The sequence below is a fragment of the Ranitomeya variabilis genome, chromosome 5 (genome assembly GCF_051348905.1).
Source record: "Ranitomeya variabilis isolate aRanVar5 chromosome 5, aRanVar5.hap1, whole genome shotgun sequence".
NCBI classification, from domain to species: Eukaryota; Metazoa; Chordata; class Amphibia; order Anura; family Dendrobatidae; genus Ranitomeya; species Ranitomeya variabilis.
The window spans coordinates 651,837,973-651,963,162 of NC_135236.1; the positions used below are offsets into that span (position 1 = coordinate 651,837,973).

Sequence of the window (125,190 nt, forward strand, 5' to 3'; positions counted from 1 at the left end):
AGGGTAAAACTGGTGGGCTGGATAGAAAGTTAGAGAGAAGCTGACTGGGCTTTGCCCAGGCAACACCTGTCAGGCAGACAGGGGGAAAGGAGGAACATCGGAGCTGCAGATAGAGGGTCCCTGACAGGGGTGGGATCCTGTCAGAGGCCTAGGAAGACAGAAAGAGATGGAGCTGTGCCTGCCCCACGTGCGGCAGCATCCTAAGAAAGGACACGAAGAGAATTGTGTTGTAGAGGGTGAGAAACGAAGTCATAGCACAAGCAGATAACACCAGAAGGAGTTCTGTCCTGCAATAGGCTGCCTCCTTCTGAGGCGCGAAGCCGGTGGCCGGAACACCGAGGGAGCAACTGTCTCTAAGCCTTGCTCCAGAGACCGGCAGGACAGTCAATTCCAAGTTGGCTGCCCGACCTTAATACCTAGGAGACACAGTGGCAACTTGTGGGGGTCGGGGTGTCTCTAGGGTCCCTATAAACAAGCCTCAGGCCATCAGTCATACGGGTTTGTCCTATCCACACCATCTGGGGGACAGAGAGGAAGAAATAACATCTAGAACATCTACAACAGTTGTGAGGACCTTACCGAGAAGCTCAGCAGGGAGGTACTACAACACACAGGCGCTAGAGGAAGGCTACTCTGATTTCCACCTGGATAAGGGGACTCTGGATTTGCCTTCAGACCGGCCGGACTCTGCCTACCCTGTGGTCTGTACCCTGGACTGTGGATGCTGAAGCCTCCAGTAAAGGTAAAGAGACTGCAACCTTGTGTCCTCGTTATTCTCTGAGCCTTACATCATCCACCATCACAACCTACACCTCTGGGAAGCCCTGGGGATACACTTCACCAGTGGGAAAGTATACCATCTTGCTGCCATAACATCAACCCAGCGTACCCCTAGGCAGCGTCGGTCACCCTGACCGAATACCACAGGTGGCGTCACGAACATTTCCCCTTTAAAGACCTTTCCCCATAAGAACTATTCCTTTTGTTGGGCGCCCCTCAAAGGGCTACAGACCGGGTCTGGCCACCGTGACTTCCCCCGAACCAAAGGACCCGGTGCTGATTACCCCATTGCCCTTACGTGGGGGCAATCCATATACACACACTTAATGTTACACACCTGTTCTGGATATCCTGAGTTCTGCTTCCTTCACCTAGGTCCACTGCCCTCTGTTGTTCTCCACGTCACATTTTGCATGTTGCCTGGCGTGGCTCAGTGACATCATCTCACTAATCCTATTTAAGGCCCACTAAGACACACAACTGAGTTTGAGGATTAAGACTTTTGTATCCTGTGCTTGGTGAGCTCCAACATTTGTGCTCTAACGCTCTGATTCTGCATTTATCCTTGCTTTATTCCATTGCACCTGTACTACTGGTCCTGAGTTTCTTGCATGTGCCAAGACCTGGCTTCTCACTTGTCTTCCAGCCTTCTGTATCCGAACCTGGGCCTTAGTACATCCTCCTCATAAGTAAGGATACGTGTATTCACACTTATGCATATACAATGCAAGCAAATATAGACAAGCACAGACATACTTATAAACAACCTACTTCCTTCTGCTAAGTGGCCTGTATAGATCTACGAGCAAAAAGCAATTTTCTCCAACTAGCTCGCTCCTCAGATTGCTGGACAAAGAATCGATCTTCACTGCATTATGCAACTGTGTCAATATATCACGATTTTATCACAAGTCTCCAAATCTTTCAGAAAAAAATAGCTGAAAAATACTATAATTTTGTCACAATTTTTCAAAAATTGCTGCTGCCATATGGTTGCATAAAACTCCTTTAACTGAGCAATAATGCAGAAGCACCAACAGGAGTAGTCACGACTGCCACAAAGATGACTTATAACAGTCTCGTTTGTTCCAATTAGAGGTAGAAACTTGAACGCTAAATAATGTGCCTTTTTACGTTACAGTTGCTCACTGGACACTCTCATCTCTTCCAGCATGGTATCTCTTAGGTTCACTCAGGTCTTCTAGTCACACCTCTCAACCATCTGCTTTTCACCATCTCTCTTACTCATCCCTTTGGACTTGTTTCTGCTGGGTGTCAAAGGTCCATTCATGTCCGGTCACCTCAACCCTTGCAGCCATCAGGAGCCTCACGTGCTTACTTCAGCTTCATTGACGTGGCATTTGAGCTTTCAATGACTCACCTTTTTTGCATGGCTGTCTCTGTAAAAAAACACACGTTCAGCCCATGCACTGTTAATACCCTCCTTAGCTCTTTCGCAGGTTCCCAACTCTTCTGTAGGTCTAGTTTCTCAACTTCAGCCTGCTCAGGACAACTGATACACTTTACTCATTGACGCCCCATCTCCCAAGCCATCTCCTCTCTGGCAATGTAACACTTACGTAACATCAGTGCCAAAATAATAAGTGTTCCGTAAGGGCAAAAAACCCAACATAGATAACACCAACATGGTTCAAGAAGAACATTCGTGGGGGCAGAAGGGTCCAACAGTAACGGCATTAATCATTTTTAGAGGGTCCACCAAGAGGTAAGCCTCCTACTGATATGCTAACGCCTCCACAAAGCCTCCCCTTTTTCTGGAAGCTTCCTGTATGTTCTGTGAAAGTAGCCAGGCATGAATTGCCGCCTTAGTAAGTGTCATAGTGGTCATAATTCCCAGGTACCAGGCAATTTACGGCAACCCTTTTAGCAGGGACAGCTGATACATCTGCAGTGGTCACACATCTATGGCTCTTGAGGAGTTGGGAGAAGAGGACAAGTTTCTGCAAGGCAGTACCAATAGATGAAGCTCTCAGCATTAGTAGCTGGAGCAGAAGTCATGAAAACATGTATCTGATTTTGGCTTTTTGCATTTAATTTTTCTAGAATTGTGCTTACAGAGCAATACCGGCAGACATGAGCTCTTCAAAGGTTTCACTTTGCCCTTTTAACATGTGACATAACTGTTGTAATGAATCACTACATCTCCTGTGAGTTGGGTGACTTCATTCCTTACGTATTGCCGGCTTTGAAGGTTCTGTATTGACATCTAGTGGACGGGGAATGATATTTGGATTCATGATGTATAACCGAGGGAACATGATAATGTTGGGTAGCTGCTGGATAATGCTACCGTAGGGCCAAGATCTACATCTTTTACGACATCCAAAATCCATTTTCTCTCGTCTGGTCAAGTTTATTTTTTTTTTGGGGGGGGACTTGTTAACTGATGATAACATTTGTCCAATGTGTATTTCTATGAAAGAAATCAAATGCTACCCCCATGGATTTCTTAGGCAGCAGCTTAGAACAAGGATTGTTGTTCCACATTGTCATTATCTGCATTTCCAATCGAAAAAATCGTATGGAACTTATTTCTACGGGTGATTCTGTTCCGTAGTGTTACTGAAAATCTGCGTGAGTGATCCATGTGAACAGAACTGTGGAAACCCAGTTCAAAGAATTGGAGGCAGATTTAGGTGCAACAAAATCCATGTGAAAGTCAACACCTAAAAAAATGTCCTTTTGGTTCACACTTCATTTATGCTTTGTGCTTTGTATAAGATGCTGTAATACTTCCATAATTAACCTATACACAACAAGATGTTCCGATGGACCGTATGTCGGCAAACCTTTCTTTAAACCATCACCTAGAATAGAAAACTACACTATTCTGCAATATTTAGGGGACAGTTATTATAGTTTTACAACACTTTATGATGTAAAAAAGTTGAAAATTAAGGTGCACCCCAAATATTCATCATTTTTTTTTAATATTTTTAAACTTTCCTTCCTGCTTACGACACTTTTTATAAAAAGTGAATGGGATTTTGCGGAAAGGGACAAATTTACTACAATTGATGCTAGAAAGTGGCGTAAAGGATAGTGCAAATCTTGGCTAGACTATGGCTGGGTAATTTGTATTGGATTTAATAAGAGGCATGCACTTCTAAAAAAGAGTCTGTCAGCACAGGATGACTGTTTAAAGCAAGTACAGGCGCTCGGTGCTACATGGCAGGGCCAATCATTTATATAAACCTTCTCATCTGCTTCTTTTACATCTATTTCTGACCTTCTCTGGCTCTTTGAAGATAGAGCTGTCAATTAAATAAGGGAATGGTGGAGATAGAGGGACAACAAACAGGTGGGAAGTTGTAGAGTGGCTTGCGAAATTATTCAACCCCTTGACATTTTTCGTATTTTTCTGCCTCACAACCTGGAATTTTTCTGTTTTATTTTGACAGTTTGCATCAGTTCATGTAAAGAACATGCCTAAAACTGTGAACATTTTCTTTTCTTTTTTTCTGAAGCAAACAACAAATAAGAGAAAATAAATAAAAACTTCAGTGTGCATAACTATTCACTCTGTAAAGTCTGCACTTTGTAGATCCTCCATTTGTGGAAATTACAGCTGCAAGTCACTGTATAAGTCTATGAGCTTTCCACATCATGCCACTGGGATTTTTGCCCATTCCTCAAGGCAAAACGGATTCAGCTCCTTCAAGTTAGATGGTTTCCTCTGGTGAACAGAAATCTTCAAGTCTGACCACAGATTCTCAATTGGATTAAGGTCTGACTTTTGACTAGGCCACTCCAGCACATTTACACGTTTCCCCTTAAACCACTCGAGTGTTGCTCTAGCAGTATGCTTTGGGTCATTGTCTTGTTGGAAGCTGAACCTCCATCCCAGTCTCAAATCACTGACTGACTGAAACAGGTTTTGCTCAATATCCCTGTATCTAGGCACCATCCATCTTCCCCTCAACTAAAACCATACTCCCTGTCACTGCTGCCGAAAAACATCCCCATGATGCTGCCACCATCATGTTTCACTATTGGAATTGTGTTCTTGGGGTGATGAGCTGTGTTGGTTTGGCGCCAGGCATAGCATTTACAATGGTGGCCAAAAAGTTCAATTTTGGTCTCATCTGACCACAGCACCTTCTTCCATGCATTTGGAGAGTCTCCCACACGTCTTTTGGCAAACTCAAAACAAGCCTTACAATTTTTATAAGTAAAGGCTTTTTCCTGGCCACTCTCCCATAAAGGCCACCTCTATGGAGTGTACGACTTGACGATTGTTGTCGTAGGGACAGATACTCCAGTCTCTGCTTGGGAACTTGTCTGCTCCTTCAGGGTAACCCTTGGTCTCTGTGCTGCCTCTCTGATTAATGCCCTCCTTGCCTGGCCTGACAGTTTTGGTGGGCGACCCTCTCTTGGCAGGTTTGTTGTGGTACCGTGTTCTTTCCATTTGATGGTAATGGATTTGAAGGTGCTTCGGGGAAATCATTAGAGATTGGGATATATATATATTTTTTTTTATAACCCAACCCTGACTTGTACTTCTCAACAATTTTGTCCCTGACTTGTTTGGAGATCTTCGTGGTCTTCATGGTGTTTGAAGATCTTCGTGGTCTTCATGGTGTTGTTTGGTTAGTGGTGCCTCTTGCTTAATTGTGTTGCAGTAGGTGGGAAGGTGCACTGAAACATTTGACCATGGCAAAGGTGCTCCTAGTGCCTGTACTTGGTTGGAACAGTCATGCTTAAATAAATCTGCTTCATTTTATGACAGCGAGCTTTTTTTTTTATGAAGAACGGAGAAAAATGTAAAAAAAAAAAGCAAAAAAACCTAATCCGGTTAAAAACTATCTTAAAGCTATTTTGATAGAAATTTAAAGTTATGGTTCTAGAAAGATAGGGATGCAAAAACAAAATACGGTATATATCGGTTATTACAAAATGTATAAAAAAAATCTAAAAATCCTGTACAATCTGAAGTCTTTGGCACAAACTCTGTGTTTCGTGATTTATTAGAAGATCCTTTGAGCATGTTGGATGTCACAGCTGGTTCTGTACAGCAGCAAAGACACGACCGCACTCTCTCCAGGTATCGATGATTTATTTAAATAGTAGCCAAACAAAAAATATCATAGTGCGACATTACAGATGGAACTAAACAGTTTCTACTGACTTTCATTTCCTTTGAGGGATGTCAAAACCTATTGAAAAGTCACAACAACATCGGGGCCAACTGTTCGGCTCTAGTGCCATAAAATAACGAAGAAATCTTCATGTTGGAGCTTAAAAAAATGCTGCTTCTTCAGCAAAAAAGAAAATCTGAATCTGTGCACCCAAAACTGTAGAGGGAGGTAAACCAGCATAAGTGACGCCTGAGTCATTATTATTTAGAGGGTCGACTACTGGACATTGTTATATGAACTTCTAGTAAGTGAAAGAGAAATCCAGGAACCAGTGCACCAGATGTCCTCCTCTTGATAACTTTATTAAGACAGAAAAATCACAAAGTTTCAGCCACGCAGGGCCTTTATCAAGCCATAGAAAAAATATGGGAAAGCCAGAAGTGGGGTTAAGGACAGCACTTAAAGGGAATCTGTCATCAGGTTTTTGCTATGTAACCCGAGAGCAGTATGACTTAGGGGATGAGACCCCGACTCGTGATATATCACTTACTGGGTTACTTGGTGCGGTTTTGATAGAATCCCTGTTTTCTCTGCTATAGATGTAGCAGAATGCTGAGCTATGTATAACCCCGCCCACAACCCTGATTGGTAGCTTCCTGTACACACTGTCAGAAAGCTGCCAATCAGAGGTGGTTACACAGATGAGCCTGACTGGCCTGCATGTGATACCTAGTCCTGTAGTGATAATCTCCTTCTGATAAAACACTGATTGTATTTAAACTATAGCACACAGCCCAGTAACTGACACTTCCCTGGAATCAGGGTGTTTGCCCCTACATTATTCTGCTCTCAGAATAAATTAAAAAAAACCTGATGACAGATTCCCTTTAAACACCTCCGAAATGTTTAGGATGCAGTCCATATGCTTACACAGGGTTGCATTATGAGTGTAACACAATTTTGTTAAGAGTATGTAAAAGCATATCACTAATATGTGCCCTTACAATCTGATTTGTCAGACTTCTGGGACCACCAGGATCCATACAACAGATGTCCCTTTGGCATTTCTTTTGCTTCCATTCAACTAAATAGATCTTTGCTGTAATTCTCTGCAAACAATGTTGCACAGCCGAAGATGCAGCACGTGACTCAAGCTACAGCATAATTAACCAGAGGTTTTCTAGTGTAACGTATAGATAATATCACTTTGTATAGAGGTAAAACCCCTTTAATGGAATTGACTAGCTGTTAAAATAACAACCAATATTAACCTATAAATCACTCGCAGCTAATACTCCCATGGCCATTCGCCAGTTCTAAATGGCAGCCATAACACTGGTGTGAACAGACACTACACTTTTTATGGTACCCGAGCCAATGCTGATGAAGCTCTGTAGATGTGTCTCTAGTAATTACTAAATAATGAAGAAGGCGTAATAGCGTTAGACATTTTTTATTATTCCAAAGGGTATGACCAAAATTATTGAATGAACTGCACTCTGGCTGCAACGGGGGGAAAAATATTTCTACTTCTTTACCCAAAGGGGAACTCAATCAACAGTGAGAAAACCCCCTCTAATATATTCCTCTCACCAGGAGATATATGCTATATACTTGGTCATCTCCGTGATGAAAAATAATCACCGTTCCTCAGGCAAGGTCTTCTTCCTCTCCTCCAAGGTCTATTGGTAATGCCCACTAACTCATTGTAGGTGCTTCTTGATGTGGACAGGGTTGAGCATGGGTGCACTGACCAGTCTCCAATCTTTTACACAACTCACTGTGATGCTCCACATGTTCTGGCACCTATCAAGGCCAACATTGACTTGTTCAGCAATTTTGGCTACATTAGATTTTCTATAGGATCATACCAACCTGCCCAGCCTTCACCCTCACGAGCATCTATGAGCCTTGAATGTCCATGACGGTATCACTGGATCACCAGTTGTCTTTCCGAAAGACTTTCTTTTGGTAGGTACTAACCACTACACACTAGGAGCACCCCTCAAGATTGCCATTTTGGAAATGATCTGACACAGTTGTCTAACCATCAACATATACATCTTACCCTAGTCAGATCATTAAGGCTCCCATACACATTGGCATTACGTCAGCCAAGCCTGCTGATATTAGTAGGATCGAATGTGTATTAGGGTCTCCCAGCTCTCTCCAGACAGATAATTTCTTGTGAGAGAAGGAATGGGCATATCCGATTTTAAACTGCCAATCCTTATGTTCTCCATGAGTTAAGCCGGAGGCAGTCAAGTCTGGAAGCTGCTCTCATAGGAAACACAGAAGTTGACCCAAAAAATATCGTGTGTGGGTGAGCTGAGAGAGATAACCATTGACAAAACCATTGTTCGGCTAACAGCTACCTATTGTGCTCGGGGGCTTTACATTTGCCCATTTTAATGCATCCAAATCATCAACTTTAAAAATTGACTTTTGACTTGCTAATATATCACGTCTGACCCTGTTGAGTTTTATAGGTGATCTGACACTAGATTTCACATTACAACCTGCATACATTATTAAATATATCTCTTAGACCAAAGGAGGGTCTGTGTATTTACTGTGGAATTCCTTGTCAGAATATTCCTTTCTGAAAGTTTAAACTTTATCCTCAACCTAGCCTGATTGACAGTTTCTCAGTGTCCCTCCTTCCTGCTGAGATCTCACAACGATAATAACAAACTGCAACCATCAAGCTGATTGGGTTGTCGGGAGACTAAATAGCTGTCAGAAAGGCTTAATGGGCGGAGATTGAATACATTTGGACTCACGAGTTCTCTTACCCATTTGCTGGACTCATAAAATGCTCAAATCAATAACAGGATTGTACCGACATTTGAACATAGATTTTCATCAGGTCAAAGATGTATTTAATAATGTATTCAATTTATATTGTGTAATGTGTTAAAAGATCCAATTTAAGTGAAGGAAAGTAATTTACTGGTGAATCGATATTTCCTTCCATATCTGTCCTATGTGGGCAAAAAAGATCTCTCGAAACCACTGGACAGCACTAACTAGAAGAACTAATTGATGGGACTGATAACAGCACCAGATAGAATCCACACTGTCTGCACTTTTTACACCTCTTATGTCCATATTATAGATGCTATAATTTACAGTTCTTCTGCATAATATCATTGACACTAAAGGTAATGCACAAAATGGACAACTTCAATCTACATGCCCTTCTGCATAACGAGGAGACGCCACCCACCCCACCCCTTTAGAGGTATTCCACTAGTATATGCCATAAAGGTCTGATCGCTGCAGCTTCCACTTGTGGGATCCATACCTACAGTATATTCAGAACAGAGGTCCCCTGCTGACCTCCGTTGTGCTAGAGGAGTCAATTGTCGGGTGGGTTGCATTCTCTATTGACTTGTAGAAGGAGTTAATTAGCAAGCAAATGTGAACTTGGGCAAGAGGGTCTCTGTTGTGGGGTGGGTGAGACTCATGGATATGCTGTAAATGTTTACGATAAGGATACTGGTTTGAGAATCTCCTGCTTGGAATAGCATGGCAGCTCACCCACGTGAATATATCTGTTGAATACTACATATTTGTATAGTTACCCCTAGCTGTAAATCCGATCAGCTTTAACAGGAAATACCATTTATTAGTACATGTGGATGGATAGGTAGATCAGAAATTACCTTGGATGTTCTAGAACAGTGTTCCCCAACTCCGGCCCTCAAGAGCCACCAACAGATCATATTTTCAGGATTTCCTTAGTATTAAGTGTCAGCAACTGTAAAGCATGTGCGATCATGCATGACTACTCCGCTATTGTTGTACAATTTCTAATCCTGTTTAGTCCCGCAATTTACCAGATCTCGAGAGAATTTGTTAAAAAAAGGGCTAAATGTTACATGTGGGAATGAATATCCCATTACAAAGTATTGTACACATTCTAAGAACTTAGTTAAAAACAGTACTGTAAATCAAGAGTCCTCTGTGTATGTTGGATACGTGTTACACAGTTTACAATTTACAAAATTTTAGTAATTTTATTATAACATTTGAAACGTAGTTTCAGTCGAAAGTGTTCATGTCTTAGTTCACAAACAGGAATAAAGAGAAGCCTTACCTTGTGTTTATACAATCATTAAATGAAAATACTACCATCTTTGCTACATATCTATATATATATATATATATATATATCTATCTATATATATATATAGATATATATATTTATATTACAGTTTTGCTTTTATTTAGCTAGATTTAACTGTATGAGGAAATGAAAGATGATATTTTGTTGGTACTTGGATACACGCAACAGGAAAGCTATTTTTTGTTGTATATGTCTCTATTTAATACTCTAACTGTACAAGGGTGTAATATAGGAAGGCTGTTTAAATCACTGTATATGTCTCTATTTTGTACTCTAACTGCACAAGGGTGTAATATAAGGCTATTTTAAATCACTGTATATGTCTCTATTTAGTACTCTAACTGCACAAGGGTGTAATATATGAATGCTATTTTAAATCACAGTATATCTCTCTTTTTAGTACTCTAACTGCACAAAGTTGTAATATAGCAGTGCTATTTTAAATTATTGTATAGGTCTCTATTTAGTATTTTGTATACACATGAGTAGTGTTGAGCGATACCTTCCGATATTCAAAAGTATCGGTATCGGATTGGATCGGCCGATATCCAAAAAACATCGGATATCGCCGATACCGATACCAATGCAAGTCAATGGGACACAAATATCGGAACGTAAATAAGCCCTTTCTGTCCTTCTATATGCTGTTCCGTAGGGGGGAAGAGTGTGGGCGGTGCGTGGGCGGACTGTTGTGAATTCCGTTCTTGGGCTCCCTCTGGTGGTTTCTAGTGGAACTTAGCAGCTGCATTCACTAATCGGTTCCCTGGTCTTGTTATTTAACTGGGCTCTTGTCTGTAGTCAATGCCAGCTGTCAATGTTCCTCCTGTGGACTCAGTCCTTTCCTGGAAGTGCTCTGTTGGCCAGTTCATTTCAGCTTAAGATAAGTCTGCTAGTTTTGGGGGTATTTCCCTGCTTATGACCTTCAGTTCAAGTTAATGTTATGTCTTTTTGTCCAGCTTGCCAGTATGAATTATTGCGGCTAGTTGGAAGCTCTGGGGTAGCAGATCCACGCAGAGTTTACAAAAAATAACCTCCACACCGACTCACGGTGTGGAGGTTATTTTTTGTAAACTCTGCGTGGATATTTAGTTTTTTAATACTGACCGCACAGTAGCCTTTTCTAGCTCTGTCTATTTAGATAGTTTTGGCCTCCTTTGCTAAAATCTAGTTTCATTTCTGAGTTTGTCATTTCCCTCTCCACTCACCATCAATATTTGTGGGGGGCTATCTTTCCTTTGGGGGTTTCTCTGAGGCGAGATAGTTTTCCGTTTCCATGTTCAGGGGTAGTTAGCTCTTAGGCTGTGAAGAGGCGTCTAGGCAGAGATAGGAACGCTCCACGGCTATTTCTAGTGTTGGTGTTAGGTGCAGGGCTTGCGGTCAGTAAAGTTACCACCTCCTCAGAGCTTGTACATGATTGGTTTTACCCACCAGGTCATCTCAGCACTGCTTCGTACCCATCAGGTCATAACAGCGGACACTGTGTCTGTGTGTGCGGGCGGGGTCTGTGCGAGCCTGGCAGGGATGTGTGCGGGCTGCCCGGGCTCTATGCGGCGTGCCGGGGATCTATGTGGGCTGCCCAGGCTCTATGCGGCATGGGGGGTCTCTGTACGGTGTGGGGGGTCTCTGTGCGGCATGGGGGGTCTCTGTGCAGCGTTCCGGGAGTCTGTGTGGCGTGGGGGGTCTGTGCGTGTGTGCAGGCATCGTCCGATGGGACTACAAGTCCCATCGAACGATGCCTGCTACACTGACAGTGATTGACACATTAGCCAATGATGGGACAGTAGTAGTCCCATCATCCGGCTAATGTGTTGAATGAAAAAAAAATAAAAATCCATACATACTCCATACATACTCCATACATATACAACATACATACATACATACATACTGCATACATACTACATACATACATACTACATACATACATACTACATACATACTACATACAGTACATTCATACATTACATACATATAGACATACAGTACATTAAACATAGATTACATACTCACCATTACTTGTCATTTTGATCCCCGAAGCCAGTGTCAACCTGTTGACATTGACTCCTATGATAAAATACCAAGAGTCTTCAGAGCCCTCAACGTCTGAAGAAGGCTTCTTTTAACCGCTTGGTGTCTTTGCAAACCACAAACGGTTAAAAGACACCCAAAAGACTGAACACATGAACAGCGGATCGTTTTTACATAGAAATGCGTATGTTCGTTCTTTCGAGCGTTTAGTTAGCGCTTTTCCAGGTGGTTTTTGGGGCAGAATCTGCCTGAAAAACATCTCAAGCGTACAGCACAAAGAAATACAAACTATAAAAAGGTATATGCATGCTGACAGTTTCCACCTATCAACAAGGTCATTTATTTATTATGAACAATGGAGATAGAAAAAGAAAAAGTAAAGCGGCATGAGGAAAAAGCGTAATGAAATCATTTACTTCAGAAGTGACAGAAAAGGATTATATCAGAATCCTCATTTACTGCTATAATGTGCTAAAATGTCTACTAAAATCCCATTTTATCAATTATTACAACCTGAGTGACGTCATGTGGGCCTTAGATCATATTACTCGGCAACATAAAATTAAAACTGGTTTAAAAAACATTAGGAAAATAATTTAAAAAAAAGCAGGAGGTAGTCAAATAAATTAGAAACAGGTAATATAAATCGGCCATTGAAATCCCTATATGATCTACAAAAATACACTTCAGATTGGCTGTGGATATCCTACATGACTTGGCTACTGGGATCTGTCAGGCTTGTTGGGAATTACTAAGGCGTCATACGAATCCCCCCAAAATGCAGACCTGAGTAATGCAAGACAGACTGGTTACTAGGGACGCTAGGCCGGACTGCCCATAGCAACCAGTGCTGCCAATAGTGTTTAGCTGATGTAGGCCTCAACCTGAGCGACTCAATACATCCAATCCCTAGCTCAACCTTCACTATTACATTTTTTTTTTTAAACCCTTAGGACCGGAATAGAAACTTATTTTCAGATACTTGGAAAATGTTAAAATTGTATTCCTTTTGGGTCGATTTACCAGATTTTTTTGGACAGGATCTATGTAACCATCAATCCCTAAATCTCATCATTCACTAGTATTCAACAATACTTACCCCCCACCAAAAAAAAAGAAACCTTTTTTAAAAGTGGTTGTAACTACAAGGGCAACCCCTATGTTTCCCCCTTGTAAAATAACACCTACACTCGCCTCCGGTGTCGGCACTGTCTCTCCTGGGGATCGCGTAACATCACTCGATCACTGCGGCCAATAGGCGCTGGCTTCACTTTCCCTGCCTTTGGACACATGATTCCCGGCAAATCCAGTGCTGACACCGCTGTAACTGTACCGACACCGGAGGGGAGTATAGATGCTATTATTGAGAAGATATTTTTCCAACTATTGCACAACCCCTTTAAGTTCCCACGATCAGTTTTTGAAGTTGCACATTTTATGCGCCTATTATGCAAATTAGGTTACTCGCGTTTTTTTTTTTTTAATTGAGTTTTTGAGTGTGTATTTTAACTGTATTTTTATTGCTTTTTTTGATGCTGTGATTTTTGCCTCTTTTTGGTCTGTCGTGTTTTAAATGTTTCCCATAGTGGAAACACGCTAAACCCAAATGCATATTTTTTACCTGTGGATTTTTCGCATGTAATGAATTTCTAAGGGGAAATTCTGCACATAAAACTAAGTGTACCCGCAAGACAAATTCATGTTGCGGATTTCAGAAGCTTTCCGCAGATCAATTTACATTGAGTAAAAAAAAAAATACAAATCCCAAAGGGGCACAGTTAGCGTGAGGTTTCTACAAATCCCAAAGGGGCACAGTGAGCATGAGATTTCTACAAATCCCAAAGGGGCACAGTGAGTGCGAGATTTCTACAAATCCCAAAGGGGCACAGTGAGTGCGAGATTTCTACAAATCCCAAAGGGGCACAGTGAGCGTGAGGTTTCTACAAATCCCAAAGGGGCACAGTGAACGTGAGGTTTCTACAAATCCCAAAGGGGCACAGTGAGTGCGAGATTTCTACAAATCCCAAAGGGGCACAGTTAGCATGAGGTTTCTACAAATCCCAAAGGGGCACAGTGAGCATGGGATTTCTACAAATCCCAAAGGGGCACAGTGAACGTGAGGTTTCTACAAATCCCAAAGGGGCACAGTGAGTGCGAGATTTCTACAAATCCCAAAGGGGCACAGTGAGTGCGAGATTTCTACAAATCCCAAAGGGGCACAGTGAGCATGGGATTTCTACAAATCCCAAAGGGGCACAGTGAGTGCGAGATTTCTACAAATCCCAAAGGGGCAGAGTGAGTGCGAGATTTCTACAAATCCCAAAGGGGCACAGTGAGCGTGAGATTTCTACAAATCCCAAAGGAGCACAGTGAGCGTGAGATTTCTACAAATCCCAAAGGGGCACAGTGAGCGTGAGATTTCTACAAATCCCAAAGGGGCACAGTGAGCGTGAGATTTCTACAAATCCCAAAGCGGCACAGTGAGCGTGAGATTTCTACAAATCCCAAAGGGGCACAGTGAGCGTGAGATTTCTGTAAATCCCATTCAATTTTCTTTAACTGTAAGATGCTGTGTTTTGGGTTTGTTTTTTTTAGCAAAAATACGCAACATAAAAAAACTTATAGCGGGAAATTAACCTTACTCTCAAAGGCTAAAGGGGAGGGGATCATTTATCAAAATACACTTTGATTTTATACACCAGCCTTGATCGAGAATCTGCTGGAGCAAGATTTACCAAATTCATAAAAAAGCTTATGAAAGTGTCAGCAAATGTGCTTGTGTCCATGTGCCAGCATCAGAAAATTTACTCCAGGCATGGACTAAAGTACATTTCTGCTATATTTTATGCCACCCTTTTGGCATAAATTCTAGTGAATCTCTCTGGCCATTCCCCCTAAACTCACTTTTCAAAAAATTGTTGGAGCTGGAGGTAAAACGTTGCTAAGAAAAGTGGTGAATTGGCCCATTTAAGTTTAAAGAGCAACACAAAAGGCATATAATAATAAGTTACATGCCATCTTGTAATCATTGTTATGAAAGTACAATAACTAGTACTGATTGTTAGAGCTAAATCTGTCGAGTACCCGAGCTCTTATCATGTATCCTAGACTGTGTAGGGACAGACATTATTCTTTTGTTTTCCAAGTCTCTATGATATTGATGACCTATTTTCTGGGGTCCGACACCCAGAACCTCCACTGATCGCCTTCTAAACAGCACAGCTCTGATCAATGTGTAGTAGTAACTGCCAAGTACTGCAGATCAGCAGTACAGTAGGAGCTGATCTGCAGCACCTGGCAGAGAATGCTACACATACAGTGATGGGCTGCTTTTTAGCTCTGTTTAGGCAACTTGATCGGTGATACCGGCAGGTGTCAGAGCCCTACTGATCTGAATATTGATTACCTATTCCAGGGATAGGTCATCAATATCATATTCCCGGACAATCTGATAAATGAGCACGTACAACAAAATTCAAGTTTTGCAAATATGGTAAATTCTGAACAATGCTACATAATGTACTTACAAAATTAAAAGGAAAAAAAAAAGGCTTTTCAAAAGTTTTTTCATGAACAGAAATATGATGGCAGTCGGCTAAATCATTTGATAAAGTGCAAGAGTGCCTGCGGGATACTACTGCAGGGAAATGGTAACCAGATCACACTTTCATAGTCGTGCCAAGTTTATGTTCGGCTTAGCTTGCCTACAAATAAGCCTTATAGATAAATTCAGAATAAATAGAGAAACAACTAAGTATTAAAGTACTTAAATCAAGCAAAAGGCAGTAAATGTATAGTAAAATCACACGGCAACAGTTTGGCCACTGGTTTGTTGACATTAAGAGTGAACTGCAAAATAGAAAAAAATGGCCAATACCAGCTTGTAGACATACTAAAGACATTTTTTTTTTTTTAGAAAAAATTTCACTGATCATGTCAATGGAGAAAGTGAAATGACATAATTGGATTTCCATACGTCTTAAAGGGAATTTGTTACCAGGTTTTTGCTACCTCATCTGATAACAGCATAATGTAGGGAAAGAGATCCTGATTCCAACGATGTGTCACTTAGTTTACTGGGTGCAGCAGTTGTGACACAATCACAGGCTGAGCATGTAGCAGAGCTCAGAAAGCTGATCCCGTCCATACACCACAGCTTTGTGTGTACAATGTATTCAGACAGTAAGCTGCTAATCACTGGGGGCGTGATTGGGCTAGCAGGGATGTGAGCTGTAGGCCTGGTAGTGATAATCTCCTGCTGATAAAATACTAATTGTATTGAAACAACAGCACAAGGCCTAATACATGACACATCACTGTGTCCCACCTCATGCTCCCATCAGATTACATAGCAAAAATCTGCTGACACATTCTCTTTAAAAGGAATGTGCTGTCAGAAAATTAACTGTTGTTTAAAATCAGGTTTCTTTGCCTATCTTTTTTTAATCTTGGCAATTAATTTTTTCCTTTATATCATGGTCTTATTAAAAAATGATCTTGCAATTTTGGAATTAATTTAGATTCATACTCCTCGTCCTTTCAGTATGAGTTGTCAGCAGGCTCACTATCATCAGAGGCAGTTCTACAATAACACCTCTATATACTGGAGATTACACAGGATCACAATAGGCCATAGCACAGCTTCCCCTGTCACAATGACCTATGCACACGCTCATTAGATGCTTCAATACAAAAGATAGGATCAAAGTTTGTTCATTACTGTTAATATATGTGGATTTCCTCAAACAATAAAGTTTGAGGAAATGCAGTACGGGATACAGGAAAAAAAAATAATTGCCAAAAAAACACTTTACTTATGGCACATTCCCGTTACATGGTGCTTCATTTATTTCACACTTGAATCCAATGTCAAGGTTTCCGTTAGTGGCAAGTGATGGCAGCCCAGTAAGCACCATAGTCCCATATTTTTTTATAATGGACGGACGGGACACATCTTAAGAAGGATGGGCGATTCCTAAGATCTGTTCTGTAGGAACACGGACAGAATGTGCTTCAAGTGGAACAGCCTTTCTTTTAGCGAGGTCATGGAGAGAATCAGCATCTGGTATGTCGGATCCAATGGTAACACAGACAAGAGCCACCAACACCAGTTCGGACCGTCTGGAGATCCCTGCAAAAGAGACAAAGAAAACGAGATGGAAAAAGACCTAAAAAATGAGCATGTTCAGTCACAATGGAAGTTCATAAAACAATAAACCTATAAATCTGGCAAGAACATGGTGAATAATGTCCCGCTGACCAGTTTCATCTCAAGCTGGTGGCCAGATAAGGCCCTACTGTCTTACCGGGAAGTGTGAAGGCTTAGCAATCTTTAAGAAGAGCGGGACAATCTGATGGGTAACTATCCCCTTAAAGAGGGATAGGATCAGGTCTGTTGGACTTTTATTGGCTGATCTGAAGATTACCCACTGCTGAAGGAGCCTGGCGAAACCTTTCTCCACTTTTTACATGGAAAATACATGTCCACTCATTCAAGAGTGTTCATGCATATGAGGGAGTCAGGAAGGTCAATAGTATGCCGAATGAATGGTTGTAATCTCACGTGTATAGCCAGCTTTAGTTTTATTGCAGAGGGGAGAGGCTCCTGCTGCAGCCCATGGTCTAAAGATTACTGGGTGGATGGTGGGGGGCACAGCTGAGCTCCGGAGAGCACAGAAGAGACTTCTTGCTGTATATTGATTCGGTTTTAATTTGTGACAAAATAGGATCAAAGAAAACAAGCAGATAAAAAAAAGACGAATAGTAGAAAATGAATTTAAAAAAAAACTCTATCTCTAGTGGTCCTCTAAAAGAGAATCTGTCAGAACAATCCCCCACCACCACTAAAAAAGCAAAATATTTATTTGGTCAAGTTCCTCCCTGACTATTAAAAAAAAAAAGCTCATTTAATTTATATACAAAAGAGATTTAAGTGCTATGGGCGTGTCTAAGCACTTCCCAAGCCTTCGCCTCCCTGACTCAGTCAAGTGCTCATGCTTGCTGCCAGACTGCTCAAGGAGCGGTTTATCTACCGGAAGACAAAAGAATCAGCCTTTGAAACTGCAAAGGCCCAATCCTTCTCTCCCAACATGATCTGTCGTGGCACAGTCAAGAGCCCCCCGTACACATCAGATGGTGGTCTGGTCCCACCATTATCGACAGGTTCAGAAAACTGTCATCTAAAAAAATGTATCCTTCCCCTTCCATGCTGTAAGTGATCAGAGAAGCACGCAGGGCTGTGGAGTCAGAGTCAGAGTCGGAGTTGTGGAGTCGGAGCCCATTTTGGTGGAGTCGGAGTTGGAGTCGGTGTCATGGAAATTGAGGAGTCAGTCGGAGGTTTGGCTTACGGACTCCACAGCCCTGTCAGGGCTGTGGAGTCGGAGTCGTGGAGTCAGAGTCGGAGCCCATTTTGGTGGAGTCGGAGTCATGGAAACTGAGGAGTCGGAGGTTTGGCTTGCCGACTCCACAGCCCTGGTAGCACAACATCAAAAAAACAAGATCATTCCCAAACTCATCTGGTTTTATTAATCAGATTTTCCTAAAAAAAAAAAAAAAATACGAATAATTAATTATTTTAGTAAAACAATTACAGGCAGAGAGCACCAGAAAATACTGTCTTAACACCAAAGATATATGGATCAGACCGCAGATATGGCAGTTGAACATCACAGACTATTCTCCGATTCCAGAATATTAAGGAAGCGAAAAAAATAAAAAAGGACAGTAAAACACTCATTTATAATGCCCTGTTTGGGTGAAAGCGTCCCCTCGGAGTCTTTAAGTATGCTATTTTGGTTTTGAGAACATTTTCCAGTCATTTGCTTGCAAGCACCTGGCGGCTTTTTAATGGACAGCCGCATCAATCTTGCTTTCAGAAGCCGGCAGTGTGGGCAAGGAGGAGGACTGCGGGGTGCGAGCAGGGGGAACAGCTCTACACGGTGCACTGAGTTTGCTAACATCAGTTTTTAACCACCTCCATGCCATGAAACAGACTGTTCATATCTGCTGAGTATTACTATTACAATCACAATATTTGACTTTTTCGAGGGTAGCTCCACCCAAAAAAAAAAAAAAAATCGCAAAGTCCTTTGCTATTTTGATTTAGATTTCAGATTAATTTATTCTTAAACAAGATCTACTACTTGCTAAAAATCTGTAGTTTTTTTTAAACCGGATGTAAACACCGCTGTTCTCCTGAATCCGGCGTTGTTTTTCTTTTGTTTCTGCGCCCCTCCATTCCCGAGATATGGCCTCCTCTTCACGGTATAGAAATCTCGTCCTTTTAGCCAAGTGGGTGTGGTCCTCCACATTTCCATGGCACCTTCTTGATGATCATGCCTAGTTGACTAAAAAGGCTAGACACAGTGGCATGTATAAGTTTGGGCACCCCTGGTCAAAATTACTGTAAGGCTATAAAAACGCGATAAAAACGCATAAAAAATGCATCCTATCATTTAGAATGCATTCTGCAATTTTTGTGCACATGATGCGTTTCTTTTCCGCGAAAAAATCGCATCGCGGTAAAAAACGCAGCATGTTCATGATCTCTAAAAGGCCTAAAGTTAAAAATGACATCATTCCTTTGTATTTTAGGAAAATATATATATATATATATATATATATATATATATATATATATATATATATATATATATATATATATATATTCATCGTTTTCATTTTAAAAATCATAAAAAGGGAAATGGGTTGATGCACCCTTGGAGATTTGTGAGCTCACATAACTTTGACCAAGGTTTCATACCTTAATTAGCCTCTTAGGGTTATGGCTTGTTCACTTTAATCATTAGCAAAGGCCACATGATGCAAGTTTCCCAGCTTTATAAAAACTCAGCCTCCTCTAACTTTGTGCCCGAAAAACTGCCGCCATGGGTTCTTCTAAGAAGCTGCCTAGCACTCAGAAAATGAAAATGGTTGAGGCCGACAAAGCAGGAGAAGGCTATAAGAAGTTAGCAGTTAACATGGACAGTGGAGGTCAAGATAGACCAAGCAACATTTCAGTGAGAACTACTCGTAGGATTGCTAGAATAGCAAATCAGAACCCCCGTTTGACTGGAAAAGACCTTCAGAAAAATTTAGCAGACTCTGGAGTTGTGGTACATTGTTCTACTGATCAAAGACACAAGCACAAATATGGCCTTCGTGGAAGAGTCATCAGAAGAAAACTTCTCCTGCGTCCTCACCATAAGGGCTGTCCCACACGTCCAGATAATTCCGGTACCGGAAAAAATCGGTACCGGAGTTATCCGTGTCCGTGTGCCCGTGAGCTCACGTAGGCCATACGTGCGGCACACGTGTGCCGCCCGTGTGGCGAGTGGGTACCACACGGAGCGTGCAGGAGACAGCGCTAAAGTTTAGCGCTGTCCCCTGCATCGTGCTGAAGCCGCGATTCATATGTTCTGTGCAGCAGCGTTTGCTGCATAGAAGATATGAATAATAGTGTTTAAATGAAAGATCTATGTGTCCGCCGCCCCCCCACCCCCCCACCCCCTGTGCGCCCCCCCGCTGTTCAGAAAATACTCACCCGCATCCCTCGTTGGCTGTCGCTCCTTCCTGGTCTGGCCGCGGCTTCCACTGTATGCGGTCACGTGGGGCCGCTCATTTACAGTCATGAATAGGCGGCTCCACCTCCCATAGGGGCGGAGTCGACTATTCATGATTGTAAATGAGCGGCCCCACATGACCGCATACAGTAGAAGCCGCGGCCAGACCAGGAAGCAGCGACAGCCAACGTGGGAGCGGGTGAGTATTTTCTGAACAGCGGGGGGGCGCACAGGGGGTGGGGGGGCGGCGGACAGGTAGATCTTTCATTTAAACACTATTATTCATATCTTCTATGCAGCAAACGCTGCTGCACAGAACATATGAATCGCGGCTTCAGCACCATGTGGGGGGGACAGCGCTTACTGTAGCGCTGTCTCCTGCACGCCACAGGGACCGCACACGGAGAACGTCCGTGTGAGGTCCGTGTTTTACACGGACCCATTGACTTTAATGGGTCCGTGTAATACGTGCGCTCCCACGAACACTGACAATTCTCCGTGTTTGGCACACGGAGACACGGTCAGCAAAAAATCAATGACATCTGCACAGATGCATTGATTTTAATGGGTCTACGTGTGTCAGTGGCTCCGGTACGTGAGGAAACTGTCACCTCACGTACTGGAGATACTGACGTGTGAAACCGGCCTAAAATTCAGAGTCAGAAGTATGTAAAAGAACATCTAAAGAAGCCTGATGCATTTTGGAAACAAGTCCTGTGGATCGAAGAGATCAAAATAGAACTCTTTGGCCACAGTAATCAAAGATATCTTTGGAGAAAAAAGGGCACAGAATTTCAGGAAAAGATCATCTCGCCAACCAATAAGCATGGAGGTGGATCAATCATGCTTTGCGGTTGTGCTGCAGCCAATGGTACGGGGAACGTTGCATGGGTAGAGGGAAGAATGGACTCAATTTAATGTCATCAAATTCTTGATGCAAACATAACACCATATGTAAAAAAGATGAAGTTGGAAAGAGGATGGCTTCTACAAATAGATAACGATCCTAAACAAATGTCAAAATCCACAACTGACGACCTCAAAAGGCACCAGCTGAAAATTTTACAATGGCCCTCACAGTCCCCTCTTCTGAATACCATTGAAAATCTGTGGCTAGACCTCAAAAGAGCAGTGCATGCAAGAGGACTCAGGAATCTCACAGAACTGGAAGAATTTTCCACATTAAAATTTTCAGCCGTTATTGAGATATTTACATTTTTCTTACGCTTATAGCTCGGTGCCTTGGAGACCGACCACTGCTGCCAGACCTCAAAAGATGTGGAGAGCCCATAAGCCCTTTTCTATTGAGCGTGTAAACTGTTATGAAGCTTCCCAGTTTCAGCGCAGTGCTTACAAGCTAAACAGCAGCTTCAAGACAGTTTAAATGCTCAACAGAAAAGTTTGTAAGCGCTGCACCTTTTGCTGTCCAGCAGCGGTGGTCGGTCTCCTAAGCAACAAGCTTTAAAACTAAAGAAAAGTGTTAATATCTCAAGAATGGCTGCCATTTTTAAAAAGCAGTAAATTGCAAAAGTGTTTGTTTGCACCAGCTCTATCTAAAAATATCCATCTATGAAATTAACTCTATATCATATGTTAAGAATAGCAGTTTTCATGAGCACAGACAGAACAACAAGCACGAACAATTAATACGAGATCCCTTTAAGTAAAGCAAATGTAACGCATAATTATCTTAACAGAATAATATTATCACCTAGAAACTTGGGCCCTCTTACCAGGGGATTTCAGCTTAGCTTTAAGCCTGGCAAACAAAGGTAGGGTTTACAACACAGCAATTAGATCCCCCCCGCTGGGATCTGGGGGATAATGTGATGGTTATGAATAATTTAATACTGTCATTGTGTACCTAGTCCCGTAACAGGTGCTGGGAATTACACTGATTTAGGTTTCCGTATCCCCTAGGTAAATGTTACACACAGCCACTGTCCCCTCAGCATCTGTACTGGGATATCATAATTGGGAGTATTATTGACACTGCCTCAAGCTGGACAAAGTAGAGGAGTTCTAGATCTTCTACACCGTGTTCCAAATTATTATGCAAATTGGATTTAAGTGTTATAAGATTTCATTGTTTTGTTTTTCAAATAAACTCGTGGATGGTATTGTGTCTCAGGGCTCAATGGATCACTGAAATCAATCTTAAACACATGTTATAATTAGTTTCCCAGGTGATTCTAATTAAAGGAAAACTACTTAAAAATGATGTTCCACATTATTAGGCAATCCACAGTTTTCAAGTAACATTGAAAAGAAAAAGGATTTCTCTGCTGCCGAAAAGCATCAATTAGTGCAATGCCTTGGTCAAGGGATGAAAACATTAGATATTTGATGAAAACGTAAGAGTGATCATCGTACTGTGAAGAGATTTGTGACTAAAACATAGCACAGACAGAGTTCATGCAGATAAAGGCATAATGAGGAAGGTTTCTGCCAGACAAATTCATTGGATTAAGAGAGCAGCTGCCAAAATACCATTAAAAAGCAGCAAACAGTTATTTGAAGCTGCTGGTGCCTCTGGAGTTCCTCGAACCTCAAGGTGTAGGATCCTTCAAAGGCTTGCTGTGGTGCATAAACCTACTATTCGGCCACCCCTAAACAGTGTTCACAAGCAGAAACGGTTGCAGTGTGCCCAAACATACATGAAGACTAATTTTCAAACAGTCTTGCACACTGATGAGTGTCGAGCAACCCTGCATGGTCCAGATGGATGGAGTAGTGGATGGTTGGAGGATGGCCACCATGTCCCAACAAGGCTGCGATGTCAGCAAGGAGGTGGAGGAGTCATGTTTTGGGCATGGGGAAACAGCTGGTAGGGCCCTTTAAGGTTCCTGAAGGTGTGAAAATGACTTCTGCAAAGTATATAGAGTTTCTGACTGACAACTTTCTTCCATGGTATAAAAAGCAGAAACGTGCCTTCAGGAGCAAAATCATCTTCATGCTGACAATGCCCCATCTCATGCTGCAAAGAATACCTCTGAGCCATTGGTTGCTATGGGCATAAAAGGAGATAAACTCACGGTGTGGCCACCATCTTCCCCTGACCTCAACCCTATAGAGAACCTTTGGAGGATCATCAAGCAAAAGATCTATGAGGGTGGGAGGCAGTTCACATCAAAACAGCAGCTCTGGGAGGCGATTCTGACTTCATGCAAAGAAATACAAGCAGAAACTCTCCAAAAACCCACAAGTTCAATGGATGCAAGAATTGTGAATGTGACATCAAAGAAGGGTCCTATGTTAACATGTAACTGGGCCTGTTAGGAGGTTTTGGAGTTAAATAGCTTTTTTGTTCAGTGAATGTGACCTCCTAATGCTGCAAATTCCACAAATGAGCATTTTCAGTTCTTTAAAACATATCAAATGTTTAGAAATTCGACTGTGCATAATAATTTGGAACAGTGCATTGTGAGTTTTTATTCATTTTGGAGATTATACTGTTATCATTGGGAGGTTTCTTCAGTAAAATTCGATGTATAATCTAACGGGTGATGACTTTTATTAGACTGACTGTCATTTGCACCGACCATTTAGGAAAATCCGAGAAAAATGTCACTTGCATAATAATATGGAACATGGTGTATATAAACTCCTTTAAAGTGAATGTCCGGCCTTAAGCTACAAGTCTGCGGTGACTGTGACGGCAGACTTGTGAATCCTCACATCGTACGCACTGCGAGGATTCTACGGTGCCGGCGCGGGCGGTCATATCACCACAAGTATATAACATCCATACTTCCGGCCACATTCCGACTAGACTGTATCTGCGCACGTCTAGTCAGAATGTGACCGCATGTAAGCAAATCTCCTAAATGCGGTGTCACGACCGCTGCTCCCAGCACCGGAGAATCGTTACAGTGCACGCTTTATCTGACTGCAGACTTGAAGCTTATGACTGGACATCTCTTTTAAAGTTTTAACCCCTTCACGACATCTGCCGAACATGTAAGGCGCAAGTCGGAAGCAGATATATGTAGCGGGCTCATCCAGCAGTCCCGCCCCATACCTGGCAGGTGATGACCGTGTATTACAGCCAGGACCTGACGCTAAAAATTGAGGGTGCGCAAGATTGTTAACCTGCTAAATGCTGCGGTCGATCCCTGACAGCGGCATGTGTGAGCGTCATTCTCTCCGCTCATCGGCGTGATCGCGGCTCGCTCATGGGTTGTCATGATAGTCGGCGGTCAGCTGATGACCCCCATACCTGACATTACACAACTCCTTTGAAACTGTCTGTGGCGGGGCTTAGAAAGTGACCAATATTTTCTGCTATATGCAGTGATGCTGTTTATACAGTGTCATTGTAGTACAATTTCTTAATAAAATGGCGCTGGAGTCAACGCGTGTGTAGTGTATCCCGCGAAATCCAGGGCGATTTTGTTGAAGACACTGTGTGAATTCGCAATCACAGTGTCTTCAATAAAATGGTGCCATAGTGCAGTAAGCTGACTCCGGCGACACATTACGCAGGCGCCACCCATCCCAAGGTATCCACCGTTATATATACGATGTCAACATTCACAGCAGGGACTCCACACAGCTGATCAGTGAAAGTGCGCCACAGATTTGACATGGATGACCTATTCTAGGGATAATAATCAGTAACCTAAACTTTGGACAACCCCTTGATATAGGAGGAATGGTTAGCAGGGCTTGCCGGCAATGACACAGCACATTGTTAGCGGACCCCGTCATAAAATCATGGGCAGTTTTAGAGTGGAGAAGACAGACCATATTCACACCTTAAGACCATGCACACCCCTTATTATGACCGTGTTCACACCTTAAGACCATGTTCACACCTTCATTAACACCATGTTCTCACCTTAATTAACACCATGTTCATATCTTAAGACAATGATCACACCTTCCTTGAGATCATGTTCGCACCTTAATTAAAGGGAACCTGTCACCTGAAGTTGGCGGGACCAGTTTTGGGTCATATGGGCGGGGTTTTCACGTGTTTGATTCACCCTTTCTTTACCCGCTGGCTGCATGCTGGCCGCAATATTGGATTGAAGTTCATTCTCTGTCCTCTGGAGTACACGCCTGCGCAAGGCAATATTCAATGTTCATATCTTAAGACCATGTTCACATCTTAATTTATTTATTTTTTTACAATGGGATCTTATGGGCGATGTCAAATTAGTTTCAGCCTCTCGACAAGTGTGAAAGGAGATCTTTAGAGTAACTTTATATTACAAACATTCTGCCATCTACTTTTTTTTTACGACTGTATACAGCAGGCTGAGATTAACGCGCAGCGCAGCGGACGCTGTGTGCGGCTTAACGATCGCTGCTGTACCTGCGGAGAACATGTGGGACGGTAATAAAACGTGGAGCGAGATCAGTGTGTGATTATCAGAGGCTGAGAGTAAACTTGGATGCAGGAGAACAAATGTGCGAGCGAAGGGTTGAAGCAAGTCGGATTGGATTCTGAGCACGTCTCACCCACATCTCCACCAGCCCACGAGATTGGGTTATAGCAGGACATACATAAAAGTGGTACGAAAAAAAAGAAGGTGGAAGGCAAAGTCCATTGAAATTTTTGGGTTTCATTTTTCACGGCTTTCAAATTACCTGAGATCATAATTCCCCAAGTCAGAACAATTAAAAGGTTTTTTTTATATGTTAGAGGTAAGAAAAAAAATGTCTTAGATATATCCATCTCCAATATCCTATCCCAATATGTAGTACTAGATGGTGGCTTGATTCTAATGCATCGGGTATTCTAGAATATGTATGTAGTTAATTTATGAAGATTTAAGAATAATGCAATAATACACAGGATTCGGCCGGCCGCGACCAATCAGCGAAGAGTGGTTCAAATCCCGTGCCAATTCGCGGCCGGACAGCGCCGGTCACTGATTGGTTGCGCCCATCGTATATAACACAATCCAAGTAGGATATAGCACAGCCACGCAGCATATAACACAGCCATGTAGCATATAACACAGCCACGTAGTATATTGAATAGCATATAACACAGCCCACGTAGTATGTAACACAGCCACGTATATAGCACAGCCCATGTAGCATATAACACAGCCCACGTAGCATATAACACAGCCACGTAGTATACTGCACAGCCCACGTAGCATATAACAGCCCACATAGTATATAGCACAGCCATGTTGTATACACCACAGCCACGTAGTATATAGCACAACCACATAGTATATAGCACAGCCATGTAGTATACAGCACAGCCACGTAGCACATAACACAGCCCACGTTGTATATATCACAGCCACATAGTATATTGCACAGCCATGTAGTATATAGCACAGCCACGTAGTATATAGCACAGCCACGTAGCATATAACACAGCCACATAGTATATAGCACAACCACGTAGCATATAACACAGCCACTTAGTATATAACACAGCCACGTAGTATATAGCACAGCCACGTAGTATATAGCAAAGCCACGTAGTATATAGCAAAGCCACGTATATATAGTGCACAGCCACGTAGTATATTGCACAGCCCACATAGCACAGCCCACGTAGTATATAGCACAGCCCACGTAGTATATAGCACAGCCCACATAGTATATTGCACAGCCACGTAGTATATAACACAGCCACGTAGTATATTGCATAGCATATAACACAGCCCACGTAGTATATAGCACAGCCCACGTAGCATATAACAGCCCACATAGTATATAGCACAGCCATGTTGTATACACCACAGCCACGTAGTATATAGCACAACCACATAGTATATAGCACAGCCATGTAGTATACAGCACAGCCACGTAGCACATAACACAGCCCACGTTGTATATATCACAGCCACATAGTATATTGCACAGCCATGTAGTATATAGCACAGCCACGTAGTATATAGCACAGCCACGTAGCATATAACACAGCCACATAGTATATAGCACAACCACGTAGCATATAACACAGCCACTTAGTATATAACACAGCCACGTAGTATATAGCACAGCCACGTAGTATATAGCAAAGCCACGTAGTATATAGCAAAGCCACGTATATATAGTGCACAGCCACGTAGTATATTGCACAGCCCACATAGCACAGCCCACGTAGTATATAGCACAGCCCACGTAGTATATAGCACAGCCCACATAGTATATTGCACAGCCACGTAGTATATAACACAGCCACGTAGTATATTGCATAGCATATAACACAGCCCACGTAGTATATAGCACAGCCCACGTAGCATATAACACAGCCCACATAGCATATAAGGCTGGTTTCACACTTGCGTTTTTATCTGCATGCGTTTTTTAAGTGAAAAAACGCATGTAAACGCGGTAAAACGCATGCGTTTTTTAGACGCATGCGTTTTTATAGAAAAACACAAGAAAACAAGAAAAAAACAAAAAACCCTACCCCTAACCCTACCCAGTGGCCACTTATATAAGTGCCACGTATATAAGTGCCACGTATATAAGTGCCACGTATTTAAGTGCCACGTATTTAAGTGCCACGTATTTAAGTGCCACGTATATAAGTGCCACGTATATAAGTGCCACGTATTTAAGTGCCACGTATTTAAGTGCCACGTATTTAAGTGCCACGTATTTAAGTGCCACGCATTTAAGTGCCACACATTTAAGTGCCACGTATTTACGTGCCACGATATTTCAGTGCCACATATAACCACGTAGTTATAGTATTTATAGTATGCGGCACTTAAATACGTGGCACTGAAATACGTGGCACTGAAATACGTGGCACTTAAATACGTGGCACTTATATACGTGGCACTGAAATACGTGGCACTGAAATACGTGGCACTATGACTGTCAGAAAATGTTCAATAAACGGTTAGGGGTGAGGTTTGGGGTAGGGTTAGGGTTTGGATCCCTTTATCACCTTGATGGTGGTGGGTGACTTTTCAGTGTGTTTTCTGTTTTTTTTCTATAAAAACGCATGCGTTTTTAACGCAAACAAACGCATGTGCTTAAAAACGCATGCGTTTACATAAACGCGCCAAAAAATACTACAGGTTGCATTTTTGAAAATGAACGCATGCAGAAAAAAAACGCATGCGTTTGAAAACGCGACCAAACGCATACAAAAAAACACATGCGTTTTCAATGTTAAATATAGGGGGAAAAACGCTGCAGACAAAAACGCAAGTGTGAAACCAGCCTAACACAGCCATGTAGTATATAGCACAGCCACGTAGCATATAACACAGCCCATGTAGTATATAGCACCGCCACATAGCATAGGCAGAATCAATAGTAAAAAGTGAAGCGGTGTTTAAATCCCGCCCCAATATCGCTGATTGGTCGCGGCCAGCCGGGCGCGACCAATCAGCGACAGGCGCAGTCCGGCCGCGAATTGGCATGGGATTTGAACCACGCTTCACTGACTGGTCGCGCTGTTATGACCCCAATGGCAGAGGGTCTCAGAAGTTATTACCAAGTCTGCAAACACAAAAACCAGCTCATAGGGCAGTGGTAACTAGGCTGACCGTATACCTGATCCTAGCACCACAAATAGCAGCAGCCGGGGAACGTACCTACGTTGGTTCTAGACATCTCGCGCCAGCCGGAGAACTAACTAACCCTAGAAGGGAAAAGATAGACCTTTCTTGCCTCCAGAGAAAAGACCCCAAAAGTTGGATACAAGCCCCCAACAAATAATAACGGTGAGGTAAGAAGAAAAGACAAACGTAAGAATGAACTAGGTTTTTAGCAAAGAGAGGCCCACTGACTAATAGCAGAATATAGGAAGATGACTTATACGGTCAGCAAAAACACTATCAAAATTTCCACGCTGATTATTCAAGAACCCCCGAACCGTCTAACGGCCCAGGGGGAGAATATCAGCCCCCTAGAGCTTCCAGCAAAATCAGGAATCACATTTAGTACAAGCTGGACAAAAAATAAGAGCAATGCAAATATCCAAAAAATAAGGAAGCAGGACTTAGCTTATTTTGCAAGAACCAGGACCAGCAGACAGGAGCAAACAGAAAGGAACTGATTACAACGATGCCAGGCACCAGACTGAAAATCCAGGAAGCTTAAATAGCAACACCCCTGGACTAACGAGCCAGGTGGGTACAAAGATGAGGAAAGAAACTCAAAGTGTCATGTCGCTAGTGACCACAAGAGGGAGCCAAAAAATCCAATTCACAACATCGCGCACTGTATTTAAATCCCGCACCAATGTCGCTGATTGGTCGCGGCAGGCCGGGCGCGACCAATCAGCAAAGCTTAGTTCAAATCCCGCGCCAAATTCGCGGCCGGACTGCGCCTGTTGCTGATTGGTCGCGCCCAGCCGGCCGCGACCAATCAGTGACGCAGGATTTCTGTGACAGACAAACAGACGGAAGTGGACCTTAGACGATTATATATATAGATGTGTAATCATAATAATATTAGCAAATACCTCCAATTAGAGATGTAGTATAGTTCTTCTGATTCGCTATGTCTCTTTTCTCATGTGCAGGCATTGCAGGACCTTAGATATCCATGGTTACGACCACTAGCTAATTGTCACTACATCAGTGGTCGTAGACATGGATAACTAGGGTCCTGCAATGCCTGCACATGAGGAAAGAGACATAGCGAATCAGAAGAACTATGATACATTTCTAATTGGAGATATTTAGTAACATAGTAACATAGTTATTAAGGTTGAAGGAAGACTTTAAGTCCATCTAGTTCAACCCATAGCCTAACCTAACATGCCCTAACATGTTGATCCAGGGGAAGGCAAAAAAACACCATGTGGCAAAGAGTAAGCTACACATTGGGGAAAAAAATTCCTTCCCGACCCCACATACGGCAATCAGACTAGTTCCCTGGATCAACACCCTATCAAGAAATCTAGTATATATAACCTGTAACATTATACTTTTCCAGAAAGGCATCCAGACCCCTTAAATTTACGTAATGAATCACTCATTACAACATCATACGGCAGAGAGTTCCATAGTCTCACTGCTCTTACTGTAAAGAATCTGCGTCTGTTATTATGCTTAAACCTTTTTTCCTCCAGACGTAGAGGATGCCCTCTTGTCCCTGTCACCGGTCTATGATTAAAAGATCATCAGAAAGGTCTTTGTACTGTCCCCTCATATCTTTATACATTAAAATAAGATCACCCCTTAGCCTTCGTTTTTCCAAACTAAATAGCCCCAAGTGTAATAACCTATCTTGGTATTGCAGACCCCCCAGTCCTCTAATAACCTTGATCGCTCTTCTCTGCACCCGCTCTAGTTCAGCTATGTCTTTCTTATACACCGGAGACCAGAACTGTGCACAGTATTCTAAGTGTGGTCGAACTAGTGACTTGTATAGAGGTAAAATTATGTTCTCCTCATGAGCATCTATGCCTCTTTTAATGCATCCCATTATTTTATTTGCCTTTGTAGCAGCTGCCTGACACTGGCCACTGAATATGAGTTTGTCATCCACCCATACACCCAGGGCTTTTTCATTGACGGTTTTGCCCAGAGTTTTAGAATTAAGCACATAGTTATACATCTTATTACTTCTACCCAAGTGCATGACCTTACATTTATCCCCATTAAAGCTCATTTGCCATTTATCAGCCCAAGCTTCTAGTTTACATAAATCATCCTGTAATATAAAATTGTCCTCCCCTGTATTGATTACCCTGCAGAGTTTAGTGTCATCTGCAAATATTGAAATTCTACTATGAATGCCCCCTACAAGGTCATTAATAAATATATTAAAAAGAAGAGGGCCCAATACTGACCCCTGTGGTACCCCACTGCTAACCGCGACCCAGTCCGAGTGTGCTCCATTAATAACCACCCTTTGTTTCCTATCCCCAAGCCAGCTCTCAACCTACTTACACATATTTTCCCCTATCCCCATTATTCTCATGTTATGTATCAACCTTTTGTGTGGCACCGTATCAAAAGCTTTTGAAAAGTCCATATACACTACATCTACTGGGTTCCCTTGGTCCAGTCCAGAACTTACCTCTTCATAGAAGCTGATCAAATTAGTGTGACATGAACGGTCCCTAGTAAACCCGTGCTGATACTGGGTCATGAGGTTATTCCTCTTCAGATACTCCAGCATAGCATCCCTTAGAAAGCCCTCCAGGATTTTACCCACAGTAGAGGTTAAGCTTACTGGCCTATAATTTCAGAGTTCAGTTTTTGTCCCCTTTTTGAATATTGGCACCACATTTGCTATACGCCAGTCCTGTGGTACAGACCCTGTTATTATGGACTCTAAAGATTAAAAATAATGGTCTATCAATGACTGTACTTAATTCCTGCAGTACTCGGGGGTGGATCCCATCCGGGCCCGGAGATTTGTCAATTTTAGTGATTTTTAGACGCCGCCGTACTTCCTGCTGGGTTAAGCAGGTGACACTTAATGGGGAATTTTTGTTATCACTGATCATTTTGTCTGCCATGGGATTTTCTTGTGTAAATACTGATGAAAAAAAGTCATTTAGCATATTGGCTTTTTCCTCATCCTCATCCACCATTTCACCCAGACTATTTTTAAGGGGGCCAACACTATCATTTTTCAGTTTCTCACTATTTACGTAGTTAAAGAATATTTTGGGATTATTTTTACTCTCTCTGGCAATGAGTCTCTCTGTCTCAATCTTTGCTGCCTTGATTTGCTTTTTACAGAATTTATTTAATTTTCTGTATTTATTTAATGCCTCCTCACTACCTACTTCCTTTAATTCTCTAAATGCTTTCTTTTTATCACTTATTGCGCCCCTTACAGCTCTATTTAGCCATATTGGTTTCCTCCTATTTCTAGTATGTTTATTCCCATACGGTATATACTGTGCACAGGTCCTATCCAGGATGCTAATAAACGTCTCCCATTTTCTTTGTGTATTTTTATGTCTCAGGATATTGTCCCAGTTAATTGCACCAAGATCATCTCTCCTCCGTTGGAAATTTGCCCTCCTGAAGTTTAGTGTCCTTGTCACCCCTCTACTACACATCTTATTAAAGGAGACATGAAAACTTATTATTTTGTGATCACTATTCCCCAAGTGACCCCCAACCCTTATATTTGATATGCGGTCTGGCCTGTTGGTTAATATTAGGTCTAGCAGTGCCCCCCTTCTTGTTGGGTCCTGAACCAGTTGTGAAAGGTAATTGTCTCTCATAGTTGTCAAAAACCGATTACCTTTACTGGAACTGCAGGTTTCTGTTCCCCAATCTATTTCAGGGTAGTTGAAGTCCCCCAACTAATTTGCTAATAATATTATTATTACACCTCATACATATTGGGTTAGGATCTTGGAGATAGGAATACCACTGTAAGCTTGAAAAAATAAATTGGGTTTACAGTTAGGTCCATATATATTTGGACAGAGACAACATTTTTCTACTTTTGGTTATAGACATTACCACAATGAATTTTAAACAAAACAATTCAGATGCAGTTGAAGTTCAGACTTTCAGCTTTCATTTGAGGGTATCCACATTAAAATTGGATGAAGGGTTTAGGAGTTTCACCTCCTTAACATGTGCCACCCTGTTTTTAAAGGGACCAAAAGTAATTGGACAATTGACTCCAAGGCTATTTCATGGACAGGTGTGGGCAATCCCTGCGTTATGTCATTCTCAACTAAGCAGATAAAAGGCCTGGAGTTGATTTGAGGTGCGGTGCTTGCATTTGGAAGGTTTTGCTGTGAAGTAAACATGCGGTCAAAGGAGCTCTCCATGCAGGTGAAACAAGCCATCCTTGAGTTGTGAAAACAGAAAAAAACATCCGAGAAATTGCTACAATATTAGGAGTGGCAAAATCTACAGTTTGGTACATCCTGAGAAAGAAAGAAAGCACTGGTGAACTCATCAATGCAAAAAGACCACAGACAAAGACGGAAGACAACAGTGGTGGATGATCGCAGAATAATCTCCATGGTGAAGAGAAACCCCTTCACAACAGCCAACCAAGTGACCAACACTCTCCAGGAGGTTGGCGTATCAATATCCAAATCTACCATAAAGAGAAGACTGCATGAAAGTAAATACAGAGGGTTCACTGCACGGTGCCACTCATAAGCATCAAGAATAAAAAGGATAGACTGGACTTTGCTTAAAAAAACATCTAAAAAGGCCAGCACAGTTCTGGAAGAACATTCTTTGGACAGATGAAACCAAGATCAACCTCTACCAGAATGATGGAAAGAGGAAAGTATGTTGAAGGCGTGGTACAGCTCATGATCCAAAGCATACCACATCATCTGTAAACCACGGCGGAGGCAGTGTGATGGCTTGGGCATGCATGGCTGCCAGTGGCACTGGGTCACTAGTGTTTATTGATGATGTGACACAGGAATGAATTCTGAGGTATTCAGAGCCGCCATACTGTGTGCTCAGATCCAGCCAAATGCAGCCAAACTGATTGGCCGTCGTTTCATCCTACAGATAGACAATGACCCAAAACATGAAGCCAAAGCAACCCAGGAGTTAATTAAAGCAAAGAAGTGGAATATTCTTGAATGGCCAAGTCAGTCACCTGATCTCAACCCAATTGAGCATGCATTTCACTTGTTAAAGACTAAACTTCAGACAGAAAGGCCCACAAACAAACAGCAACTGAAAACCACCGCAGTGAAGGCCTGGCAGAGAATCAAAAAGGAGGAAACACAGCGTCTGGTGATGTCCATGAGTTCAAGACTTCAGGCAGTCATTGCCAACAAAGGGTTTTCAACCAAGTACTAAAAATGAACATTTTATTTAAAATTATTGAATCTGTCCAATTACTTTTGGTCCCTTTAAAAACAGGGTGGCACATGTTAAGGAGCTGAAACTCCTAAACCCTTCATCCAATTTTAATGTGGATACCCTCAAATGAGAGCTGAAAGTCTGAACTTCAACTGCATCTGAATTGTTTTGTTTACAATTTATTGTGGTAATGTCTATAACCAAAATTAGAAAAATGTTGTCTCTGTCCAAATATATATGGACTTAACTGTATGTTGCCATTTTTCGGAGGACTCTTATTTTTTCATTGATGGAGCTGTGTAAGGGCTTGATTTTTTGCATTGTTTTTATGGTTACAATTTGTGTTTTTTTTCTACTTTTTTTTCAGAACATGAAGTGACCAAGAATCGCCATTGCAGCGATAACAAATGCATTTTTTAATTTTTTACTTTTTTTTATTAACTTTTACTTATTTTTTAATCCACCTAGGAGACTTTAACCTGTGATCATCGCTTGTACGATACATTGCAATGCTCCAGTATTGTAGTATACAGACAGTATGGATGAAGATCTCCCGTGGGAGTACAAATATGTCAAAGATGTACCGAGAATGCATTGACACACCCCAAATGCACTTCAATGCTAAATTGGTTTGAAGCTTGATTTCTTAGCACTGGCATAATTTTATTTATACCGCCATACTACTAGGTGCAGTAGTAAAACTGTCCCGACAGGCTCCCATTAAATGGCGCAGGACTCCATCAAGTGGACTCTGTATGTGATCAGCACAACTGACTTCTTTTGAGCATGATCACCATAACACTGTACCATTTATCCTGCAGTCCTTGCCGTGAGCACTGACCTGTATGTCAACCTCTTTGGCAGGTGGACTGTCCTTGCCGTGAGCACTGACCTGTATGTCATACTCTTTGAGAGGTTGGCTGTCCTTACCGTGAGCACTAACCTGTATGTCATTCTCATTGGGAGGTGGACTGTCCTTGCCGTGAGCACTGACCTGTATGTCATCCTCTTTGGGAGGTGGGTTGTCCTAGCCGTGAGCACTGACCTGTTTGTCATCCTCTTTGGGAGGTGGGCTGTCCTTGCCGTGAGCACTAACCTATATGTCATCTTCTTTGGGAGGTGCGCTGTCCTTGCTGTGAGCACTGACTTGTATGTCATCCTCTTTGGGAGGTGAGCTGTTCTTGCCATGAGCACTGACCTGTATGTCATCCTCTTTGGGAGGTGGACTGGCATGATGCATGAAGATGCGGCGTGGAAGGCTTCCGATGTGCTGGGAGAAGCATTCCTCCATCTGCTGATACACCATGTCATGTAATCCTTGTACTTCCTGCAATTCTTCGCCCTCCAGCTTCTTGTCCGCAAGGTACTCTATCTCCGCTTTGTGATATCCATCTAACAGGCCCCTTTGAAGTACCCGGAAACGTCTTCTCCCTTCTGTCTCCACCAATGACCGACCGTCGGGTAAATAGTCCAAGTGCTGGATCTCCAGCATACACCCGTAGTCTGCAAAGCTGCACAAACCAAAAATCATGGATGAAGGATCAATAGCAGACAGTGAATAATTAAAAAGGACCTGTCACTTGGCAGAAATATATGATTTATTTTACCTAGTGTAAATACTTTATGTTCCCTGTGTTGGCAAGGTAGAAAATTTGAATGCTCCCAAATTTGTTTTCCACAGATAATAGCTGGTGGCTGGGTGGACTGCATCAGGAGACTTTGTGATCAGTTTGTCACAAAGTAGGCATTATCCATAGCATAGAACCCCTTTAAAGAGAACCAGTCACTTGCCATACATATGTCATTTTTTTATCTGGCACAAAAGCAGCTGTTCTCCTGAATCCGGCGTTGTTTTTCTTTTGTTCCTGCGCCTCTCTGTTCCAGAGATATGGCCCCTTTTTCCCTGTATGTAAATCTAGTCTTTTCAACTAAGTGGGTGTGGTCCTTAAAAAGAGTTGCAACGACTAAATTTACATACAGGGAAAAAGGGGCCATATCTCAGGAACGGAGAGGCGAGGGAGCAAAAGAAAAACAACGCCGGATTCAGGAGAACAGCGGCTTTTATGCCAGATAAAAAAAATGACATATGTATGGCAAGTGACAGGTTCTCTTTAAAGGGGTTCTACGCTTTGGATAATGCCTACTTTGTGACAAACTGATCACAAAGTTTCCTGATGCAGTCCACCCAGCGACCAGCTATTATCTGTGGAAATTGTGGGAGTGAGCATTTAATTTTTCGACTGCGCCAACACAGGGAACATACATTATTACCCAGCACTCATTCCATTCAATGCATTGTCTATGTAATTAGGAAAAAGGACAGATCCTCCAGATATAGTTGTGACTACATAAAACATATCTCTCTCTTTCTGGGACCGAATTGAAAAGGGGTCTTCAACCCCGTTTTCCTGAAACGCATTGGATCTTTTTGGGTCTGTGCTACTGTCCGTAGCTATATGGTGACGTCACACAATGCAGTATCCAGGAACTCACAAGGATACCTTTTCATCAATGTGAGGGCTACTGGCCAAGGTGCTCCTCAAACGTGATGACTACTTGGATGTTCATATACTCCACTTGCCTCTTAAGTACAAACAGTTTTATAGATATTGGTAGTGTTTGGGTTAATGTATAGCGGTACAGAATGATGTGAAGCTTTGGAAGAATACACCTAGGACATGTAGGATTACCGATCAGTACCTTTTTCCGCTTTCATATAAACACATCCCAAAGCTCTTAGTCCCAGCTTCGAGGCAGCGGCGCATCATGAGGCGGTAACGTGGTTCGAACACATGGAGAGGACAGGCGACTCCGGGGAAGGCCACGGTACACACGAAGATCGGCACGTTACTAACCAGACTGAAACCAACCGTAAAGAACAATAAGTCAGTAACTTTTATGTGGAGTCAGACATTGTGGACTGTGGCGAGAGCTTCCTTCATGACACACCACATCATCCAGTCACTTATTACCGGAAGTATATTTTATGGAAGATTTTTTCTAGTAACTCGAAAATCTGTATCTGGAATGAATTTTATTTATAGTTTTACAGCTCTAATCCCTATTACTTGTATGGTTTTAAAGGGATTGTCCACTAATGGAAAACTCATTTTGCCCACAACATATCCTAAAAGAAAAAGACAGCACTGGTCCTCTCCTCCGAGTACAAGAAGATACAGAGCTCAAAGCTGATCCAATGAAGTAAGTAAGTATGCTTTGTTTTATTTTATCTCGTACACTAGCGGTACTTACTAGTGGACAACCCCTTTAAAGAGGACCCGTGACCTCAAAATGTATTTTTTTTCTATGATGTGAATGTCACTCTTCTCCCGATTCCGATGTTGTTTTTCTTCCGTTCCTGTGTCTCTCTGTTCCGGAGATATGGCCCAATCTTCCCTGTGTATAAATCTAATCTTGTTGTCCAAATGGGTGTGGTGATCACCTCTTTGTGGGCGTCATCATGAAGATCCCGCCCCCTTGGCTTACAAGACTATATTTACATACAAAGAAAAGGAGGCCATAGCTCAGGAACAGAGAGGCGCAGGAACAAAAGAAAGACGACGCCGGACTCAGGAGAACAGCAGCATTTACAGCAAATAAAACATTTTTATATTATTGACAAGTCACTGGTCCTGTTTAAAGTCATTTTCTTCTCACATGGGTTATCCCGGGAACATTCGTTACCTATCCAAGGATAGATACAAATGTATAACAGCTGAGGGAAGATTCGGCCACCGATCTCTAGAATGGAGAGATCCGTAGACCCCTGTGTGAAAGGAGTAGTAGACATGCAAGTGCAAATTTTTTTTATTTTACTTTTTTCGAACATGATGATTGTCTGATCGCTTGTTCTATATACGGCTATACCACCGTGGGACTCACAAGAGTACCAACATGATCAGGGCTGAGGAGTCGGTAAACTAAACCTCTGACTTCGACTCCTCAATTTCCATGACACCGACACTGACTCCGATTCCACCAAAATGGGCTCTGACTCCGACTTCACGACTCCGACTTTACGACTCTGACTTTACGACTCCGACTTTACAGCCCTGAGCATAATAGCTGTGAAAAATTCAGCGGCCTCTTAGAATGGGGGGTCTCAACGTCCCTTTGTGAAATGAGCGGCTTTCATGAATGCATACTACTCTTCCATTTAAACCGGGCACACCGACCCCGTTCTTCCAGCGATCATACATTTATTCATCTCATGTAATAATGTTGTGGGTGTGACAAACCCTTCCACCTGATACCAATTAGCCGATACTCTGCATTATGTGACAAAACAAACTCAATCATTCTATCAGGGTTTACAAAAAACAGTGCGTTTTCCTGCAGAGGTGGCCCTAAGCAGAAGACCAATTTGCCCAAATGGTTCATCTGACATTAGAAGTAATAGATTCAGAAAGAGAATTCATCATATATTTTACACCAGAAAACTGGGGCAGAAAAGTTGCTAAATAAGCACATTTAATAGAAATAAAATAAATTTAAAAAAAAATAAATAATGGGCACATTTAACACAAATAAAATAAATAAAAATAAAATAAATAAATAATGGGCACCTATAAACACAAATAAAAAAAATAAAAATAAAATAAATAAATAATGGGCACATTTAACACAAATAAAAAAAAATAAAAAAAAAAATAATGGGCACATTTACCATAAATAAAAAAATAAAAATAAAATAAATAAATAACGGGCACATTTAACACAAATAAAAAAATTAAAAAAAATAAATAAATAATGCCCAAATTTAACACAAATAAAAAAATAATGGGCACATTTAACATAATAAAAAAAAATAATGGGTGGAGTTTGGCAAGAGGGGTGCAGCTTAGAGATGACTGACAGATCGGCTATAAAAAGGAGAAAATTACAGAAGGGTACATTTTCTGACTCAGGAGCACGGACTGCCCAAAAGATGTGCCAAATTTAGCATGAGGGGTGCCTTTTGATGAATTTGGCACATGTCACTCCATCGGGCTTGATGAATGACCCTGTCAGCTACTACCCGGTGATATCAAATATATTAATATAATTTAGATATGAAATGCAGCTACCAATCACAATCCAGTTTATATTAAAAACTTGTACTGGAAAAATAGAAGCAAATTCCTGATTGTCTGCAGCGGCTCCTAATGGGGAGAAGACACCTGTACCACCTGTAGCTATAGCACCCTGTGCCAAAAAGACCTTTGATCTCCGCTGAGCCGGTGACGAGCCCAATCTGCAGACTTCAGAGGGAAGTAAATTACATACAGGTGGAGGAATCCTCATTTTCTGGCCTCGAAGGTCAGGACGAGCACATTAATTACGGCAGAATATCTAAGGGCAAATTTCTAATTCCACCTGCCGAGGCTCTATATCAGAGTAATTACGGAGGGGCCCACAATTAGTGATCTCTGTTATCCCGTGAAGCTGCTCTCGCTATAGCAATTATCTTTTCTTCAACCTGAATGTCTCATTCACTTTCGAGACGGAAGGCGCAGCTCGAGACACAATGGCTTGATATGTGGCGGCTGCGGGTTTTCATTTCTGCAAATTTTCATACTTTGCGTATGGACTGTGATATCAGAAGCGGCCGTAGGTTTCCTATCCCGAACTCACCGGCCTTATATAAACCTGTAGAGAAGCTGTAGAGTTCGGGTCAGGTCATAGCAGTCCATACTTGGACAATGATCATCAGACGTGCAAAACCGGCTTGTCACGTCATTATTACCAACTAAACTGTCCCCATTGTGTCCTTAGTGATGTGGTGAGTATCACTAACACATTGTTTTCAACCCAAACGGCGCCGTAATAAACTCCAAAAATCACTTTATATTGTACCTTCTCATTCAGTCATAGGGGTGGGACCTCATTTTATTTCAGTAATGAGATTGTCATATTGTCAACGCCTACGCACTCCGACTGATGTTCCGAGGTGCGCTGAAATCACGGGAATCTGTTCTAAAATCCCGCGCTTGCACAGTGTCGAGCGGCTCCCCGCGGCATGCGCTGTTATGACCCCAGTGGACAGGGTCTCAGAGGAACGTGTAAGTCTGCAAGATACAAAAATCCAGCTCATAGGGCTGTGGTAACTGGGTTGACCAAATAGCTACTCCTAACGCCAACACTAGAAGTAGCCGGGGATCATGCCTACGGTGATCGCTAGATGACACGCGCCAGCCGGAGAATCTAACTACCCCTAGGAGAAGAAAACAAAGACCTCTCTTGCCTCCAGAGAAAGGGACCCCAAAGCAAGATACAAGCCCCCCACAAATAATAACGGTGAGGTAAGAGGAAATGACAAACACAGAAATGAACTAGGTTCAGCAAAGAGAGGCCAGCTTACTAATAGCAGAATATAGCAAGATAACTTATCTGGTCAACAAAAACCCTATAAAAATCCACGCTGGAGATTCCAGAACCCACGAACCGTCTAACGGTCCGGGGGGAGAACACCAGCCCCCTAGAGCTTCCAGCAAAGGTCAGGATACAGATAGGAACAAGCTGGACAAAAATACCAAACAAAACAAAAGCAAAAAGCAAAGAAGCAGACTTAGCTTGGAAAACAGGAACCAGGATCAGAGGACAAGAGCACAACAGATTAGCTCTGATTTCAACGATGCCAGGCATTGAACTGAAGGTCCAGGGAGCTTATATAGCAACGCCCCTGAACTAACGGCCCAGGTGAGGATATAGGAAAAGACAGACGCTCCAGAGTCAAATCACTAATGACCACTAGAGGGAGCAAAAAGCAAAATCACAACAGTACCCCCCCCTTAGTGAGGGGTCACCGAACCCTCACCACGACCACCAGGGCGATCAGGATGAGCGGCGTGAAAGGCACGAACTAAATCGGCCGCATGAACATCAGAGGCGACCACCCAGGAATTATCTTCCTGACCATAGCCCTTCCACTTGACCAGGTACTGAAGCCTCCGCCTGGAGAGACGAGAATCCAAGATCTTCTCCACCACGTACTCCAACTCGCCCTCAACCAACACCGGAGCAGGAGGCTCAGCAGAAGGAACCACAGGCACAACGTACCGCCGCAACAAGGACCTATGAAACACGTTGTGGATAGCAAACGACACAGGAAGATCCAGGCGAAAGGATACAGGATTAAGAATTTCCAATATCTTGTAAGGACCAATAAAACGAGGTTTAAATTTGGGAGAGGAAACCTTCATAGGAACAAAGCGGGAAGAAAGCCACACCAAATCCCCAACACGTAGTCGGGGACCCACACCGCGGTGGCGGTTGGCAAAGCGCTGAGCCCTCTCCTGTGACAACTTCAAGTTGTCCACCACAAGATTCCAGATCCGCTGCAACCTATCCACCACAGAATCCACCCCAGGGCAGTCAGAAGGTTCCACATGACCCGAAGAAAAACGAGGGTGGAAACCAGAGTTGCAGAAAAACGGCGAAACCAAGGTGGCGGAACTAGCCCGATTATTAAGGGCAAACTCAGCTAACGGCAAGAAGGTCACCCAATCGTCCTGATCAGCAGAGACAAAACACCTCAAATAAGCCTCCAAAGTCTGATTAGTTCGCTCCGTCTGTCCATTAGTCTGAGGTTGGAAAGCAGACGAAAACGACAAGTCAATGCCCATCCTACTACAAAAGGATCGCCAGAATCTGGAAACGAACTGGGATCCTCTGTCTGACACAATATTCTCAGGGATGCCGTGCAAACGAACCACGTTCTGGAAAAACACAGGAACCAGATCGGAAGAGGAAGGCAGCTTAGGCAAAGGAACCAAATGGACCATCTTGTAGAAGCGATCACATATCACCCAGATAACAGACATGCCCTGAGACACCGGAAGATCAGAAATGAAATCCATGGAGATATGTGTCCAAGGTCTCTTAGGGACAGGCAAGGGCAAGAGCAACCCGCTGGCACGAGAACAGCAAGGCTTAGCTCGAGCACAAGTCCCACAGGACTGTACAAATGACCGCACATCCCTAGACAAGGAAGGCCACCAAAAGGATCTGGCCACCAGATCTCTGGTGCCAAAAATTCCTGGGTGACCTGCCAACACCGAGGAATGAACCTCGGAAATGACTCTGCTGGTCCACTTATCAGGCACAAACAGTCTGTCAGGTGGACAAGAATCAGGCCTATCAGCCTGAAATCTCTGCAACACACGTCGCAGATCTGGAGAAATAGCTGACAAGATAATACCATCCTTAAGAATACCAACAGGTTCAGCGACTCCAGGAGCATCAGGCACAAAGCTCCTGGAAAGAGCATCGGCCTTCACATTCTTTGAACCTGGTAAATACGAGACAACAAAGTCAAAACGGGAGAAAAACAATGACCAGCGGGCCTGTCTAGGATTCAGGCGTTTAGCAGACTCGAGATACATCAGATTTTTGTGATCAGTCAAGACCACCACACGATGCTTAGCACCCTCGAGCCAATGACGCCACTCCTCAAATGCCCATTTCATGGCCAACAACTCCCGATTGCCCACATCATAATTTCGCTCCGCAGGCGAAAACTTCCTAGAGAAAAAGGCGCAAGGTCTCATAACAGAGCAACCAGGGCCTCTCTGCGACAAAACGGCCCCTGCTCCAATCTCTGAAGCATCCACCTCAACTTGAAAGGTAAGCGAGACATCAGGCTGGCACAAAACAGGCGCCGAAGTAAACCGACGTTTCAACTCCTGGAAAGCCTCCACGGCAGCAGGAGCCCAATTAACCACATCGGAGCCCTTCTTGGTCATATCCGTCAAAGGTTTCACAATGCTAGAAAAGTTAGCGATAAAACGACGGTAGAAGTTAGCGAAACCCAAGAACTTCTGAAGACTCTTAACTGACGAGGGCTGAGTCCAATCAAGAATAGCTCGGACCTTGACTGGGTCCATCTCCACAGCAGAAGGGGAAAAAATGAACCCCAAAAAGGGAACCTTCTGTACACCAAAAAGACACTTTGAGCCCTTGACAAACAAAGAATTTTCACGCAAAATTTTAAAGACCATCCTGACCTGCTCCACATGCGAGTCCCAATTATCAGAAAAAAACAGAATATCATCCAGATAAACGATCAGAAATTTATCCAGATAGTTCCGGAAAATGTCATGCATAAAGGACTGAAAAACTGAAGGGGCATTAGAGAGCCCAAAAGGCATCACCAAGTACTCAAAATGACCTTCGGGCGTATTGAATGCGGTTTTCCATTCATCCCCTTGCTTAATGCGCACAAGGTTGTACGCACCACGAAGGTCTATCTTGGTAAACCACTTGGCACCTTTAATCCGGGCAAACAAGTCAGACAACAGCGGCAAAGGATACTGAAATTTGACAGTGATCTTATTTAAAAGCCGATAGTCAATACAAGGCCTCAAAGATCCGTCCTTTTTAGCCACAAAAAAGAATCCCGCACCAAGAGGGGAAGAAGATGGACGGATGTGTCCTTTCTCCAGAGACTCCTTGATATATGAACGCATAGCGGTATGTTCAGGTATCGACAGATTAAACAGTCTTCCCTTAGGAAACTTACTGCCTGGAATCAAATCTATTGCACAGTCACAGTCCCTATGAGGAGGCAATGCACTGGACCTGGACTCGCTAAAGACATCCTGATAATCAGACAAGTACTCCGGAACTTCCGAAGGCGTAGAAGAAGCAATAGACACAGGCAGGGAATCCTCATGAATACCACGACAGCCCCAACTAGACACTGACATAGCCTTCCAGTCAAGGACTGGATTATGGGTCTGTAACCATGGCAGCCCCAAAACAACCAAATCATGCATTTTATGTAGAACGAGAAAACGTATCACCTCGCGGTGTTCAGGAGTCATGCACATGGTAACCTGTGTCCAATACTGCGGCTTATTTTCTGCCAATGGCGTAGCATCAATACCCCTAAGAGGGATAGGATTTTCTAATGGTTCAAGAATAAAACCACAGCGCTTAGCAAATGAGAGATCCATAAGACTCAGGGCAGCACCTGAATCTACAAACGCCATGACAGGATAAGATGACAGTGAGCAAATCAAAGTTACAGACAGAATAAACTTAGGATGCAAATTACCAACGGTGACAGGACTAACAGCCTTAGATATACGTTTAGAGCATGCTGAGATAACATGTGTAGAATCACCACAGTAGTAGCACAAGCCATTCCGGCGTCTATGAATTTTCCTCTCATTTCTAGTCAGGATTCTATCACATTGCATCAAATCAGGTGTCTGTTCAGACAACACCATGAGGGAATTTGCGGTTTTTCTATCACATTGCATCACATCAGGTGTCTGTTCAGACAACAACATGAGGGAATTTGCGGTTTTGCGCTCCCGCAACCGCCGGTCAATTTGAATAGCCAGGGACATGGTATCATTCAGACCTGTGGGAATGGAAAAACCCACCATAACATTCTTAATGGCCTCAGAAAGGCCATTTCTAAAATTAGCGGCCAGTGCACACTCGTTCCAATGTGTCAGCACGGACCATTTCCGAAATTTTTGGCAATACACCTCAGCCTCGTCCTGGCCCTGAGACATAGCCAGCAAGGCTTTCTCTGCCTGAATCTCAAGATTGGGTTCCTCATAAAGTAAACCGAGCGCCAGAAAAAACGCATCAATATCAGCCAATACCGGATCTCCTGGCGCCAACGAAAAAGCCCAATCCTGAGGGTCACCCCGTAAGAATGAAATAACAATTTTTACTTGTTGAGCAGAGTCTCCAGACGAACAAGGTTTCAGGGACAAAAATAATTTACAATTATTCCTGAAATTCCTAAACTTAAATCGGTCTCCTGAAAACAGTTCAGGAATAGGAATCTTGGGTTCAGACCTAGGATTTCTGGTAACATAATCTTGTATACCCTGCACACGAGCGGCAAGCTGGTCCACACTTGTAATCAAGGTCTGGACATTCATGTCTGCAGCAAGCTTAAGCCACTCTTGAGGTAAAGGGGAAAAGAAAAAAAAAAATGAGAGAGGGAAAAAAAAACCTCAAAATTTTCTTTCTTATAATCCCACTTCTGCAATGCATTAAACATTTAATACTGGCCTGGCATACTGTTATGACCCCAGTGGACAGGGTCTCAGAGGAACGTGTAAGTCTGCAAGATACAAAAATCCAGCTCATAGGGCTGTGGTAACTGGGTTGACCAAATAGCTACTCCTAACGCCAACACTAGAAGTAGCCGGGGATCATGCCTACGGTGATCGCTAGATGACACGCGCCAGCCGGAGAATCTAACTACCCCTAGGAGAAGAAAACAAAGACCTCTCTTGCCTCCAGAGAAAGGGACCCCAAAGCAAGATACAAGCCCCCCACAAATAATAACGGTGAGGTAAGAGGAAATGACAAACACAGAAATGAACTAGGTTCAGCAAAGAGAGGCCAGCTTACTAATAGCAGAATATAGCAAGATAACTTATCTGGTCAACAAAAACCGTATAAAAATCCACGCTGGAGATTCCAGAACCCACGAACCGTCTAACGGTCCGGGGGGAGAACACCAGCCCCCTAGAGCTTCCAGCAAAGGTCAGGATACAGATAGGAACAAGCTGGACAAAAATACCAAACAAAACAAAAGCAAAAAGCAAAGAAGCAGACTTAGCTTGGAAAACAGGAACCAGGATCAGAGGACAAGAGCACAACAGATTAGCTCTGATTTCAACGATGCCAGGCATTGAACTGAAGGTCCAGGGAGCTTATATAGCAACGCCCCTGAACTAACGGCCCAGGTGAGGATATAGAAAAAGACAGACGCTCCAGAGTCAAATCACTAATGACCACTAGAGGGAGCAAAAAGCAAAATCACAACAATGCGCCCTGATGAGCATGCTCACAGGGCCTGTGATTAGCAGCAGTCAATGAAGCTGGGTACGTACACCTATTCAGTGCGCATGCACGGGGAGCCACTAGACACTGCGCAAGAGCGGGGTTTTAGAGCAGATTCACATCGGCGCACCCCGAAACACCAATCAGAGTGCGTGGGCGTCAACAATACGACAAACACGTGACTGATCGAAAATGAAGCGCCACCCCTTTGCAACCCCGGAGCATGCGCACACAGTCAATGAAGCTGGGTACGTACACCTAGATTCAGTGTGCATGCGCGGGGAGCCACTCGACACTGCGCAAGCGTGGGATATTGGGGACAGTTTAATTGCCAAGAATGATGTGACAGGTTCCCTTTAAGACATTTTGACAAAGAAAAAATGCCCGTGTGTACACAGTGCTTGTTAAGCGCTGTGTATAGTGATCAAGAAGGCAGAGATGGTAATAAACCGCCTCTACCTTCTCTATGTATATTTTGGCTGTCTCCGTCAGCCGGATCCCCACTCCCGCAGTTACTTGACCAGGTGCAGCTTCGCTACTATTCAGTGATGACTTAGAACGTGAATGTAGTTGGAGGAGGACGTTGAAAGTCTATGGGCAGTCCTAAAGCAGTTATCTACTTTTGGGGCACTTTTTTTCTCCCTTAAAATGTATATATTTGGAGTTCAAAATATTATTTTGAATAGGGTTTTATTAAAAATGAGGCACCGTTTGGCTTTCACTGACTCTTTGTTTGCACGTTCAACTTTCATGTGGGCTGTGGTCAGAAATCAGCTGAGAGGAGCTAAGAAAAGAACGACAGGCAAAAGAGATACAAGCTCTCCCAACAGACTGGCAGGACAAGCTCACTGATTGATTATCCGTTAACTCATTCCGCAGCCAACAATGGACAGTGCAATACAGACGTGTAGGAAGGCAACCTCTGCTACATTTGTAATCAAACCCAATGGCAAAAAATATTTTTTTTTAGCTCCAAATGCATTTAAATGAAAAACAAAATTATCCCGAAAGGTGGTTAAGGGGTTCACTATACTGAACCGATGTTGATTCCCACACTTCACATTGACTGATCAGTTCTCTAAAACAACCACAAGATCCTTTAATCACATCCAGATCCTTCTACAGAGCGTAATTTTCGGACCAGACGCTGGCTTCCACATAAGAATTAAAGGGAGTCTGTCAGCAGGATTTTGACATGTAATCTGCATGACGTAGGGTTTAAAACACAGATTTCAACTATCTGTATCACGTTTACATACACCTAAGGTTTTATCACCTGGTGATTATCATTGTCTGGATTACAGCAGCGTGCTAGTCTGCATGATAGTCTGACTCCACCCCCTCCTGTGATAAGCAGCTCACTGTCAATAGACATTGTACATATAGAGCGGGGAGGGGTGGGGTTAGCTTTCTCAGCTCTGCTGCATGCTAAATCTAAAAATTCTGATTGTGTGAGTACGTCTGCGCCCTAAGTGATACATCACTGAATTCAGTTTGACTTTGCCTACATTATATTGCTCTCTTTTATGAGGTAGCAAAAACCTACTGACAGATTCCCTTTATACAGCGTGATAAGCATTTAAGCTGTTGAGGTTGGGTCGGAAGAAAAAAAAATATAATACAAAGTGGATATTTTTTAATTTTATAACATAAAATATGTAAAACAAAATGGCTAAGAATTACTAGTCTCGAGGCTTTGGATGCTGTGCCATTTCTTTATTGACCATAACGAAAGACTTACTTGGACATTTCAGCAATTTCGGTAAGATGAACCTGCTTCCGGTCAGCCATCTCCGAAGGGAATATGGTGGTCATGAGATCCTGCAGGAGAGCAGTGATGGGATAAGACCCCGCACTCAGATACTGCGAAGGAGACCATTACACAATTATTAACAGAGGGTACAGAGCAGGTAGGAGGAGATGAACACCGATGACAAGTGTCCATGTTACCTCCCGCAAGCACTGCTTGCATAATGGGCAGTATGGCTGGTGGTCCATGCACCGCTCCAGGCATTCCCTACAGAAGGTGTGTCCACAAGGGGTGGTCACCGGCTCCAAAAACATCCTGCGAAGGAGCAAAAAAACACAGATAAATAAGACCAAAACAAAAAAAGTCTGAACAACACTGAAAAACAGCAATTCAGGAGCCTCCATATTTTTTCTTTACTTTTACTTTTTGGGTTTTTACAAATAGTTTTACACATTGATAGATTGGAACTTTTATTTTTGGGGGGGAGAAAGGGGACGATTCGCACTTTTTGTACTTGTATTTTTTCATTTATTTTTAAAAACTTGTTAAATTCTTTTTGAACTTTCTTTTCAATCATTGTAGGGAACTTGAACCTGTAGCCATTTGATCGCTTGTACTACAGTATTGCAACAAATATATATATCTTTACCCACGCTCCCCTGGTCCAGCATTGAGTCTACGCTGATGCTCTAGGTGTCTTTTTCTCAGCAGGCAATCGGTGGGTTCAAGGGCGTTTAGAGCCACTGAGCTCATAGATTGGCTGCAGACAATAACAGATGACGAAAACTCAATGCTGGACCAGGGGAGGATGAGTAAGACGCACTTTGATTTTCTTAAAACAAAACTGTAGGTGGTGGACAGGGTGTTTCTGAAACTGGAACACACATTTAATAAGCCCACCCAAATCATCCTGACACTACGATTGCGTCTCGAAGGCGATGAGTACCTGAACAGACAACCCACTCGGTCCTCTCCAGTTAAAAGCAACTGCTAATGTTTCACAGTGTCATATAAGGGCTTAACCCTCAGTGATCGGAGCTAGCTCTGATTACTACTGTTAGAGGTAGGTGCTGGCTGTCCACTCCCTGACAGAAGTTATGTCGCTTATCCATGTTATGTAAATAAAAGCTTATAACCTGACATTAAATTCGTCCATTGGTTGTATAAATTATTCTTTTGAAAGCTGAAACCCTCAGGTTAAGGAAATAAATTGGCATCAATGCAGAAATATACTGATCAGTTAATGGACACAGAATGGACAGATTTTGGCAAGACAAAAGTTTTGTCGCCTGGTCATATAATGCACCCAATCCTAATTTACATCCTCACCTGTGCTCAGTAAATGATCGGTAAATTAGTGTGTATAAAAAGAAACCCAGCACCCAAGACCTTCACTTGAACTGCAACTTGAGCTCTGACAACATGCCAAAAATCCACCCTGCGACCAAAGCCTGGATTATCAAGATGCTGAAGACCAGATCCACTGCAGAGGTGGCTGGCACCTTTAATGTGTCTCAGCGTCAAGTACAAAGAATTAAAAAAAGATTTGTAGAGACTGGAGATGTGTTCGACAAGCCCAGGTCCGGCAGACCCCGCAAGACAACTGCTCAGGAGGAACGTTTGTTAGTTAGAAAATCCAAAGCAAGCCCCTCTTCCACTGCAGCAGAGCTCCAACAGGCCTGGTCACCTCAATTCCCTGTGTCAACTAGAACAGTTTGTAATATTCTGCCTCAAAATGGCCTCCATAGTCGAATCAGTGCCCAGGAGCCAGCACTAAACAAAAGGCAAATAAAAAACAGTGTTGCATTTGCAAAGTCCCACAGCCTGCTAAACAGATGGACGCTGGAAAAGTGGCAGAAGGTGGATATCTCTGATGAATCTTTAGTAGAATTACACCACAGCCGCCACAAATGCTGCAGGAGACCTACTGGAGCCTGTATGGATCCAAAATACACCCAGAAAACAGTTACATTTGGTGGTGGAAAGATCATGGTCTGGGGTTATATTCAGTATGGGGGGGTGCGAAACATTTGCAAGGTGGAAGGCAATATCAATAGCCTAAAATATCAAGAAGTATTAGCTAGTAGCTACCTCTTATATTCCAAATCATAAAAGGGGTCAAATTCTGCAGCAGGATGGTGCTCCATCTCATACATCCATCTCTACAACAAAGTTCCTCCAGGCAAAAAAGATCAAGGTGCTCAAGGACTGGCCAGCCCAGTCACCAGACATGAACATCATTGAGCATGTTTGGGGTAGGATGAAAGAGGAAGCTTGGAAGAGAAAACCAAAGAAACTAGATGAACTCTGGGAGGCATGTAAGACTGCATTCTTTGCTATTCCTGATGACTTCATTAATAAATTGTATGAATCATTGTTGAACCGCATGGATGCAGTCCTTCAAGCTCATGGAAGTCACACAAAATATTAAATATGACTCTAATAGCACCACAACTTCATTCACCAATGTTATGCAACATATATTTGTATTTTAAGTTAATTGCTTGAATATCACATTACTTTCTGTGGGCGACAAAACTTTTGTCTTGCCAAAATCTGACCATTCTGTGTCCATTAACTGATTAATATTTCTCCATTGATGCCAATTTATTTTCTTAACCTAAACCACATTTCGGAGGGTTTCAGATTTCAAAAGAATAATTTAAACAACAATGGATGAATTTAACGTCAGGTTATAAGCTTTTATTTACATAACATGGATAAGCGACATAACTTCTTTCAGTGAGTGTATAACACAGCTGGGAGCCATCATTTATAGAGTAGGCTCAACTCCTGAATCTGCACCATTCACCTACACTATTATGGTCTATGTCGGGAATGGGTTACTAAACCTCTGACTGTACTGATGTACTCAGGGCTTCTGCCAGGGGAGGCTGACAGCTCTCCAGTGCATTAACAGAGGCACTCGGGCAGCAAGGTTATGTATAAGAGAAATGACTGCTCCGGCTGTGGATTTTCTGTTCAGTTTCCAGGGAAACATGCCAGAGCCTCTCCAAATCCTACTAAATGTGCCCTTAAATAGACTGGAGGACTGTCCTGCTGCTCTATAGATGCGGCAGAGAACATCGTGTAAATATAATGGGACCGGAATGTAAAAGGACTTCATTCTATTAACCCTAGAAATGCTGCAAATCACACCATTGCTTGTAAAATGCAGACATGTTCGGTATGATGCTTTTATTTTCATACAGAACCAGTCAAAAGTCTGGCCAAACCTGTTCATACAATGGTTTACCTTGTTCTTATTTGAATCTGCACATTGTAAATTCAGGCTGAAGGCAGCAAAACCATAAGGAAACAAGTAGTAAAAAATAAACATGTAAAATAAACCAGAATGTGTTTTAAACCTTAGAATCCTCATAATTACCCCCTGTACTGGTTTCTTTTACATGTGGACCCAAATGAGTGCCTTTGTGATTTTGCTGCCTTCAGTCGGAATCAATAATGTGCACATTCCATTAAGAACAAAGTAAAGTATTGCATGAACAAGTGTGTAAGAACTTTTGATTTGTACTGTACTTATTTAATAGGCATATTTAGACAGAATAAAAAGGGCATGAAACAAGGAGTATGTGAAAAAAGAAAACACACCCTGCCTTAAAAAAACAACAAAAAAACCCAACCTTTTTTATCAAACTGAAGTCATCGGAGAAAAGTCACACAAGCACAGAAAGATGTGACTCCAATATTTATGAGCCAAAAATTATGTATGGCCCAACCAGGAATGATGACATGGCGCAGGGAACGAAAAGGAAAAAAAGTGACTCACTATTAGACCTCATTCAGATGTTGTTTCTTGCGGACGAGTGAAAACCTCGTTTCAATGATAGCGAATAGAGCAATTCACATGTCGGAGTGGTCGGCCAAAAATTGTCTGAGGCCTCTCCGCGACACATCAGACAAAAAATCATCCCAGGGCGCCCGGGATGTAACGAGGCCGGCATGGAAATGCTCCAAGGAATGTCAAAAAGTGACAAAAGAAGTGAATATCCTTTGTTTTATTTTTTTTAAGTGATGCTGAATTCTTGAAGAAAGTCAGCAGCAAAAGCTGTAGGGTTTGCGGACACTTAGGAAATCGATACCCAGCAAAGATTTTTGCTCATTGTCATTGGTCGACATTCTCTCGCCTACAGGAATAAATCTGAGAATTCTATCTACTTTGTACAAAAATACTGAAATTTTGCTTTATTTCCTTATTTAATCTCTTGATAACTCACCGAATACACAGTGAACACTCTACATCCGAGAGGCTCAAGACGTCTTTCAGCACTGGATCGGGTGGGAGGCAATCTGTGTCAGTCTCATCATCCTCCTGAGCGTCTGGAAAACATATTTCGAGGACGTGACATTTTCTCCGTGTACGGCAGTCTGTAATTTGCCGAGTTCTAACTGCGATGCCAATTTACATTAGCGGGAAAGCTTCCTATATCATCAGTGGGCGGTCCAACACTCAACACCCCCACTAATCTGATGTTGATGACCTAAGATAGCTTGAAATCTTCACGAATGTCCCCTCAAAAATCATATTTAAATAGCATTTTAAAAGAGGAAGAGAACAAGGCCAGCACCACCTATTGGAGGTAGCAATCCTGTATGTGTTTGTCGATATCAACCCCAGAGCCTTACCAAATGACCTAGGATATAAAGCCAAACCAGAATCTCCATTTGCAGACAGCTGTTTGGGGGATCTTGCCCCTCATCGGTGCAAAGCAGGACACTGGTTAGCTTGATGAAAGGACTATGATGAAGGGTCTTAGGAGTAAAGTTTCTTAGTGCAAAACAGAGATGGAAGGCGTTTGATGAGGGGATAGTCAGAAGAAAGTCATACAAGCACAGAGAGATGTGACCTCACTATTTATGGGCCAAATATTATGTATGGCCCAACCAGAAATGATGACATGGCCCAAGGAATGAAAAGGAAAAACGTGATGTCTCCACTCACTATTCGGCCTCATCTTAAAAGTCAACATCAACACCAGAGCCTTACTCCATGACCTAGGCTATAAAGCCAAACCAGAATCTCCATTTACAGACAGCTGTTTTGGGGATCTTGCCCCTCATTGGTGCAAAGCAGGACACTGGTTAGCTGGATCTGAAGGAACTATGATGAGGGGTCTTAGGACTCTCCTAAAAAAAAAATCACCAAGCTAGTGTAGGGAGACATAAAGGCCAAGTGATGCTCCGTAGAACAGCTTGGCATAAGCCTCAGACCTCAGTCAAAAGCCTTTCACCCAGCCTACTAGTGTCATACTTTGCACTGATGAGGGGCAAGATCCCCGAAACAGTTGTCTGCAAATGGAAATTCTAGTTTGGCATTATACCCTAGATCATGCGGTAAGGCTCGGGGGTTCATATCAACCTATAGGTTTACTAACTCCAATAGGTGGTGCTAAGTCTGTCCTCTTCCTCTTTGAAAATACTATTGACTATTTTTTTGGGAGGGGCATCCAAAAAGGTTTAAACGTTCATTAAACGTTGATATTAAAGGATTGCTACATCCAATTGGTGGCACTATAGAGCCTGTTCTCTTTTTCTGTGAAGAAGTAGTTTGCATATTTTATTTCCCATGTAGCACCGCATGGCCTATAAGTCACCCATGGTCAAAAATGACATCCATGTAAAAATAAGTGATACAATATTGCAGTTTCTGCATTGACCACTAGATGTCGGTATAGCAGGGCATAAACACATGTTGCTTTACAGCCTACAGTAAAACTGATTGTTATTATCTCAATATCATTGGAGAGTTAAAAAGGAGTAATTTCTTCAAAGACAAGATCAGCATATATCTGGGATATGAGAGCAATGTTCTGCTGGCAGAAATTTGACCACTTAGGTTATAAATCTCCAGTCATTTCGGATCCAATCCAATTTTCATTTCTTCCATAGAAATAGTGGCGCAGTAAGGAACCGCCACATAATCACTTCCCAAAGGGGAGGAAGATATGAAATATGAGGAGCAGGAGGACGACTTGTACGCAGCAGTGTATCATGCAGATCTTTTTATCCATTTCATGGCCCGGAGACAAGAGCAGCAGACGCAGAACCGCCATGACTCATCTCTCTAAGCATTTACTGACATGAAATGAATGAGACGATGGGAGACAGAAATAAGAGGCAAGGCATAGTATGGCAGAATGTTGTGCATGTCCATTTCTGTGCCCTGCTCGCTATACACTAGTGGGCTGGTACCACGTCAGAGGGCTCGTATACTGTGTGTAATGTATGGGGGTCTCCACGATGTTCCCTAACAGACCTAGCTGGGAGAAAAAGATTGGGCAACTCTGGACTTTCCCAAAATAAAAGCCATAAGAGGTGTTCGGCAGGGGCTTACTCCCCTCCCCCCATCGAAAACACTTGTAAGATGGTGGGAAATGGCAAACATCAGCAGAGCAAGCGTTCTTCCGACAGCGATCAAAGGCTAAACATTTTTTTGAGGTTGTTGTCAGTAATGACAAATTTTCAAGTGGAAATCTTCAAATCATCTTTTAGAGGAGAATGGTGGTCCCCGGACTTTTTTTTTTAGGAGGGGAACACATGGCATTACTATACATTGTGTGTTCCTCTCCTGATAATTGGAGAGAGAATTTTCCCACCAGTTCTGTATCCATATCCATATCCATGGATAACTTGCCCGGGGCATGCTGAGCAGTGGTCCGCAGCACCATTGGGAGTATAGTAAGTGGTGGCCCCACATGAGCCCGGCCGCTCCTTTCAAATGGGGACACAAGTGCTCTGTTCTGTTGCCCGTTCGTCAGACCCCCACCCCCAAAATGTTATCAACTGTCCAATGGATGTGCGATACTTCTTTTCACTCGTCAACCCCTTAAATTCTACCATACACTTTACAGGGAAGTCTTTCATCCTAAACTGACTCTATAAACTAAGCACATAGCCTTTTACGGGATGAAGACCTTACGAAAAAAAAAATTGCACCTGTAGTGCTCTAATGGCTACCTCCATTCTGTAGATATTGAATGTTGATCAAACACACTAATTAGGGTGCTCGGTGCACCCTGGGTGTGGCCAAGAGGCTCAGTGCTCCGCTCCGCCCAGAGATTTTGGCTGTCCTTGCCTCCCTCACTTCTGATTGACAGCATAAGCTTGCCTGAACTTTCTTTGCACAAGACAGCGCTACCAATCACCAGTGATGTAGGCGGGGACAGGCAAAATCAGTGGGCGGAACACAGCACAGAGATGCTTGGCCACACCCAGGGTGCACTGAGCACCCTAATTAGCATGTTTGATCAAATGCCAGTTTCTGCAGTGATCAGATCACTAAAGGTGTGATTTTTGTAGGGACTACAATCCCCACAAGGCTGTGTCTCTAGCATATAGTGTCACTTTGGCCTGACATACTCGTTTAAGAGAGATGTGGGACAAATACTTTATTTGGCTGACAACTATTCTGCATGTAAAAATCTATCAGGCATATTAAAATCCAACATGTCCGATCCTTCTTTTCCCAGTTATCGGCTGTGATAAATGACCCTATATCGCTTTCCATTTCCATGCAGTACTGACCTGGAAGTTTCACATGCTTACTTTTTCTCTCTCTGTCTGGTGGGGATGACCCGTCCATCTCCTTCCTCTTCCGTTGCACTTGGTTTAAGGCAGTCGCTGACTGATCACAAGGCAGGATGAATGGGCGAATCTGCTCGTCTCCATCACTCTGAGGGGCAAATACATCACAATACAGCTCCATGATACGTAGAAACTGATGCACACATGGAACAACCATAGTTACATGCACTACATGTAAGTCACTTACAGGTTAGCAAGGATAAAGGGAAAAGCCCAAAAATCAGCACAAAGGTGACCTACACACGAGATAGCTCTAGTCCCCCTGTACAAAGAAATACTACCAGGCACAGTATCGGGGATCTTGTTAGAAAAGTTGGAGATCGTGGATTTAAAAATAAGAAATATTTTGGCCGCCACACTTTCTGACCCCTAGAAAAGCTTGGCAAATGTCCTTAAAGGGAAACAGTCAGCAGGTTTTTGCTATATTATCTGACATCAGCATAATGTAGGCGCTGAGACCCTGATTCCAGTGATATATCACTTAGCTTACTGCCTGCAGCAGTTGTGATAGAATCACAGTTTTCTCTGCTGCATATCTAGCAGAGCTGGGAATGCTGAGCTGTGCATAACCCCGCCCACACCACTGATTGGTTGCTTTCTGTGTAGTGGTGGGGGAGTGGTTGGACCAGGAGGCACGAGACACTTAGTCCTCTAGTGATAATCTCCTGATTTTATTGAAACAGCAAAACACAGCCTTGAAAGTGACACATCATTGGAATCAGGGACTCCGCACCTACATCATGATGCTCTCAGATTACATAGTAAAAATCTGCTGAAAGATTCCCTTTAAATTAGGCGATCGTAAGTCACGATTAGCATACGATGTCAAACAAGGTTTTATACAGGACGAGAACAGTGAATGATATGGTTGAATTGTGATCGTTCCACTTCTTTTTTGCGGCTTCAATCGTTGAACAAGTGAACAGTCTCCATTTACATAACACAATCTTCAATAGATGGAAGAATTTTTTCGCTCACCTATAAGATGTCACGCACGATGAACGAGTGTTTTTGAACATAATGTTCAGCCGCTCACACAATTATCGTGAACGACGGGTTCTCACCATTAGAATCTGGTGGATAGTTGAATCGTGTGGGTGTATAAATCTAGTCTTGTTATCCAGGTGGGCGGGGTCCTCAACTAATCTTCCTGGGCGTCATTTTAAGGACAAAGCCCAGTTGGCTAAAAACACAATTTACCGTATATACAGGGAAGAGGAGGCCATATCTCAGGAACAAAGAGGGGCAGAAGCCAAAGAAAAACAACAACACCGGATTCAGACAATAAAAAAATGATCTATAATATTGCTGGGCAACTTTAAAAAAGTAAAAGGTACTTAGATGGCTTTCTACACAAGGAAATGAGGTCATGTATCAGGATCAGAGAGGAGCAAAAACAAAAGAACAACACCTGATTCAGGAGAACAGAAGCATTTACCGTTCACCGGGTGAAAAAAAAATAATTACCGTATACATATTTACATAAAATAATTACAAGTTTATAGAAAGTGACAGATAACCTTTAAAAAAAAACACTAGAGCAAATCTGAATATTAAAAATCCTACTCTTACATTAAAAATCTGATCCTATTTCTCACGGCTGAGAGTTTTGGCCAAATTGAACTTTCATGTGTATGGACACCATAAGGCTCTGTGTTCACTGTGTGGAGCATTGTCAGTGGTGTACCCTCACACTGTCACACATTGTCTATAGGGTCCCATTTCTGGTATGTGGAAAACAGGGGTTCCCAGATCTCCATCAAACCCAATGAAGAAGAGAATGAATACACAGTTGGCCTCAAATATCTATGGTGCTCTCCATTCACTTATGCAGATCAGACATATCTATCAGACATTAATGGCGTACTCTGTGGAGTTGATTATGAAAAGTGGAGGATTACCCATAAAAGCATATTTTTTAATTTTGCACAAGTTTTAATAAATCTCCTCCACGGAGTCGTGTGTCTATCCATAAGGCTACATAAAAGATCCACAGATAATCATAAGAAGCATCAAGCAAATACGTGAATTTTTCTCTAAATTAATTCTGCATTTACATTCTCTAAAATCACAGAAACCTGTGTTAAAACTGGATGAGCAGTAAGTATATAGAGGAGTAGCATCACTTCTACACTAGGGGGCGCCCCAGCATTGGTTAAAGAAATCACTTCTGAGAATCCTCATTCAGCAGTAGGATGAGAAATCTCCATAAAATATATATATATATATATATATATATATATATATATATATATATATATATACACACACACACATTTATTTTCTCCATTGTATGAAAACATATAAAGGAAATATACAAGGGAAAACAAAATTATTATATTATACAGTACAGACCAAAAGTTTGGACACACCTTCTCATTTAAAGATTGCTCTGTATTTTCATGACTATGAAAATTGTACATTCACACTGAAGGCATCAAAACTACCTCTTGAAGCTCATCAAGAGAATGCCAAGAGTGTGCAAAGCAGTCATCAAAGCAAAAGGTGGCTACTTTGAAGAACCTAGAATATAAGACATATTTTCAGTTGTTTCACACTTTTTTGTTAAGTATATAATTCCACATGTGTTAATTCATAGTTTTGATGCCTTCAGTGTGAATGTACAATTTTCATAGTCATGAAAATACAGAAACATCTTTAAATGAGAAGGTGTGTCCAAACTTTTGGTCTGTACTGTATATATTACCACAATGCATTTTAAACAATACAATTCAGATGCAGTTGACATTCAGACTTTCAGCTTTCATTTGAGGGTATCCACATTAAAATTGGATGAAGGGTTTAGGAGTTTCAGCTCCAAGTGCTACCCTGTTTGTAAGGGGACCAAAAGTAATTGGACAATTGACTCCAAGGCTATTTCATGGACAGGAGTGGGCAATCCCTTCATTATGTCATTCTCAATTAAGCAGATAAAAGGCCTGGAGTTGATTTGAGGTGTGGTGCTTGCATTTGGGAGGTTTTACTGTGAAGAAAACATGCGGTCAAAGGAGCTCTCCATGCAGGTGAAACAAGCCATCCTTAAGCTGCGAAAACAGAAAAAACCCATCCAAGAAACTGCTACAATATTAGGAGTGGCAAAATCTACAGTTTGGTACATCCATCTATAAGCAAAATTAGAAAAATGTTGTCTCTGTCCAAATATATATGGACCTAAGTGTATGTTAATATTCATCATGCAATACCATAACGGAGGCATCTGATTGAATCCGAAGTTTATTCTGCAGAAGAACAACGACCCCATAAGAAAAATAAACTGTAAACAATTCTATTTTTTTTTAAAACCTTCCTACCTAGCAACAATTTCTCCACACATGCCCAAAACTTTTGCACAGTAACAAAAGATATATGTATTGTAAGAAGGAGTCAGGTAAAATGGTTGGCAGTGTGTATGTATCACTGAGGTGGCTGGTCGTTTTGATGTAAATCCCAGGAAGTCTGTACCAGCTACACTAGATCATTAAGTAATTTGTTTGAGTAGATTCTGGGTCCAGGATTTAGGAGTGACCAGAGAACCTGGGTGGGAAATGTCGCTCCCATACTCCAGCCCGAGCCTTACTGACTGGCCTAATGAAAAGCAGCTGACACCGCTCAGAAGGAGAACATTGGTGTATTGTGTATAAAAGCTGCTTGAGTTCCTCCTGCATTGCACACCGAGACTGGTGAGACCATTACAGTTACCCTGTTTTGCCAATTGCCATGCCCGAAGAAAAGAATGTTTATGCAGTATCCTAATGTGCTGAAGAAAGCAATTTCAGTGGAAGGGGAGAAAAACGCAATCAAAATTACTTTATATAAGCACCAAGACCTTTTCCTGTGCTGAAATCCATACATATACATACACACTTATATATGAGCTATAGCCCCATAGAGCTTCATCATCATGAGGCTTCCTCAAATCTAAGGTTATGTGTTTCCATCATCTTTTTAAAAGTGCACAGTGCATATATTTTTTCCATTGTGCCGTGCTACCTTATTGCCGTTACCGCAGTGTTCTGATCCAATGGTCGCAGCTTGAAGAGGAGCTATAAGGCTGGAGGTTTCCGTCATGGTCCGTTTAGACATTTGAGACTCCTCATACATAAAATCTTCCAGAGATGAAGGCGCAGAACTACCTGTGTCATCCAATATCTAAAAGAAATAACGGTACAGTAATTCCCTGTACAGGTCTATAGAGAAGGTTTGAATGTTACGCCGGCGATTCACATGCCTTCTAGGCGCAGCTCCACTACCTGTGTGTTCTGCTCTGCTCCACCCAGTACCAGACCATCACTCTGAGCTGCCTTGTACATCAAATCCAGTGCCGCTGTTTCTGCCTGTTGCTGAAAGTCTCCCCCCGGCTATAGGGAGGTGCAGCCAAACTTGGCAAGAATTTGTATCCACTCTGTCCTGCAGAGATTTGCTTCCCCGGCCTATCACCTGCCAGCAGGTGACATATCTGGTTACTCCACTCCTTGCCTAAACTTGGGTTCCTAGTAGCTAGTTTTCTGTATTGGCCTAGTCCTGAATTGTCTCTCCTGTTATCGACCCGGTTTGCCTACTTGTTTATCCTGATCTCTCTGTTCCTGACCTGCGCTACATTGAACAATGCTTTACCAAGGTTGGATGAGTTTTACATTACTAGAGTTTTGTACACAGTTTCAGTCTTAATGGAGTTATACAAAAAGTCAGCGCCATACCGATCCATGGCGTGTGTCTTATATGGCAGCTTACCCTTTCCTCCATTGAAAAGGTATGAGACTGGGCTGCAATACCACACCAAAGCTATGGACAGGGGTGGTGCTATGTTTGAAGGAAACCAGTCATGTTTTTCTACATCAGCACAACAAAAGAGAATGCGTTACCTGCTCAATCTCATGACGGGCTGTAGTAAAATGTGGATTTAAGGCTAGGCATCGCTGAAATTCTTTAAGAGCAGCTTCCTTCTTTTCCATATAAAGGAAAGCCATTCCCTTTCGGTAGTATCCCTGTGAAATACAGCATAATGAGAAAAGAGCTTATTAAGAGGAAACTGTTACGGAGTTTCGGTTTCCCCATCTGAGAGCAACAAGATTTAGAGGTAGAGACCCTGATTCCAGCGACTTGTCACTTACTGGGCTGCTTGCTGTAGTTTTGATAAAATCAGTTTTCTCTGGTGCAGATCTCTGAATACTGAGCTGTCTATAACCCCGCCTACACCACTGATTGGTAGCTTTATGTTTACACAGTGCATAGCTGCCAATCAGTGGTGGGGGGTGCGGTTGAATATGAAGGACTATAGGGCAGTAGGTTTACTAGTCCTCTCATGTTAATAAAACGGATTTTATCAAAACTACAGAAAGCAGCCCAAAAAAGTGATCCCTGGAGTTGGGTCTGTCTCTACATTATGCTGATCTGAGATTAGAGATCTGAGATTTAATAAACGGGCAATTATTGCCACTTTCAGCCATCTGTTGTCCATCGACTATAATGGCATCCGAGTAACGAACACATCGTGGTAAACTATTGAAAAAGCTCATGACTAGAGTTGAGCAAAAAGATTCACAAAACCCTAGTCAGAAGGCACGTTGATGGGCCGGTGGCCACGAACTTCCCAGTCTGTGGCATCCCTGACGCCCATTCTGACTAGTAGGCCATCATATCATGCATCGCACTGCAGAGTGATGACATCGTAGTGGCTTACTAATCAGACGAGACTGCCTGTGGCAGGTTTGCCTGACTTTGGTTTGACAGCCATGGACTACCAAATACGCCTATCAGAGCGCCCGTGATGCTATCGCAGGTCGCCGATGGGTTGCTATGACAGCTTGGGGTTTGTTGAAGACCTCCATGTTGGTCAACATGAAGGTCCCTTGAAAACCTGCCTGTGGCCGGGCTTCAAAAGATAATGACTTCTGCTAAATATAGCAGTGCTATAGCACAAACAATCATAGATCCAAGTAAAAGTTACACGAAAAAAGAAAAGTTTTCAAAACATGGGAAAAAAAAAAAAAAAAATATTTAAAATCACTCCAATTTTCCTCCATTAAAAATGAAAATGATAAAAAAAATACACATATTGGTATTGTCAGGTTCAGAAAAGTCTGAGCTATCAAAATATTAAAAATAATTAAGCCGATCGATAAAAGCAGCAAACGGAAAAAAATTCAAAATTACGTTTTTTTGGTCTCTGCAAGAAGAAATCAAAAAGTCACATCTATCCTAAAATGGTATCAATTAAAAACATTCTCGTCCCACAAAAAAAAAAAGAACTCACACAGTTCTATTAACAGAAAAATGAAAAACTTTACTGGTGTCGGAAATCGTCAACATAATCAACAAAAAAATTTTCTAAGTTCTAACTTTTTTTTTCATCACTAACATAAGCACTGATGAGGAGAATCATATTGGCAAATCATTTTTACCACACAATGTACACCGTAAAAATAAATTCCCAAAAAACAATGTCAGAGTTTTCTTTTTTTTTTAAAAAAAAAATTTCACCGCACTGGTCAAAATTACTGTTATTGTGAACAGTTAAGCAAGTTGAAGATTATGTTTTCTAGAAGGCCTTTGGCAAAAAAAATATATATGCATTTTCATCTTTTCCATGTTGAAAGTTAAATGGACCGATGCAAAAGTTTAAGCACCTCGCATGATTAGTACCTAGTAGTACTCCCTTTTGAAAGTATCACAGGTTGTAAACACTTGTTGTAGCCAGCCAAGAGTCTTTCAATTCTTGTTTGAGGGATTTTCATTCATTCTTCCTAGGAAAATTCTTCCAGTTCTGTGAAATTCCTGGGTCGTCTTGCATGCACTACTTTTTTGAGGTCTAGCCATAGATTTTCAATGGTGTTCAGATAAAGGGACTGTGAGGGCCATTGTAAATCCTTCAGCTTGTGCCTTTTGATGTGTGTTTAGAATCATTATCCATTTGTAGAAGCCATCCTCTTTTCAACTTCAGTTTTTTTTCTGGATGGTGTTATATTTGCATCAAGAATTTGTTGAAATTTAATTGAATCCATTCTTCCCCCCACCTGTAAAATGTTCCCATGCCATTGGTTGAAAAACGACCCCAAAGCTTGAGTGATCCACACCCATACACAATGGTTGGGAGATGTTCTTTTCCAAAAATTCTGTGCCCTTTTTTCTCTACACATACCTTTGATCACTGTGGCCAAATAGTTCTATTTTAAGCTCATTGGTTCACAGCACTTGTTTCCAAAATGCATCAGGCTTGTTTAGACATTCTTTTGCATACTTTTAAAGCTGAATTTTATGATGAGGACGCAGGAGAGGTTTTCTTCTGATGACTCTTCCATGAAGGCCATATTTGTGCAGGAGTATCTGAACAGTAAAACAATGTACCACAACTCAAGAGTCTGCTAAATCTTTCTGAAGGTCTTTTGCTGTCAAGCGGGGGTTCTAATTTGCCTCTCTAGCAGTCCTACGAGCAGCTCTCACTGAACTTTTGCTTGGTCTTCCAGAGTGCTAAGCATCTCTGGGAACTCCTTCAAGATTGTTGGAAGACCATTCCTGGTGACTACCTCTTGAAGCTCATCAAGAGAATGGAAAGAGTGTGCAAAGCAGTCATCAAAGCAAAAGGTGGCTACTTTGAAGAACCTAGAATATAAGACATAATTTCAGCTGTTTCACACTTTTTTGTTAAGTATATAATTCCACATGTGTTAATTCATAGTTTTGATGCCTTCAGTGTGAATTTACAATTTTCAGTCATGAAAATGCAGAAAAATCTTTAAATGAGAAGGTGTGTCCAAACTTTTGGTCTGTAATGTATTTTAAGCCTAAAGTGCAAAGGAAATGTGTTTACGCCTTTTAGAGAACATTTCATCTTCAACTTGCTTAACTGTTCACAGTAACAGGAATTCTGACCCAGCTGCTCAGCTGCAACTGCAAACAGCATCTCTTTCTGGGCTCATTCACAATATTTTTGGTCTGAGTTCTGTACCTAAGCTTAGAAATAACTTCACCTGACAAACAAGCGTTTTTCTTGTTCATTGGGTGATTGGCAGTGTGTTCACATATACAGTCATGGCTGAAAGTGTGGACACTTTTGAAATTGTTCCAAAAATGAAGTATTTCTCCCAGAAAATGATTGAAATTACATATGTTTTGTTATACACATGTCTATTTCCTTTGCGTGTATTGAAACAACACAAAAAAACTGAGGAAAAAAAGGCAAATTAGACATTTCACACAAAACCCTCAAAATGGGCTGGACAAAATTGTTGCCACCTTTCCAAAATTGTGGGTACTCAACTTTGTTTCAAACATGTGATGCTCGATCAAATTCACCTGTGGCAAGTAACAGATGTGGGCAATATAAAAATCACACATGGATCCAAATAAAAATGGGAGAAGTTGACTCAATCTTTGCATTGTGTGTGCCACACTAAGCAAGGAGAACAGAGAGAGGTGAAGATAATGGTCTGAGGACTTGAGAACCAAAATAGTTGCTATGCTAGAGTAGCAGCTCACTCGGGAAAAAAAGGTAACAAACTAAAAACGGTCAGTTCCTTTGCAGACTAGCGATTCTGACCCGCAGTCCCTAAAAGGTTCCTTCCTAAGCCAAAATCCTTCAGGTAAAGTGTCTTGTGGGCAGATGAGACCAAGATAGAGCTTTTTGGTAAAGCACATCATTCTACTGTTTACCGAAAATGGAATGGGGTCTACAAAAAAAGAACACTATACCTACAGTCAAATATGTTGGAGGTTCAAAAATGTTTAGGGGTGTTTTGCTGCCTATGACACTGGGTGCAAGGCATCATGAAATTTGAAGATTACCAAAGGATTGTGGGTCACAATGTAGTGCCCAGTGTTAAAAAGCTGGGTTTAAATCCTAAGTCACGGGTCTTCCAGCAGGACAATGACCTCAAACATACAATTTTGCCTGGCCTATTTTTTAGGTTTTGTGTGAAATTATGTCCAATTTACCTTATTGTCTTTGTTTTTTGTGTTGTTCCAATATACACAAAGGAAATACACAAGTGTATAACAAAACGTGTGTAATTGTAATCATTTTCTGGGAGACATACTTCATTTTCTGCAACAATTTCAAGGTTGCCAACACTTTCAGCCATGACTGTAAGTGGCCAGTGTATAAATACACCCTCACAGGACAGGTCATAATAGGTGATACATTTATGATCAGGAGGGGTCAAGACAAGATTCGGGTGTTTGCTGTGTGAGTTGAGAGATGGTGTATGGAGCTGTGGTCAGACATGTTTACAATGTCGCTGTCAATCACAGCGATCTCACATGCGCACTACAACTCCCATGACGTGAATGAAGCAGTGGTCACACATGAGCAGCACCGCTCCATTCACACAGGACTAAGTTTTCATAGTGCCAGATTAATGTCAGCAGAGGTACAGCCATGCTTTTCTCCCTACAAATCTATGGGTTATGTCTGTTATCCCCTTTAACAACTTCAAATTTCCGTTTTTTTCCCTCCTTCTTCCCAGAGCCATAACTTTTTTTTAATTTTTAGGTACATTTTTTGATCAATGGAACTATGCGAAGGCTTATTTTTTGCGCGGCGAGACGATGTTTTTATGATACCATTTTGGGGTAGATATGATGTTATTATCACTTGTTATAACCTTTTTCGTGGTATTGCAGTGTTCAAAAAAAAAAAATGTAATTTTGACGTTCTTGAATTTTTGTTGTTTACGTTTTGATTGGGTTAATTATTTTTATATTTTGATACATCGGACTTTTCTGAACGCGACAATACTACATATGCATTTTTTTTTCCTTTTAATTGTTTCATTATCTTTTACTTTTAAGGTGTTGTCCATTACTAGGACAACCCCTTCTCAAGCTTAATGTTTGGCCCCAATAAAACAAAAATGCCTATACTCACCTCCCATGCAGGCACTCGCGGTCCGGGGCTCTTGTGCGGTTGCGCGACATGTGGTTCTCGGCGCCCAATCAGGGCTGACGTCACTGTCCCCGCCTTCTATCAACCTGAACATGAAGAGGCAGTCTGATCAACTGCAGCCCTGGCTTCCTCTTCATGTTCAATTTGATAGAAGGCGGGGACAGTGACGCCAGCGCTGATTGGACGCCGGGAACCACATGTCACGCAATTGCACGAGAGTCCGGGGACACCCCTGGAACGGCGCCGGCACGGGAGGTGAGTATAGGTTTTTTTATTTAATTGGGGCCACAGTTTAAGATCGAGAAGGGGTTGTCCTAGTAGTAGACAACCCCTTTAATAAGGAAAAAGGTGGTGTGATTTGAACTTTATTACTTTTCACTATTCTTATTAGTCCCCTTAGGGGACTTGAATCTCTGATTGTCTGAGCAATGCTGTATATAGTAAAAGTCACAGTTTCCTTTGAAGCCCGACCACAGGCTGGATTTCAAAGGCGCTCCGTAATGACAAGCATGGGGATCTTCAAGAGACCCCCTGCTGTCATAGCAACCCATCGGCGACCCGCCACCAATTGGGGGTGTACTGTACAGAACTCGTGTGTGGTCGTGGCCATGTTTAGATTGGTCAGCATTAAAAGAGAGAACGCAAACACCTGTTGTACAGGAGAAAACTAACGGTACATCTTTATTTCTGGGGGCCATAACTTTGGAATGGAGGGGCACAGAAGAAAAAGAAAAACTGTTCCAGAATCAGTGGAGGAGCGGAAATTCGATGAGGTACTAAATTTAAATAAAATCATTATTTTTTTAAATCCAGTAAAAGAGCCTCTTTAGAAAGGTGTGAAGGAGTTATAACCTATGCACAGGAGCGCTATAGTGTCAGTCCCATGGAGAATGAATGGAGAAGCGGTCGAGTATACGCATTGCGCTCCATCCTGATTGGGGAAAGTGTGCCCCCTCTTCTGGTGATCGGTGGGGGTCCCAGAGATTGGACCCTCACTGATCTAGAAGTTATTACCTCTGCCATGGACAGGTGATAACTTCTTCTTACCCACTTTTAAGTGCCCTTGCCAGCCATCCCCTTCATATTTTAGCGCCCGATGCATTTCCAACTTCGAGCATCAGTGAAACGCCCCTGAATGGCAGAGCATATTCCAATATGGTAAAGCCGATGTATACAGACCTCGGGGTTTTTTGGCTGCAGATCACAGATCACCTCCGCTTCCCGCAAAGATTCTGGAAATTGCTTTAAGCCCAAATACACCTGGGAGCGCAGTATCCTCAAAGGAACATGGTCAGGAGCTGAAAAATACATTTTCCACATAATAGAGCTTGTCAAGACATTTATATAATGATATAAGCAATGACTCTTTGCCATAAATTCCTTCCTTATCTACGCGACTGACCCTTTAAAGAGGACCTGTCACTTGGGATAAATATATATTTTTTCCAAGATACCGCCGATCTCCTGAATCCGTTATTGTTTTTTTTTGGTTCCTGTGCCTTTCTGATCCTGAGATATAGCCCCTTCTTCCCTGTTTAAAAAGTCGGGTCTTGTTAGACAAGTAGGCGCGGTCATCAACTCTGCTTTGTGAACGGGTGACTGAGGCCCACACCCCTTTGGCTAAAAAGACAAGATTTATATACAAGTAATATGGTGGGCCAGATCTCAGGAACGGAAAGCTGCAGAACTAAAGGAAAAACAACACCGGATTCAGGAAAACAACAGCATTCGCAGCAGGAAAAAATAAATAGAAATATATAGCTATGCATATACTTCTGTTCCAGAACATCTGGCCACACGCAATGCAAAATTTTGGAACAAGACTAAACATTTTGGCGTTTCCGGAATGTGTGGTATCCGTTTTTTCACAGATGCCACATGTACCCATTATATTTGATACTTGCTATGCACACATCCATATGAAGACATGTCCGTTTTTTTCCGGGGACGTTAATGAAGGAAGCGGCAGCGGCGCCTGGCGCGCGGAGGGCCTGAGTGATGGCTGGGAGGCGTTTGTGCTGGAGGGGAAAAGACATGCCCCCCCCCCGGACAAACTACAGGTATGAGGGGCAAATTATAAAAACGAATATTTCAGCGTTGACAGGGACCCCAACTAAAAGAGCTACCTTGACAGAATGCAGCATTAGTGCTGCACAAGATGGCTCTTTTAGTTAAAAACGCCGGGGGGGGGGGGGGGTGACAGGTTCCCTTTAACTCAGGAAGAGTTCAGAAATCAATATTTTGTGGAATAACCATGATTTTTAATCACAGCTTTCATACGTCTTGGCATTCTTTCGACCAGTCTTTCACACTGCTCCTGGCGCAAAATGTAAGCAGTTCTTCTTTATTTGATGGCTTGTGACTATCCATCATCCTCTTGATTACATTCTAGAGGTTTTCAATGGGGTTCAGGTCTGGAGATTGGGCTGCCCCCCATGACAGGGTTTTGATGTGGTGGTCTCTTAATTTTTGCCAGAGCTGTATACACTCACTGGCCACTTTATTAGGTACACCTGTCCAACTTCTTGTTAACACTTAATTTCTAATCAGCCAATCACATGGCGGCAACTCAGTGCATTTAGGCATGTAGACATGGTCAAGACAATCTCCTGCAGTTCAAACCGAGCATCAGTATGGGGAAGAAAGGTGATTTGAGTGCCTTTGAACGTGGCATGGTTGTTGGTGCCAGAAGGGCTGGTCTGAGTATTTCAGAAACTGCTGATCTACTGGGATTTTCACGCACAACCATCTCTAGGGTTTACAGAGAATGGTCCGAAAAAGAAAAAAAATCCAGTGAGCGGCAGTTCTGTGGGCGGAAATGCCTTGTTGATGCCAGAGGTCAGAGGAGAATGGGCAGACTGGTTCGAGCTGATAGAAAGGCAACAGTGACTCAAATCGCCACCCGTTACAATCAAGGTAGGCCTAAGAGCATCTCTGAACGCACAGTGCGTCAAACTTTGAGGCAGATGGGCTACAGCAGCAGAAGACCACACCGGGTACCACTCCTTTCAGCTAAGAACAGGAAACTGAGGCTACAATTTGTACAAGCTCATCGAAATTGGACAGTAGAAGATTGGAAAAACGTTGCTTGGTCTGATGAGTCTCGATTTCTGCTGCGACATTTGGATGGTAGGGTCAGAATTTGGCGTAAACAACATGAAAGCATGGATCCATCCTGCCTTGTATGGAGCATCTTTGGGATGTGCAGCCGACAAATCTGCGGCAACTGTGTGATGCCATCATGTTAATATGGACCAAAATCTCTGAGGAATGCTTCCAGCACCTTGTTGAATCTATGCCACGAAGAATTGAGGCAGTTCTGAAGGCAAAAGGGGGTCGAACCCGTTACTAGCATGGTGTACCTAATAAAGTGGCCGGTGAGTGTATATATATGTTGCTGTCAGACATCCCCTTTAAGCTTCACTTACATAATCACTTACTATACCACGTCACAGTCTGTTACATAAAATCCTGTCACCCGATCCTCATATCTGTCTATGAAGGAAACACTACATTCCGTTTACCGTACTTCCTTGTGTTCCTGGTAACAGCGCAGATTCTTACACAACATGGCTCCTGAAGTGAAAGGCTGAGCCCCTGGAGAGATAACACATGAGCAAACGAGGCTTATGTCAGAGCCTTTATCATGGATGCCGTCATTTTCGACAGAAAAAAAAAAGGTGTCATGTCAGGCAAACATTACACGCCAGCCATCCGTGTACAGAGGCCTCCAGACCTGTAAACTTTCGACACCTAATTGTTGTTTCCAAGAGTGCTGCCCATACTCATTAGCTGATACCTGTCCTGATTTCTGCCGATCGGTCAACCATCTATGCAAGTGACTTGATAGGGGAAGATAGATTGGGCACGTTGTGTCTAGAAGTTTTTTTTCCCCCCTTTTCTTCACTGAAAATACATGTACGCTTGGCCAAGACGAGCGTACATGTATACGGGGAGGTAAGGATGAATAGCTGCTGGATGCGTATGGCCACCATTAGTGTCCCACATTTCACCTACTAATTTACTACCATAAATCATCAACCCATGCTATTTCATCTAACAAAACCAGATAAGACCGGGGCTAAACGTGTGAATTGATACGGAAGACCATGGCAGTAATCTGCGCCCTGAGAACCACCTCAGCTCGTCGTATGATTAGTCAGCCTGGCGCGACGTCACTGTTGAGGCGTGACACTTCTGACGATGCGCCAAGCCGGCTAATGAAAAGAGGAGGACGCTGGTAAGTAGGAGATGTCATCGTAGAAGTGTGACACTTGTGACGACGAGCTAAGCCGACTAATGACTGGTAGGTAGGAGACGTTTCTCGGGGCTCTTGTCCGGTGGCCACAGATTACTGACATGGTCTTGCGATCTGATTCACACAATCTCTGATGGAAACTGCACATAATACGCATACAAATAAAAATGTCCTGACAGGTTGATGGTACCGTGGTTCCATAAAGATGCGGTACATCCACCATTTTGATACAGGAAAGATATATGTCTTGGTACGGTACCAAGACATATATCTTTCCTGTATCAAAATGGAGGATACTAGAATGTACCGCATCTTTATGGAATCACAGTACCAAGACATATATCTTTCCTGACAGGTTGAGTGATTTTGAGGATCTGCCACTTGCCATGAATATATATTTTTAAATCTGGCATAAATGCCGCTGTTCTCCAGAATCCGGCGCTCTTTATCTCGTTTCTACACCTCTCCTTTCCTGAGATACGGCTTCCTCTTCACTGTATATACGGTAGATTCTTGGATTTTTAGCCAAGTGGATGTGGCCCTCAAGTTCATGGCCATGAAGAAAAATTGAGGCACACGCCCACTTGTCTATAAAAGATAAGAATTTATATACAGGGAAGAAGGAATCATATCTCAGGAATTGGGTGGCACAGGAACAAAAGAAAAACAACGCCGGATTCAGGAGAACAGCAGCATTTATAACGGGTATAAAAATGACATATTTATGTCAGGCGACAGGTTCTCTTGAAAGGGAAGCTATCGTGAGAAAAGTACATATTGCTTTTGTCTTACAAGTATTAAAAAAAGTGTCAATGTTTCTTTCTTCCCATTTCCCCCATATGAGAAACACTACAAAGCAAAAAACATAAATACTAATAATATAAATACTGTACATACAGTATGTATATATATATATATATATATATATATATATATATATATATATACTGTATATAATTTTTTTTTTTTTTTTTTTTTTCTTTACATACATACATACATCTATTCCTGAATTTTTTTATTTTATTTTATTTTTTTATTTATTTTTTTTTTTTGGGGGGGGGGTTCAATATACGCTTCTCATACCTCTCAAAAAATGCACACAAAAAAACAAACAAAAAAACAAAATGCCATAAAAGAAAGAAAAATATTTTTTTCTCGCCACTCACTTAAATCAAAATAATAAAAAACCCTGAATAAGTTTGGTATCACAGTAATTATACTTCGGTTCACAAGACCAACTTCTCCGATTAGTCTGATCAGACTTTGATCACAGCACCATCAATTTTTCTCAGAGGCGGAGAGAAAAAAAAAAAAGTTTCTCTATCCTCTCCATTCTGACACTCTGTGAAAATTGGACCGCCCTCAGATGTCATCTGAGTGCAGTCCAAAGTTTTCACAGACCCACAAAGTCACATTGTGGATTTTGATCTGATCCCTTGGATTAAAATCGGACAGGTCTCCGATTTTCTTTTCCACAGACCACTCGGCTTAGAGGTAAAAAAAAATAATCAAAAAAAAAAATTGCACACTCCCCATAGAATATCATAGGTACAAGTGCTATTCATGAAAACCACAGAGAGCAATTGTACGTGAAAATCGGCTGTGTGAATGAGCCCTTACCTGGAGGATCACGTTACAAGGCCATTTTTACGATGAAAAAAAAAAAGGATTTTTCTTTTACCGTACTTGAAATTTTCTTTACATTTTCCATTGGACAAAAAAAATAAATGGTGACATTCAAAAATTCAGAAAAAAATATAATAATTTAATTATTATTATTAATAATAATAATAATAATAATAATAATAATAAAAAAAAATAAATAGTGTTAAAGCTTTCGGAAAGGGAGGGATTAATATGTTATAGGTAGGGAGGATGTGATGAAATCAGAATCATACCCTTACAAGAGGGGTCTTCATTTAACCCTTACCCATGACGACTCCATGGCAGGCCATCGCCCCGGCGTCCTCATACTGATGGGTGGCGATCAGCCCCTCCAGGTCCCGTGTGATCCTCTTCACCTTGGCCTCCATGTTCAGGCACCGGTCCAGCAGGTTGGCGAGCAGCGTGTTGCACCTGAGCTCCTGGGCGCCGCTGATCTTTACCCTTTGATTGCAGAGTTGGCATCTGTTAACCCCTTTAAGGCATTTTTTGCAAAAAGTGTGCCCACAGGCTAAAGTGACAGGTTCCCATAAGGTGTGCTGGCAGGATGGGCAACTCAGGAGCTCCATCATGCACCTGTAGCCTCAGCATCTGGTGAGTGCCAGTGCTCAGTCCTGGCACGCAATGCAGGAACAGCTGATTGTCACACAGGAAAAGTCACAGCCTGCACTTTGCAGGAGAGAGAGAAATGCACTGGCCCCTGCCTGATGCCCCCTCCTGATGTCCCCGCCGGGCACCGGCACCGCAGACATAGCACAAAGCAGTGAGTGCCACCCGCTGCATTACATAAAGTGGGCGGTCACATGACGCGCCGGGCGCGCTCCCATTGGCTGCGGCGGGGACTCCTGCCCTTGTTGTGAAACAGCCCGGAGTCTGTGTTTCATAATGTGTCACATACATAACCGGGAGGAGGCGGCTGCGGGCTGCTCCGTGTGTGACGTGACAGGAAAAACACACGGAGGACGGTGTCTGTGACAAATAGGGTCCCACTCTATAATCCGTGACTGGCATTGTACAGGGGGCTTTTAGTGTAACAGCTGCCTACAATGAAAATGTCGCTTTTAACCCCTTAGCGACCACTAGTACAGTGCTATAACGTTATCCCACACGGTAAACTTCATAATTAAAAAAAAAAAAAAATTGAAAGAAAAGCTGTGTTGTTCCATAAAAAAAGACATGCTACAAATAAAAAAATAAAAAAAACTCAACCCGCAAAAAAAAATAAAAATGGATAAAGCTTCATTCAGACGTCTGAGTATGGACCGCCATGTGGGGTCTGACCAGAACTGGATATACGAGGCTGGTTCGAGTCACGAGTCGCGCGGCCGGCCATACTCGGACGACTTTTCACTGAAAAGTTGCTCTGTTAGCAGAGGCGTAGCTAGGGTTTCAACTTAGGGGGGACAAAACATCTGAGTGGGCCCCTAACCAGCTACAGTTACGGTTGCGCACTCTAATTGTGAATATAGGGGAACCTCAGAATATGACCCTACTGTTATTGAAAATAAATCTATATACAAAAACGAACATTGACTTTACCGCCATATTGTGACCATATGCAACTTTGATGGTCACAATACTCTGAGTGCCCCTATAGCAATAATGCTTAAGTGCCCACTTAACATTTAATAATGTCCCCTAAGTTCCCCCATGTACTGCTCCATTATACACAGTATGGTGAGCTCAAAGCTTCCCTATACACAGTCTAAGGCCCCACAGCTCCCCTATCCACAGTATGATGATTCTATAACTCCCCTATACACCACATGATGTTCCCACTGCTCCCCTTTGCACAGTATGATGTTCCCACTGCTCCCCTCTACACAGTATGATCCCACTGCTCCCCTATAGATAGTATGAGTCCAATGCTCCCCTACACACAGTATAATGCTGACAGAACTCCACTATAGAAAGTATAATGCCCCCCAGAGCTCCCCTATATACAGTGTAATGGGCCAACAGCTCCCATTTGCACAATATGCCTTCACAGTTCCCTATACACAGTATGATGGGCCCACAGCTTCCTTATACACAGTATGATGAGCCCACAGTTCCTTTATACACAGTATGATGGGCCCGCAGCTCCCTTATACACAGTATGATGGGCCCGCAGCTCGCTTATACACAGTATGATGGGCCCACAGCTCCCTTTTACACAGTATGATGGGCCCGAAGCTCCCTTTTACACAGTATGATGGGCCCGAAGCTCCCATATACACAGTGTGATGGGCCCACAGTTCCCATATACATAGTATGATTGGCCCGCAGCTCCCTTATACATAGTATGATTGGCCCACAGCTCCCGTATACACAGTATGATGGACCCACAGCTCCCTTATACACAGTATGATGGACCCGCAGCTCCCTTATACACAGTATGATGGACCCGCAGCTCCCTTATACACAGTATGATGGACCCGCAGCTCCCTTAGGCCTCTTTCACACGTCCTGATATTTCCGCTACCGGAAAAACCGGTACCGGAGATATCCATGTCCGTATGTCCGTGTGCTCAAGTGGCACATCAGTGTGGCACACGTGCGGCATCCGTGTGCCGCCCGTGTGCCGCCTGAGGACCACACGGACCGTGCAGGAGAGACAGCGCTACACTAAGCGCTGTGCCCCCCGCATGTGGTGCTGAAGGCGGCATTCATCTCTTCTCCTCCAGCGTTCGTTGGAGAGAAGAGATGAAAGATCTTTTTTTTGGGGGGGGGGGGGTGAAAAAAAAATTTTGCATGTGCCCCCCGCCTCCCCCCTCAGTGCGCCGCCTGGTCCCTTGCCGCAGAAATACTCACCTAGCTCCCGCGATGTCTCCTCTGTCCTCTCCGCGCTGGCAGCTTCTCCTGTGTGAGCGGTCACGTGGTACCGCTTATTACAGTCAGTGAATATTCCCTGACTGTAATGAGCGGTCCCACGTGACCGCTCACACAGGAGAAGCTGCCAGCGCGGAGAGGACAGAGGAGACATCGCGGGAGCTAGGTGAGTATTTCTGCGGCAAGGGACCAGGCGGCGCACTGAGGGGGGAGGCGGGGGGCACATGCAAAATTTATTTTTCACAAAAAAACAAAAAACTTGATCTTTCATCTCTTCTCTCCGGCGGGGGAGAAGAGATGAATGCCGCCTTCAGCACCACAGCGGGGGGGACAGCGCTTAGTGTAGCGCTGTCTCTCCTGCGGGCGGTACGTGCACACGGAGGAGAGTGCACACTGTTCTCCGTGAGCACGTGTGCTGTCCGTATTGTGGTCCGTGCTGCCGGTAAAAAACGGACATGTCTACGTGTTTTCAGCACGGACATACGGTCTGTGTGAAAACACGCACATGTGCATAGACCCATTCATTTAAATGGGTCTACGTGTGTCAGTGTCTCCGGTACGTGAGAAAACTGTCACTACACGTACCGGAGACACTGACGTGTGAAAGAGGCCTTATACACAGTATGATGGATCCGCAGCTCCCTTATACACAGTATGATTGGCCCGCAGCTCCCGTATACACAGTATGATGGACCCGCAGCTCCCTTATACACAGTATGATGGACCCGCAGCTCCCTTATACACAGTATGATGGACCCGGAGCTCCCTTATACACAGTATGATGGACCCGCAGCTCCCTTATATACAGTATGATGGACCCGCAGCTCCCTTATACATAGTGTGATTGGCCCGCAGCTCCCGTATACACAGTATGATGGATTCACAGCTCCCTGTCATGATTTGGATACCGTGGTCATTTACTCATCCTCCGTGCGTATTCACTATTTTGTGGCACTGCTGCCGTGCCGCTGCTCAAACTTGTGAGCGCAGCTTCTGACTGGCCAGAAGTTATAAGCTATGTCATAAGCGCTCAATGTTAGGCTAGGTTCACATTGCGTTAGCAGCAGCCCGTTCAGCACATACGCTAACGGGCTGCTGCTAGCGCAAGTGCCGGCGTTTGCATCCCGCTAGCGCAGATAGAGCTCTGCTAGCTCTACCTGCGCTAGCAGTGACGGACCCAGAAACGCTGCAGCCCGCGTCTCGGGGTCCGTCACTCAATGACGGCACATCGCTAGCGCACGCCCATTGTGGGCGTGCGCTAGCGATGCGTCCGCCATTGCATTCAATGGCGGCGTTAACGGACTACGTTATGCCGCGGTGTAACGTAGTCCATTAAACGGGTCACACTAACGCAGTGTGAACCCAGCCTAAGACTATGAGGCTATGTGCACTTGTTGCGGATTTGTGTGCAGATTTACCGCAGATTTCTGTTTTTTTGTGCAGATTTCATCTGCGTTTTACCACCTATACCACCACCTTTACCACCTATACAGTAGCAGGTGTGGAACGCTGCGGAATCTGCAAAAAGAATTGACATGCTGCGGAAAATACAACGCAGTGTTTCCGCGCGGTATTTTCCGCACCATGGGCACTGCGGATTTGGTTTTCCATAGGTTCACATGGCACTGTACCAGATGGAAAACTGCTGCGAATCTGCAACGTGTGCACATAGCCTGAGAGTGAGAAAGAGGCCAGAATGCGGCTCCCACAGACTTACACTGATTAGTGACCTCTGCGCTGCTCCATGAATCACTGAAGCCGTGGACAGGTCACAAACTGCAGAAGACAGAGCCGAGCGGAGACAAAAACAGATGAAAATGCCAGAAGGTGAGTATCAGACAGGGGGCAGGGGACTTGGATTTTCAGCACCGCTCCAGCAATGAAATAAAAAATAATGCTGGAGTGGTGCTGTAAATGTGATGCAGCTCTTGGTTACTGGATGCCGGCTCCTTATACTAATACTCATAAAAGACCCAAAGACCCAGGTGGTACGTATCAAAAGCCCCCTACCCCCCATCTCCAGCCTCCCCAGACAACAAATATTACATGATGGATCACATATAATATCATAACAAAACATTATAATATTTAGCCCCCAGTGACCTGTCCCCTTCCCCACTTCAGCCCCAATACCCCCATCATCTCACATCCACCCCCTCAGTGCCCTGTCCCACCTCACCCACCTTCTGCCCTCACAACCCCCATGGTCTCACATTCACCCCCCAGTGCCCTGTCCCCCTCACTCAATTTCAGCCCCCACAATACCCCAACGGTCTCACAGTGACATACCTGAATTTACTGAATTTAACAAACCTAATAAGTTCCATCCCCAGCACTTAGGCTACTTTCACACTAGCGTTAACTGCAATACGTCGCAAATGCGTCGTTTTGCCGAAAATACGCATCCAGCAAAAGTTCTTGCTGGATACGTTTTTTCGTCATAGACTAACATTAGCGACGCATTTGCGACGCATTGCCAAACGTCGCGTCCGTTTTGCGACGCTTGGGCGTGTGTTAGCGGACCGTCGGGAGAAAAAAACCTTACATGTAACGTTTTTTGCTCCCGACGGTCCGCTTTTTCTGACCGCGCATGTGCGGCCGGAACTCCGCCCCCACCTCCCCGCACTTCCCCGCACCTCACAATGGGGCAGCGGATGCGTTGGAAAAATACATCCGCTGCCCCCGTTGTGCGGCGGAGACCACGCTAGCGTCCGGAACGTCGGCCCGACGCACAGCGACGGGTCTTTCCCGACGCTAGTGTGAAAGTAGCCTTACTGATAAAGTTTGCACTGCAGGCAGGACCAGGAAGTGTGAGTGAAATGCAGGTGGGCACTAGGACCCAGCATGCCTGAGCCAATCCCAGCGTGCACAGACTGAAGAAAACTGCAGCCATGGGAAAAAGCTTCATGATCAGGTTCAGGTCAGACGGGCAGCAGCATTCACTGCAGGAGGGAGACTGCAGCCTGCCACTGTGCTAGCAGCGTGCAGAGTCTCCGTCAGATGGGAGCAGACATTATACTGCTCTGCTCTTATGGGGTGTTCTGCCTCGTCACAGAAGTGTCCCTGCCCTGGCTCCCAGTGGGCCCCTTCATGTGACAGGGCCCGGGGCGATGGCCCCCTCTGCCCCCCCAGTAGCTACGCTACTGTCTGTTAGGCCACATTCACACGTTGAGTGTTTCTTGAGGTTTTTTTTACCTCAGTATCTGTAAATCACAATTAGCAGTGGAACAATCTGAGGAAAAGTATAATAGAAGCACGTCACCACTTCTGTATTTTATACCCATTATTGGTTTTGGCTTACAAATACTGAGGTAAAAAACTCACCAAATATTCAAAGCGTGAACTTGGACTTAATATATGGTCACACTGAGGTGTTGTGAGAAGTTTTTTTGAAGCAAAAATTGTTCATAATCCCCCCCCAAAAAAATACTCCTTAAAGAGAACCTGTCACCCCAAAATCCAAGGTGAGCTAAGCCCACCGGCATCAGGGGCTTATCTACAGCATTCTGTAATGCTGTAGATAAGCCCCCGATGTATCCTGAAAGATGAGAAAAAGAGGTCAGATTATACTCACCCAGGGGCGGTCCAGGTACGATGTACGATATAATCTAACCTCTTTTTCTCATCTTTTAGGATACATCAGGGGCTTATCTACAGCGTTCCAGAATGCTGTAGATAAGCCCCTGATGCTGGTGGTGCTTAGCTCACCCTCGATTTTGGGGGTGACAGGTTCCCTTTAAGAACGTGGAGTTTTCACTCCAAATTTCAAGAAACAAAACACTTAGCGTGAACACGTGGTTAAACGGCATAAAAGCAAATTTTAGGTCTCATTCACACTTCCAATTTTTGCGTGTGAGTGGTATCTGTGGTTCTCACGGACAGCATTCATACCTATGATACTCTATGGGGCTGGGCACACGTCCATTTTTTTTTTCCCTCGAGTGAGTGGTCCGCAGAAAATACCAGACATGTCCGATTTTGATCCGAGGGTAGGATGAAAATTGTCAATGCAAGTCAATGGGTCTGGAAAATATCGGACCGCAGTCAGATAACATCAGACCACGGTCCGTTTTCACGAACTGTCAGAATGGAGAAGGGGGAAATTTTTTCTTTTTTTAATCGCTCCATGTAGGAGAAGATCGGATTACTCTGATCAAACTCTGATTGGAATAATTGGTCCGGATTTCTCGTACATGGAAAAACCAGATGTGTGAATGAGGCGTTAACCCCTTCACAACCTATGACGTATAGGGTTTTTATTTACAAATTTGGGAATCTTTTTTCTAACAGTTAACAAAAAAAGAACCTATACATGTTTGGTATCTGAGAACTCGTAATGTCCTGGAGAATCACAATGGCAGGTCAGTTTTATCATTTAGTGAATATGACAAAATAGAAAAAATAGAAAAAAACAATTGTGGAATTGCACTTGTTTTGCAATTTCACAGCACATGGAATTTTTTTTCCCACTATATAGTAAAATCAATGGTGTCGTTCAAAAACACAACTCGTCCCGCAAAAAACAAGAAATATGTAAAAAAAAAAAAATTCCCACTATATGGTAAAATCAATGGTGTCATTCAAAAACACAACTCGTCCCGCAAAAAACAAGAAAAATAAAAAAGTTATGGCTCTGGGAGGTAAAAACGGAAAATGAATAAAACTAATTAAAAAAATTATAAAAAAGCAATGTCATACAATACATTATGTAACCTACAACGATATTGAAAACTTCCCATCCCATAAAACAACAACAACAAAAAAATCTCACAAAAGATTGGAAAAAATACATTTTTCAAAATGCATGGCTGATAAGTTATAGGAGTAAATAAGTTTTTTTTGTAGGACGTCCATTTTAGGGACTTTTTTGTGGTATTTAAAAAATATATTTTCCTGTTTTTTTGTTTTTTAAGCAAGCATTTTTTTCTGCTTTTCTCACTTATTTTATCATGAGAATACCGAGGGGAAAAATGGCACACCAACAGAATGTGTTTTTTAAAGACCGTCAGTATACAAAATGCAGCAAAAGTGAGTAAAAGGGCCACAAAACAAAGTAATAGTAGTGCGCTCTTTATTTCCCTAATTGCTGCATTTTAAAAAAATAAGCCAGGAAAAAATGCCACAGATGAGCGTATTTTTGCCCATCAGGCTGCACATGGACAACAATTTAAGTGCATATGAGCGATTTTCCTGCAGTAAAGTGGGACGTCGGGAGGCAGAGCTGACAGCTTTCTAAGGGCTTGTGCACACGCTGCGGATTCCATTGCGGATTTATTGCGGTTTCTAGTGCGGTTTCCGCTGCGGGTTTACACCTGCAGTTTTCTATTGGAGCAGGTGTAAACCCGCAGCGGAATCCGCACAAAGAATTGACATGCTGCGCAATATAAACAGCTGCCTCGTTTTTTTCCGCAGCATTTGCACTGCGGATTTCGTTTCCCATAGGTTTACATTGTACTGTAAACTTATGGGAAACAGCTGCGGAAACGCTGCGGTTCCGCAGCGAAATCCGCAGCGTGTGCACATACCCTAATGCTCATTTATCACTAAGCAGTTTTCCTGATGATCATTCCAGCCTCATTCACATGGCTGTAACAGGAATGAGAAAACGGTAAAATCCTGCTGCATGGGGAAAGGATCTTCTCCAGAGGTTGGACATGAAATCAGAGGTTTCAACTACACCATCCTTGTAAGTTTAGAGATACCTGACACACCAATGGCATATGACCTGCTATGGGGGGCGTAGTAAGTGCACCCGCACCTTAGGATGGAAGTGGTTGGCCACTACTTTTTTTATTAATGGCCTGCACACCATACGGCATGCGGACCCCCAAAGGTTGTTGTGTAGCCCGCTGAGCTGTCTGGGAGACGCCCCTACCTTCTTCCTATGTGCAAATGTATTCGAGTCTTTCAGACGCAAGTACATTTGAACACTGTGGCACCAGGACTGGGGCAGAGGAGCGCTCAGTCTCTGCCCGACGTGCAGCAGTCTGATGAAGTCAGCAAGCTGCTGATGTCATCACACTGCTGCTGGAGCCGGCTAGGCAGCAAAGATGTCGGCCCCCGGTGAGCGCTCCATGGAGGAGCTGAAGATTAAACGCGTTGTGGAGTGAGGCACTGTGTGCAGGTGGGGGGATATTATGGAGAGGGGCACTGTTTGAGGAGAGGGACAGTATAGAGAGGCTCAGGATATACTATAAAGAGTGGCACTATGAAGGGTTGTAACACCCCATGTAACCGGTTGTCATGCTTGGAGGCAAGGAGGATTCACTTTACCAGGTAACGCACCTACATGCAATACATTCTAAATCCAGGCCAGAAGTGGGAGCTCTGAACCCGGATTCAGGGGAGCTTCCCCAGCTTTAAGTATTCTGGTCTGGAGGAGGTTTAGGACAGTTGGTAGCAGACAGTGGAGGAGAGAGGAGTGAGAAGAGAGAGTGGGGCCCTGCAGCCACGAGTGGTGCTGCAGCTCCAGGAAAAGGAAGAGAACCTGAAGGGGTGCAGTGATAGTGAGCACTTGAGGAGAGAAGCAAAGGAGAAGAAAGGAGCTTGGAGGGGAACTGTGACCGGGCACCCTCTGAGCAGAAGCGCATGCAGGGGGAGCCCGGGGCTGTGTTGAACTCCAAGTCTCACAGCAGAACTGGAGGGCAAAGGACTTTATGTAGTCTGCACGCACCGACACCCGCAAGTGCAGCAGTACACAGAGAGCCCGGGTCGTGATAGAGACCCTGTAAAAAGGCTCACACTGTCCACCATACGGGTTACTGTCCCAGGACAGGAGAGAGAGGACTTTGTAAGGAAGCTACAGGCAGCAAAGACCTCGCAGACGAACGTGAGCAGGAAGGCTTACAATCCACACCTGGGAGAGGGATCCACCATTGCCTCCAGGTCGGCCGGACCACATCACCACCTGTTGCTGGTACCCTGGACTGTGGCTTGCTTCAACCAGTAAACCAGGTAAAGACATTGCAATCCTGTGTCCTTCATTTATTCTGGCACCACACCACTCTGGCCAAATACAACGGTAGCCCTGGGGACCCAGCTTAACCTGTGGGAAGCGATACCATCTTAGCTGCCATAGCATCACCCCCAGAGGACCCCTTTAAGCAGCGTCGGTCACCCCTGACCAAGTACCACAGGTGGCATCACAAACTTTTATTATTTTCAAGACCTCTTTAAAGACCGTCCCTTTTACTTGGGCGCCCAGGGCCACGGACCAGGTCGCCGCCACCGTGACCACCCTTTTAACGACGACCGGACCCAGTATCTTTCGCATTTTTTGTGCGGTTTTTACATGGGTTTTTTTTTTTGCATTTTTTCCGGAGCTTTCCCAATGCATTAAGTAGCGGGAAAAATGCAAAAAATCCGCAAAATTAATGAACATGCTGCTTTTTTTCGCAGAAAAAGACGCATCATGTGCACAAAAATTGCGGAATGCATTCTAAATGATAGGATGCATATGTATGCTTTTTTATGTGTTTTTATCGCGTTTTTATAGCAAAAAAGCACGAAAAATCCTGAACGTGTGCACATACCCTTTATGTTTATATGTTATACTACGTCTCATTAGTGCTGTGGTTCCTGTATGGTTTGCAGTCTGATGCCTCGTAATAACTCCCAGTATCTGGAGATGTATTAATGTACTAATGGTGGTTCTGGTGATGTGTTCATGTTAGTATACCATTAAATTTTTTTGCGACCCTTGGGACTGTTCAATATGGCAATGTGGCCTTTGGATCCAAAAAATGTTGTGCACTTCTAGGATAGGACATCAATTATAGCTTATCAGAAGGGGTGTGACACCCTGCACCTCCTGCAGCTATGGCTTAGGCTGGTGTACCACTTGCAACTGCAATGTGAGAAACTCACGCGAGTCTCTCGCCTCAATACCCGGCACTGCAGCTGGCGTTTTGGACCGGAGCATTCAGCTGCATAGAAATACATGCAGCCGCACACTCCGGTCCCGAGTGCTGGGTATTGAAGCGCGGGTTTCTCGCATTGCAGTTGCAAGTGGGACACCGGTCTTTTCCTCAGCAATGGCCATCAATATCTGTTCGATGGGGGTGCAACACCTGCCACCCTTGCCAATCAGCTGTTAATCATCGCGGTCCCCATTTGGGCTCCCAATCTAAATTTCCTATCACTATGTCTTTGGTGTGTGAAACCAGAGTAGATAGAGAAAACCCATACAAACTCTTTGCAGATGTTGTCCATATGTTGTGCAGATTTGAACCCATGGCCCCAGCACTGCAAGGCCACGGTGGCCCACAATGCATGTGTGGTATAAAAAGCATCAAGCTCTTGTTTAAATACTGATTTAATGTCTGCCATTACTACCTCTTGTGATAGGGAATTCCACAATCGGACTGCTCGAACTGTAAAGAATCCTTTCCTATTTAACTGCCTGAAGCCCCTTTCCTCCACACATAATAAATGTCCCCTTGTCCTTTGTAAGGCTACGTTCACATTTGCGGTGTGCGCCGCAGCGTCGTCGCCGCACCAAAACGCATGCGGCGTGCGGCCCTATCTTTAACATTGGGGCCGCATGGCGCCGCATGTACATGCGTTGTCATGCGTTTTGGTGCGTTGTACGCCGCATGCGGCGTTAGGGCGCACCTGTCAGGGCGCGGCAAACGCAACATGTTGCATTTTTTGGGCGGCGCAGACTTTGGAAAAAACGCATGCGTCGTGTTTGCGTCGTGTTTGCGTCGTCGATGCGGCTTTTTTCCCATTGACTTGTATTGACAACGCAGACGACGCAAGTACTTGCGTCGTGGTGCGTTGTACGACGCATGCGTTTTCCAATAAAAAATGCAAAACATTGTCTAGACTTTTGTCTAGACCAAAAAAAAACACTATATATATATAAAAAAAAAGGGGTTTGGCATTGTCTTTCACAAGGCTATTCACTACAGACAAGACTGAGAGGAGAATCTGCTTTCCAAACCTGTAAGTATATATTTCTCTTTGCATATTTTTTATTCTGTGTGTTATTTTTTGATTTGGATTTAATTTGTGCAATGTTTGGTCTGTGCTATTGTACGGTTATGGCACTGTGGGTTGTTAGTGAAAAATTGTGTTTTTTAATCTTGTTTTGATGTACTTCTGGCGTTATATGATGGCGTTTCTTGTCACCGGCCTTGCTTGGTTTTGGATTGGTTTTATGGATTTGGGGTTGTTCTGGTGTCATGCGGTTGTTCAATGTCTTTAAATTTGGCAGATTTTTATGTTAAATTTCTGTTGCATGTTTTTCTGGTTTCTATTGTTGGGGGTATCCGTATGGCATTTTCTTGGCTCATGTCTTGCTGTGTTTTATGCTGTTGGCATTTTTTTTTCTTTCCTTGAGTGTCTTTTCTTGCTGGTGGGGGGGCTGCATTTATGATGTTTCATTTGTATTGTATTGTTCTGTGCTGCTATGCCATTCTATTTTCAATTGTATTTTCCCTTTTTTTTTTTTTTTTTTTTTTTTAACTGATGGTTTTATGTCGTTTTCCCCATGGCTTCCGTATGTATCTCCTTTCTTGAATGTTTCCATTGAGAAGTGTGTAGTATGGCCTCTTTTTTTTTTTTTTTTTTTTTAGTTGGGGGCCTTTTTTTTTAAATTTATTGTGTTTTCTTTTCATTTGGACTATGTTTTATCTTTTGGGTTGCTGTATATTGTAACAGCGGTTGTCCCGTAATGTTTATTGCTTAGTATCTAGAATGTTATTTAGCGCCTTTTTCTGATGTATTTTGGTGGATGTCACCAGATGGTGTTGTTTTGGATTATGTCTTGTTGTAATTGTAAATTATGGCGTTCATAAGTTTGCTTTATTTCATTGTGCCTTTTTTTTTTCCAGTAGAAATTTTTAGGTGTCTATTTTTTCTGAATTTTATTTGGTTCTATTCTTGTATTGTTTCTTCTATTGTATTCTCTTGCAATGTATGGCGTTGTGGTGTCGCTTTTTGAGTTTGCATTGTCCTATCAGTCAACAGTCATTTGTGGTTGTTTTAATGTTTTGGGCCTATTTTACTGTATGTGGCATTGGATGTAATTTTTTGCTCATTTTTTTCATTGCAGAACAAACTTGCAAGAATGCCAAGTTCTTCGGAGCATAGCCAATCGGCGCGGGGGAGTGCGGTGAGTAATTATGTCTAGTTGCTTACAATTCGCTGCCATTTGTAGCATTGACAATAATTTTTGTATACAATTTTTCCAGGCTTCTTCAAGTGAGGGGGAAGACGGTCAGCGGGAGCAGAGAGATCGGGGCCAAGATGTGGCGTCAGGCCGGCGAGTGAGTATTTTTTTTCTTTATTTATTTTTTTTTCAGTAGCATCCTGCTGTGAGGAACATTACATTTGAGGAGCATCCTGCTTTCACTAGGGATGTTTACTAAGCTTAGGCCCCCGTCACACATAGCGAGATCGCTAGCGAGATCGCTGCTGAGTCACTAGTTTTGTGACGCAACAGCGACCTCAGTAGCGATCTCGCTATGTGTGACACGTACCAGCGATCAGGCCCCTGCTTTGAGATCGCTGGCCGTGTTGGAATGGCCTGGGCCGTTTTTTGGTCGTTGAGGTCCCGCTGACATCGCTGAATCGGTGTGTGTGACACCGATCCAGCGATGTCTTCACTGGTAACCAGGGTAAACATCGGGTTACTAAGCGCAGGGCCGCGCTTAGTAACCCGATGTTTACCCTGGTTACCCGGATGCTGCAGGGGGACTTCGGCATCGTTGAAGACAGTTTCAACGATGCTGAATTCGGTCCCCTGATCGTTGGTCGCTGGAGAGAGCGGTCTGTGTGACAGCTCCCCAGCAACCACACAACGACTTACCAACGATAACGGCCAGGCAGTATCGCTATTCGTGATCGTTGGTAAATCGCTATGTGAGACGGGGCCTTTGTACATTATAGATTTTCAGGGCAGCAAGTATTGGGGGAAGGTAAAATAAAGTTGAACTCCCTGCACACAAACATTCCAAAACACAGGTGTAGAAAACATCAATATACATACATCAAATGGCAAAGGATAGGGCAAAGGTACCTATCATTCCAGGTACTGGTGGTTGTTATTATTTGCATATTTTTAACCTATTTGTTTTCTAATTTTTCTAGGTTTCACAACGGGACCAAGGAGATACTGGAATTGATGTTGACCTCCTGATCTCCAGCATCCAGGAGCGTGGCCCGTTGTGGGACAGCCGTGACCCTCGGCACATGGACCAGGTGGTGTCGAGGCGTTTGTGGGCAGAGGTGGCAAAGTCGCTGTGGGATGGCTTTGACAGTGCCTCAGCGAAGGCCAAAGGCAACTTTAGTGAGTATTGCAGATACGCTGCTATGACCCATCTTGCCAGGATAAACACAACCGTGTGTGATGCGATCAACGCCTAAACTTTGCATCGCTCACGGTTGTTTTATCCTTTTAAAATGCTAAATATGTAACCATTTTTTTGTCTTTACATTCACAGTGAAAAAGTTGAGGACCAGATGGCGATCCATGAAGGACCGTTTCAATAAGGGGATCCGTGCTGCGGAGGAGCAAGCTCGGAGTGGTGCTGCTGCGTCCAAGTCGGTGCCGTACAAATACAACAGGGCCCTCCAGTTCCTAAGACCGGTCCTTACCCGCCGACAGTAAGTATTTTGGCCACATAACATATTGCACAGCCACATTGTACATTGCCCAGACACATAGCATATTGCACAGCCACATAGTACATTGCCCAGCCACGTACATTGTGCATCCACATAGTAGATTGCCAGGCCACTATATAGCAGCCACATAGTACACGTTCTAGCTACATATACACATAGTATATTTCCAAAGGAACATAGTGTATTGGCCATCCATGTAGTCATTGTAGCATTTTGGCCATCCTTTTACCCTAGTGGAATGATATATAGCCCATTAGTAATTTTTTGGTTAGGCGTGAGTCATTGTAGTCCATGACAGGTTACGTTCTGAGTCAGGGTAGTTCTGATCGCATGAATAATGATGACGTCTGGATCACATGATCCTAACGTCATGGCCGTTCCTGCGATCAGATCAGCAAAGTGTATTTATTTATTTTTTTTTTTTATAAATGTTTTTTTTTACTTTAAATTTTTTACTAATTTTGCGGCATAGGCAGCATCAAGAAAGATTTTTTTTTTTAAAATGTTTTAAAACGATGACAGAGGTATGCATTGACTTTTGCAGCGGGAATGACCAGTCATTTTCTACCGTAGGTATGTCCATGATTGTTATCGTCAGCCCTAATGGTCAGCTGGCGGTAACAATCAGCAATTTATTATAGGCAACACAGACTGTGAGACAGGGGATTGTAATGTATTGATGTGTCATGTAATGTTAATTTTTTAACAGGAGTTGGCGTATGTGATAGGTTATTAATTGAAGACTAATTTTTTCCTTATCTTTTCACAGGACACACAGCAGCACCCTCCAGCGAGCTCCCCCCTGTGAAGCGGAACTTCATGGATCGCCATCTGACCCGTCACAGCCCTCCCACAGCGACAGCAGGCTTGCACCACCATCATCTGGAGAACCGGCTGCCGGTACATCAGGTTTTCCCCTGCCCGAGGCCTCTGGCGCACCTTCGTTCGGGAATTCCCGACAGCGCCAGCGGGCCTCGGACAGGTCAGTCATGCCCGAATTTTTGCACTTGGGCACGGTGTTCCAGAACGGTTTCAAGGCGTTGAGCGATAAAATGTCCAGTATGGAACGGCGCCTTGAAATCCTGGAAGCCGAGCTCTCAAATCCGGCAAAGCATTTTTTAAGCACAATTGCTAAAGGCATGGTGGAAAACCTTACGCCGGAACTCCAGATTTCGGTGATGCAGGACTGCAACAATTCCTACGTGAGGGCTCTGCAGCAGTCTCGGCGCATGCAGTCAGCGACACTGCCAGTAGTACCGTCGCTGGCTAGCATGACTCCGACTACTGCTGCAGAGCCACTCCAGCCAACCCACCCTGGTCCAAGTGCCGAGCGACGCCACCACAGGCACCATAGCAGTGTGCCGCCGACTCCTGCTCCTGCCAGGCCCTCATCCTCCCGCAGCCATCATTCTAGGGGAGATCGTGGAAAGAAAAGAAAAAGAAAACACAAAAGCAAGAGGACACGCACTGAGGCTCTGGCTGCTCCAGTACAAACAACAAGTAGACGTAGGGGCTCTAGCCGCAGTAGGAGCAGCCAGAGCCAACCAAGAACCTCACAAAGGCTCGTGTTGCCTCCTCCCTCCCCTGCAGAGGTGGCGGTTTGCTCCCCATTAGACCTGCCATCCAGCCTCCTGGACTATAGGTCCACATCCTCCTCCTCCTCGTCGTCGTCATCCTCATTTTCCGCTCCCCATTCCGAAAAAGATACATACCATTCCCCCTTTGTGGCACAGGTTGATACCCCCTAAGTTTATTTCCCCTTTTTTTTTTCTGTTTCCCCCCAATAAAAAATTTTGGTTGTAATACAATATTTGCTCTTATTTACCTGTATACTTCTCAGCAAGTCACACCGTGCGCCGTCTACACATATTTTGTGCTTCAAACAACTCATATATGCAATGTCAGACACTATTTTTACCATTTTTATTTTGCCTTTTTTGGTGTGTCTCTCATTGCTGTATGAGGTGTTCACAAACAATAAAAGTGTATGAGGTGTTTTCAATCACTAAGGCTATGTGTCCACGCTCAGGATTGCATGAGGATTTGGTCATGATTTTACATAAGTATTTGTAACCCAAAACCAGGAGTGGGTGATAAATACAGAAGTGGAGCATATGTTTCTATTCCACTTTGCCTCTAATTGTTCCACTCCTGGTTTTGTATTACAAATACTGAAGAAAAATCGTGACAAAATCATCATGCAATCCTGAACGTGGACACATACCGTAAAGGTACCTTTACACTTAGCAATGCTGCAGCGAAACATACAATGATGCAGATCACTGCAGCATCGCTATTTGGTCGCTGGAGAGCTGTCTGTGTGACAGCTCTCCAGCGACCAACGATGCCGAGGTCCCCGGGTAACCAGGGTAAACATCAGGTTGTTAAGCGCAGGCCGCCGCGCTTCCGATGATTACCCTGGTTACCAGTGTTAAATGTAAATAAAACAACAGTACATACACTCAGAATTGCGTCCCCCGGCGTCCGCTTCCCTGCCCTGACTGAGTGACGGCCCTAACAGCAGAGCGGTCACATCACCGCTGTGCTGTGCATTCACTTTCCGGCCGGCGCTCAGTCAGTGCAGGAAGCATACGCTGGGGGACGCGAAGATGAGTATATGTACTGTTTTTTTTTAAAACTTTCACACTGGGAAACAGGGTAAATATCAGTTTACTATGCGCCGCCCTACGCTTAGTAACCCGATATTTACCCTGATTACCATTGTAAAACATCGCTGGTATCGTTGATTTTGCTGTCAAACACAACGATACACGGCGATCTGACAAACAAATAAATATGTTATATGGTATGGTATAAATTTTGTCTTTGAAGCAGGGTAGAAAACTTAAGAAAATTTTTTTATTAAAACACAACATTTTAAAAACAAAGGGTTCCAAGTTTTTTAGATAAGGCACATTACATTGGTGAACTATTTTTAGCATAGTCACACCAGAATACAGTCCAACAGTTTACTACACCATTGTATCTTGCCATGACAGACGGCCAACATCTGACACAAAATAGGCCGCAAAACGATCCCTCATCTGCGCAATTTCCACACTTGTCCTCAGAGGATGATCATGGAAATTGGGCAATGGGTTGGCTATGGTTTCATCGAGATCAACGTTCAGTCTCTCTTTGGCCAGAATAAAATTGTGGAGAACCACACACGCCTTCACCACCTCATCCACTGTCTCAGTTTTCAGATTAATGGCGGATCCTAATATCCGCCATTTTGAGACAAGGATGCCAAAGGCGCACTCCACAGTCCTTCTGGCCCTGGACAGTCTGTAATTGAACACCCTTTTCGTATGGTCCAAGCCCCGACTGGAGTAGGGTTTCAATAGGTTGGCAGACATTTGGAATGCCTCATCCCCAACCACAACAAATGGCATCGCAGGGCCTTCGGTGTGGGGAAGAGGTCGTGGCTGGGGGAAATTGAAATTGTTGCCATATAATTTTTGGCCCATATCCGAGTCTTTAAATGTGCGCGAGTCATTTGAACGGCCAAACGCACCAATGTCGACTGCGAGAAAACGGCAGTCCGCACCGGCAATTGCCATCAGCACAGTGGAAAAATATTTTTTGTAGTTGTAGAAAAGGGATCCACTTTTCCCTGGCTTGGTAATCCGTATGTGCTTGCCATCCACCGCGCCAATACAGTTTGGAAACGAACACACTTCCTCAAATTTCTCGGCGTTGGCCAACCAGATATCGCTTGTAGGGACGGGTAAAAATTCTTCCCGGAGATTATCCCACAAAGCGCGGCAGGTCTCAGCAATAATTCCGGAGAGAGTGGAGACTCCAATCCGGAACTGAAATTGAAGGGATCGCAAGGTCTCTCCGGTAGCCAGGAAACTGCCAAGAAGATAAAGAAATTACATTAGTACATTGCAATTTATAAAAGTACATTGACCATACCACCCCCAACAAAAATTAAGAAAAAAAAAAAAAAAAAAGGGAAGATGTGAACGTAGCCGAACATATCTCAGTCATTCAAACAGCTACGTACCGTAGAGTCACCAGCAGCCGCTCCTCTGCGGATATAGCTCTCCGGAGCTGAGTATCCTGCCTGCTAATGGCTCCTTCCACCCGACGCAGAAGATACCGGAAGCTCTCCTGAGACATCCTGGTGTACTCGAAATATTTCTCCAGGTTCTCATTCAGTTCGCCAAACAAGCTATGGTATGCTCCACGGCTCTCCCGGACTTCCAAGATAGGGTGTATCCAAAATCGGCGATGAATCCATCTCCGTTTTTCTCTTTCTCTTTGATGAGCACAGGCGACAGCATAGGCATGAGCCAAGGCAAATTCCATCTCCATATCCATGACGATACTGTCCATGGGACGCTCCATCATGAATACCAGCAAAATGGGAGGAATTCATGTCTGCCATGGTATATATACACAATTACATAAACACCAACCCTCTTCTAGCCATTGGTGGCCCTTATCTATTGTGTAGACACTTTTTTTTGTGGGTGGGATGAAGAATGACTCACTGCACAAAAAAACGCATGCGGCGCAAAACGCGTTTTTTTGTTGAAAACGCAACTGCGTTTACAAAAAACGCTGCGTTTTGCGCCGCATGCGTTGAAAGCATGCGGCGCAAAACGCAGCGTTGTGCATGCGTTTTGCTGCGTTTTTGTTTGCGTTGTGCGTTGCGGCGACGACGCTGCGGCGCACAACGCAAATGTGAACGTAGCCTAAGGTAGTTGGAAGACATAAATTGTGTCCTTTGTGTTGACCACACATATGTTAATACGTGGAAATGATATTACCATCTTTATTTCTAAGCTGAACAAACCCAACTTTTGTAACCTCTCATTATCAGAGAAGCCTTCCATCCATGTAATCTAGTTGCCTGGCTATCAACCGACTTTCCTTTATAGTTCTATGCCATCAGCATAGACACCATGAAAAAAACGTATACGATGTAGGTTATGATTTTTAGTGGCTACAGAGTAGTCTATTAGTTGGAAAAATATACAGCATGTTGACATACAGTACACCAACAGATACCAAAAATAAGGGGAATAGGTCCTATGGATAGCTTTATTGTGTGCACCCAGAGCTTTCCTTTGCATACATTTAACCCCTTAATGACCAGAGGTATTTTTGTTTTTGTATTTTCATTTTCTGCTCCCCTTCTTCCCAGAGCCATAACTTTTTTATTTTTTAGTCAAAATGGCCATGCGAGGGCTTGTTTTTCGTGGGACGAGTTGTACACGATGGGGTCACTGATGGGCAGGATTTCTGAGGTAAATGCCTTTGTCAAGAGATTAACAGTAGCATTTAACGGGTTAACAGCCGCGGATGGATCGCGATTCCACTCGCGGCTGTTGCGGGCACATGTACTGATGAGACATAGTCAGTATCACAAATAACTATTTGCATCCAGGTACCTTAGAGATGACATCTTCTCATTTTCATCTTTTTCATCTCCATGTAGTCTAGGTGCCATGAAGACTTTTGATATCTACAGCTCGTCTCTGCAGACTTCCATCTTATCTGGTCTTCTGCAGCACATCCCGACACAGGGTCCTTAAAAATAAGAGTGTGATTATAATGCCCTCTACATAAAAATATCTGTCCATACTATGCCTTAAATAAGCCCCTTATGGCAACCACAGTGGCAGCCCTTATAAGCTACATCTGCCACACAGTGCGCTTTAATGAGCTAGAACTACCACACTGTCTGCCCTTACTAGCTGTAACCACCACACAATCTGCCCATATGAAACATGGTCTATACCATGGCTGTCCCCTCTCCAATGCTTTCCCTCATGGTCACTGTATATCCACATTGTCACCCCAACCTGCAGTGCTAACCCCTCTTTTTACTGTGTCTTCATTTCACAATGCCCCCCACATATAATATAATGTATCCCACAGACCCACATATAATATAATGTTCCCCTCATACCCACATATAATATAATGGCCCCCACATATAATAAAATGTATCCCACAGGCCCACATATAATATAATATCCCCCACAGACCCACATATAATATAATATCCCCACAGACCCACATATAATGTAATGTTACCCACAGACTCACATATAACATAATGTCCCCACAGACCCACATATAATGTAATGTCCCCCACATACCCACATATAATGTAATGTTCCCCACAGACTCACATATAGCATAATGTCCCCACAGACCCACATATAATATTAAGTCCCTCACATATAATACAATGTATCTCACAGACCCACATATGATATAATGTTCCCCACGTACCCACATATAATATAATGTCCCCACAGACCCACAAATTAATATAGTGTCCCCACCTATGATATAATGTCCCCCATGGACCCACATATAATATAATGTCCCCACAGACCCACATATAATATAATGTCCCCACAGACCCACATATAATATAATGTTCCCACAGACCCACAAATAATGTCCCCACAGACCCACATATAATATAATGTCCCCACAGACCCAAATATAATGTCCCCACAGACCCACATATAATGTAATGTTCCCCACAGACCCACAAATAATGTCCCCACAGACCAACATATAATATAATGTCCCCACAGACCCAAATATAATGTCCCCACAGACCCACATATAATGTAATGTCCCCCACAGACCCACATATAATATTATGTTCCCCACAGACCCACATTTAATATTATGTCCCTCACATATAATACAATGTATCCCACAGACCCACATATGATATAATGTTCCCCACATATAATACAATGTATCCCACATACCCACATATAATATAATGTTCCCCTCATACCCACATACAATATAATGGCCCCTGTTGTGAATTTGCTTTTTGCTCCCTCTAGTGGTTACTAGTTTTTTGACTCTGGTTTTTCTGTCATTCCTTTTATCCGCACCTGGGTCGTTAGTTAGGGGTGTTGCTATATAAGCTCCCTGGACCTTCAGTTCTATGCCTGGCAACGTAGTTATCAGAGCTAGTCTGCTGTGCTCTTGTCTACTGATCCTGGTTCCAGTTATATCAGCTAAGTCTGCCTTTTGCTTTTTGCTATTTGTTTTGGTTTTGTATTTTTGTCCAGCTTGTTCCAAATCTGTGTCCTGACCTTTGCTGGAAGCTCTAGGGGGCTGGTGTTCTCCCCCCGGACCGTTAGACGGTTCGGGGGTTCTTGAATTTCCAGTGTGGATTTTGATAGGGTTTTTGTTGACCATATAAGTTACCTGTCTTTATTCTGCTATCAGTAAGCGGGCCTCTCTGTGCTAAACCTGGTTCATTTCTGTGTTTGTCATTTCCTCTTACCTCACCGTTATTATTTGTGGGGGGCTTCTATCCAGCTTTGGGGTCCCCTTCTCTGGAGGCAAGAAAGGTCTTTGTTTTCCTCTACTAGGGGTAGCTAGATTCTCCGGCTGGCGCGTGTCATCTAGAATCAACGTAGGAATGATCCCCGGCTACTGCTAGTGTTGGCGTTAGGAGTAGATATATGGTCAACCCAGTTACCACTGCCCTATGAGCTGGATTTTTGTAGTCTGCAGACTTCCACGTTCCTCTGAGACCCTCGCCATTGGGGTCATAACAGTTTGCCAGGCCAGTATTAAATGTTTAATGCATTGCAGAAGAGGGATTATAAGAAAGAAGATTCTGAGTTTTTTTTTTTTTTTTTTCTTCTTCCCCTTTACCTCAGAGTGGCTATGCTTGCTGCAGACATGAATGTCCAGACCTTGATTACAAGTGTGGACCAGCTGGCTACTCGTGTGCAGGGCATACAAGACTATGTTATCAGAAATCCTAGGTCAGAACCTAAAATACCGATTCCTGAACTGTTTTCCGGAGACAGGTTTAAGTTTAGGAATTTCTTGAATAATTGTAAATTGTTTTTGTCCCTGAGACCCTGTTCATCTGGAGACTCTGCTCAGCAAGTAAAAATTGTTATTTCGTTCTTACGGGGCGACCCTCAGGATTGGGCTTTTTCGCTGGCGCCAGGAGATCCGGCATTGGCTGATATTAATGCGTTTTTTCTGGCGCTCGGTTTACTTTATGAGGAACCCAATCTTGAGATTCAGGCAGAAAAGGCCTTGCTGGCTATGTCTCAGGGGCAGGACGAGGCTGAAGTCTATTGCCAAAAATTTCGGAAATGGTCCGTGCTGACACATTGGAACGAGTGTGCACTGGCCGCTAATTTTAGAAATGGCCTTTCTGAAGCCATTAAGAATGTTATGGTGGGTTTTCCCATTCCCACAGGTCTGAATGATACTATGGCACTGGCTATTCAAATTGACCGGCGGTTGCGGGAGCGCAAAACCGCAAATTCCCTCATGGTGTTGTCTGAACAGACACCTAATTCGGTGCAATGTGATAGAAAAACCACAAATTCCCTCATGGTGTTGTCTGAACAGACACCTGATTTAATGCAATGTGATAGAATCCTGACTAGAAATGAGCGGAAAATTCATAGACGCCGGAATGGCTTGTGCTACTACTGTGGTGATTCTACACATGTTATCTCAGCATGCTCTAAACGTATAGCTAAGGTTGTTAGTCCTGTCACCGTTTGTAATTTGCAACCTAAATTTATTCTGTCTGTAACTTTGATTTGCTCACTGTCGTCTTATCCTGTCATGGCGTTTGTAGATTCAGGTGCTGCCCTGAGTCTTATGGATCTGTCATTTGCTAAGCGCTGTGGTTTTACTCTTGAACCATTGGTAAATCCTATTCCTCTTAGGGGTATTGATGCTACGCCATTGGCAGCAAATAAACCGCAGTATTGGACACAGGTTACCATGTGCATGACTCCTGAACACCGCGAGGTGATACGTTTCCTGGTTTTACATAAAATGCATGATTTGGTTGTTTTGGGGCTGCCATGGTTACAGACCCATAATCCAGTCCTGGACTGGAAGGCTATGTCAGTCTCAAGTTGGGGCTGTCGTGGTATTCATGGGGATTCCCTGCCTGTGTCTATTGCTTCTTCTACGCCTTCGGAAGTTCCTGAGTATTTGTCTGATTATCAGGATGTCTTCAGTGAGTCTGAGTCCAGTGCACTGCCTCCTCATAGGGACTGTGACTGTGCTATAGATTTGATCCCAGGCAGTAAATTTCCTAAGGGAAGACTGTTTAATCTGTCAGTACCTGAACATACCGCTATGCGTTCATATATCAAGGAGTCTCTGGAGAAAGGACATATTCGTCCGTCTTCTTCCCCTCTTGGTGCGGGATTCTTTTTTGTGGCAAAAAAGGACGGATCTTTGAGGCCTTGTATTGATTATCGGCTTTTAAATAAGATCACTGTCAAATTTCAGTATCCTTTACCGCTGTTGTCTGACTTGTTTGCCCGGATTAAAGGTGCCAAGTGGTTCACCAAGATAGACCTTCGTGGTGCGTACAACCTTGTGCGCATTAAGCAAGGTGATGAATGGAAAACCGCATTCAATACGCCCGAAGGTCATTTTGAGTACTTGGTGATGCCTTTTGGGCTCTCCAATGCGCCTTCAGTTTTTCAGTCCTTTATGCATGACATTTTCCGGAAGTATCTGGATAAATTTTTGATTGTTTATCTGGATGATATTTTGGTTTTTTCTGAGAATTGGGATTCGCATGTGGAGCAGGTCAGGTTGGTCTTTAAAATTTTGCGTGAAAATTCGTTATTTGTCAAGGGCTCAAAATGTCTCTTTGGTGTACAGAAGGTTCCCTTTTTGGGGTTCATTTTTTCCCCTTCTGCTGTGGAGATGGACCCAGTCAAGGTCCGAGCTATTCTTGATTGGACTCAGCCCTCGTCAGTTAAGAGTCTTCAGAAGTTCTTGGGTTTCGCTAACTTCTACCGTCGTTTTATCGCTAATTTTTCTAGCATTGTGAAACCTTTGACGGATATGACCAAGAAGGGCTCCGATGTAGCTAACTGGGCTCCTGCTGCCGTGGAGGCTTTCCAGGAGTTGAAACGCCGGTTTACTTCGGCGCCTGTTTTGTGCCAGCCCGATGTCTCACTTCCCTTTCAGGTTGAGGTGGATGCTTCAGAGATTGGAGCAGGGGCCGTTTTGTCGCAGAGAGGCCCTGGTTGCTCTGTTATGAAACCTTGTGCCTTTTTCTCTAGGAAGTTTTCGCCTGCCGAGCGAAATTATGATGTGGGCAATCGGGAGTTGTTGGCCATGAAATGGGCATTTGAGGAGTGGCGTCATTGGCTCGAGGGTGCTAAGCATCGTGTGGTGGTCTTGACTGATCACAAAAATCTGATGTATCTCGAGTCTGCTAAACGCCTTAATCCGAGACAGGCCCGCTGGTCATTGTTTTTCTCCCGCTTTGATTTTGTTGTCTCGTATTTACCAGGTTCAAAGAATGTGAAGGCCGATGCTCTTTCTAGGAGCTTTGTGCCTGATGCTCCTGAAGTCGCTGATCCTGTTGGTATTCTTAAAGATGGAGTTATCTTGTCAGCTATTTCTCCGGATCTGCGACGTGTGTTGCAGAGATTTCAGGCTGATAGGCCTGAGTCTTGTCCACCTGACAGACTGTTTGTCCCGGATAAGTGGACTAGCAGAGTCATTTCCGAGGTTCATTCCTCGGTGTTGGCAGGTCACCCGGGAATTTTTGGCACCAGAGATCTGGTGGCCAGGTCCTTTTGGTGGCCTTCCTTGTCAAGGGATGTGCGGTCATTTGTGCAGTCCTGTGGGACTTGTGCTCGAGCCAAGCCTTGCTGTTCTCGTGCCAGCGGTTTGCTCTTGCCCTTGCCTGTCCCGAAGAGACCTTGGACACATATCTCCATGGATTTCATTTCTGATCTTCCGCTATCTCAGGGCATGTCCGTTATCTGGGTGATATGTGATCGCTTCTCCAAGATGGTCCATTTGGTTCCTTTGCCTAAGCTGCCTTCCTCTTCCGATCTGGTTCCTGTGTTTTTCCAGAACGTGGTTCGTTTGCACGGCATCCCTGAGAATATTGTGTCAGACAGAGGATCCCAGTTCGTTTCCAGGTTCTGGCGATCCTTTTGTAGTAGGATGGGCATTGATTTGTCGTTTTCGTCTGCTTTCCATCCTCAGACTAATGGACAGACGGAGCGAACCAATCAGACTTTGGAGGCTTATTTGAGGTGTTTTGTCTCTGCTGATCAGGACGATTGGGTGACATTCTTGCCGTTGGCTGAGTTTGCCCTTAATAATCGGGCTAGTTCCGCCACCTTGGTTTCGCCTTTTTTCTGCAACTCTGGTTTCCATCCTCGCTTTTCTTCGGGTCATGTGGAGCCTTCTGACTGTCCTGGGGTGGATTCTGTGGTGGATAGGTTGCAGCGGATCTGGAATCATGTGGTGGACAACTTGAAGTTGTCACAGGAGAGGGCTCAGCGCTTTGCCAACCGCCGCCGCGGTGTGGGTCCCCGACTACGCGTTGGGGATTTGGTATGGCTTTCTTCCCGCTTTGTTCCTATGAAGGTCTCCTCTCCCAAATTTAAACCTCGTTTTATTGGGCCTTACAAGATATTGGAAATCCTTAATCCTGTATCTTTTCGTCTGGATCTTCCTGTGTCGTTTGCTATTCACAATGTATTTCATAGGTCCTTGTTGCGGCGGTACATTGTGCCTGTAGTTCCTTCTGCTGAGCCTCCTGCTCCGGTGTTGGTTGAGGGCGAGTTGGAGTACGTGGTGGAGAAGATCTTGGATTCTCGCCTCTCCAGGCGGAGGCTTCAGTACCTGGTCAAGTGGAAGGGCTATGGTCAGGAGGATAATTCCTGGGTGGTCGCCTCTGATGTTCATGCGGCCGATTTAGTTCGTGCCTTTCATGCCGCTCATCCTGATCGCCCTGGTGGTCGTGGTGAGGGTTCGGTGACCCCTCACTAAGGGGGGGGTACTGTTGTGAATTTGCTTTTTGCTCCCTCTAGTGGTTACTAGTTTTTTGACTCTGGTTTTTCTGTCATTCCTTTTATCCGCACCTGGGTCGTTAGTTAGGGGTGTTGCTATATAAGCTCCCTGGACCTTCAGTTCTATGCCTGGCAACGTAGTTATCAGAGCTAGTCTGCTGTGCTCTTGTCTACTGATCCTGGTTCCAGTTATATCAGCTAAGTCTGCCTTTTGCTTTTTGCTATTTGTTTTGGTTTTGTATTTTTGTCCAGCTTGTTCCAAATCTGTGTCCTGACCTTTGCTGGAAGCTCTAGGGGGCTGGTGTTCTCCCCCCGGACCGTTAGACGGTTCGGGGGTTCTTGAATTTCCAGTGTGGATTTTGATAGGGTTTTTGTTGACCATATAAGTTACCTGTCTTTATTCTGCTATCAGTAAGCGGGCCTCTCTGTGCTAAACCTGGTTCATTTCTGTGTTTGTCATTTCCTCTTACCTCACCGTTATTATTTGTGGGGGGCTTCTATCCAGCTTTGGGGTCCCCTTCTCTGGAGGCAAGAAAGGTCTTTGTTTTCCTCTACTAGGGGTAGCTAGATTCTCCGGCTGGCGCGTGTCATCTAGAATCAACGTAGGAATGATCCCCGGCTACTGCTAGTGTTGGCGTTAGGAGTAGATATATGGTCAACCCAGTTACCACTGCCCTATGAGCTGGATTTTTGTAGTCTGCAGACTTCCACGTTCCTCTGAGACCCTCGCCATTGGGGTCATAACAGGCCCCCACATATAATATAATGTATCCCACAGACCCACATATAATGTAATGTTCCCCACAGACCCACATATAATATCCCCACAGACCCACATATAATGTAATGTTCCCCACAGACTCACATATAACATAATGTCCCCACAGACCCACATATAATGTAATGTCCCCCACAGACCCACATATAATATTATGTCCCCCACAGACCCACATATAATATTATGTCCCTCACATATAATACAATGTATCCCACAGACCCACATATGATATAATGTTCCCCACATATAATACAATGTATCCCACAGAACAAATATAATATAATGTCCCCACATATAATACAATGCATCCCACATACCCACATATAATATAATACCCCCACATATAATATAATGTATCCCACAGACCCACATATAATATAATGTTCCCCTCATACCCACATATAATATAATGGCACCCACATATAATATAATGGCCCCCACGTATAATATAATGTATCCCACAGACCCACATATAATATAATGTCCCCACAGACCCACATATAATGTAATGTTCCCCACAGACCCACATATAATATAATATCCCCACAGACCCACATATAATGTAATGTTCTCCACAGACCCACATATAATGTAATGTTCCCCACAGACCCACATATAATATAATGTCCCCACATATAATACAATGTATCCCACAGACCCACATATAATATAATGTTCCCCTCATACCCACATATAATATAATGGCACCCACATATAATATAATGGCCCCCACGTATAATATAATGTATCCCACAGACCCACATATAATATAATGTCCCCACAGACCCACATATAATGTAATGTTCCCCACAGACCCACATATAATATAATATCCCCACAGACCCACATATAATGTAATGTTCCCCACAGACCCACATATAATGTAATGTTCCCCACAGACCCACATATAATATAATGTCCCCACATATAATACAATGTATTCTACAGACCCACATATAATATAATGTCCCCACAGACCCACATATAATATAATGTTCTCCTCATACCCACATATAATATAATGGCCCCCACATATAATATAATGTATCCCACAGACCCACATATAATATAATATCCCCACAGACCCACATATAATGTAATGTTCCCCACAGACCCACATATAATATAATGTCCCTCACAGACCCACATATAAAATAATATCCCCACAGACCCACATGTAAGTCTACGTTCACATTAGCGTTCGGCGCCGCAGCGTCGGGCGCCGCAGTGTCGCCGCATGCGTCATGCGCCCCTATATTTAACATGGGGGCGCATGGACATGCGTTGTGCTGCGTTTTGCGACGCATGGCCGCAAGCGTTGGGCGCAGAGAACGCAACAAGTTGCATTTTTTTTGCGTCCAACTTTCGGCAAAAAAGGACGCATGCGTCGCAAAACGCAGCGTTTTAGCGTACGTTTTGTTGCGGTTTTGTTTGCGTTGTGTGTTGTGTCGCCGACGCAGCGGCGCACAACGCAAATGTGAACGTAGCCTAATATAATGTCCCCCAAAGACCCACATATAATATAATGTCCCCCACATACCCACATATAATCTCCCCACAAATAACATAATCTCCCCACGGACCCCTTCCCCAGTCAGTGGCCAAATAATATAAGAAAAATATCTTATTTAGTCTAGAAAAAAGACGACTGAGGGGCGATCTAATAACCATGTATAAGTATATAAGGGGACAATACAAATATCTCTCCGAGGGTCTGTTTATACCAAGGAAGGTGACGGGCACAAGGGGGCATTCTCTGCGTCTGGAGGAGAGAAGGTTTTTCCACCAAAATAGTAGAGGATTCTTTACTGTTAGGGCAGTGAGAATCTGGAGTTCCTTGCCTGAGGAGGTGGTGATAGCGAACTGAGTCGAGGGGTTCAAGAGAGGCCTGGATGTCTTCCTGGAGCGTAACAATGTTATATCTTATAGTTATTAGGTCCTTTAGAAGGACGTAGATCAGGGGATTTATTCTGACGGAATATAGGCTGAACTGGATGGACAAATGTCTTTTTTCAGCCTTGCTAACTATGTTACTATGTTATACTCCCCTATTCCAGGCTCCGGGTGCACCCCAGTCTCCGTCTCCTCTTCTATCACGTCTCACAGTCCACGCTGGCCAGTGCCAGTGACGTCATCATGCTGCCAGACGTCCCCTGCGTGACACCGGCATCCAACGGCCAGATGTAGCCTGCGTCCTGCTGAGGTAACAAGAAGAGCTCCTCAGCTCCTGTCCCGGTTGGCGGCACTGACAGAGCTGGGAGGTACCGACGGCCGGGGAGGGCAGACAGCGTTGTTAGTGTCTGCCTTCGCCGCGGCCGTCACTGCTGGAGCCAGAGGGAGGGTCCTGGTGGTGGCGTTGGCGCACGACAGTTGGTGATTTTGTTTATTATTTTTTTTCCCAATTGCTCCCTCAACCGCCGCATAAGTGTATACACAGGACATGTAATATACGGCTTTATGCTGCTCCCTCCTGCGCTCCCTCTACTGGTGGCTGCCGGTAGCCGTCATGTCGCCTTTAGTACCAGGATGTCCATATTTATAGTCTATCAGGTGCACAATAGCAATGATTCTGGGGCTCATTCTGTGTTGTGAATGTTGGGGGTAGTTCTATCAAAGAGAAGCCTCCAAATAAATATTTATTACAGGTCACAAAAAAATGAAGATGGTTTCAATACAGTGAAAATAATGCATTTCTGTAGGAGGTATTGCTGTGCTCGTCCTGGGCTTCTCTCTCATTATGACATCATCGTCTTCTCTTTATGACATCATCGCCTTCTCCCTTATTACATAGTTCCATCTGCCAGTCGCACCAGTTGCAGCCGAGCACTGGAGCAGAGCAGTCGTCTCCCTGGAAGATGTATCCAAACAAGACCAGCATTCTCTCCGGACTCCAGATGGAAAATTGGGATTTACTAAGTGACGGATAAGTATGTTGAAACATATATGTGTATATATATATATATATATATATATATATATATATATATATATATATATATATATATACTTGCACTTATTTCTGGTGTATGTGTTTTTTACAGTGTATTTAGAGGTGAATATGTATGTGTGCAGTGTATATAAATGTGTGTAGTGTATATAAGCAGGATGTGTGAATGTGCAGATGAGTGGACAGTGTATAGACGTCTGTAAGTAGTGTATATATGGTAGATTTGTGTATATACAGGTGCGGGGTGTAACAATAGCAATGTATGTGCATCAGATAAAACAAACGCTACTATTAGTACCGGGATGATATATATATATATATATATATATATATATATATATATATATATATATATATATATATATATATATATATATATATATATATATATATATATATATATATTCTGGCATGTCATAACAATAGTGGTTGTGGAGTAAATTGCCATAGTGATATTTAGTGGGAAAGAGATTAATCGAGAGTCACCTCTAAATAAACATTTATTCCAGATTATAACACAGATTAAAATATCTTCAATGCAGTTAAAATAATGAAGTTCTGTAGGAGATATTGCTGTGCTTGCCCTGGGCTTCTATCGTCTCTTATGACATCATCACCTTCTCTTTATGACATCACCACCTTCTCCCTTATTCCATAGTTCTATCTGCCACTCGCATCAGTTGCAGCCGATCACTGGAGCAGAGCAGTCCTCTTACCGGCAGATGTCCTTCACTTCGGTGCCAAACAAGACCAGCATTTTCCTTAGGCAACAGATGGAAGATTGTGATTTACTAAGTGACGGATAAGTACCAATGACCCGTTTCTGTATTCCTCCCCTCCACTGTCTTCCAAGTGGTATAACTTTTTAGGATCCCCATACAGTGGCCGAGTACTGCAGGATACAAGGATTGCAGCAGGTGTCACCCTTCGCCCTGGGATCATATCTGTTTACTGTGCATCTGAACCTGCAGGGACTGTGGGAGAAATGATAAAAGCACTATCACATATTACTGCCGCCATCCTGAGGACACATACATTTACACACATAGATTATGGCCTGGATTTAGGTCTTGGAATTTGAAAGCCAAAAACCAGGAAAGTGTGCAAAACACAACAGAAGTGCAGATCGCTCCAAAATAGATTGTATCAGTTTATGTTTCACTCCTGGTTTCACGGAAAATAGTGACGTAATCCATAGTGTACATGTGATGGATGTATATGTGTAGTGTAGATGTGCTGGCTATTTTACACATGCACATAGATTTCCTACATAATCGCACACTCACACAAAAATCTCATATTTACGCATACTACTCCACTATATGTCACAGCGAAAAGGAAAAAAAAAACGCACCGCTATAACAACTGTTACTTGCTAAACAGCTGATTGCGCTCAACACCTCACCCCTGGACCATGAAAAAATCAATTCAAATGTCCGTAGACGAAAAAGGGTAGCACTCACCGTTCCTTAATAAAAAATTCCTTTTATTGGTTAACCTTTTATTAAGGAACAGTGAGAGCCACCATTTTTCTTCTACGGACATTATTATGTCTCCACTATATACACACACATACAAACACACATGCACTGCATACATTACAACGTTTTGAAATTCCTTTCAGGAATGGAATTGATCACATGATGTGAAAGATCCTGCAGCTACACAGGGCATGCAGTATCCTTGCAGGTCCCAATATCTTTCTCTCCTGTAACACACCAATCAGATAGATCAGTGTGGATCAGGCACAGGGAGAACAGTTCTCTCAGTGATCAGGAATGATAGCTTCAGTATTCTCATCACTCAGAATAAGTTGCCTCCGGACTGTAAGATGCATACACTTTTTAGCAAGGTTTTTCTGTGCTAAAAATGCATCTTATTGTCTAACAGATACTAGAGCTAAAAAGTACATTTGTTTACCGTGTATTTTTGCCATGTATGTTGTCACGGGTCAAAACCAAGAGTTTTACCATGCTGTGTTATTTTCTGGTGTCTTTAGCACTGATAAGATGTTACAGTCTTGCAAATAATTTTAGTTTTTTTCCAGTAAAGTTTATAAGCCTGACAGCCTATTTAAAAGGCATATTGAGATGTACGGTACTTATGGACTTGGGGCCTGTTAAATACCATTGATGGTGCCCAGTTCAGTAAATGGATGGCTTCTATAGATGAAGTCCGTGCCATTATGTACTAACAGTTATGAAAAAATGAAGTTGTGTAGGTCAGTCATAGAAGAATTGGAAGTTTCGTAAATACATATTACAAATATTGTTTAATAGGGAGACCTGACATGTAGAGTTTGCATGATATAACTTCCAGCTACTTTATCTAAATTAGAAGCAAATTGTTTGAAGTTTACTTCTGCCTAAATGGTAGAAAACAGACCTATCTTGGTGATGGTTAGGACAGCTAGAGGGGATATGGAGGAGGCTGTTTTTTTGATAGGTGTAATTTAAACATTTTGCTAATAATTTATGGAAAGTAGAATATTTTTCTAACTAATAGATGCATCTTAATTTAAAAGACCCCACAGGTTTCAATCGTAAAATAGGAAAAACACTTTTGCAGTTAATTAAGATTTCCTGGAGGTGTAAATTTTTGGAGGATTTCATAACACTAACTTTATTGCTGTAGAGTAGCATAGAGTCGATAAAGATCCAATATTGGTACTGCTCTGCAGCATGTATACTATACACGTATAACTTTACAGCAGGCAATTTATATGCATTCCCTGCAGCACACACATAATGACATCATTGCTGCATGCCCAGTAGATGCACACTAAGCTCTGCTATGCATGCGCACACAGCTATGCTATATTCATACACACAATTCACTTACACACATCTCTGCTGTACATACACAAACCTCTCCAACATGCTCACAGCTCAGTTACATGCAAACACACAGCTCTTTTATGTTCACACTCACAGTTTTCCTACATACATGCACATTCACAAAAAAATCATATATATGCATAAGGTTCCACTATATGAACATGCATATATATATATATATATATATATAAATATATATATCATCAGATTGTCCTGGTTCCTCGACATCTAGAACAAGCCATACATGGACAAGGCAAGAAAACCTGAGCACCCAGCCCAGACATGATCCACACCTACTGGCTAAAGAAATTAAGATTGGTACTTGAACGTATGGGAAAGCAGATAAAGCAACTGCTAGAAGCATGCCACAACCTAGCTTGGTTAACACAAGGAAGAACAGTGCTGATAATGAAGGATCCTCACAAAGGAACAATTCCAGCCACCTACCGCCCAATAACCTGTCTTACAACAACATGGAAACTCCTGTCAGGCATCATAGCCACCAACCTACAGAACCATATGAACCAGTACATGAATCCAGCTCAGAAAGGCATTGGGACTGACACCAGAGGCTCTAAGCACCAGCTCCTAGTTGATAGAGTAGTCGTTCAAGACTCAAAATCCAGACAGACCAATCTCAGCACAGTCTGGATTGACTACAGGAAAGTCTATGATTCAATGCCACACACATGGATCTGTGAATGCTTGGCTCTCTACAATGTCAGCAGGAAATTAAGAATCTTCCTCAGAAACTCAATGGGACAATGGAGAACAACATTGGAAGTCAACTCAAGACAACTAGCACAAGTAACCATTAAATGCAGCATATACCAAGGTGATGCACTCTCCATATTTCTGCATAGGTTTGTACCCCCTCAGTCAGATAATTACAGAGTCTGGCTATGGATACAAGTTCAAGAATGGAAGCATCATCAGCCACCTCCTCTACATGGATGACATCAAGCTGTATGCGAAAAACGAACAAGACATCAAATCACTGATCCACCTAACAAGGATCTACAGTGAAGATATCAGGATGTCCTTCGGACTAGAGAAGTGTGGCGGGTTGGTAATAAAGAGAGGCAAGGTAGTCAAGTCTGTTGGAGTGGAATTAGCAGCAGGTCACATAGCAGATGTACAGACACACTCCAAGTACCTCAGCATCCCACAGGAATATGGTACCATGATGAGGAGGCAAGCAAAGCATCACATTCAAATACCATCAAATGGTAAGACAGGCCTGAAGAGCCAGATCAATGGGAAGAATAAAATCCGCATCATCAACACATATGCCCTGACAGTTTTCAGATACCCTGTTGGCATAGTGTGCTGACCAAAGCTCTTCACATTTGACCAAAGCTCTTCACATTGCATGGAGGTTTCCACCCTAAATCTAACACCCAAAGATTGTATGACAACAGTAAGGAAGGTGGGCAAGGCTTGATAAGCATCCAAGCCACCTTCAAGGATGAAACAATGAGTATCCAGGAATACATCATAAAAATGGTACCAGAAAATGAGATGCTGAGAGAAAGCCTAAGGCAGCAACAACAACAGATCTGGAAGGAAAGACAGGAACAAGAAGTGCCATTGCAAGACAAGCCATTGCATGGGATGTACCATCAACAGATATTGGAGGTGGCTGACAAGGAGAAATCCTACCAATTCCTGGAGAAAGCTGGACTCCCGAGACAGCACAGAGGCACTAATCACAGCGGCACAAGAGCAAGCATTAAGCACCAGATCCATAGAAGCCAAAATCTACCACATAAGACAAGACCCAAAATGTGGACTATGCAAAGAAACCTCAGAAACCATCCAACACATAGTGGCAGGAAGGAAAATGCAAGCAGGAACAGCATATACCAAACACCACAGCCAAGTAGCGGGAATTCTATACAGGAACATCTGCACAGCGTATGGGCTAAGTTCCCCTAAGTCCAAGTGAGAGACACCGTAAAAAATGGTGGAGAATTAAAGGGCTAAAATCCTGTGGGACTTCAAGATCCAGATGGATAAGGAGGTGTTGGGTAACCAAACCAGACATTGTGATAGTAGACAAGGATCGGAAGACAGCAATGATAATAGATGTGGCAGTGCCAAGTGACAGCAACATCAGAAAGATCAGAAAGAAGGAATTTGAGAAGCTGGAGAAATACCAGGGCCTCAAAGGAGAACTGGAGAAAATGTGGAAGGTGAAGGCAACAGTAATTCCAGTGGTGATGGGAGCACTTGGGGCAGTGACCCCTAAGTTGGAAGAATGGCTACAACAGATCCCAGGAGCAACATCTGAGCTCTCTGTCCAGAAAAGCGCAATGCTGGGAACAACTAAGATCCTGCGCAGAACCCTCAAACTCCCGGCCTCTAGTAGAGGACCCGAGAATGAGAAAGGACAACAAAGACCACCTCCATTAAGGGTGATAAGGAAGTTATATATATATATATATATGTATGTATATATAAACAAACACACAGACATGCACACAAGCACTGTATACATTGCGACGTTTTGAAATTTCTTTCAGGAATGTGATTGATCACATGATGTGAAAGGTCCTTTAGCTACACATGATATGCTGTATACTTGCAGGTCCCAATATCTTTCTTTCCTGTAACACACCAATCAGTATACTTATTGTTTAATAGGCATACCTGACATGTAGAGTTTGCATGATATAACTTCCAGCTACTTTATCTAAATTAGAAGTAAATTGTTTGAAGATTACTTCTACCTGAATGGTAGAAAACGCACCTATCTTGGTGATGGATAGGACAGCTAGAGGGAATATGGAGGAGGCTGTTTTTGATAGGTGTAATTTAAACATTTTGCTAATAATTTATGGAAAGTATCATATTCTAACAGATGCACCTTAATTTAAAAGACCCACAGGTTTCAGCTACACAGGACATGCAGAATCCTTGCAGGTCCCAATATCTTTCCTGTAACACACCTATCAGATAGATCAGTGTGGATCAGGCACAGAGAGAACAGTTCTCTCAGTGATCAGTGATAGTATTAGCATTCTCCTCTTTCAGAATAAGCTGCCTCTGGACTTTAAGATGCATACACTTTTTAGCAAGATTTTTCTGTGCTAAAAATGCATCTTATTGTCTAACAGATACTGGAGCTAAAAAGTAGATTTGTTTACCGTGTATTTTTGCCATGTATGTTGTCACGGGTCAAAACCAAGATTTTTACCATGCTGGATTATTTTCTGGTGCCTTTAGCACTGATAAGATGTCACAGTCTTGGAAATAATTTTAGTATTCTTCCAGTAAACTTTATAAGCCTGACATCCTATTTAAAAGGCATATTGAGATGTACTTATGGACTTGGGGCCTGTTAAATGCCATTGATGGTGCCCAGTTCAGTAAGTGGATGGCTTCTATAGATGAATGCCACACCATTATGTACTAACAGTTAGGAAAAAATGCAGTCGTCTAGGTCAGTCATAGGGGAATTGAAAGTTTCGTAAAAACATATTACAAATATTGATTAATAGGGAGACCTGACATGTAGAGTTTGCATGATATAACTTCTAGCTACTTTATCTAAATTAGAAACAAATTGTTTGAAGTTTACTTCTACCTAAATGGTAGAAAACAGACCTATCTTGGTGATGGTTAGGACAGCTAGAGGGGATATGGAGGAGGCTGTTTTTTGATAGGTGTAATTTAAACATTTTGCTAATAATTTATGGAAAGTAGCATATCATTCTAACTATTAGATGCACCTTAATTTAAAAGACACCACACTTTTCAGCTACACAGGATATGCAGTATCCTTGCAGGTCCCAATATCTTTCTCTCCTGTAACACCCCAATCAGATAGATCAGTGTGGGTCAGGCACAGAGAGAACAGTTCTCTCAGTGATCAGGAAGGATAGTGTCAGCATTCTCGTCATTTAGAATAAGCTGCCTCTGGGCTTTAAGACACATACACTTTTTAGCAAGATTTTTCTGTGCTAAAAATGCATCTTATTGTCTAACAGATACTGGAGCTAAAAAGTAGATTTGTTTACCGTGTATTTTTGCCATGTATGTTGTCACGGGTCAAAACCAAGATTTTTACCATGCTGGATTATTTTCTGGTGCCTTTAGCACTGTTAAGATGTCACAGTCTTGGAAATAATTTTAGTATTCTTCCAGTAAACTTTATAAGCCTGACATCCTATTTAAAAGGCATATTGAGATGTACTTATGGACTTGTGGCCTGTTAAATGCCATTGATGGTGCCCAGTTCAGTAAGTGGATGGCTTCTATAGATGAATGCCACACCATTATGTACTAACAGTTAGGAAAAAATGCAGTCGTCTAGGTCAGTCATAGGGGAATTGAAAGTTTCGTAAAAACATATTACAAATATTGATTAATAGGGAGACCTGACATGTAGAGTTTGCATGATATAACTTCTAGCTACTTTATCTAAATTAGAAACAAATTGTTTGAAGTTTACTTCTACCTAAATGGTAGAAAACAGACCTATCTTGGTGATGGTTAGGACAGCTAGAGGGGATATGGAGGAGGCTGTTTTTTGATAGGTGTAATTTAAACATTTTGCTAATAATTTATGGAAAGTAGCATATCATTCTAACTATTAGATGCACCTTAATTTAAAAGACACCACACTTTTCAGCTACACAGGATATGCAGTATCCTTGCAGGTCCCAATATCTTTCTCTCCTGTAACACCCCAATCAGATAGATCAGTGTGGGTCAGGCACAGAGAGAACAGTTCTCTCAGTGATCAGGAAGGATAGTGTCAGCATTCTCGTCATTTAGAATAAGCTGCCTCTGGGCTTTAAGACACATACACTTTTTAGCAAGATTTTTCTGTGCTAAAAATGCATCTTATTGTCTAACAGATACTGGAGCTAACAAGTAGATTTGTTTACCGTGTATTTTTGCCATGTATGTTGTCACGGGTCAAAACCAAGATTTTTACCATGCTGGATTATTTTCTGGTGCCTTTAGCACTGTTAAGATGTCACAGTCTTGGAAATAATTTTAGTATTCTTCCAGTAAACTTTATAAGCCTGACATCCTATTTAAAAGGCATATTGAGATGTACTTATGGACTTGGGGCCTGTTAAATGCCATTGATGGTGCCCAGTTCAGTAAGTGGATGGCTTCTATAGATGAATGCCACACCATTATGTACTAACAGTTAGGAAAAAATGCAGTCGTCTAGGTCAGTCATAGGGGAATTGAAAGTTTCGTAAAAACATATTACAAATATTGATTAATAGGGAGACCTGACATGTAGAGTTTGCATGATATAACTTCCAGCTACTTTATCTAAATTAGAAACAAATTGTTTGAAGTTTACTTCTACCTAAATGGTAGAAAACAGACCTATCTTGGTGATGGTTAGGACAGCTAGAGGGGATATGGAGGAGGCTGTTTTTTGATAGGTGTAATTTAAACATTTTGCTAATAATTTATTGAAAGTATCATATTTTCTTACTATTAGACGCACCTTAATTTAAAACACACCACAGGTTTCAATCGTAAAATAGGAAAAACACTTTTGCAACTACTTAAGATTTCCTGGAGGTGTAAATTTATGGAGGATTTCATAACACTAACTGTATTGCTGTGGAGTAGCATAGAGACGATAAAGATCTAATATTGGTATTTCTCTGCAGCATGTATACTATACACCTATAACGTTACAGCAGGCAATTTATATGCATTCCCTGCAGCACACACATAATGACATCATTGCTGCATGCCCAGTAGATGCACACTAAGCTCTGCTATGCATGCGCACACAGCTATGCTATATTCATACACACAATTCACTTACACACAACTCCAGTACATACACACATCTCTGCTGTACATACACAAACCTCTCCAACATGCTCACAGCTCAGTTACATGCAAACACCCAGCTCTTTTACATTCACACTCACACAGTTTTCCTACATACATGCACATTCACAAAAAAATCATATATATGCATAAGGTTCCACTATATGAACATGCATATATATATATATATATATAAATATATATATCATCAGATTGTCCTGGTTCCTCGACATCTGGAACAAGCCATACATGGACAAGGCAAGAAAACCTGAGCACCCAGCCCAGACATGATCCACACCTACTGGCTAAAGAAATTAAGATTGGTACTTGAATGTATGGGAAAGCAGATAAAGCAACTGCTAGAAGCATGCCACAACCTAGCTTGGTTAACACAAGGAAGAACAGTGCTGATAATGAAGGATCCTCACAAAGGAACAGTTCCATCCACCTACCGCCCAATAACCTGTCTTACAACAACATGGAAACTCCTGTCAGGCATCATAGCCACCAACCTACAGAACCATATGAACCAGTACATGAATCCAGCTCAGAAAGGCATTGGGACCGACACCAGAGGCTCTAAGCACCAGCTCCTAGTTGATAGAGCAGTCACTCAAGATCCAGAGAGACCAATCTCAGCACAGTCTGGATTGACTACAGGAAAGTCTATGATTCAATGCCACACACATGGATCTGTGAATGCTTGGCTCTCTACAATGTCAGCAGGAAATTAAGAAACTTCCTCAGAAACTCAGTGGGACAATGGAGAACCACATTGGAAGTCAACTCAAGACAACTAGCACAAGTAACCATTAAATGCAGCATATACCAAGGTGATGCACTCTCCATATTTCTGCATAGGTTTGAACCCCCTCAGTCAGATAATTACAGAGTCTGGCTATGGATACAAGTTCAAGAATGGAAGCATCATCAGCCACCTCCTCTACATGGATGACATCAAGCTGTATGCGAAAAACGAACAAGACATCAAATCACTGATCCACCTAACAAGGATCTACAGTGAAGATATCAGGATGTCCTTCGGACTAGAGAAGTGTGGCGGGTTGGTAATAAAGAGAGGCAAGGTAGTCAAGTCTGTTGGAGTGGAATTAGCAGCAGGTCACATAGCAGATGTACAGACACACTCAAAGTACCTCAGCATCCCACAGGAATATGGTACCATGATGAGGAGGCAAGCAAAGCATCACATTCAAATACCATCAAATGGTAAGACAGGTCCTGAAGAGCCAGATCAATGGGAAGAATAAAATCCGCATCATCAACACATATGCCCTGACAGTTTTCAGATACCCTGTTGGCATAGTGTGCTGACCAAAGCTCTTCACAATGCATGGAGGTTTCCACCCTAAATCTAACACCCAAAGATTATATGACAACAGTAAGGAAGATAGGCAAGGCTTGATAAGCATCCAAGCCACCTTCAAGGATGAAACAATGAGTATCCAGGAATACATCAGAAAAATGGTACCAGAAAATGAGATGCTGAGAGAAAGCCTAAGGCAGCAACAACAACAGATCTGGAAGGAAAGACAGGAACAAGAAGTGCCATTGCAAGACAAGCCATTGCATGGGATGTACCATCAACAGATATTGGAGGTGGCTGACAAGGAGAAATCCTACCAATTCCTGGAGAAAGCTGGACTCCCGAGACAGCACAGAGGCACTAATCACAGTGGCACAAGAGCAAGCATTAAGCACCAGATCCATAGAAGCCAAAATCTACCACATAAGACAAGACCCAAAATGTGGACTATGCAAAGAAACCTCAGAAACCATCCAACACATAGTGGCAGGAAGGAAAATGCAAGCAGGAACAACATATACCAAACACCACAGCCAAGTAGCGGGAATTCTATACAGGAACATCTGCACAGCGTATGGGCTAAGTTCCCCTAAGTCCAAGTGAGAGACACCGTAAAAAATGGTGGAGAATTAAAGGACTAAAATCCTGTGGGACTTCAAGATCCAGATGGATAAGGAGGTGTTGGGTAACCAAACCAGACATTGTGATAGTAGACAAGGATCGGAAGACAGCAATGATAATAGATGTGGCAGTGCCAAGTGACAGCAACATCAGAAAGATCAGAAAGAAGGAATTTGAGAAGCTGGAGAAATACCAGGGCCTCAAAGGAGAACTGGAGAAAATGTGGAAGGTGAAGGCAACAGTAATTCCAGTGGTGATGGGAGCACTTGGGGCAGTGACCCCTAAGTTGGAAGAATGGCTACAACAGATCCCAGGAGCAACATCTGAGCTCTCTGTCCAGAAAAGCGCAATGCTGGGAACAACTAAGATCCTGCGCAGAACCCTCAAACTCCCGGCCTCTAGTAGAGGACCCGAGAATGAGAAAGGACAACAAAGACCACCTCCATTAAGGGTGATAAGGAAGTTATATATATATATATATATATATATGTATGTATATATAAACAAACACACAGACATGCACACAAGCACTGTATACATTGCGACGTTTTGAAATTTCTTTCAGGAATGTGATTGATCACATGATGTGAAAGGTCCTTTAGCTACACATGATATGCTGTATACTTGCAGGTCCCAATATCTTTCTTTCCTGTAACACACCAATCAGTATAGTTATTGTTTAATAGGCATACCTGACATGTAGAGTTTGCATGATATAACTTCCAGCTACTTTATCTAAATTAGAAGTAAATTGTTTGAAGATTACTTCTACCTGAATGGTAGAAAACGCACCTATCTTGGTGATGGATAGGACAGCTAGAGGGAATATGGAGGAGGCTGTTTTTTTGATAGGTGTAATTTAAACATTTTGCTAATAATTTATGGAAAGTATCATATTCTAACAGATGCACCTTAATTTAAAAGACCCACAGGTTTCAGCTACACAGGACATGCAGAATCCTTGCAGGTCCCAATATCTTTCCTGTAACACACCTATCAGATAGATCAGTGTGGATCAGGCACAGAGAGAACAGTTCTCTCAGTGATCAGTGATAGTATTAGCATTCTCCTCATTCAGAATAAGCTGCCTCTGGACTTTAAGATGCATACACTTTTTAGCAAGATTTTTCTGTGCTAAAAATGCATCTTATTGTCTAACAGATACTGGAGCTAAAAAGTAGATTTGTTTACCGTGTATTTTTGCCATGTATGTTGGCACGGGTCAAAACCAAGATTTTTACCATGCTGGATTATTTTCTGGTGCCTTTAGCACTGATAAGATGTCACAGTCTTGGAAATAATTTTAGTATTCTTCCAGTAAACTTTATAAGCCTGACATCCTATTTAAAAGGCATATTGAGATGTACTTATGGACTTGGGGCCTGTTAAATGCCATTGATGGTGCCCAGTTCAGTAAGTGGATGGCTTCTATAGATGAATGCCACACCATTATGTACTAACAGTTAGGAAAAAATGCAGTCGTCTAGGTCAGTCATAGGGGAATTGAAAGTTTCGTAAAAACATATTACAAATATTGATTAATAGGGAGACCTGACATGTAGAGTTTGCATGATATAACTTCCAGCTACTTTATCTAAATTAGAAACAAATTGTTTGAAGTTTACTTCTACCTAAATGGTAGAAAACAGACCTATCTTGGTGATGGTTAGGACAGCTAGAGGGGATATGGAGGAGGCTGTTTTTTGATAGGTGTAATTTAAACATTTTGCTAATAATTTATGGAAAGTAGCATATCATTCTAACTATTAGATGCACCTTAATTTAAAAGACACCACACTTTTCAGCTACACAGGATATGCAGTATCCTTGCAGGTCCCAATATCTTTCTCTCCTGTAACACCCCAATCAGATAGATCAGTGTGGGTCAGGCACAGAGAGAACAGTTCTCTCAGTGATCAGGAAGGATAGTGTCAGCATTCTCGTCATTTAGAATAAGCTGCCTCTGGGCTTTAAGACACATACACTTTTTAGCAAGATTTTTCTGTGCTAAAAATGCATCTTATTGTCTAACAGATACTGGAGCTAAAAAGTAGATTTGTTTACCGTGTATTTTTGCCATGTATGTTGTCACGGGTCAAAACCAAGATTTTTACCATGCCGGGTTATTTTCTGGTGCCTTTAGCACTGATAAGATGTCACAGTCTTGGAAATAATTTTAGTATTCTTCCAGTAAACTTTATAAGCCTGACATCCTATTTAAAAGGCATATTGAGATGTACTTATGAACTTGGGGCCTGTTAATTACCATTGATGGTGCCCAGTTCAGTAAATGGATGACTTCTATAGATGAAGGCCACGCCATTATGTACTAACAGTTATGAAAAAATGAAGTCGTGTAGGTCAGTCATAGAGAAATTGGAAGTTTTGTAAATACATATTACAAATATTGTTTAATAGGGAGACCTGACATGTAGAGTTTCCATGATATAACTTCCAGCTACTTTATCTAAATTAGAAGCAAATTGTTTGAAGTTTACTTCTACCTAAATGGTAGAAAACGCACCTATCTTGGTGATGGATAGGAAAGATAGAGGGGATATGGAGGAGGCTGTTTTTTGATAGGCATTTTGCTAATAATGTGTGGAAACACATCATCGGTTTAGATAGTAAAAAAATAGGAACGTCTGTTTTGCAACTAATTCAAATTTCCTGGAGGTGTAAATGTGTGGAGGATTTTGTAACACTAACTTTACTTTTGTAGGGTAGAGTAAAGTGGATAGAGATCTAATATTAGTATTTCTCTGTCGCATGTATACTATACACATATAACTTTGCAGCAGGCAATTGGTGGATCACAATTTATGATCCACCACTAGATTGAGCTCTTTGTGTATAGTTTTACACAGATCTCCATTTATTCCCAACATGCAGGGGCATCGCTCTAATCATAGGCCTTATAGTGGTCACATAGCCAAATACAGTATGTAAGCCACTTGTTTTGCTGTAATTAGGGTTGTATTTTGGTATTAAATCTGGCAACAATGACACTGAGAATGTGATTAATTCAGTCAATACAGGTAAGGTAAGGAAAGTACTAAGATAATTTACTTAATCCAGTGTTATTTGCCCCAGACTCACATCATCATCCCTTTAATCCTTGCCTTGTACAGCAGCTAGAAGGGATGTATTATTCTATTGCAGGATATGATTACAAATTTATATGATGAAGCCTAGAATCTTTGGATCAAAAACCAAGCTATGTAACATGAATAACAAAACACAGATGACATTATTGTTTGTGGCTGTGACTGGACAGAAGCAGAGCTGTTATATAATGTGATGAATTGTACATATTAAATGGGAATCTGTCAGCAGATTTCTCTATCAATAAAAGACCTAATTACATGTGAAAACATATTTCTTGGCAGTGATAGAATTTCTGAGAAAATGAACATTAATTCTTTTTTCCATGAAGTTCGCAAGTGTTTTTACTAGGCCGGCATAAGTCATGCAAGTGGGATGAGTCTCATTTTTCTCCCCTTAGGTTATAATTGGCATAGAGTGGAATACCTCTGGTTGTTAAAAGGTTAAATGATAATTTTAATTTTTTGCTTTCATATTTTTTGTTATGTAGGTTTGATTTTCACTATGTTTATTAATAGTTTATCATTTTTGTTATATACAGTAGAGGTAATCCACATACTGTCACACTTCCCGCGTGGGAAAGTACTCAATATGTTTTCAAGTCCTTATCCTGCCGTCTTGGCAGGAGTCCATATTCTGATCTCCAGACAGAAGATTAGATGATCGATTCATCCTGATTTGTTTTAGAGACAGTGACAAATAACTAAGTGCTCTCCCCACAGCGGCTAGAAGGCTGTGTCAAGAAGGTTTGCTGTGTCTGTCAGTGCAGCGCCCCAGGGTCGTGGTTGTTGCAGTAATGTCATTCTTCCACCAGGGGGAGTGATGTTACGTCTGAAGGCAATAAAGGAGATCACTTTACCAGGTATCACAAACCACACAACACACTTCACACTCCGGTCCACCAGGGGGAGCTATGCTCCTATTTATTAGGGCACCTTTCACAATTAGGTAAAACTGGTGGTCTGGATAGAAAGTGACTCAGAAGCTGACTGGGCTTCACCCAGGCAGCACCTGTCAGGCAGACAGAGAGGAAGGAGGAACATCGAGCAGTTGCCGACAGGGTGGTCCCTGACAGGGGTGGGATCCTGTCAGAGGCCTAGACAGAGGGCCACGGAGCTGCGTCTGCCCGACGTGCGGCAGCATCCTAAGAAAGAGACAAGAACAGCAAATTGTATTGTAGAGTCTGAGAAACGAAGTCATAGCAAAAGGAGAGGAAACCAGAAGGAGTTTTGCCCTGCAAAAGGCTGCCTCCTTGTGAGGCGCAGGATCCGGTAACCGGAACACGGAGGGAGCAACCGTCTCCATGCCTTGCTGCAGAGACCGGCAGGACAGGCAATTCCATGTTACCTGCCCGACCTATACCCAGGAGGCACGGTGGCAACTTGTGGGGGCTGGGGCGTGCTAGAGTCCCTGTAAAAAGCCTCAGGCCATCAGTCATACGGGTTTGTCCTATCCTTACCATCAGGGGGACAGAGAGACATAACATCTACAACAGTTGTGAGGACCTTACCGAGAAGCTCAGCAGGAAGGGACTACAACACCCAGGCGCTAGAGGAAGGCTACTGATTTCCATGAAAAAATAAAGTTACGTTAAAACCAAGCACACCATTGTTTTCTTTTCTTTTGAAATTCTCAATAAGTTTGATGTGTCATGACTCTCTTACCATTGAAAAAAATAAAGTTGGATCCAAAATGGCTGAATTCAAAATGGCCGCCATGGTCACCACCCATCTTCAAAAGTTTCCCCCCTCCCATATACTAATGTGCCACAAACAGGAAGTTAATATCACCAACCATTCCCATTTCATTTAGGTTTATAAATGGCCCACCCTGTATACAGTATATATATACACTCACTGGCCACTTTATTAGGTACACCTGTCCAACTTCTTGTTAACACTTAATTTCTAATCAGCCAATCACATGGCGGCAACTCAGTGCATTTAGGCATGTAGACATGGTCAAGACAATCTCCTGCAGTTCAAACCGAGCATCAGTATGGGGAAGAAAGGTGATTTGAGTGCCTTTGAACGTGGCATGGTTGTTGGTGCCAGAAGGGCTGGTCTGAGTATTTCAGAAACTGCTGATCTACTGGGATTTTCACGCACAACCATCTCTAGGGTTTACAGAGAATGCAAAAAAAAGAGAAGCCAGCACTGCTGAAGGTCAAAACGCAATATCCAAAGTGCACATGCACATAATAAATTCTGACTGTATTTCAAATATGAGATATTTAGCAAATAATTGATCAATTCTTTGAGCTACCCCGCCACTTCACGGCAATCTCATAATGGGGCAGTCCTAACTCTACGTTTTTTTATTACATTGTGCCATTACGGCCTCCTAAATGTATTGAGAGTGAGAAAAAAAAAAAAAAAGGGACAGACCACATTAAATAACATTACATGACAAACGGTACCTGGAGCATTGACAGAATCACTCCCTTAGTGCCAGGAAGGCGAGCGCGGATAGAGGCCGATCAGGTCCTGTGCAGACATATCAGATCTGGCCCCCACACTGCCAAACCAACACCAAAGTTAAAGGATGAAACTGGCTGAGGCACAGCTGCCTAATTAACTAGAGCCTGAGGCAGGGCAGGGCTGCTGTGTGTGTGTGTGTGCACAGCAGCCTATCAATCATAGTGAACCCAGACAGAATGGCGCATATGACCCAGCGTGCGCGGCAACAGTGGTGGTCAGCCACATACCAATACAGAAGCAAAAAAAAGAGAAGCCAGCACTGCTGAAGGTCAAAACGCAATATCCAAAGTGCACATGCACATAATAAATTCTGACTGTATTTCAAATATGAGATATTTAGCAAATAATTGATCAATTCTTTGAGCTACCCCGCCACTTCACGGCAATCTCATAATGGGGCAGTCCTAACTCTACGTTTTTTTATTACATTGTGCCATTACGGCCTCCTAAATGTATTGAGAGTGAGAAAAAAAAAAAAGGGACAGACCACATTAAATAACATTACATGACAAACGGTACCTGGAGCATTGACAGAATCACTCCCTTAGTGCCAGGAAGGCGAGCGCGGATAGAGGCCGATCAGGTCCTGTGCAGACATATCAGATCTGGCCCCCACACTGCCAAACCAACACCAAAGTTAAAGGATGAAACTGGCTGAGGCACAGCTGCCTAATTAACTAGAGCCTGAGGCAGGGCAGGGCTGCTGTGTGTGTGTGTGTGTGCACAGCAGCCTATCAATCATAGTGAACCCAGACAGAATGGCGCATATGACCCAGCGTGCGCGGCAACAGTGGTGGTCAGCCACATACCAATACAGAAGCAAAAAAAAGAGAAGCCAGCACTGCTGAAGGTCAAAACGCAATATCCAAAGTGCACATGCACATAATAAATTCTGACTGTATTTCAAATATGAGATATTTAGCAAATAATTGATCAATTCTTTGAGCTACCCCGCCACTTCACATGTAATGTTATTTAATGTGGTCTGTCCTTTTTTTTTTTTTTTTCTCACTCTCAATACATTTAGGAGGCCGTAATGGCACAATGTAATAAAAAACGTAGAGTTAGGACTGCCCCATTATGAGATTGCCGTGAAGTGGCGGGGTAGCTCAAAGAATTGATCAATTATTTGCTAAATATCTCATATTTGAAATACAGTCAGAATTTATTATGTGCATGTGCACTTTGGATATTGCGTTTTGACCTTCAGCAGTGCTGGCTTCTCTTCTTTTTGCTTCTGTATTGGTATGTGGCTGACCACCACTGTTGCCGCGCACGCTGGGTCATATGCGCCATTCTGTCTGGGTTCACTATGATTGATAGGCTGCTGTGCACACACACAGCAGCCCTGCCCTGCCTCAGGCTCTAGTTAATTAGGCAGCTGTGCCTCAGCCAGTTTCATCCTTTAACTTTGGTGTTGGTTTGGCAGTGCGGGGGCCAGATCTGATATGTCCGCACAGGACCTGATCGGCCTCTATCCGCGCTCGCCTTCCTGGCACTAAGGGAGTGATTCTGTCAATGCTCCAGGTACAGTTTGTCATGTAATGTTATTTAATGTGGTCTGTCCTTTTTTTTTTTTTTTTTTTCTCACTCTCAATACATTTAGGAGGCCGTAATGGCACAATGTAATAAAAAACGTAGAGTTAGGACTGCCCCATTATGAGATTGCCGTGAAGTGGCGGGGTAGCTCAAAGAATTGATCAATTATTTGCTAAATATCTCATATTTGAAATACAGTCAGAATTTATTATGTGCATGTGCACTTTGGATATTGCGTTTTGCTGGCTTCTCTTCTTTTTGCTTCTTTACAGAGAATGGTCCGAAAAAGAAAAAAAATCCAGTGAGCGGCAGTTCTGTGGGCGGAAATGCCTTGTTGATGCCAGAGGTCAGAGGAGAATGGGCAGACTGGTTCGAGCTGATAGAAAGGCAACAGTGACTCAAATCGCCACCCGTTACAACCAAGGTAGGCCTAAGAGCATCTCTGAACGCACAGTGCGTCGAACTTTGAGGCAGATGGGCTACAGCAGCAGAAGACCACACCGGGTACCACTCCTTTCAGCTAAGAACAGGAAACTGAGGCTACAATTTGTACAAGCTCATCGAAATTGGACAGTAGAAGATTGGAAAAACGTTGCTTGGTCTGATGAGTCTCGATTTCTGCTGCGACATTCGGATGGTAGGGTCAGAATTTGGCGTAAACAACATGAAAGCATGGATCCATCCTGCCTTGTATGGAGCATCTTTGGGATGTGCAGCCGACAAATCTGCGGCAACTGTGTGATGCCATCATGTCAATATGGACCAAAATCTCTGAGGAATGCTTCCAGCACCTTGTTGAATCTATGCCACGAAGAATTGAGGCAGTTCTGAAGGCAAAAGGGGGTCCAACCCGTTACTAGCATGGTGTACCTAATAAAGTGGCCGGTGAGTGTATATATATATATATATATATATATATATATATATATATATATATATACTTACTGTATGTGTGTGTATGTTTTGACGAATATTCCTTTGTGTAAATGATGTGTAAATGACAGAGAATTGCTCTATGTAAAAGCTCATGTTAAAATGGCACTGCATTCGGATGTAATTTGGACGCTAGTTGTGAAAAATTGGATTGTACTCGCAAGACACTTGTACGACTCTTGGCAGGGAGACTCGGACCTATTTTTCATATGTTTAGTGTGACTCCGGCCATAGGCAGATACTTATGCCCACATACTTACCCTCTCCCCACCCACCACCATACAAATGTAATCATACAGAACCGTAATCGGAAGAGATGTGGAGGATGCAGCTGGGGAAAGAGTGCGCTCTCTAATAAAGAAGCAGGTGGAATAGATCACCCGAGATACCATGCTGATTGGACAGGTGTGACAAATGTGCAATGGTTCTATACTACAGGGGGGATAGGAGCTAGAATACACTATGGGGGTTGAGGGGGATAAAAGTTGTACAACACTACGAGGGGGGGCACAAGGATAGGAATCGACAAAGGGAAAAATACTGCGAAGGTAGGAGATACAGTAAGTTGGTAAAGTAACAGACAAACAAGTAATGGGGGGACACAGAGGGAGCAGATCAGTTATCCTAACGCCACGTTCAGTATTTTACATCAGTATTTATAAGCCAAAACCAGGAGAGGAGCAATCAGAGGAAAAGCATAATAGAAACATGTCATCACTTCTGTATTTGTCACCCACTCGTGGTTTTAGCTTACACATACTGAGCTAAAATGCTGACCAAATACTGACCGTGTGAACTTAATACAGGATTATATAGAGCAACATGTAACAACTTTATTAGCATTGTGGATTTAATGGGCACAGTGCTGGCGATCTTTGCTTTACTGCTGAGCAGTGTCGGACTGGGTTGGCAAAGGCCCCCCAGTAACATTAATTCTTGGCCTACTTTACATGCAAAAATATAACTTTAACTTTATAGCTTTTATATAACTTGGCTAGCTTGTTTAATGAATAATTAGATGGTTTACAACTTGCAGAAAAATGGATCAAGTGTAATAGCACTACTTATCAGCAGTCCTTCACAGCAGCCTACCTGAGGATTCTCCTGTTCCCCTGTGGGCCAGTCCGAGCCTGCTGATACAAGAAGTCAATGGATAGCTTTTCTGACAATAAACCGGCACTGACACAGTGGCTACCCAGCAGTATAGGAGTCAAGTTCTGGCCATTGAGGTGGAGTGAGCGGGCAGAGAAGAGTGTAGCCCGGGCCAGGCTATCACAGTCTGTGAGGCTAGAAAAAAAAACAGGAAGCGGCCTAACCAAGTAGAGCAATGTGGAAAGAGCCAGCATGGAGGCACTGGACAAAAAAAATAAAAAGTAAAGGTTTAAAAAAAAAAAAAAAACTGCAACATTTGAGGAAATTTTTCATTACTACCCAGCACACATTTGCTTGTAAACTTTTTTTTGAGCTTCAGGATCAGAAAACTTCTTTATCTTATGGGAGCTCTTCAGTGGAGTAGCTCCAAAACGATATTCTATTGCCTAATGAATAGAGCTATTAATAAATTCCCCATCGCATCTTTGTGGTGCCAACCTGTACATGTCCTCTCATTTCCAAATATACTCCCCCCAGTTGTTACAAAACTACAACCCTGGTTCCCCATATTAACAGAATAGATTAGTAGCAAATCCACAGGGCAAAAAATTATATCCATTATCATGTTAACTCGTATTACTGCTATAAAAATGTGAAGACGTATTATAACTCGATGGAAGAATATTTAGAGATTTCTTATTGGAGTACCCTTAGATGAACACTAGATGTCGCCACACTGCATACAATACAGTAATAAACTTTATATGGCACCAATATGCAGTATTTCTCCTTTGTAATAGAGATATAAACAGGTAAAAGACAATTAAAACAGAAGATCAAACTATGTCACCATTTAAATGTAAACAAATAAATTATAATACATAAAAAACAGATTTCATAGGACATTTTGGCAGAAAGTATTTTTTTAATTCCTAATTCATGGAAAACTGTTCAGAATTTGACTTTATTTTATTAGTTCTATGCCATAAAAGAGTTGAAACTAAATACCGTTCTTCCCAATTAATGTAGGGTTTTTATGTTTTTACAAAATAAAAGGCTGCTAATATCCAATGTTCAGACTTAATCTAGGTTTACAGTATAGAAATGCTACTAAGCAAACAACACAATGAAAGTTTATATTGTCTTGTTGGAAATCCAGGCCCCCTAGACTTCTTACTTCTTGTGTATCATGGTTTCAGCAACATTTGAGCTGCAATGCTATCAAAGCCACAATGAAGCATCACCATACTGAGATCTTTGGCCGGGAAATAATGATCTAACATTCAGTCGCTCTCTTGTCCCAGTTTTTGGGAATGTTCACACATGGCATAATTGCAGCATTTTTGCTGGTTTTACAGTACCAGAAAAATGATTTCTGAAATCTCATGCTTTGCTTTTTTTGCTTTTTCCCCCTTGTGTATTTTAACCATCGATGCGTTTTTTTCACATCTGCAGCGTCGTTTCTTTCAGTGGAACTTTAACCCACTGAAGTGGAAAAAGCTAGTGAAAAACACTGAAATCTCACATAAAGATGTGTTTTGTACAGTGTTTTTATTTGACAGCACTCTGTTTTTTGGAACATAAACATTTACTACAATTGAACATAACCGGAGACCTCCTTTAAAGATAAAATGCACAAGGGGAGAAACAAGCAGCATTTGCATGAGGTTTCAGAAACCTGGGGCTGTAAAACACTGCATATTGTATGCAGCACAAATACTGCAAATATACCAAGTGTGAATTTACCCTTAAGGTGTTGGGAAAACCTATGTCCCCCAACTACAGTTTGGTAAAAAAAAAAAAAAACTAAATAAACCATGCAAGTTGTGCTTTACTCACACTCCCCAGGTCCAGTATTGTGCCCTGCTCTTGGTGCCTGCGGACAGTATGTTGGAGATGAATAAAAAATACCAACCTCACGCATCTCTTCCATAAAGTTGCCCCTTGCCAATCTCCATGTTTGAAGCATGAAGGCCAGTTATACTATCACAAGTTTATGGTCACCTAACAGCTCTACCACGAAGAGGCTTGGCGCTAGCCACTCCATTTACTGGATCATAGGGTTGCCCTAGCCATCAGCCTTTAACCTGAACACACGAATGTGGCCATACTCAGGACTCCCCGGGATCGGGTCATTGAGTCAGCTGCTGTTCAATGGTGCAAGAAGAATCGTCAGGCACTGGGTCAGAACCAGGAGCTACAGCTAGGTACAAAATTGTCTGGCAGGAGAATAGTCAGTAGACAAGTCAAACTCAGGACTATCCACTATGGCACATCACACCAGGGTTATACTTAGGCTATAGTGAACTGATTCTCAGGGTTTAAATAGCAAGAAACCCAGTGCTGATAGCAGGAAGAAAGACAAACTAACTAGGATTTAATGGCAAAACTTCCGGACTGGCCACAGCCACAAGTCACAGGAGTAAACAGGGCTACCGGATAGTCACCCTGCGTCAGTCAACGATCAAACCAATACAGTCATGGTTAGGTTTCGCACCCAGTCGGTCTCTTGGCTTCCTCATGGGTGGACATCAAGGGACTGCTGCAGCCAATCAGTGTATACTGACACCTGAAGAACACTATGTACTAAATATAGTAAATGTGACAACCCCAGACACAATAAATAAAGCTCTGTTTACATTAGGCAAATGCTCATCATTATACCTTGCATTGGAGGTCATAGCTTAACCCCTTAACGACCGCCGATACGCCTTTTAACGGCGGCCGCTAAGGGTACTTAAACCACAGCGCCGTTAATTAACGGCGCTGTGGAAAAAGTGAATAGCGCCCCCCAGAGTCGGATTTTCTCTGGGGTCTCGGTTGCCGAGGGTAGCCGAGACCCCAGAGAACATGATTCGGGGGGTTTTTACCGACCCCCGAGTTGCGATCGCTGGTAATTAACCGTTTACCGGCGGTCGCAACAAAAAAAAAAAAAACGCGATTTGCCGTTTAATTTCTCTGTCCTCCGATGTGATCGCACATCGGAGGACAGAGAAATGTGGTCCCCGATGGCCCCCAATAGCCCCCCAATACTTACCTACCTCCCCCGGTGCTCCTCGTGTCTCCCCATGGGCGCCGCCATCTTTTTTCCGGGAAAAAATGGCGGGCGCACGCGCAGTGCGCCCGCCGCCCGGCACCCGGATGTTCTTTGGGGTCTCGGCTGCCGGGGGTAGCCGAGACCCCAAAGAACATGATCGGGGTCGATTTGCACCGACCCCTGCTTTGCGATCGCCGGTAATTAACAGTTTACCGGCGACCGCAAAAAAAAAAAAAAAAAGCGATCAGTTATTTCTCTGTCCTCTGATGTGATCGCACATCAGAGGACAGAGAAATAGGGGGATTCGGGGACCCTAACATACTCACCCGGGGTCCCTGGGTCCTCTTCTGTCTTCTCCTGCCAGCCGGCTTTTTCATCATGGCGGGCGCATGCGCAGTGCGCCCGCCATCTGCTGCCATCTGCCGGCCGGCAGGAGAAGACAAGTTGGGGCTAAAATTAGGGTTAGGGTTAGAGTTAGGGTTAGGGTTAGGGTTAGGGTTGGGGCTAAATTTAGGGTTAGGGCTAGGGTTAGGGTTAGGCTACTTTCACACTAGCGTTTTTTGGCTTCCGTCGCAATGCGTCGTTGGAGAAAAAACGCATCCTGCAAAAGTGCTTGCAGGATGCGTTTTTTCTCCATTGGCTTGCATTAGCGACGCATTGCGACGGATTGCCACATGTCGCATCCGTCGTGCGACGGATGCGTCGTGCTTCGGCGGACCGTCGACACAAAAAAAACTACATGTAACTTTTTTGTGCGACGTGTCCCACATATTTCAGTGCCACGTGCCACGTATTTAAGTGACACGTGCCACGTATCAAAGTGCCACGTGCCACATATTTCAGTGCCACGTATCAAAGTGCCACGTGCCACGTATCAAAGTGCCACGTGCCACGTATCAAAGTGCCACGTGCCACGTATCAAAGTGCCACGTGCCACATATTTCAGTGCCACGTGCCACGTATCAAAGTGCCACGTGCCACGTATCAAAGTGCCACGTGCCACATCTTTCAGTGCCACGTGCCACGTATTTAAGTGACACGTGCCACGTATCAAAGTGCCACGTGCCACATATTTCAGTGCCACGTATCAAAGTGCCACGTGCCACGTATCAAAGTGCCACGTGCCACGTATCAAAGTGCCACGTGCCACGTATTTCAGTGCCACGTA

The 125,190-nt window shown here is 43.0% G+C and overlaps 2 protein-coding genes and 1 long non-coding RNA gene across 4 annotated transcripts; 2 read left to right on the plus strand and 1 right to left on the minus strand.

The window, feature by feature from the left end:
• Positions 1–16,512: 16,512 nt before the first annotated feature.
• On the minus strand, positions 16,513–72,076 carry LOC143776709 (LON peptidase N-terminal domain and RING finger protein 1-like). Of its 2 annotated transcripts, none has more exons than XM_077266391.1 (11): positions 71,520–72,076; positions 66,511–66,629; positions 60,314–60,436; positions 59,442–59,600; positions 55,413–55,539; positions 52,085–52,187; positions 48,047–48,161; positions 47,838–47,959; positions 37,001–37,159; positions 35,499–35,811; positions 16,513–17,170 (listed from the first exon to the last, which is right to left on the minus strand). In XM_077266391.1, exons 1-11 carry the CDS (start codon positions 71,821–71,823, stop codon positions 17,015–17,017), a joined length of 1,800 nt encoding a protein of 599 aa, XP_077122506.1. In that variant the 5' UTR covers positions 71,824–72,076; the 3' UTR covers positions 16,513–17,014. The 2 variants fall into 2 exon arrangements, with proteins under 2 accessions (XP_077122506.1, XP_077122505.1); XM_077266390.1 differs by having other exon boundaries at positions 55,392–55,539; positions 71,520–72,048.
• A 13,130-nt stretch (positions 72,077–85,206) lies between these two features.
• Positions 85,207–87,816, plus strand: LOC143776710 (uncharacterized). Its single transcript, XM_077266392.1, has 3 exons — positions 85,207–85,355; positions 85,510–85,672; positions 86,463–87,816. The coding sequence occupies exons 1-3, from the start codon at positions 85,259–85,261 to the stop codon at positions 87,439–87,441; spliced, it is 1,239 nt and encodes a 412-aa protein (XP_077122507.1). The 5' UTR covers positions 85,207–85,258; the 3' UTR covers positions 87,442–87,816.
• Positions 87,817–100,359: 12,543 nt separating this feature from the next.
• On the plus strand, positions 100,360–102,562 carry LOC143774000 (uncharacterized). The gene is made up of 3 exons (XR_013215453.1): positions 100,360–100,493; positions 101,082–101,217; positions 101,896–102,562. It is a non-coding gene; the product is annotated as an uncharacterized LOC143774000 (long non-coding RNA).
• The last annotated feature ends 22,628 nt before the right edge of the window (positions 102,563–125,190 follow it).

Coding starts and splice junctions, on each gene's coding strand:
- LOC143776710 (XM_077266392.1), top strand. CDS start 85,259: ATGGACCAGGTGGTGTCGAGGCGTTTGTGGGCAGAGGTGGCAAAGTCG. Junction 85,356..85,509: donor GAAGGCCAAAGGCAACTTTA/GTGAGTATTGCA, acceptor TTACATTCACAG/TGAAAAAGTTGAGGACCAGA. Junction 85,673..86,462: donor CCGGTCCTTACCCGCCGACA/GTAAGTATTTTG, acceptor ATCTTTTCACAG/GACACACAGCAGCACCCTCC.
- LOC143776709 (XM_077266390.1), bottom strand. CDS start 71,823: ATGATGGAGCTCCTGAGTTGCCCATCCTGCCAGCACACCTTATGGGAA. Junction 52,188..55,391: donor TAAGCATGTGAAACTTCCAG/GTCAGTACTGCA, acceptor TATGTTTTCCAG/ACGCTCAGGAGGATGATGAG. Junction 48,162..52,084: donor GAGTGTTCACTGTGTATTCG/GTGAGTTATCAA, acceptor GCTCCTTCGCAG/GATGTTTTTGGAGCCGGTGA.